We start from the raw sequence: 144,179 nt of genomic DNA, 5'->3' as shown, positions 1-144,179 counted from the left end.
AAGCAGTTTAATTTATTGCAAATCAGAAACTTTTTTCTGTGACGTTCTCCTGGAAAAAAAAAAAAGGGAAAAACCATTATCTTGGCAACAGCTCTATGATATTGCCAAGCTATGATTTGCAAACCATAAATTGAGAGATGCTGAATTAGTAGTGCTAGACTCTACGTAGCTCAAAGTGCTTCACTTATTCTTATGAGATACATACAAGAAGTCCCCTTTTTTAACAAAAGGGAAGTTGAGACAGAGTTTAGGTCGCCTGCTAAACCACATTGCTCATTGGTGATAGAACAGGCATTGGAACCAAATGGACTTGACCCACATCCACGGAGTTCCATTCGTTTTCTCAGTCTTCTTGTGCACATTCAAATAAGCTATAAGGACTGCTTCAAATTATCAAAAAGAGCAAATATTAAAACTCACAGGTTGGGTACATTTATCACAACCCACAATAATACTTATCCTTACTATGAGCAATGCTCTCTGATCATTCATTCTATTTGATGCTGTTTCTTTGTATTTAAGTCCACTACTAATGCATTGTAATCTGTAGTTTAAGAAACAATGAATTAAATAACAATAATCAATGTTAGGCTGGGCGCAGTGGCTCCTGCTTGTAATCCCAGCACTTTGGGAGGCCGAGGCGGGCGGATCACGAGGTCAGGAGATCGAGACCACGGTGAAACCCTGTCTCTACTAAAAATACAAAAAATTAGCCGGGCATGGTGGCGGGCGCCTGTAGTCCCAGCTACTCGGAGAGGCTGAGGCAGGAGAATGGCGTGAACCCGGGAGGCGGAGCTTGCAGTGAGCCCAGATCGTGCCACTGCACTCCAGCCTGGGCAACAGAGCGAGACTCCGTCTCAAAAAAAAAAAAAAAAAAAAAACACAATAATCTATGTTAACATTTATATAGTGTTTACTATTGCTAGGTTCTGTTCTGAGCACTTTACGTATAACAATTCATTTAATCTTAATAACAACCATGTGAGGTAATGGCTATTATTGCCCCATTTTTCAGATGAGGAAAAGCACAGAGTTATGCCCAAGATCACACAGCTAGATAAATCCTTCGCTTAGATTGTGAGAAAGGCTGTCCTTGATTTTCAAATCTGAGTTCTATGTAGGATCAATATGGAGGTAAGAAGAAAATAGGATATCAAAGTTTATGTCATATGATTTGGGGGTCACTAAAGATTCTAACTCCTTCACTGCAATATGACATAGTGTTTGAAATCCCTAGAAGAGCCGGGCGCAGTGGCTCATCCCTGTAATCCCAGCACTTTGGGAGGCCGAGGTGGGCAGATGACGAGGTCAAGAGATTGAGACCATCCTGGCCAACATGGTGAAACCTGGTCTCTACTAAAAATACAAAAATTAGCTGGGCGTGGTGGCGTGTGCCTGTAGTCCCAGCTACTTGGGAGGCTGAGGCAAGAGAAGCACTTGAACCTGAGAGACAGAGGTTTCAAAGAGCCGAGATCACACCAATGCACTCCAACATGGCGATAGAGTGAGATTCCGTCTCATAAAACGAACAAACAAACAAAAAACTGAAAATGTGTTAGGTGGGAGTAAGCATTATTATTATTATTATTAATCTCTAAACCTTATAACAGTGCTTCAAGGTAGGCAATATTATCCCCACTTATCAGATGGGAAAATTGATATTTTGAGTTTATCTGGAATCTTTGCTGGAGTTTGCTGTCAAAATCAGATTAATTACTTATACTATAGAGTCCTATTTTTATGGAACACAACATAAAGCAACTTTGATTAGAGGAGGGTGTAGAAATCTTCAGAATGGGGCCGAGTGCAGTGGCTCATGCCTATAATCCCAACATTTTGGGAGGCCAAAATGGGTGGACCATTGAGGTCAGGAGTTCGAGACTGGGCCTGGCCAACATGGTGAAATCCCATCTCTACTAAAATACAAAAATTAGCCAGGCATGGTGGTGCGTGCCTGTAATCCCAGCTACTTGGGAGGCTGAGGCAGGAGAATCACTTGAACCCAGGAGGCAAAGGCTGCAGTGAGCCAAGATCATGCCACTGCACTCCAGCCTGGGTGACAGAGCAAGACTGCATCTCAGAAAAATAAAAAATTAAGTAAAATAAAATAAAGAGATGATAGGGGTGTATTCATGGTATAGCTCACGGGAGGGAAAGCTCAGGGGAAGGACTAAAGTAGGTAATTGGGAGCCACCAAATGGTAGAATGAGAATTGTAGTGGCCTCCCTGGGGTTGCCTGCCCAGCCCCCATTTCTTTTCCTGGCTTCTGCCCACCTTCCTGGACTTCAAGGCCATAACAGTAGGTCTTCATGCAGCTATGGTTGACCTTGCCCCCAGTCACAGACAGTTGGACCAGGAATAGACACCTGAGCCAAGTGAGGCCAATGATCACCTCCCAGAAGTATTTGGAATGAGCACTGAAAAAGTCTAGTCTCAGCTTGGCTGGTGTATTGAATGGAGGAAACATAATCTCAGGAGCTATTGGCGGTCATACTTGCTTATTGTGGAGTAGAAAAGAAGTGTAAGCCAGTCTGCAGAGAGAAACTAAAATGAGGCAGATGCAAGAGAGGAGCAGATAGAGTGTTGATAAGACTCAAGTCTTAGATTCCAGTTTGTCCCAGAGGCTGAGCTGTGTTTCTGTCCTTGGATGCTCTTGCAACCTTTAAATGAATCTTCTTTTTTGGCTTGAGCTAGCCATCATGGGTTTCTGTTACTTGCAGCCAAAAGAGCCCTAACTAGGCCAAGCACAGTGGCTCATGCCTGTAATCCCAGCATTTTGGGAGGCGGAGGTGGGCAGATCACTTGAGGTCAGGAGTTCAAGACCAGCCTGGCCAATATGATGAAACCCCGTCTCTACTAAAAACATAAAGCATAAAACATAAACAAAACATAAAAAATGCCTCAGCCTCCCTAGTGGCTGAGATTACAGGCGTGTGCAACCACGCCTGGCTAATTTTTGTATTTTTAGTAAACCAACTTTACGATTTGCTTCCTGTCGCAGAAGTAACTCTCTGTTTTCAATGGTTAGAGGGCTGTGCTGTCCGATATGGTAACCACTAGCCACAGGTGACTGCTTAAATTTAATTAATTAAAATAAAATATTTAAAAATTCAGTTTCTTAGGGTTTTTTTTCTTTTTTCTGTTTTTTGTTTGTTTGTTTGTTTGTTTGTTTTTTGAGACAGGGTCTCACTCTGTCACCCAGGCTGGAGTGCAGTGGCGAGATCTTGGCTAACTGCAACCTCTGCCTCCCAGATTCAAGGAATTCTCCTGCCTCAGCCTCCTGAGTAGCTGGGACTATAGGTATATGCCACCATACCCAGCTAATTTTTGTAATTTTTGGTAATTTTTCACCATGTTGGTCAGGCTTGTGTCAAACTCCTCGCCTCAAGTGATCCATCCGCCTCTGCCTTCCAAAGCGCTGGGATTACAAGCGTGAGCAAGGTGAAAATCAAAAGAAAACTGAAAGTGAGTACTGCAGAAACAGTCGGGGACAATTGTGAAGTACCTGAACCAGTAATTGCAAACTATGTCCCTACCTCCCACTCTATGCGATAACTTGGGGGAAAAAAAAGGATATCAAGTTGGCTCTCTGAGAATTACCTGTAAAACAAACAAAAAGAAAGAAACAAAAATGGGAAGGAAAGAAAGAGGAAAGGAAGCAGAGAGAGGCAAAGTCACTTTAAAGAGAGAAAATGATTCTCTGTTCAGAGTAAAATTTGACTGAATGTATTAACAAATCAAAATAAATGTAACCTTCAAAAGGCATAACTGGTCAGCAGGGTTACAAAATTATCTCAGCTGTGGAGATTAAAGAATCAGCCTCAATGTATTCAGAAAGTAAATCAGGTATTTACCTTCCCTTATTCTGATTTTTTTTTTTTTTTTTTTTTTGATATGGAGTTTCGCTCTTGTTGCACAGGCAGGAGCGCAATGGCACGGTCTCGGCTCCCCGCAACCTCCACCTCCTGGGTTCAAGCAATTCTCCTGCCTCAGCCTCCCGAGTGGCTGGGATTACAGGGATACGCCACCACGCCTGGCTAATTTTGTATTTTTTTAGTAGAGACGGTTTTTCTCCATGTTGGTCAGGCTGGTTTCAAACTCCTGACGTCAGGTGATCCTCCCACCTTGGCCTCCCAAAGTACTGGCATTACAGGTGTGAGCCACTGCACCTGGCTGATTTTTTTTACCCATGAAATAAGCTTGTGATTATAATGGGGCTTCTCAAACCAGTTGCACCTGGAGATCTGTGCCAGTGTAAATGCTCCAGTTCCTTTTCTAACTGTAAACACATGTATGGCATGCTGGTTGTGTGCTTCCAATGCTGTACGTTTAGTTAAGATGAGTCTGCTCATCACAGACCAGATCAATCTTGTTTATTGACAAAATCGGGTATCTGAACCTTCAAGGCAAAGAGCCAGGTTCTAATTAACCCATATAACCTTCGTCTGGCCAGGTCTCTGGCAGACAGCAAGATGACCTCCCTACCAACTCCCTGACCTGTTCCAGGGACATATCTTCAAAATATTATTTTCTAAGTAGGATCAGGAGAAACTGTGGAGATCCTTAATGGATTCTGGCATGGCCTAATAAGAACAGAGAACCAGAGGGGTTAGATATGGAAGACTATGAGACAGATGGGTTAATCTAAAGGATGATAGCAGGAAAATGAGAGGGCCAGCAGCATTCTTATCTGGGAAGTATTGGGCACTTCAGAATTGAATATCCCCATAAGAAAGTTGTTTGATGAGACCCAGAACTGACTTACTGAAATGAAAAGTAGCACACAACCAGTGTTTTTAAATAGGAAACTTTTCATCTTGACTTCTTTTTTTTTTCTGAGACGGAGTCTCGCTCTGTCATTCAGGCTGGAGTGCAGTGGTGCGATCTCGGCTCACTGCAACCTCCAACTCCCAGATTCAAGCGATTCTCCCACCTCAGCCTCCCAAGTAGCTGGAACTACAGGCACGTGCCATCACGCCCGGCTAATTTTTTGTATTTTTAGTAGAGACGGGGTTTCACCATGTTAGCCAGGATGGTCTCGATCTCCTGACCTAGTGATCTGCCCACCTCGGCCTCCCAAAGTGCTAGGATTACAGGCGTGAGCCACCGCACCCAGCCTCATCTTGACTTCTTACTACCCAAAAAGTATCCTTCAAAGCACCAGAGCAATTTTTCTGAAAGTGGGATTTGCCAAGTGCCTGCACCAGAATCATCTAAGGAGCCTGTTAAAAATATGGGTTCTTGGGCCCTAGAACTACCAAATTAGAATATTAGGGATCAGAATGCAGGAATCTTCCTCCTTTGACCCTTTTTTTTTTTTTTTTTTTGAGACAGAGTTTCACTCCATCACACAGGCTATAATGCAATGGCTCGATCTTGGCTCACTGCAACCTCCACCTCCCAGCTACTAGCAATTCCTCTGCCTCAGCCTCCCAAGTAACTGGAATTGTAGACGCGTACCACCATGCCTGGCTAATTTTTGTATTTTTAGTAGAGACGGGGTTTTGCCATGTTGGCCAAGCTGGTCTCGAACTCCTGACCTCAGGTTGACCCGCCCACCTCCGCCTCCCAAAGTGCTGGGATTACAGGCATGAGCCACTGTGCCCGGCCTTCTTCCTTTAATCTCTATTAAGCAAGCTCCCAAGTGCTTCTCTGTCCTCTCAAGTTTGAGATGCTCTATACCAAGTGAAGGGAAGTATACAGAAAAAGTAGAGGGAACAGTTCCCCTACCCAAAGGTGACCAAGGGACAATGGTGGCAGCAGGGTCACTCAGATTGGCCACTCAGGCAGGCAGGACAGAAGTGTAATGCAGACTTTCTCCTAAGAGAAGGAACAGGCCTGACTGTCCAAGATAGGCCCGCTGCTCCACTACCTTGAAAGTAGCTTTTTAAATGCTCTTTAGCAAAATTGGCATAATTAAGTAAAAAGAGCACTCTGGAATTCTCTCTCTGTTTCTCTCTCTCTCTGTCTCTCTCTCTCTCGGCAACATGGCAAGACCCCGTCTCTACTAAAAATACAAAAAAAATAGCCTAGCATAGTGCTGCAACACCTGTGGTCCCAGCTACTCAGAGGCTGAGGTGGGAGGATTGCCTGAGCCTGGGAGGCAGAGGTTGCAATGGTCCAAGATGGCACCACTGCACTCCAGCCTGGGTGACAGAGCAAGACCCTGTCTCAAAAAAAAAAAAAAGAAAAGAAAAAGAAAAAAATGTCAGGCCGGGCATGGTGGATCATGCCTGTACTCCCAGCATTTTGGGAGGCCGAGGCAGGCAGATCATGAGGTCAGGAGATCGAAACACGGTGAAACCCTTTCTCTACTAAAAATATAAAATTAGCCAGGCGTGGTGGTGGGCGCCTGTAGTCCCAACTACTGGGGAGGCTGAGGCAGGAGAATTGCTTGAATCCGGGAGGTGGAGGTTGCAGTGAGCCGAGATCGCGCCACTGCACTCCCGCCTGGGTGACAGAGTGAGACTCCATCTCAAAAAAAAAAAAATTTCAAATCCTTTGACTCAACAATTATTCTCAGAAATGTATCCTAACAAAGAGAGTGGAAGAAACACTAAAAGATGTATAACAAATATGTGCATCAACAGCATTTACCATAACAAAAAATTAGAAACTTTCTAATTTGAATTATATCAATCAAGATGCATGCAACTCCTCTATCCTCTTCTAACAGAAACCATCTGGCTCATTTACTCTGGCCTTAGGGTATTCTCTGAGCAAAGGATGGTTGCTGAATGAGTCAGGAGCAGGGACCAGAACCATAGTCTAACCAAAAACCTAGACTTAGCCTGACCCAAAAAGCCCAGCCCAGAGGGTTAATACTGATTAATTAGACCAATTAGACTTTCTCTTTTTACGATTTAACAGGAAAAGACGGAGTTAGTTAGCCAAGTGGAATTTATGCATTTTCCCTTATAAATTAGTTATATATGAAGTTATGAAGTTATATATTAAAACCTCAGGCAGTAAAATGATTATTTGCAAATATGCCTAATGTAAGTATTAAAGTTATTTTCCAGAAAAAAAATGTTAACAACACTGTTGTTTTATTAATTAATGTTTCAACCACTTCCCAGTTAAATTAGTTACGGTAGGTGGTCAACATATTCTTTCAATTGACAGCAGGGGAAATAAGTGTTGATACTAAAGTCTTACATTCACAAAGTTAACTATCCTGGATTTAAAGCTCACTAGAATTGGCCTCCGTGGGAAATAAATATTGGCTCTGTTGCCAAAATCAGAGACTGGATTTCTAATGAATAGGTTTCTTTTGCACAGGTAACATAGATTTTAAAGAAACCACATGATCTCATTAAAGGTTAATGTAAATGTGAAATTACTACCCTGAAGTTCCATCAACCACTTTGTCGATTTTTAAATAAATCAGTTTCTCAAATAAAGCTCTATATAATATCTTTATTTAATGATTATTTTATTTTATTTATTTATTTTTGAGGAGTTTCACTCTTGTTGCCCAGGCTGGATGCAATGGCGCGATCTCGGCTCACTGCAACCTCCGCCTCCCAGGTTCAAGCGATTCTCTTGCCTCAGCCTCCCGAGTAGCTGGTATTACAGGCATGCGCCGCTACGCCCAACTAATTTTGTATTTTTAGTAGAGACGGGGTTTCTTCATGTTGGTCAGGCTGGTCTTGAACTCCTGATCTCAGATGATCTGCCCGCCTCGGCCTCCCAAAGTGCTGGGATTACAGGCATGAGCCACTGCGCCCGGTCTATAATATTTTTAAAATGTGCTTTAGTCAGCTTCTCCTGAATGGACAAAGGCCAGGCCTTCAGTATTCAATATTTAAATATTTTACACATTCTAAAATACATATTAATAAAATAAATACTGTATTTTACGAAAGTGGAGAACAACATGCTAATAAATGTTGCAAAATTATTTAGTTGTAAACAATCATCTACACTGATGTAGACTTCTTAGGCCATTCACTAAATACATATGTATTGCAGAGATCATGGTGGGCCAAAATAAATAGGAAGTAAGAGTTCAGTCTCCTGCAGGCCTGTGTGACTTCACCAGCAGCATCACACCTGCTCAGATGTTCAGCTGAGATCTCTACCTAAACTGGAAGATCTTCTTATGTTGCCCCTCCAGGTTTGGCTTCTTGCTTCAGAAAATGATACCAATCATAATCTCTGCTCCATCTATTGTTCAAATATCAAAATGTCAGAAGTAGGCTTCTGCTGTTAATCAGCTGTATTGAATTTCTGTCCTTCAGGATATAAGTTCTCTTCACTTTAATTCTTATCAAAGCACAATTGTGAGGAATGCTATTCATCAAAGATTGCCTGGAGGACTGCCAGGCCATTTACTCTTTAGACATGTTATTTTTCCCTCCTTGGATTTTTCCCTTGGATCAAATCAGACTATCAGAAATGCTCAAACTTAAAACATGAAGAGTTCCCTTTCTGAAGAGGATTTTTTGGCACTATGTTCTCTATCTCTATATGGGATTTTCTAGGAAGGAGCCACCTATCTTTTGTTGGTTGAGGATGACTCGGTGTTTTCTTTATGAGAAGCCATGAGAGAAGTTTCTGTTGGGCCTTAACTGCTTTGCTTCTGTCTTACAAAAACTAAAAGGATTCTTTCTTTTTTTTTTTTTGAGACAAAGTTTCACTCTTGTTACCCAGGCTGGAGTGCACTGGCACAGTCTTGGCTCACTGCAACCTCCGCATCCAGGGTTCAAGTGATTCTCCTGCCTCAGCCTCCCAAATAGCTGGGATTACAGGCACACACCACCATGCCCAGCTAATTTTTGTATTTTTAGTAGAGACAGGGTTTCACCATGTTAGTCAGGCTGGTCTCAAACTCCTGACCTCAGGTGATCCTCCCGCCTTGGCCTTCCAAAGTGCTGGGATTACAGGCGTGAGCCACCGCACCCAACCCTAAGAAGATTCTTATTAATAACATTCTTTTCCCCAGCTCCTTAGAAGCTCAGGATCACACTTGTAGGCTACCGCTAGCTGCGATTGTGTGTTGACTATACCCTTGGTTTGATTTTATTTCCCACCTTAAATTTCTCATTGCTCTCATTTCAGCTATGAGACAGGGAAGAAAGAGGGGAAGGAGAGAGGGAGGGAAAGAGAGAAGTCCAGGATAAGAGAAAGATAAACTGAAAGTTCTGGTTAATATGTCATTTGTTGATTCCTTTTGCGTGCAAATAGAAGTGCCATGTCCACCTTATAAACACTAAGATGACTTTCATCTTAGTACAAAGTATTTGTACCAAGAGGATCTCAGAACTAAAAGAGAGAGAGAGAGAGAAAAAAAAAACTTTGTCGTTCGTTTCATCCATCCTGTCCATATGATTTAATCAGATAATTTTGGTTAATGAGTAGATATCCACTCCATTAGCTTTAAGTCACGTGGAGGTGGTGGATTATAAGGAAAACTGTAACTGGAACCAGAAAGTCCTCAGGCTCCCAGGTAGCCAAGTACACCTTCTTTTCTTCATAACTTTGACTTACAAGTGGTATTGTTAGAGGTGTGTGAACCAGACCAACTACATCTAAAATAGAAGCTGGGTAAAATAAGGCTGAAACCTACTGGGCTGCATTCCCAGACGGTTAAGGCATTCTAAGTCACAGGATGAGATAGGAGGTCAACAGGAAATACAGGTCATAAAGACCTTGTTGATAAAACAGGTTGCAGTAAAGGAGCTGGCCAAAACCCTCCAAAACCTAAATGGCCACGAGACTAACGTCTGGTCATCCTCACTGCTACACTCCCACCAGAGCCATGACAGTTTACAAATGCCATGGCAACGTCAGGAAGTTACCCTATATGGTCTAAAAAGGGGAGGCATGAATAATCCACCCCTTGTTTAGCATATCGTCAAGAAATAACCATAAAAATGGGCAACCAGCAGCCTTCAGGGCTGCTCTGTGTATAGAGTAGCCATTCCTTTATTCCTTTACTTTCTTGTTTTTTTCTTTTTCTTTTCTTCTTTTTTTTTTTTTGAGATGAAGTTTCGCTCTTGTTGCCCAGGCTGGAGTGCAATGGTGCCATCTCGGCTCACCGCGACCTCCAACTCCTGGGTTCAAGCGATTCTCCTGCCTCAACCCCCTCTCCCCACCCCCCTCACACACACACCACCCTCCCCCCTGCCCTAGTAGCTGGGATTACAGGCACGGCCACCACCCCCAGCTAATTTTGTGTTTTTAGTAGAGACGGGGTTTCTCCACAGTGGTCAGGCTGGTCTCGAACTCCCAACCTCAGATGATCCGCCCGCTTCAGTCTTCCAAAGTTCTGGGACTACAGGCGTGAGCTACTGCACCCAGTTTATTTCTTTACTTTCTTAATAAACTTGCGGCTCACACCTGTAATCCCAGCACTTTGGGAGACCGAGGCAGGCGGATCACGAGGTCAAGAGATTGAGATCATCCTGGCCAACATGGGGAAACCCCATTTCTACTAAAAATACAAAAATTAGCCGGGTGTGGTGGCACGCCTGTAGTCCCAGCTCCTAAGGGGGCTGAGGCAGGAGAATAGCTTGAACCCGGGAGGCGGAGGTTGCAGTGAGCCGAGATCGCGCCATTGCACTCCAGCCTGGCAACAGTGCGAGACTCCGTCTCAATAAAATGAAATAAAAAATAAATAAACTTGCTTTTGCTTTGGACTGTGGACTTGCCCTGAATTCTTTGTTGAGTGAGATCCAAGAACCCTCTCTTGGGGTCTGGATCGGGACCCCTGTCCTGTAACATATTTCTGGTGACCACAGAAGGGACTATAGTGCAGAAACCCCCAACCCAGCGGCTACCTTTGGGTAAGTGTTGGGGTCTGGTAACATCTTTCTCATGAACCACAAAAGGGACAATACTGAGGAGACCCCCTAACCCAAAGGAAATAGACTGCAGCACTGATTGGACGACTTTGGGTAGGTGATGGGGTACCCAGATAAAGAATGGGATTGGGTTAGAGGCCCAACTTAGGAGAGTTAGAGTCTCTTCTAAAACAGAGTGCATTAGAGGTCCCTCTTAATAAAAGGCAAGGATGCGTCCAGGTGTGGTGGCTCACTCCTGTAATCCCAGCACTTTGGGAGGCCGAGGCAGGCAGATCATGAGGTCAGGAGTTCCAGACCAGTCTGGCCAAGATAGTGAAACCCCATCTCCACTAAAAATACAAAAAATTAGCCGGGCGTGGTGGCGGGCACCTGTAGTCCCAGCTACTTGGAGAGGCTGAGGCAGGAGAATGGTGTGAACCTGGGAGGCAGAGCTTGCAGTGAGCCTAGATTGTGCCACTGCACTACAGCCCAGGTGACAGAGCGAGACTCTGTCTCAAAAAAAAAAAAAAAAAAAAGAAACTTAAAAACTGGCAAATGAAAAATCTTACACCTACTGTAGTAATCTTCTTCTGTCTTTCTGTGTACCTATATATGTGTCGTGTATAATGTTTATACAAAAAAGCTCTAATTAATTGGCTTAAACAAAAATAAGCACTTAAATATTTCAAAAGCATGGCCAGGCACGGTGTCTCATGCCTGTAATCCCAGCACTTTGGGAGGCCGAGGTGGGTGGATTACCTGAGATCAGGAGTTCAAGACCAGCCTGGCCAACATGGTGAAACCCCATCTCTACCAAAAATATAAACGTTAGCCAGGCATGGTGGTGTGTGCTTGTAGTCCCAGCTACTCGGGAGGCTGAAGGAGGAGAATCACTTTAACTTGGGAGGCAGAGGTTGCAGTGACCCCAGATTGCGCATTGCACTCTAGCCTGGGTGACAGAGTGAGACTCTGGCTCAGAATATATATATATATATTGAAAGCAAAATACAGGCGGTGGCTCATGCTTGTAATCCCAGCACTTTGGGAGGCCGAGGCGGGCGGATCACAAGGTCAGCAGATCTGGACCACGGTGAAACCCCGTCTCTACTAAAAATACAAAAAATTAGCTGGGCGTGGTCGCGGGCACCTGTAGTCCCAGCTACTCAGAGAGGCTGAGGCAGGAGAATGGCGTGAACCCGGGAGGTGGAGCTTACAGTGAGCCAAGATTGCACCACTGCACTCTAGACTGGGCAACAGAGCCAGACTCCGTCTCAAAAAAAAAAAAGAAAGCAAAATACAAACTGTAATGCCTTTTAGTTCATGTAACTTCAGTAATCTTTGGGAAATAAGAACAGCTTTAAAAATTATTGATAAAAACATTTAGTCTAAATTATGCAGGTCAAATATTAAGTTTGCTAAATGCTTTAAGGTCATAAACTGCTTCTGTAACTTTTAAAAATTGTTCAATGGCTATCTTAAAGCCATTAGATTCTAGATAAGGCCTGCAAACATGTGGAATTAGCCATGCCCCCTAGCTATACAAAGAAGATTATAAAGAAAGAGATTTTATGTAAGAAAAGATCTTGCGTGATAAATTCTTATTCTAAAGTAAATTGATGGGTTGTTTAAAAGGAGGGATGTTTAGGGCAAGTCACAAAGTCCAAGAATGTCTCAGATGGTCTGTGTAAGTCGTGAAAGGGAATTTATGCAAGAAATGTACAATTCAAAGGTTGTTAGGTCTCCTAAATGCTTCATAAAATGCCACTATGACTCTTACTGTACAACTTGCCTGCTTAAGTAAGGTAAGGCCTGGTGCTGTGTGGAGTTAGCCTCGCCCCCTAGCTATGCTGGAGGGTCAGCCCTTATCTGCACTTCTGCCTGGTGTGTCCTAGGCTAAGCTTCACACCTAGTACACAATTAAAATGGCTTACTAACCAGGGTTTTCACCAAAAGTAGAAGTGGCTAAAAGTTGACATTGTGACATGTAATTGAGACTATTGAATAAGCAATTTTACATGTAAGATGTCTAAGGAAAGTAGAATGTACTTTTGGTAAAAGATTATAACAAGGCATGGGAATATGGTTTTATTGCCTAAAGGGTTAAAGAATTGTTTTAAGTTAGATAGAGTAAAGCTAAAGGTTTAAACAAGTTATGGAAGGTTTATAACAATTAATTTCAAGAAATTCTGTATGTGAATATATTGACTAAAGTTAAAGGGGTATTATTCAGTTTTTCCATAAATTAAATATTGGAATAAATGCACAACAGGTTTTTCTTAGAGCACTAATCTGCTCTTTCACAAAAAAAAAAAAAAAAAAAAAAAAAAAAAACAGAAGGGGTTATACAAGGTTTATAAGAATCTTACCTTACGGCTAAACATTAAAATTGGGTAAATGTGTCTATAAGGTTTTATTAAAAATTGGGTTTAACATTAATAGTACATTAATGTGAAGGTGAAATTTGGCTTATTTGGTATAAAAATCATACAGGAAGCATTATCAAATGTGGAATGCTATTTTGCTTTCTTTGGACTATATTTGCATAAATGTGTTGTTGGTATAAGTTCCAAAGTTATGGAAACTCCTATAATTCTAATATGACTTAGTGTGTGTTATTAGTAATTATAATTGTTTTGTAAAATTTTGTGTGCCACAGAAGTAACCAAATTTCCTTGTCAATTGTGGCTTTAATAGCAGCTGTCCTAAAACTTTTTATCTTCCACAGACGATTGTTGTCTTGTTTTAATCCTCTTTAGAAGGTGGTTTATAATCAATTATAGAACTCTTAACAGGTGTTTTTAAATGCAGGTTTTTCTGTAACTTTGGAGACTGTGACATCAAAATAGAGGAAAAAGCTTTCAGAACTCTCATAGAGAACTAAAATGTTAACTATCAAATAGAAGTTAAGTACATGGACTAAACTAAAGAAGTCTAATCTTTTTAACTTTGCTTAAAATGCTGCTGATCCTTTGTTTTGTTTTTCAGAGTCAAGGAAACTTTTCTTTTGAGCTATTTACAGCTTTTAACAGTTGAGTATATTCCTATGAACAAAATTGGGAGCATATTTGTTTCTCTCTACCTGATTTCTCCCAAATTTGGAAAGTAGTTTTGAGTATTCTTAACTTACGGCAATATAGTTATTTGCATAGGTGCAATAAGAATCTGTTTTCCTTTGTAACAGGACACAACTGGAGAAATTGGTTATTTTGCCAAGGCTTTGACTGGAATGGTGTGTTTTTCTTTAGGGGATTAAACTTGACTTATAGAGCCAATAAAAGTCCTGTGGGGAAGTGGCCTCATACCTTGCCTACAACAGTCCCTGTGCAGGGTTTCTGACCTGTGGTGAGTAAAGAATGTCACTTTCCAACAGGTCCAGGAGCCCCAAGTTATTTTGGACCTCAAGAGGAAAGAAATTTACCCAACTCATATGTATTTGAGGTTACAAACCCATAATTGGGCTCAGCTTTAAAAAAGTCTTATCTAAAATTCTTTCTATGGAACAGAATTACATCAAAGCCAATTTAAAAAGAGCTTCTGCTGGGCACAGTTGCTCATGCCTGTAATCCCAGCACTTTGGGAGGCTAAGGGGGACAGATCACCTGAGGTCAGAAGGTTGAGACCAGACTGGCCAACATGGTAAAACCCCGCCTCAACTAAAAATACAAAAATTAGCATGGTGGTGGGCATCTGTAATCCCAGCTACTCAGGAGCCTGAGGGAGGAGAATCACTTGAACCCAGGAGGCAGAGGTTGTAGTGAACCAAGATCACGCCATTGCACTCCAGCCTGGGCAACAAGGCGAGACTCCATCTCAAAAAATATAAATATAAAATAAAAAATAAATAAAAACAAAAAGATCTTATATGAAAAATATTTATTCTTGCTGCACTTTATACAAATAATCAGGCCAAGTATAATAAAGCAAATCACTGTTACCATGATTTATCTATAGTAAAAATGGGAAACTGGAGACAGAAATATTATATTTCAAAAACTATACTTTTTATTAGAGTCTAGTCTCATTAGTTGTTTTTAAATTTGCTTTTTTAATGTAGGCTAACCTTGCTTATTCTTTTTTTTTTTTTTTTGAGACGGAGTCTCGCTCTGTTGCCCAGGCTGGAGTGCACTGGCACAATCTCAGCTCACTGTAACCTCTGCCTCCCAGGTTCAAGCGATTCCCCTGCCTCAGCCTCCCGAGTAACTGGGACAACAGGCACGCATCACAACACTCAACTACTTTTTTATATTTTTAGTAGAGACAGGGTTTCATCATATTGGCCAGGCTGGTCTCAAACTCCTGATCTCGTGATCCACCTGACTTGGCCTCCCAAAGTGCTGGGATTACAGGTGTGAGCCACTATGCCCAGCAACCCTGCTTATTCCTGTGAATCAACCAGTAATCTCTGACTGTTGCTCAGAAGAAACAAGAGGGATGGGTAATATAAACATTTGGATCAGTATTCTAATTCTGGGCACATTACAATCAGCTAAAATCCCCAGATTGACTTAGTTCCAACAGTTGCCCAGTTCATGAAAGGCCTTCTAATTTAACTTGGAATAGCTTACTTATTTGCTTTACTCTTTTTTTTTTTTTTTTTTTTTTTGAGACAGTTTTGCTCTTGTCACCCAGACTGGAGTGCAATGGCATGATCTCAGCTCACTGCAACCTCCGCCTCTTAGGTTCAACCAATTCTCCTGCCTCAGCTTCCCAAGTAGCTGTGATTACAGGCATGCCCACCATGCCTGGCTAATTTTTTATTTTTAGTAGAGGCGGGGTTTCACCATGTTGATCAGGCTAGTCTTGAACTGCTGACCTCAAGTGACTTGCCCGCGTCAGCCTCCCTAAGTGCTGGGATTATAGGCATTAGCCACCGCACTCGGCCTATTTTGCTTTACTCTTGGGGAATATATTGCCATTATACTTTGTGTAGGAACACAGGACAAGTTTACTGAATCTTTTCTTAAAGACTTATTAATCTTCCAGATACCACTTCTTGTCAAAACTCAAGAGTTACGAGTGTATCTTATCATACTGAAGCTTTCTGACAGAGCTCCTCTCTACCCTGAATGCAAGAGACCCTCATAGTTAGGCAGGAATATCATCCCCCTATTCAGCCTGAAGAAATTACAGAAGATGGATCTTCTTCCCTCTGCAGCCCTTAGGATTAAGGGTTCTCTTATAAAAGGGAGGGGGGAAATGTCTGAGGTTCATGAAACACAGCAACTCCATCTTCTTTTTTTTTTTTGGAGATGGAGTCTTGCTCTGTTGCCCAGCCTGGGGTGCAATCTTGGCTCACTGCAACCTCCGCCTTCTGGGTTCAAGCAGTTCTCCTGTCTCAGCCTCCCGAGTAGCTAGGACTACAGGTGCGTGCTACTATGCCCAGCTAATTTTTTGTATTTTTAGTAGAGACAGGGATTCACTGTGGTAGCCAGGATGGTCTCAATCTCCTGACCTTGTGACTTACCCACCTCAGCCTCCCAAAGTGCTGGGATTACAGGCATGAGCCACCGGACCTGGCACAACTCCATCTTAAATAGGAGCTGGGTAGAATAGGGCTGAAACTTACTGGGCTGCATTCCCAGGCAATTAAGGCATTCTGAGTCACAGGGTAAGATAGCAGGTCAGCACAAAATACAGGTCATAAAGGCCTTGCTGATAAAACAGGTTGCAGTGGCTGGGCACAGTGGCTCACACCTGTAACCTCAGCACTGTGGGAGGCCGAGGTAGGTGGATCACCTGAGGTCAGTAGTTCGAGACCAGCGAGGCCAACATGGAGAAACCCCGTGTCTACTAAAAATACAAAAATTAATCGGGCGTGGTGGTGGCGGACACCTGTAATCCCAACTACTCAGGAGGCTGAGGCAGGAGAATCCCTTGAACCTGGGAGGCAGAGGTTGCAGTGAGCTGAGATCGTGCCACTGCACTCCAGCCTGGGCAGCACAGTAAGACTCTGTCTCAGGAAAACAAACAAACAAACAAACAAAATAGGTTGCAGTAAAAGAGGTGACCAAAACCCACCAAAACCAAAATGGTGATGAGAGTGACCTCTGGTCATCCTTACTGCTACAGTCCCACCAGCACCATGACAATTTACAGATGCCATGGCAATGTCAGGAAGTTACCCTATATGGTCTAAAAAGGGGAGGCATGAATAATCCACCCCTTGTTTAGTGTATAGTCAAGAAATAATCGTAAAAATGGGCAACCAGCAGCCCTCAGGGCTGCTCTGTCTATGGAGTAGCCATTCTTTTATTCCTTTTCTTTTTTTTGAGATGGAATCTCGCTCTATCACCCAAGGTGACCTACAGTGACATGATCTCGGCTCACTGCAACCTCCACCTCCTGGGTTCAAGCAATTCTCCTGCCTCAGCCTCCCAAGTAGCTGGGACTATAGGCATGTGCCACCATACGTGGCTAATTTTTGCATTTTTAGCAGAGACAGGGTTTTCTCATGTTGGCCAGGATGCTCTTGAACTCCTGACCTCAGGTGATCCACCTGCCTCGGCCTCCCAAAGTGCTGAGATTACAGGCGTGAGCCACTGCACCTGGCCAGAATCTTTCCTTTCTTTTCTTTTATTGGGATAGATTCTCACTCTGTCACTCAGGCTGGAGTGCAGTGGTACAATCACAGCTCACTCCAGCCTTCACTTCCCTAACTCAAGTGATCCTTGAACTTCAGCCTCCAGAGAAGCTGTGACTACAGGTGTGTGCCACCACACCCAGCTAGTTTTTATAATTTTGTGTAGAGATGAGTCTCACTATGTTGCCCAGGCTGGTCTCAAAATCCTGGACTCCAGTGATCCTCCTACCTCAGCCTCCCAAAGTGCTGGGACTACAGGCATGAATCACCATCCCCAGCCATCTCAACCTTTTTTAATCTCACAATCCCGTACATTTACCACATTATGTCTTAGAATGTAATTTATTTATTTTTAGATAATTTTTTTTTTCTTTTGAGACAGGGTTTCACTCTTGTTGCCCAGGCTGGAGTGCAATGGCGTGATCTCAGCTCACTGCAACCTCCGCCTTCCGGGTTCAAGCAATTCTCATGCTTTAGCCTCCGGAGTAGCTGGGATTACAGGCGCCCACCACCATGACCACCTAATTTTTGTATTTTTAGTAGATACAGGGTTTCACCATGTTGGCCAGGCTGGTCTCGAACTCCTGACCTCAGGTAAAACCTTCATCTACCAGGTACAATCTGGCAGGGCAGAAACTGCATCTTCTTCATATCTGTGTCCTCAAGGTTTGCTGTGGTTCCTTTACATGGTACTCTCAATAAGTATTGGTTCTTGACAGTGCAGAAGTTGATACATTGAGTCTTTCTGCTAACCCACCAATAAATAATAATCTTACCTGATGAGCAAAATACTGAAACACAGCCTAAATTCTTTTTTTTTTTTTTTTTTGGTAACAGTTTCCTCTCACCTTCTGATAATTTTTAGCATTTAAAAGAATGCTTTAAAAGAATTTAAAAGAATTATTTGACAAACCTGACAAAAACAAGAAATTGGGAAAGGATTACCTATTTAATAAATGGTGCTGGGAAAACTGGCTAGCCGTATGTAGAAAGCTGAAACTGGATCCCTTCCTTACACCTTATACAAAAATTAATTCAAGATGGATTAAAGACTTAAATGTTAGACCTAAAACCACAAAAATCCTAGAAGAAAACCTAGGCAATACCATTCAGGACATAGGCATGGGCAAGGAGTTCATGACTAAAACACCAAAAGCAATGGCAACAAGAGCCACAATTGACAAATGGGATCTAATTAAACTAAAGGGCTTCTGCACAGCAAAAGAAACTGCCATCAGAGTGAACAGGCAACCTACAGAATGGGAGAAAATTTTTGCAATCTACTCATCTGACAAAGGGCTAATATCCAGAATCTACAAAGAACCTAAACAAATTTACAAGAAAAAAAAAAAAAACATCAAAAAGTGGGCAAAGGATATGAACAGACACTTCTCAAAAGAAGACATTCATGCAGCCAACAGACACATGAAAAAATGCTTATCATATCTGGTCATCAGAGAAATGCAAATCAAAATCACAATGAGATACCACCTCACACCAGTTAGAATGGCGATCATTAAAAAGTCAGGAAACAGGCCGGGCGCGGTGGCTCACGCTTGTAATCCCAGCACTTTGAGAGGCCGAGGCGGGCGGATCACAAGGTCAGGAGATCGAGACCACGGTGAAACCCCGTCTCTACTAAAAATACAAAAAATTAGCCGGGCGTGGTGGCGGGCACCTGTAGTCCCAGCTACTCGGAGAGGCTGAGGCAGGAGAATGGCGTGAACCCGGGAGGCGGAGCTTGCAGTGAGCCAAGATTGCGCCATTGCACTCCAGCCTGGGTGACAAAGCAAGACTCCGTCTCAAAAAAAAAAAAAAAAAAGTCAGGAAACAACAGATGCTGGAGAGGATGTGGAGAAATACGAATGCTTTTATACTGTTGGTGAGAGTGTAAACTAGTTCAATCGTTGTGGAAGACAGTGTGGCGATTCCTCAAGGATCTAGAACTAGAAATACCACTTGACCCAGCCATCCAATTACTGGGTATCTACCCAAAAGATTATAAATTATGCTACTATAAAGACACATGCACACGTATGTTTATTGTGGCACTATTCACAATAGCAAAGACTTGGAACCAACCCAACTGTCCATCAATGATAGACTGGATTAAGAAAATATGGCAAATATACACCATGGAATACTATGCAGCCATAAAAAAGGATGAGTTCATGTCCTTTGCAGGGACATGGATGACGCTGGAAACCATCTTTCTCAGCAAACTATCACAAAGACAGAAAACCAAACACCACATGTTCTCTCTCATAGGTGGGAATTGAACAATGAGAACACTGGGACACAGGGCGGGGAACATCACACCCCGGGGCCTGTTGTGGGGTAGGGGGCTGGGGGAGGGATAACACTAGGAGAAATACCTAATGTAAATGACAAGTTAATGGGTGCAGCAAACCAACATGGCACGTGTATACCTATGTAACAAACCTGCACGTTGTGCACATGTATCCTAGAACTTAAAGTATAATAAATAAATAAAAAAATTTTTTTTTTTTTTTTTTTGAGACGGAGTCTTGCTCTGTCATCCAGGCTGGAGTGCAATGGCACAGTCTTGGCTCACTGTAACCTCCGCTTCCTGGGTTCAAGCAATTCTTCTGCCTCGGCCTCCTGAGTAGCTGGGATTACAGGCACCCACCACCACACCTGGCTGATTTTTGTATTTTTAGTAGAGACGGGGTTTCACCATGTTGGCCAGGCTGGCCGTGAACTCCTGACCTCAGGTGATCTATCTGCCTCGGCCTCCCAAAGTGTTGGCATTATGGACGTGAGCCCCCGCCCTGGCCATATTTTTAAATTGAATAAAAAAATCAACCAATTACAGAGAGAAAAGCAGAAGTAGGTTTTTGCCTCTTTCTAAGGCCCTTACTCCCTGCCTTTACTCTCTTTCAGTGCCCAGGGAAGTCTCCCGTGACTGGGCAGTCTAAATATGCCCTTTGTCTGTGTGCAAAAAGGTGCCTGCCCTTTGGACCCTTTCACTGTGGCTGCGGGCTATCAGTCCTGATCGGGGACTTCTAACCCTCCACCTGCATGGGTTTCCTGTGCTGGCTGACACACTTACGTGTACAAAATCTTATCATTAAATCAACACAGTCAGGCTCCTCAAGGGATTGCCTTTTTCCTGATAGAGCACTTCCTACCCATTCTTGCTTTGTCAGTGAGAAGCGTAATATTTTTAATTCACTCTGATGAAGTGCTAGAGTTTTGTATTGACTGTTAAGGAGATGAATATGGCCAAAAGTTGTACTTCCAAGAAAAGTCTGGATTTAGCTCAAGTATAAGTTTAGGTCTACTTTAGGGATCATGAATTTGGCCAGAGAATGTAACTTCGTTGGTCTTCAGTGTTTCTCTCTTTCTCTCTCCACCTTCTTCTTCTTCTTTTTTTTTTTTCTTTGAGAGAGAGTCTTTCTGTGTCGCCGAGGCTGGAGTGCAGTGGTGTGATATTGGCTCACTGCAACCTCTGACTCCCGGGTTCAAGCAATTCTCTGCCTCAGCCTCCTGAGTAGCTGGGATTACAGGTGCCCGGCACTATGCCTAGTTAATTTTTGTATTTTTAGTAGAAGCAGGGTTTCACCATCTTGGCCGGGCTGGTCTTGAACTCCTGACCTCGTGATCCACCAGCCTTGGCCTCCCAAAGTGCTGGGGTTACAGTGGTGAGCCACCGTGCCCGGCCCACCTTCTTCTTTCATTGAATTTGAAGGCCTTCAGCTAGAGCATACTCTTCAGTTTACCATGGCCCCACCACGTTCTATCACTGGACCAGGGAAACATTTTCACACTCAGCAATTACTACTATTCCCAGTGACCAGCTACCCTGGATTTACCTTGGCTCTGAAGACCCAGGCTGACTCCGGTGACTCACATAGGCAAACTTTGTGATGAGTCAGAGGGGGCCTGGGTTCCTGGGTGTCTATGCCTGTTTTCTGACTCTGTCGTAAAGAGACCCAACCTTGTGGGATAAGTTTGTGGGACAAGGAAGGCAGGCCACGTAAGCCTCTCTTTACTTTGGTATGTATCCCCAAACAGCAAGAAGTCTTTAAAACACAATAAAAAATAAAAAATAAAACCCACAATCACAATACCAGTGTCGTACCTTAAACAATTAACTATATATTTATATATTTGTTTGTTTGTTTGTTTTGTATTGTTTGAGACAGTCTCATTCTGTTGCCAGGCTAGAGTGCAGTGGCACGATCTTGGCTCACTGCAACCTCTGTCTCCCAGGTTCAAGCGATCTCCTGCCTCAGCCTACCGCGTAGCTGGGATTGCAGGCACGTGCCACCACACCCAGCTAATTTTTGTATTTTTCGTAGAGATGGAGTTTCACCATGTTGGCCAGGATGGTCTTGATCTCTTGACCTCATGATCCGCCCCCCTTGGCCTCCTAAAGTGCTGGGATTATAGGCATGAGCCACTGCTCCCGGCCAACAATAACTTTTAATTGTTAAACAATTAACAATAATTCCTTAATATCATATCATCGAATATCTAGCCAGTGTTCACATTTCCTGGATGTCTCATAAATATATGTTTGTTTGCTTGTTTCTATAGTTTCTGTGCTTGAATCAAGGTTCACATACTGTGCTTGAGTATGTTTAAGTCCCTTAATCTATAGGCACGCCGTCTTTTTTCTTGCACTTTATTTGTGGAAGAAACTATCATATCGCAGGGTGCTGTGGCTCATGCCTGTAATCCCAGTACTTTGGGAGGCTGGGATGGGCAGATCACTTGAGGCCAGGAGTTCAAGACCAGCCTGGCTAACATTGTGAAGAAGGCCCCACTCTCTACTAAAAATACAAAAATTAGCCAGGTGTGGTGGTGCACACCTGTAGTTCCAGCTACTCAGGAGGCTGAAGCAGGAGAATCGCTTGAATGTGGGATACGGAGGTAACAGTGAGCTGAGATAGTGCCACTGTGCTCCAGCCTGGGCAACAGACCAAAACTCTTGTCTCAAAAAAAAAAAAAAACCTGTATCATTTGTCTTATAGAATTTCTTGTATTCTGAATTTTGATTATCCTTTTGAGTCCCTATAATGTCAATTTATCATGTTTGGGCTCCCTCTCTTTTCTCCTTAGCTGCTAAGAAAAAATTTATGGAGAATGGTAGTAAAATCTAGGGACTTAATCAGATTACATGTCATTTTTTTCTGGCAAGAAGATTTTATTGTCAGTTTTGTATACTTTCTCTTACATGACGTGATACACATAATAGCTACTTATCCCTCTTGTGATACTAAGATTGATCAGTGTATTCAGGTGTTGTCAGCCTGATCCATCTATTATAATGTTCCCCAGTTTTCAGCAAGTGGTTTCAGCAGCCATTAATGATCATTGCTTGGCTCCATTATTTCATCAGGGATTGCAGTATCATTTATTTCATCTTCATTTACTAGCTGGAAATTTTTTAAAAGGAAGAACTTTTCCTTATCATCTATTGGTTACCTTGAAATACAGCTTTTTTCAGAAAAGGAAGGATGCTTTATTTCTTTTTGTTTACCAATTTTCAGGATAATGAACATCCTCCAAACATAATGTGTCCGGAATTGGTGGGTTCTTGGTCTCACTGACTCCAAGAATGAAGCTGCGGACCCTTGTGGTGAGTGTTACACCTCTTAAAGATGGTGTGTCCGGAGTTTGTTCTTTCTGATGTTTGGATGTGTCGGGAGTTTCTTCTTTCTGGTGGGTTCGTGGTCTCGCTGGCTTCAGGAGTGAAGCTGCAGACTTTCATGGTGAGTGTTGCAGCTCTTAAAGGCGGTGTATCTGGAGTTGTTCTTTCCTTCCATCCGTTTGTCCCTCCTGGTGGGTTCGTGGTCTCGCTGGCTTCAGGAGTGAACCTGCAGACCTTAACAGTGAGTGTTACAGCTCATAAAGGTGGCTGCTGACCCAAAAAGTGAGCAGCAGCAAGATTTATTGCAAAGTGTGAAAGAACAAAGCTTCCACACTCTGGAAGCAGACCCCAGCGGGTTGCTACTACTGGCTTGGGCAGCCTGCTTTTATTTCCTTATCTGACCCCACCCACATCCTGCTGATTGGTCCATTTTACAGAGAGCTGATTGGTCCATTTTGACAGGGTGCTGATTGGTGCATTTACAATCCCTGAGCTAGACACAGAGTGCTGATTGGTGCATTTACAATCCTCTAGCTAGACATAAAAGTTCTCCAAGTCCCCACTAGACTAGCTAGACACAGAGCACTGACTGGTGCGTTTACAAACCTTGAGCTAGACACAGGGTGCTGATTGGTGCGTTTACAAACCTTGAGCTAGACACAGAGTGCTGATTGGTGTACTTACAAACCTTGAGCTAAACACAAAGTGCTGACTCGTGCATTTACAATCCTCCAGCTAGACATAAAAGTTTTCTAAATCCTCACCAGATTAGCTAGATACAGAGTGCTTGTTGGTGCATTCATGAACCCCAAGCTAGACACAGAGTGCTGATTGGTGCATATACAATCCTCCAGCTAGACATAATAGTTATCCAAGTCCCCACTAGACTCAGGAGCCCAGCTGGCTTTGCCTAGTGGATCCCATGGGCCAGGGCCATTGGCGGAGCTGCCCGCCAGTCCTGCGCCACGTGCCCGCACCCCTCAGCCCTTGGGCGGTTGATGGGATCCAGCGCCGTGGTGCAGGGGGCAGCGCCTGCCAGGGAGGCTCAGGCTGCTTGGGAGCGGGGGTGGAGGGGAGCTCAGGCATGGCGGGCTGCAGGTCCTCAGCCCTGCCCCGTGGGGAGGCAGCTGAGACCCGGCGAGAATTTGAGTGCGGTGCAGGTGGGCCAGCAGTGCTGAGGGATCCAGCGCACCCTCCGTAGCTGCTGCCCGGGTGCGAAGCCACTCACTGCCCGGGGCTGCTCTTGCAGGGCCCACTGAGCCTGCACCCACCCAGAACTCACTGGCCCACAAGCACCGTGCGCAGCCCCAGTTCCTGCCCGTGCCTCTCTCTCCACACCTCCCCACAAGCAGAGGGAGCCAGCTCCGGCCTCGGCCAGCCCAGAGAGGGGCTCCCACAGTGCAGAGGCAGGCTGAAGGGCTCCTCAGGCGTGGCCAGACCAGACACCAAGGCCGAGGAGGCGCCAAGAGTGAGCGAGGGCTGCTAGCATGTTGTCACCTCTCAATATGACAAGTGAGTTTTTGAGTTTTGGTTTTCTGTGTCCTTATGAGCACATCTTATGTGTCTCAATCCATTAAAGTTTGTTTTTGACTCAAATTTCTCACTTTTGGCCACAGAGTCCTTTGGTTCTTAGAGATGAATGACCCACAACCACATACGTGTTCACTTTCCTATATAGCTAAGCACTACTTTCCAGAACTTACAAAAGGAGTGGTCATGAGTTTCTTAAATCTGGTATCTGTAGACCAGAATTAGCATTACTAGAGTTTACAAGGACATTTCTTTCCACTGTGAAGTCTGACTGTCATGCAGATAGTTGGAATCATCTCAGGCTAGGGTACGTCATGTTTCCAGTACTTGATAAGCCCTCCCAAAAAAATACCTGTACATCTCTGAACCCTCATAAAAAAGGAAGTAAATGTCTAAAATAAGCATAAACCCACAAGGATGAAAAATGCAAGCAAAGAGGACAAACAGAGACTGATGGTGAAGGAAAGCCGCAGAATCACAACCATGTACCGGTCCAGATTAATGCAGGAGGATGAGAAGTGACAGAAAATGACACATTTCCTAATGTTTGAACATGTTGAGAGAGATTTATCATTTAGTGAGACGTTTTGACGGTGAATAGTGGTAAATAGGTAAATAGAAAACCAAGCAAAATTTTTGTTGTAAGGTACTTATTAACTGTAGGAAAACCCAAAAAGTTGGCCAGGCACGGTGGCTCATGCCTGTAATTCTAGCACTTTTGGAAGCCGAGGTGGGCGAATTACCTGAGGTCGGGAGTTGAAGACCAGCCTAGCCAACATGGAGAAACCCCGTCTCTATTAAAAATATAAAAAATTTGCTGGGTGCAGTGGTGCACGCCTGTAATCCCAGCTACCCTGAAGGCTGAGGCAGGAGAATCACTTGAATCGGGAGGCGGAGGTTGCGGTAAGCTGAGATCACGCCACTGTACTCCAGCCTGGGCTACAGAGCAAGACTTCATCTCAGAAAAAAAAAAAAAGAGAAAAAGAAAAAAAAGAAAAACCGAAAAGTTACTCAAGAAGGAAAAAGGAAAAATCATAATACATTACCTGGTTCTGCTGTGGAAAGCATTGACATAATCATAGCAATGTAAATACCTTATCATTAACCAAAAATTGTGTATAACTATGCTGAGGGCAGCGAGGAGAGGTAAAGTGTATGTGTGTGTGTGTGCATATGCATGTAAAAAGTGTTGAATTTTTGTCTCCCATAAGTGTCCTTAAACTGTAAAACACAGAAACTTCAGAAATAGCAGGGCTGGGCACGGCGGCTCATGCCTGTAATCTCAGAACTTTGGGAGGCCAAGGTGGGTGGATTACCTGAGGTCAGGAGTTCAAGACCAGCCTGGCCAACATGGCGAAACCCCATCTCTACTAAAAATACTAAATACTAAAAAATAATAAAAATTAGCTGGGCGGGAATGGTGGTGGTGGGCCCTGTAATCCCAGCTACTCAGCAGGATGAGGCAGGAGAATGGCTTGAACCAGGGAAGCGGAGGTTGCAGTGAGCTGAGACTACGCCACTGTACTCTAGCCTGAGCAACAAGAGCGAGACTCTGTCTCAAAAAAGAAAAAGAATGGGCCGGGCGCGGTGGCTCAAGCCTGTAATCCTAGCACTTTGGGAGGCCGAGGTGGGCAGATCACGAGGTCACGAGTTCGAGACCATCCTGGCCAACATAGTGAAACCCTGTCTCTACTAAAAATACAAAAAAAAAAAATTAGCAGGGCGTGGTGGTGGGAGCCTGTAGTCCCAGCTACTCGGGAGGCTGAGGCAGGAGAATGGCGTGAACCTGGGAGGCGGAGCTTGCAGTGAGCCGAGATGGTGCCACTGCACTCCAGCCTGGGGGACAGAGCCAGACTCTGTCTCAAAAAAAAAAAAAAAAAAAAAGATATTTTAAATTTTAAAAATCACACTTTTATGTGTCTCTGATTCAAATAATTCTGCTGCCAGGAAATTAATGGGTCATGATTTGGGGATTCTCTCTCTCCCTAAGGCCATGCAAGAGTCCCAGATGTTCTCGTGTATTCTCGAATATACAGGGCAGACCCTCTGGTCCCCGGTGCACATAGGTTCCCACACCTTGCCCAAGCCTGTGATCTCTTCAGTTCTTGGGCCAGACTTGCAGGGAGGAGTCTTTCACTGCTGCCCTCAAATCTTAGCATCCCCTAATACCTCTCATCAGAAGGTTCTTGTTGCCTCTTGGGGCCCTACATGGAGTGGGACTTGCATTTCTCTGATCATAGAACCTGAAAACATAGACACAGCTGCCTTTTCAGGTTGCAGTTACTGCTTTCCCAGCAGTTTCTTCTCTCCACCCCCATTCCTCTCCTCCACATCTGAGAAAATCAGGAAAATAGCTTCACTTAAAGAACGTTCGGAAATCCAGAGCTCGCCCCTCTTTACTGTAGGGGGGATGGTGAGAGAAGGTGGCAAGGAGCAACTGGGGCCTGCCCTAGTCCTCTCCCACAATCTTTCATTCAAACAAGAGACGTCTAACCAATTTTATGTCATGTTCTACTTTAAAAAACCCTCCCTGCTAAAAAACCCTCCCTGCTAGAACCCATTACTTCTTACTTGGCCCATCATCCACTTGCCCATCCCCAAAACAAAATTCTGTAGCTGTAGCCAGAGGGACCCTACAGGCAGCCTTTTTTTTTTTAATTTGTACTATTTTACTTTGGTTGTACTTGTGTAATCTATGTATTGTTGCAATTTTTTTTTTTTTTTTTGAGTCGGAGTCTTGCTCTGTCGCCCAGGCTGGAGTGCAGTGGCGCAATCTCGGCTCACTGCAAGCTCCGCCTCCTGGGTTCACGCCATTCTCCTGCCTCAGCCTCTCCGAGTAGCTGGGACTACAGGCGCCCGCCACCACGCCCGGCTAATTTTTTTTTGTATTTTTAGTAGAGACGGGGTTTCACCGTGGTCTCGATCTCCTGACCTCGTGATCCGCCCACCTCGGCCTCTCAAAGTGCTGAGATTACAAGCGTGAGCCACCGCGCCTGGCCGTATTGTTGCAATTTTTATTGTAATTTTGATTCTCTCCAATTACTCAGTGTCCCTCCTCGGCAAAGGAGTGTGACAGGTGGGTCTTTTGCCTCATCAAGAGCCAGTTCTAAAGTAGCAGCTCCAAAGAGGCATGTGCACATCTCAGGGGTACACAGGATGATCAACAGGGTGTGGGAAGAAGATACTAGGACTTCTATTCTCTTTTTTTTTTAGTTGGGTTCTCACTCTGTTGCCCAGTCTGGAGTGGAGTGGCCCATTCATTCCTCACTGCAGCCTCCACTTCCTGGGCTCAAGCTATCCTCCCTCTTCAGCCTCCTGAGTAGCTGGAATTACAGGTATGCACCACCATCCCTAGCTTCATTCTTTTTGCTTTCTATTTTTGCATGCTTTCTCAAATGTATATATAGTATTTTTATAAACAAAAATTTGGCATATTTGGGAATGCATTCTAAAACTTTTTTTAAACTGATGAAGTATGTGATCCAATATATTTGAGAGTTATGCTCTAGGGCAATGCTGTCCAATAGAAACATAATGTGAGCCACAAATGTGAGCTTCATGTGTAACTTTAAGTCTTCTGTAGCCACAATTTAAAAAAAAAAGTGAAATTAATTTTAATATTATATTTAATCTAGTATGTCCAAAATATTCTCATTTCAACATGTAACCAACATCAAAATTATAAATAAAATATTTTTCCTTTTTTTAACTAAGTCTTCAAAATATAGCATGTAGTTTACAGTGGCACCACATCTCAATTTGGACCGGCTACATTGCAAGTGCTCAATGTAGTACATGTGGCTCATGGCCGCCATGGTGGAGAATACAGCTCCCAGGTATTAGGTCCTGGATATTAGCGGATATGTGAGACAAGTCCTGCCTCTAGAACTGCTTCTGATGACAGACCTCTTGGGGTTGAGACATAACTGAACCTGCCTCATCTCCACAGTACACCCAAGGTGGTAAGAAGTGAATTACAACTCATTAAACATCTACTTTTCAGTTAAGCACTTTTATGTCCACTTCATTTAATTTTCTAGCACCTACTTTGAGGTAGAGCTTATTAAACTATATCAAACATGAAGAAATGGAGTCATAGAACTAGTTAGAATCCCAGTCTTCTTTTTTCTTTTTTCAGTCATCTTTCCATCAGGCCAAAGAATCCTTCTCTTCCTCCAGAGCCCTGAACTACAAATTCTTCTGAACAACACTCATTGCCTCTTCTAAAAGCTACTGAGCTCATTTCACTTACTGTTGTGTAATGCTGTTACCTATTGAGGACACTTTCATAGAGCAAGCGAGCAAAGTCTGTGCAGTCAGACCACTGGGCAGTCACAATGCCCTCTTCCATCTCCCGAAAGGACAAAAAATGCATATCATACAGGCCACTCATACCCTCCAACCGTGATCTGTCTGATTTCCCAGCATGGAACTCTCCTGGTTGGAGCTTCTTTATGTGAAGTCAATCTGTAGTAGATTAATTAAACACTGTATTGATTTTGTATTCTCTGGGGCACTTCTAAAAGGGTTATATTCTTGAAGCCCCTTCTCTGAGTTAGAACATTTCCCCTTTGCAAATGTGATACTTAGAATTTTATTACAGTGCTCCCACCCACCTCCACCCAGACATCACCCCCCCCCGTCTTCGCGTGGCATAAAATCTAAGTTCTTGCCTTTCCCAAAAGACAGTCATGGCAAGAAAAGAGGGAGGGAGTCCTGCTGGTTTTCAGGTCATGTTGATTTAACACTTCATGATTTATGCATTCTGGCTGTCTTGCTTGTAGATTTTCATTTTTACATCCTGCTAAATACCTTGCAGGGGTGTTGTTTCTCTTAATTAGTTAATGTTTGTAAGGCACGTTACAGATGAAAGTGCTGTGTCAGTGCTAAATGTGAACATTCGGGTATCCTCAAGCTGTCCGTTGTCTGCCCAGGGGTTTTCAGTGTAACGCAAATTGTGAGAGAGATTTGCATTTGGAAAAAGCCTTGGCTATTCTGTTTTAAACTGTAGGTTACTAAAATATACGTATTTGGGAATTAAAAATGGCAGTAAACACAGGACATTTTGCATTAGCACAGTTTTCTGACCCTGCTGTAACAGTGCTTTCTCCACTTACTGGAAGTGTGATGATCTGATGCAGAGTGAGAAAAGAACATTCCCTACGAATTGGAATTGCGCTGTTTCTGTGGCAGACCCTTAACCTTCCTGATATTTAACAAATAATACATGGTTGGGTTTATGTTTTGTTTTGTTTGTTCACTGAGTGGGCGACTGAAACAATTTAGCTGCATTTCTACTGTATCTGCGTAGGAAAATGGATTCATTTAAAATTACAGCATGTTAATTGTTCAGTAATATTTCACTAAGAAAAATATTAAATACCAGTTTCATTTGTTTTTGCAATATATTCACTAAAACTGAGTTTGTCACATTTCTACAGGTGTAAAGATTCATGTTAGGCATGTTTATTAAGGTATTTGATTTCATATGGACCATTTTTGGAAACACACACAAAAAAGTTTTCTTGTGGAAGATTGGCTTTCCATTCTTTATTATTTTCTAATCATCAGCTTTTAAGCTAGGTTGATATTTAAAAATAAGAAAGCTGCGTAAAACAAAGCAGAGATAGTTGGTGACTTCTATTTTACATAACAGCAAGGGTTTACAAAAAATGTGACTTTTTTGGTACCTTTCATTTCGTATATAAACAAAAAATAAGGTAAATCTGCAGCCTAAAACCCACTTGATAGTTCCTCTCAAATCCACAAAATGGCTGTTACCTGCAACAAATTTACAGTAACATTAATAAATGATATTTTGGCTGATCCAGAGTTTATTCTAAGACTATAGCAAATTATCCCTCCTCTTTTCATTGATTTTCAGTGTAAGAAAATCCTCACTTTATTCTTAATAATCAACATTCCTAAATGCTCCAGCAGGATCCTCAGTCAATGTAAATTTACATAATTCATCTTCTTCCACTCAACTTGTTTTTCTATAATTAGTGCAGCTGTCACCAGGGAGCCACATTCTTGTGGGCAGGTAGCTATGGGTACAGAAGGCAGGCTTCAGTCAAACATTTCCTTTTAAGCCATCCATTTGTTTTTTCTCCTCTTATTTCAAATAAGTCGAGTCCTGTAACGAAGAATTTGTTTCCTATCTAGCATATCCTTTTAAAATTCTATCATTCCATAACTTACAATTCCTTCTCCAGGTCCACTTAGCCAAAAGACATGTCTTTTTTTCTTTTTCTTTTTCTTTTTTTTTTGAGACAGAGTCTCCCTCTGTCGCCCAGGCTGGAGTGCAGTGGCACGATCTCGGCTCACTGCAACCTCCGCCTCCCGGGTTCAAGCGATTCTCGTGCCTCAGCTTCCCAAATAGCTGGGACTACAGACACACACCACCACACGTGGCCTTTTTTTTTTTTTTTTTTAAGTACAGACGGGTTTTCTCCATGTTGCCCAGGCTGGTCTTGAACTCCTGAGCTCAGGCAGTCCACCTGACTCAGCCTCCCAAAGTGCTAGGATTATAGGTGTGAGCCACCGCGCCTGGCAAGAAATAAGTCTCTAAAGAATTTTTTGGTAAGTCCAACTTTTAGGCTGCATACATATTTCTCTTTATAGCTTTCATATTTTTATCAAAACAGATCCTCATTTCAAAATGTAGTTATAACGCTGTTAAAAACATGGAAAGGCCATATAAGCACAATGAGAAAGCAAGCTTTGGAATGGTATAGGAAATATCTAGCTTTATCTTTTATATGGAGTCTTTAAACTGCCTTTCTCTTTGAACTACCTTTCTCCTTAGCGTTTAATATAGTTTTTGAAAAGGATGGGGAAAACAAAACAAAACAAAACAAAAAAACAAAGTGTTTTCCTGCTCTCACACAGTTAAAATACTCAACACAGAATACTTCCCCTCCGGTCACCAGAATGTGTGGGGATTTCCCCCTGTCAACAACCAAACAACTCTCCAATGGATAACAACTGAGTGTCCTACAATTTAACTCACTTCTAACAAACACTGTCTACCTGGTGATAGTGTCAGAGGCAGGTGAACCAGAGCAATTCTATCTTAAATAGGAGCTGGGTAAAATAAGGCTGAAACCTAACTGGGCTGCATTCCCAGACGGTTAAGGCATTCTAAGTCACAGGATGAGACAGGAGGTCAGCACAAAATACAGGTCATAGAGACCTTGCTGATAAAACCAGGTTGCAGTAAAAGAGCCAGCCAAAACCCACCAAAACCAAAATGGTGACGACAGTGATCTCTGGTTGTCCTCATTGTTACACTCCCATCAGCGCCAGAACAGTTTACAAATGCCATAGCAATGTCAGGAAGTTACCCTATATGTTCTAAAAAGTGGAGACATGAATAATCCACCCCTTGTTTAGCATATCATCAAAAAATAATCGTAAAAATAAACAAGCAGCAGCCCTCAGGGCTGTGGGGCTGCTCTGTCTATAGAGTAGCCTTTTCTGTTTTTTTGAGACAGAGTCTTGCTCTGTCGCCCAGGCTGGAGGGCAGTGGCGCAGTCTCAGCCCACTGCAACCTCCGTCTACTGGGCTCAAGCAATTCTCCTGCCTCGGCTTCCCAAGTAGCTGGGATTACAGGTGTGTGCGACTGTGCCCAGCTAATTTTTGTATTTTTAGTAGAGCCGGGGTTTTACCATGTTGGCCAGGCTGGTCTCGAACTCCTGACCTCAGGTGATCCACTTGCCTCGGCCTCCCAAAGTGCTGGGATTACAGGCATGAGCCACAGCGCCCAGCCTTAGAGTAGCCATTCTTTTATTCCTTTACTTTTTTAATAAACTTGCTTTCACTTTGCACTAGGGACTTGCCCTGAATTCTTTCTTGCGCAAGATCCAAGAACTCTCTCTTAGGGTCTGGATTGGGACCCCTTTCTTGTAACATATTTCTCTGTCCTGTAAGATATTTCTGGCGACTACAGAAGGGACTATAGTGCAGAAATCGCGACCCAACAGCTACCTTTGGGTAAGTGTTGGGGTCCTGTAACATCGTTCTCGCGAACCACAAAAGGGACCATACTGTAGAGACTCCCGACCCAAAGGAAAATCATCTGCACTCACCAGTCGGCTGACTTTGGGTAAGTAGGGTGCATATACCCAGGTAAAGAATGGGATTGGGTGGATCGTGAGGTCAAGAGATCGATTGAGACCATCCTGGCCAACATGGTGCAACCCTGTCTCTACTAAAAATACAAAAAAGCCAAGTGTGGTGGCGGGCGCCTGTAGTCCCAGCTACTCGGGAGGCTGAGGCAGGAGAATCACTTGAACCCGGGAGGCGGAGGTTGCAGTGAGCCAAGATCACACCACTGCACTCCAGCCTGGGCAACAGAGCAAGACTCCGTCTCAAAAAAAAAAAAAGAGAGAGAGAGAGAATGGGATTGGGTTAGAGGCCCAACTTAGGAGAGTTAGAGTCCCTTCTGAGATTTAGAGGGTTAGAGACCCCTCTAGGTAAAGTCCTTCTCGGCTAAGAACAGGTTCAGCACTATGGGATGTTAACTGCAATTCTCTTTGGATTAATGTGCTTTGCACTTTTTGCTGATGGCTGTGGGTGACAGGGTTAGGCATGTACAGGATCGTGGGACATGGGGAGCTTTTTCCTTCCTAAAAGGGGAAACTTGAGAGCTGGTGGGACTGCTGGGAAAAACCCCTTAACAACAGCAGCTGCAGCCACCTGAACTTTAAAGTGTCACTGCAATGAGGGGGTCTTTCTCTGGCTTCCGTGATCATTTGGACTTCCCCACCCTGCTGCAGGCAATACTTTCCTTCTCTACTTTTCCTTTCCCTTTCTATCTTTTCTGTTACTCAAGGCGACCATCTTGCCCAGAGACCACGTGTTGAAACTCCAAGTCAGAGGTTGGATCAAAGATGACGGGGCCCATCTGGGGGCAAATTTAAGCTTCGCCAGTTTGATATTGGGTGCTAAGCACGGTGGCTAATGTCTATTTTGTTTGTTTGTTTGTCTGTCTGTCTAAGACAGAGTCTCCTCTGTTGCCCAGGCTGAAGTGCAGTGGCTTGATCTGGGCTCACTGCAACCTCCGCCTCTTGGGTTCAAGCGATTCTCCCGCCTCAGCCTCCGGAATAGCTGGGACTACAGGCGCGCGCCACCATGCTCAGCTAATTTTTTGTGTTTTTAGTAGAGATGGGGTTTCACCATGTTGGTCGGGATAGTCTTGATCTTTTGACCTCGTGATCCGCCCACCTCAGCCTCCCAAAGTGCTGGGATTATAGGCGTGAGCCACCGCGCCCTGCCATGTCTATGTTTTATCACGTGTATTTTGCTCTGGCCAGAACAAAAACAAATAATTTTCCTTTATGATGCAGCTTGGCCCCCAGGACGATGGTGCCACAGCCTGATCAGTAATGCCGCTCAGAGAAAGGGAACCCAGAAGCCTGGCATGCTGGCAAAAGGGTAAGAATTTCCTACCTGTCAGATTTCTGGCTTCTCTCTCTGTGAAAATGGTATAATGAATGGAAAAATAAATAGATAAATAAATAAATTAGTGTTGATCTCCTCTGTAAAGTTTTAATTAACGTGAAAAAAATTCTAAGGCTAATCTTAAACTGGTGTATTTTGTGCTGTAAATTTGTTTTTCTGTGTTAGAGGGGTACTTTAGAGTAAAACATGGGCTTAGAACACCTGTAAGCCCACCTTTCAGAATGACCCAGCAAGCTGGTCAGTAAGAAACTTGGCTGTAGGTCCCTGAAACAAACAAACAAACTGGATGAAGGCTCCACTTTGTTTTATGTTCTTGGGAGTGTGACCTTTTAACCACGTGGTGGTACTTTCTCTTGGTCTCCGCCTTCCAGGGAACAGGAATTTTAGGGTTCGTGTTATAGTTAGCTCTAAAAATCACATTAGATCATTAGCAGCCTTTGCAAGCTCAAAATTAACTACTCTAGACTCCTTCTGAGAAGAGGCACAGAGGATGCTGCCCACTGTAGTTCAGTAACTAGGATCTTGCGCTTTCACAGTAGTGGTCCAGGTTCGATTCCCCACCTAGGAAGTAAGTCATTTCTGGTGTAATATCTGAGTGACCTTGTCTATTCTCTTCTCCATGGACTGTCCTAAATTTTCCTTTCTCTAAGCACCTAGAAGGTTACCTTTGGTAAAGTTCGAAAGCTGGAAATTTTGGCCACTTGGCATGGCTACTGTCGGGTAATAAGAGATCTGAAAAAAATCCTTTTTTTTTTTTTTTTAAAGAGCACTATGGTTGAAAGCTTAATTAAAAGTGGATAAACAAGCTCTAGATATATTTAAAAGGCCTTTATGTTTTTCTCTTCTTGGAACTTGTTTTTCTGGAAAAGTTTTTTTTTCTTCTCAGTCGACTGAATTATTTTTCTCCATTTTTTGTTTGTTTTGCCACTCTCAGTGCACACATGAGGGTCCCTAAGGTAACTTCTGGTAGCCTGGGACTCCCTGGAAAAAATGGAGGAGGCGCCACAGACTCCGTTTTGGGAAAAAAAAAAAACCCTCTGTTTTCCTCATGAAACCCCAGGAATTAAAAGCAGACAGATCCCTCTAAAAAATCAAAGGCTCTGTTCTGTTTTGCACTGTGTTAATTGAATGGTTTTGAGTTTTGGGGGTATCAGAAATTACTTCACATTATGAAAAAGCTTTGGTGTTTTATAATATAATAACTAGGTAGGAAATATACTTTAAGGGATGGCTAATAATAGCTATGGAAGGATACTTGACTCTTTGCATACTTGAATCAAAAAAGCATGCTCTTGGCCACCTAGAAGATAGGGAAACACCCCAACCCCACTGGGAAATAAAACTCCCATGAGGAATGAATGGGCTGATTATAAAATGGGCTGATTGGCTTTGCGTTGCCTTGCAATGAAATGTAGAGTAGAAGCACTGCACCGTCTGCTCCCGTAGTATTTCCTTCCTTTTGGGAATCCAGGAACCAGTATAAAATGGCACCCTTGACTTTGGGGATCTGTCTTTGCTTTCAGCTGCTTATTTGCTGCTTATTTGGCCCTAGAAACGCAAGCTTTCCTGGCCCTGTTCCTCCAAGGGCTCCGCCCTGAAGCCACTAATCCAGTTAAAAAACTGGCAAATAGAAAAATCTTACAAGTGCTAAATCTTCTGTCTGTGTATTTATATGTGCTGTATGTTTATATGTAAAAGAGCTCTAATTAATTGGCTTAAAAAATAAGCGCTTAAATAAAATGTTTTGTCAGAAAAATAGACACTTTAATGCCTTTTTGTTCACATGACTTTAGTAATCTTTTAAAAATAAAGACAGTTTTAAAGGTTGTTGGTAAAATAAAATGTCTTAAAAACGTAAACATTTAGGCCAGGAGCGATGGTGCATGCCTGTAATCTCAGCACTTTGGGAGGCCGAGGCAGGCGGATTGCCTGAGGTCAGGAGTTCGAGACCAGCCTGACCAACATGGTGAAACCCCATCTCTACTAAAAATACAAAAATTAGCTGGGTGCAGTGGCGGACGCCTGTAATCCCAGCTACTTGGTAGGCTGAGACAGGAGAATCACTTGAGCCCGGGAGGCAGAGGTTGCAGTGAGCTAAGATGGTGCCACTGCACTCCAGCCTGGGCAACAGAGCAAGACTCCATCTCAAAATAAAATAAAATAAAGTAAAATAAAATAAAATATTCCTTCTATGGAACAAAGTTCCATTAAAGCCAATTTGCTAAAAGCCTATATAAAATATATTCTTGCTGCACTTCATACAAATAATCAAGTCAAGTATAATAAAGCAAATCAGTCTTACTATAATTTGTCTTTAATAAAAATGGAAAACTGGAAAGAAAAATAGTATGTTTCAAAAACTATGGTATACTTGTTATTAAATTCTAGTCTCATTAGTTATTTTTCAGTTTGTTTCTGCAATTTAGGCTAACCCTGTTTATTCCTGTAAACCAACCAATGATCTCTAATTGCTACTCAAAAAAAAACCAAACCCAAAAGGGATGGGTAATGTAAAAATCTGGATCAATATCCTAATTCTGGGCACATTACAATCAGTTAACAACCCCATACCAGCTTAGTTCCAACAGTTGCCCAGTTCATAAAAAGCCTCCTAATTTGTTTACTTGGAATAATTTTACTTATTTTGCTTTACTCTTGTGGAATATGTTGCTGTTATACTTTTTGTGTAGGAATACAGAACAAGCTTACTAAATATTTTCTTAAACACTTGTTAATTGTTTGGGAGGCACTTTAGGAGGCTGAGGCGGGCAGATCACTTGAAGTCAACAGTTAGAGACCAGCCTGGCCAACATAGTGAAACACCATCTCTACTAAAAAAATATAAAAATTAGCCGGGCATGGTGGTGTGCACCTGTAATCCCAGCTACTTGGGAGGCTGAGGTAGGAGAACCGCTTGAACCTGGAACATGGAGGTTGCAGTGAGCTGAGACTGCACCATTGCACTCCAGCCTGGGTGACAGAGCAAGACTCCATCTCAAAAAAAAATAATAATAATAATACTTAAAAAACTAAAGCCAAAAATGTTTTGTTGCTTCTGCACTTCTGCCTTAAAACATTACTGGTTCCTTAGCCTTCACCCAGCAGGAGCAGTGAAAGTTTCCTTGCCAACATCTACTGATGGTGGAACCATGAGCCAGTGGGAGCTCTCTCCTTTCAAAGTACAGAGCTAAGTCTATCCACTCATTTATTTATTTATTTATTTAATAAATATTTCTGGAGGGTCTGTGTGCCAAGCATTGTTCTTATGCTGAGACTCCAAAAGTACATGAAATTGACATGGCCCCTGTCCTTGAGGGACATACAGATTGCTGGAAATGACAGATGACAATGAAATAAACCAGCAAATGTGTGTATACACACACACACACACACACATACACACACACACACACACACACACACACTGTGAGAGACGCTAGGAGGAAGAGGCGCTATGAAGGGTCATTGATAGAGAATAGCAGAGGGAACCACTAAATATGACCGCCTTGAGTACACGTTTCTGGGGAAGTGACACAAACCTGAAGGCTATAAGGGGAAAGAGGGAAGGAGAGTATTCAGGTATGGGGACAACATGAGTTAAGATCCTTAGGTGGAAACAAGTGTGGTAGGACACACTAAGAAGAAGGAAGGGATGGGATTTGGTGTTTGATTGCAGTCGGATCCTTGGCCTATTTAGACACTGAAGTTATCAAGGACGGCAGGCCTTGGGGTAGAGCAATCAGTGACCCAGGTGCCAGACCTTCCTCAGATGAAATTCAATAAGCAGCAATGTGGCATATGGCAAAGAGGCACAGCCACGTAGTGTAAACCCCGAAGATGTAGGTTTTTTTACACATGATGGAGGAGTAATAACACACAAGCAGCATGAAGGAGCCAGAACGCGGAACTCAGGGAAACAGCAAGAGAATACACAGCCTCCTTTTGAGAGAGGGTGGCAAGAAAAGCAATGTCGTCAGGGGATAGTCAGAAGGGGAAAAGTGCAATGAAAAAGCTGAGAACATAGATGCTCATTTACTCCGAAAGAGGGTTCCAGTGTGCACAGGAGAAAGGAGAGGAGGACAAAGGGAAGGTTGAGTTTGGTAAGGGCAAGAACAGAGCAGAATGGAAGGGAGGCTGGGTTTACTGGAGGCACATCTCAAATGGTCACCATAGATAACTATTCCAAGATATTCAAGAGATCTAACCCCAGCAGTCATCTAGTGGATTAGAGGCACCCTCCCTCCTTTCCCAGAAATCAGCAGCCTCCTGTATTTTATCCAAGGGAGTCACAGTCAAGTGAGGAGGCCAGCAACAGTACTATTTTGTTGGACAGGCTCACACCCCATGATGGCAATAGGAACCATTTATGATGGGCTACCACACAGTTCTGAGAATTTCAAAGAAAGGGATCCTGGGCTGCCTGAGAAAGTGTATTTCATAGGTACATGACATTGGAGGCTCAAACCACTGAAAGATAGAGCACAACATTATGGAAAAAGCCTGGCAGGGTTGAGTCAGTGCAGTTTCAGAGAAGGGAGTAAGGCCTTAAACAGATACCCAGAGATGGCCATCAAGAAGTAAGCAAGACTCTTTGACAAACAGTGCACTAATTGTGTGTGTGTACTTTCTCCCAGTGAGACTGATATTTTATTTTATTTTTATAATTTTTTTTATTTTTGAGATAGAGTCTCACTCTATCGCCCAGGCTAGAATGCAGTGGTGTGATCTCAGCCCACTGCAACCTACACCTCCCAGGTTCAAGCGATTCTCCTACCTCAACCTCCCGGGTAGATAGGATTACAGGCATACACTACCAAGCTCGGCTAATTTTTTTTTTTTTTTTTTTTTTAGTAGAGACGGGGTTTCACTATGTTGGCCGGGCTGGTCTCGAACTCCTGACCTCAGGTGATTTGCCTGCCTCAGCCTCCAAAAGTGCTGGGATTATAGGCATGAGCCACTGCACCTGGCCTGAAACTGATATTTTAGAGCAAATTTTGTATTTGTTTTCTTGAGAGGCAATGGCATACTGGAGCCATACAGACCATGAATAAGCTACCTAACTTCCTTACATCTATTTCCCCCTCCGCCTGTTGAATGGGTATAATAGCACGTATTCGTACAGGCTAGTAGCTCTCAAAACTTAATCTGAGGCTGACCTGAGATGCTAGTCCCAGATCCTACCTCCCAGAGATTTCAGTTCAGTAGTTCTGGGGTGGGAAACACTGTCAGAGGACTGTTCGAATTAAATGAGACATGTACAAAATGTTTAACACATGTCTGGACAAGGTCAGCAATTATAACCCATAAAAAATATTTCCATTTACCGGACCTAACATGAGGAGTAACTTCTTTTGGGAAAGTTAACTTCCTTTGGCATCACTGAAAATCAAACATAAGTTAAACACACCAGGCCCCATTACGGTTTTAAGGTACCAGCTTCCCCCTCTATTTATTATTATTATTGTTATTATTATTATTATTATTATTATTATTATTTTGAGACAGAGTCTCACTCTGCCGCCCAGGATGGAGTGCAATAGCGCAATCTCGGCTCACTGCGACCTCCGCCTCCCCGGTTCAAGCGATTCTCCTGCCTCAGCCTCCCAAGTAGCTGCAACTACCAGCTAATTTTTATATTTTTAGTAGAGATGGGGTTTCACTGTGTTGGCCAGGCTGGTCTCCAACTCCCGACCTCAGGTGATACACCTGCCTCAGTCTCCCAAAGTTCTGGGATTACAAGCGTGAGCCACCGTGCCCAGCCTCTCTGTCTATTTTAAAATATTTTTTAAATTCTTTTTTTTTTTTTTTTTGAGACAGTCTCCCTCTGTTGTCCAGGTCGGAGTGCAGTGGCATGATCTCGGCTCACTGCAACCTCTGCCTCCTGGGTTCAAGTGATTCTCTTGCCTCAGCCTCTCCGAGTAGCTGGGACTACAGGCGCCCGCCACCACGCCCGGCTAATTTTTTGTATTTTTAGTAGAGACGGGGTTTCACTGTGGTCTCGATCTCCTAACCTCATGATCCGCTCGCCTCGGCCTCCCAAAGTGCTGGGATTACAAGCGTGAGCCACCGCTCCCGGCTGTGAGTGACACTATTTTTAAAAAGTTTTTCTTTGCATATGAATACCAGGTCATAGTAAATGACACTATTTTAATGCCATGCAACATTTGATATAGAAAGTTCACAACTGGCCTGGTGCAGTGGCTCACGCCTGTAATCCCAGCACTTTGGGAGGCTGAGGCGGGAAGATCATGAGGTTAGGAGATAGAGACCATCCTGGCTAACACAGTGAAACCCCATCTCTACTAAAAAAAATACAAAAAAATTAGCCGGGTGTGGTGGTGGGCGCCTGTAGTCCCAGCTACTGGGGAGGCTGAGGCAGGAGAATGGCATGAACCCAGGAGGCAGAGGTTGCAGTGAGCTGAGATCACACTCTGGAGACAGAGCGAGACTCCGTCTCGAGAAAAAAAAAAGTTTACAACAACTAAAGAATGTGGATAATTTCCTGGATTTTGTTTTAATTGAATTCCTTTGTGTTTTAATGACCAAAATCAGCCCTGGTTTTATTTTCAACTGAAAGTATTCTTCACGGATGAAACATGACACAATTAGACTCTTGCTTGATGAATCTCCAGTGCCTGGCACTTAACAGGCCCTATTTGTGTTTAATTTGTATGGAAGTTCTAACATCCAGAATAGTTAAAGTAGGCAGAGCAATTCTATTACAAAACCTTCCAGGTTCCCTGATAACATACTAGAGAGTTCTGAAGAACAGTTCAAAGGGTATATTGACTTTTTTTTTTTTTTTTGAGACGGAGTCTTGCCCTTTCGCCCAGGTTGGAGTGCAGCAGTGCGATCTCGGCTTATTGCAACCTCCATCTCCCCGGTTCAAGTGATTCTCCTGCCTCGGCCTCCCGAGCAGCTGGGATAACAGGCATGCACCACCACACCCGGATAATTTTTTTATTTTTGTAGAGACGAGTTTTAACCACATTAACCAGGCTGGTCTCAAACCCCTGACCTCAAGTAATCCTCCCGCCTCGGCCTCCCAAAGTGCTGGGATTACAAGCGTGAGCCACCGCGCCCGGCTGGTATATTGACTTTTAATAGTTCTGTAAAATCAAAATACACATGATCAGCACTGATAAACTCCTGGAACCTACCTCTAGGTAACCGGCCTGTAGTGAATACACTGGCTCCTCCAGAGGGCTATGGTGCTGGTAACTCTGACCTTCATTATAGCAGGAGACTGGCCCCTGGTGGTGGTGAAGCAGATAGAATCAGTATTCTGCCAACCAGGCACACTGCAGTCTACCAGGCCTACCCCGCCCCCTTACCACGCACTCCCCACTAATGGGGGAGAACGTTTATTTTTATTTTAATCATGGGAAATATCTTCTAAGTAAAGGAATAACATACACACAGGCCTTTTTTTTAAACTTTAAGCCAACTTTTCTGAAATGCATTTATTCCTTTTGTCACAAAAAATTATTTAACTAACACTTTCCCAAATCCTACAGAATCAGCATAGTGCTAGACACATTATAAGGCCCTCAATAAATATATAAATGAAAATTTAAAACATAAAATAATCTAGGAAGACAGCAAGTCTTTAGCACACTGATTCAAATTTCCCTGTTAGAAAATGAATACTTTCTAACTGGATAAACTTGAGCCAAACTGTACATAAATGCATGTTCTTTCATGATCTTTAAATTAAAAATTCAGCGCTGGGTGCGGGAGCTCACATCTGTAATCCCAGCACTTTGGGAGGCTGAGGCGGTGGATCACTTGAGGTCAGGAATTCAAGACCAGCCTGGCCAACATGGTGAAATCCCGTCTCTACTAAAAACACAAAAATTAGGCGGGAGTGGTAGCACACTCCTGTAATCCCAGCTACTCGGGAGGCCGAGGCATGAGAATCACTTGAACCTGGGAGGCGGAGGTTGCAGTGAGCCAAGTTCACACCACTGCACTCCAGCCTGGGTGACAGAGCAAGACTACTGTCTCAAAAAAAAAAAAAAGAAAAAGAAAAAGAAAAAATCTGGCTGTTTAAATAAAAATCTACTGCCTCAAAAAACACTTTTCTTAAAAAATTTTCTGTAAAAGGCCGTAAAACGTGAGCTAAATTTCTGTATTTAAGTTGCTTTATATGTTTTTATTCCTAAATATATTATGAATAATGTAAAAAGTCATCAAGTGTAGCCACCCACATTGCAGATAGTTTATCTCATGCAAGTTTTAAATCTGGTTACGTGGCACTACCTCTAGAAACCACCCGGCACTTCCCTTTTATGGAAAAAACAAAGCATCTAAATTTTCAAAAATTGTGCTAGAGCGTTTCAACAGGCTCTTTCTTAAACAATTAGAATTTGCTTCTGACCAGCTAAATTGTTGATTAAAACTTAACCCTCTCAAGTCTAGTGAATCCATCTGGCATGGGTTTTCATTTTCAGATATCTTGAAAAGATCACATTAAACAGCCACTTAATTCTTAGGTACTTATAATTTGTTCATACAAATACTAAAAATAGTAATTGGAGTAAAAATAAAATGTCAACACCAGTAAGGCACAAGTTACTACATGAAAGTGAATTGCACTGCCACAAAAATCACTCTTAAATTCTGAGCTGGATTCATTTTAATTATAAATTTCAGAGATGGACTGTAAAAGATCTAATCTAAGCAGAAGCATCTGACAATCTGCTCTCCCATACCCAGGCAAAATCCAATTCATATTTCTCAGCACAAAAGCCAAAAACAATCTCACAGTGTGTATGTTAAGAGATTGATCTAAAGATTCTATTCTTATTGTGTATATATAAACCCAGAAAGCTGTGGAATCTACCATAAATCTGAAAAATGTCCAGCATTAATTGCAAAAGAATGTTAAATAAAATTCCTGTAAGTTTCATTAGTGAACCATCATGATTACATAAGGTGTATTTTCATGCATTTATTTGGCTTTTGTCACTGGACTATTCCTTGTGGAGATGAACATCTCAGTATGTCTGTTTTCTACATTTAACATCAAGGGCAGAGGTTGTTTTTATTAGCCTTATTTAGCATCGTGCACAGTAAATTCCAGTGTATTCTGGAATAACCTAGGGATATAAGCTATTCAGATTTTTATTTTTTGAGACAAGTGTCTTGCTATGTCACCCGGACTGGAGTGCTCACTGCAGCCTCACCCTCCAAGGCTGATGCAATCTTCCCACCTCAGCCTCCTGAGCAGCTGGAATGACAGGAATATGCCACCACGCCCAGCAAATTGTAGAGATGGTGTTTCACTATGTTGCCCAGGCTGGTCTCGAACTCCTGGTCTCAAGCAATCCACCCACTTTGGCCTCCCAAAGTCCTGGGATTACAGGTGTCAGCCACCACACCCAGCCATCTGGTTCTTAACTGATCCTTAAGTCCTAGAGTAAACAAGAGCAAATGTAGGAAAGGAGACCTTCAGATAGACCAAATGACTCATTGTTAGGCGCTGTCCACAAAGCAAGCTGTTGAATTTCAAGGACTGGAGATTGGTTGTACCTTTCGGGGAGAAACTGGTTATCCCAGTGATGGAATGCCTTAATGAAAAATTTCCCTAAAGCTTCAAGTTCCTCTGTGGAGTCTGTTTTAGGATTTTATTAACTCACAGAAAACAACCAAATTCATGATGTGATACAGGGAATAGCCTGGAAAGTACTTTCTTTTTTTTTTTTTGAGACAGAGTCTCGCTCTATCGCCCAGGCTGGAGTGCAGTGGCGCAGTCTCGGCTCACTGCAAGTCCGCCACCCAGGTTCACGCCATTCTTCTGCCTCAGCCTCTCCGAGTAGCTGGGACTACAGGCACCCGCCACCACGTCCGGCTAATTTTTTGTATTTTTAGTAGAGACGGGGTTTCACTGTGGTCTCGATCTCCTGACCTCGTGATCCGCCCGCCTCGGCCTCCCAAAGTGCTGGGATTACAAGCATGAGCCACCGCGCCCAGCCGGAAAGTACTTTCTTAATACTGCCTAGAACTTCATTTTAAGCAAGAGTTGAAATTAGGATAAAATAATTATCCTATCTGGGAAGGCTGGGTGCGGTGGCTCATGCCTGTAATCCCAGTGCTTTGAGAGGCTGAGGCAGAAAGATGGAGGAGTTCAAGGCCAGCCTGGACAACAGTGAGATCCTGCCTCTACCAAAAAAAAAAAAAAAGGCAGAAAAGAAAAAAGTAAAGGCACTCACACTGTTTATATAGACACTAGCTACGATATGGACACTAGTTACAATTGAAAAAGAAGAAATAGTGGATTTTAGACCACTGTAAAGCATAAAGAGATAATCTGTTCTGAATCTGTTTAAATTTGCTTCGGTTTTATTTATTTAATTTATTTACTGAGACAGTCTTGCTCTGTCACCCAGGTTGTTGTGCAGTGGCGTGATCTCGGCTCACTGCAAGCTCTGCCTCCCAGGTTCACACCATTCTCCTGCCACAGTCTCCCCAGCAGCTGGGACAATAGGCGCACGCCGCCAGTCCTGGCTAATTTTTTTGTATTTTTAGTAGAGACGGGGTTTCACTGTGTTGGCCAGGATGGTCTCAATCTCCTGACCTCGTGATCTGCCCGCCTTGGCTTCCCAAAGTGCTGGGATTACAGGCGTGAGCCAGCGCCCCTGCTATTTATTTTTTGAGACAGAGTTTTACTCTTGTTGCCCAGGCTGGAGTGCAGTGGCGCGATCTCGGCTCACTGCAATCTTTGCCTCCCAGGTTCAAGCTTCTCCTGCCTCAGCCTCCTGAGTAGCTGGGATTACAGGTGCCCACCACCATGCCCAGCTGATTTTTTGTATTTTTAGTAGAGACAGGGTTTCATCATGTTGACCAGGCTGGTCTCGAACTCCTGACCTCAGGTGATCCACCCACCTCGGCCTCTCAAAGTGCATGGATTACAGGCGTCAGCCACTGTGTCCACCCTTGCTTCAGTTTTAAAACCAGTTAAAATGTTCTATGTTCAGCTGATGTCTTACTAATTAGTTTTCCAATTAGAAGAGATGAATGGAAAGATGAGTTAAAAATATAGTGGAGAGGGTTGGGTGTGGTGGTCATGTCTACAATCTAAGCACTTTGGAAGGCCAAATTGGGTGGATCACTTGAGCCCAGGAGTTTGAGACCAGCCTTGGCAACAAAGCGAGACCTCATCTCTACCAAAAACAACAACAACAAAATAGCCATGTGTCTCTGGTGTATGCCTGTAGTCCCAGCTACTCCAAGCTGAAGATCCCATGAGCCTATGAGTTCAAGGTTATAGTGAGCTATGACCATGCCACTGCACTCTAGCCTGGGTGACTGAGACCCTGTTGCTAAAATAAATAAAACAGTGGAGAATATTTTAATTCCTAATTTTTAATAATATCTACATTAATAAATATAACATTAAAAATGTTTTGAGAGACAGGGTCTCACTTTGTTGCCCAGGCTGGAGTGCAGTGGCATGATCATAGTTCACTGCAGCCACAACCTCCTGGGCTCAAGCAATCTTCCCACCTCAGCCTCCTGGGACTATAGGCACTTTGCCGGCATGCCTGGCTAATTTCTTATTTTTCTGTTTGTAGAGATGGGGTCTCACTATATTGCCCAGGCCAAACTCAAACTCCTAGGGTCAAGTGATCCTCCCACCTCAGTCTCCCAAAGTGCTGTATGAGCCACTATGTCCAGCTAAATATAACATTATTAAATGTAAATACTACAGCATCAGTTCTACCAGAATGCTGCTTTAAGTACAGCAAAATTCCAAACTCTAAAATTTTCATTTTTTCTTGAACAAATTTTGATGCATCTTTGTTCTTATACAAATTTCTGACATACTACATATGAAAAATGATCCACTCTCAATGGGTATTATACATTTTATTTAAAGACTTCAAAGTAAAAAAAAAAAAGTACAGAAATACAGATTACATTATGATGACCACAGTAGTATTCTACATGACAAAAATAAAAACAGGGTTTAAGTAAATGTACCGGCACTGAATAAGCATTTACTTAACATCCAATCCAGGCTGCATATGCACAAAATGATCTGACCACATGCTTATGCAAAATAGTTTTTCTTAGAACGCCAAAATTCCAACCATTTTGACTGTCCGCTGCCTACTCCCCTGTTGAGTATTTTGAGTGAACTTCTACAGAATATAAAAACAATTGGCATGGCACTTAAAGACTGCAAAAACCAGAACACAATTAAAAACATTTACAATGCATTTCTGTATAAAATATACACTGTAAATCTTATTAGTTAAAGAAAGATTTAAAAACAAAAGACCACCCTGAATAATGGTTAAAACCTCATCATAGAAAAATGCTCATCATTTTGTACATTATTGATAGAAACTACTGAGAGGTTTTTTTGGGGGGCTGGTGGGAAGGTAGATACCTAACTTAAAGATTCATTCAAAATTTGCTTTAAATTGTGGGTAATAACTCACTGCTTACCCCTTCTCAAAATGTTTTATCATGAATACTCTAATATTTAACCACAAGACAAACATAAAGAATAACCTGAAGAAGGTGTTTCTCAAAGTGAGGTCGAAGGCCCCAAAAGAAGTCTAAGGTGGGCCCACTAGTGTGCATTTTAAGCCAACTTCCTAGGTGATTATTTCACATTCCCAAATCTGAGAACTAATGCCCTATGGGAAACAGCACCACTTAAAAGCAAGGCCATAAACATATTTCTGACATGAGATACAGAATTCTAAGTTTATGATTTGAAGTGAATACTGCTTTTTGTTTTAAAACAAGTTTCAGGTGTTAAGAGAAACATATTAAATAAACATGTGGATGTATATAAACATTTTCCTTTGAGGTTTTCATTGCTTTCAGACTTATGCTATTTGAAGGAAAGAGAGTACACAGCTAGAAACTTTGGAAAAATGACATTTCCAATGAAATGTAGCATCCACCCCTCCAAAAAAAAAGGTAATTTATTAAATGCCTACAAGTTTTAAAACAGTTGAAATTTAAACTAGATAACTTTCCTAAAATTAAGTTTTACTAAGATTAAAAAATTTTAAGTAATTTAGATAATCATGGTTACTTTTTAAGTCTCTTTTCATTAAAAAAATATTTAAAATAAACAACAGAAGGATGCTATATTTGGCACCCCTTTAAATAATAAACTGCTAAACACTAATATTAATAAAAAATAATCCGAGGAACTCTGCCTCTGAAATGTATTCTACTATGTGTTACATGTGTTATCCAGTTAATAAAAACTCACTGAAAGAGCTGATACTGTGATGTGTGTGAGTGTATGTGTGTGTCCTGAACATTTATTCATGCCTACTTTATTTTTCTGATTTCACTAAAGACTCTACAGGGTCCAATCATATAGATAACGTGGTTTAGGGGAAGAAATGAGCATAATTAAGATACCCTACTTAAAAAATAAATAATTTTCCTGTATGCTAAATTATAAGGAAAAAATATTATACATTCTGCCTCCACTGAATACATGGAATGCTTTTACAAGTTTGGTAACAATAATGAGTGCCTCATTTGAATCAAGTCACAAAAAGCAACTGTGGGGATTCACTCTCCAATAGGAAATAAAAATATTACCACTGTACTTTTCTGTGTCTATTTTAAATTTGTTTTTTTCCTTTCTATATACTGAGTAATTTTCCACTCAACTGCATCCTTGGTCTTTTGCAGTATATATATTAACACTGCAGTTAAAGTTTCCAATAAAGGGATAGGCTCAGGAGCTACCCCGTTAACATACTTAAGAAAAATCACTTGTGCCAGTTTTGCAAAAATAGTTAATGATTTGGAATCTGATTCATAATAAAAAGTGGCTGTTTTTTAACTCAAGAAGAATTTTCCAATTTGGTTTTTGTTTTGTTTTGTTTTGAGACCGAGTCTCACTCACTGTTGCCCAGGCTGGAGTAATCTTGGGTCACTGCCAACTCCATCTCCTGGGTTCAAGCGATTCTTCTGCTTCAGCCTCCCGAGTAGCTGGGATTACAGGTATGTGCCACCATGCCCAGCTAATTTTTGTATTTTTAGTAGAGACAGGATTTCACCATGTTGGCCAGGCCGATCTCGACCTCCTGACCTCAAGTGATCTGCCTGCCTCAACCTCCCAAAGTACTGGGATTTTAGGCGTTGAGTCACTGCACCCAGCTGAATTTCCCAATTCTAAGCAAGCAGCATCTTCTATTACCAATTTAATAACTGCTGCCTTAAAAAATAGATAATTTATTTATCCAAGGCAATAAAATTTATACCTGAATTTTTAAACATAAAGAACTCCAAAACTAATAGGTAATATAAAAAGTTGTTGCATTTTATATTAATCTTTTATTTCAAAATTAAACCCTGAAATGATTTAACACAGAATGACAAAAATTATGGGAGGTTTATGATGTAATCCCACTATGTGCCTTAATGCAACAGATACTTTTTCAATGCAGTGGTTTTTGCTTTTTTTTAAAACAAAAAAGATAACTTCATTACTCATCTGTAGGCCTTTTAAAAATTGAAAAACCAGTTCAACTAAATTTTGGCATGATTGTCTGGAAGCTAGTAGTATTAATTTCTTTTTCATAGTAAAACAGATGTAATAATTGATTCATATAGTCTATGAGAGAAGATATTGGGTGTTTTTTTGTAGGTGGCAAATATAAAATGGTTAATTGTATCCAGGCTGGCAGCAAGTTTATCCATGCATTAAATGGCAACATGAGTAGAATACATGGTTGAAAAATGAGGATCAGACACATTCTTCTGCAGACATCAAAAGAGGATTGATATACTCAAAACCTTCAAATTCAGACTGATCAATCTTCCTCACAATGTCACTGTTGAAAGAAAAATAAATTTATTTTCATCATAATCAAGATTTCTTCAACCTTTAAATGGTAAAATAAGATTAAAAAACAAATAATTAGGCTAATTGTACTGAAAGAAAATCTATAAATTTTTAGATTAATCCCCCAAATTTTCTAGACGAATCAAGAATGGAGTACTGAAAATTAAAAAAGCCCCGATAATCCCACAAGCAAGTTTAGAGCCAAAAAGGAGTTCAAAACTGAGGACTGCGAATAAAAAAGACACCAGTTGTCACGATTCCAGTTAATCTTAACTTTTGACCAGAACAACATTCTTAGTTACAGGTGAACATCCAGGTTTGAATTAGCATTCAATTTAGTAGTCACCTCAACAGCCAGATATTAGATGGTGTAGCCCAGAGGAAGTTAGCCAAAAGGAAAAGGCAATAGGAACAAGTACACTGAGAGACCTGGAATGAGGAGAGAACACCACAGGGAGATCATGGGTCACAGAGAGGGGAGAGGTTGGCATTTTGTTACACCGGGCTTCTACTTTAATATACAGTGAGTAGTGCTATCAAATATTTAATACATAAACGTATACGCCATACTAAGAAGCACAAAGTTACAGAGTATAGTCCCTTCCTTCAAGGAGGGGAGGTAACTCCTACTGGAAGAGAAAGCAGTACTTGTTAAATTTTATACACAGTAAGCTAAGTCCTGTTCTAACCATGGTTCTAAAGAAAGGCATGACTTCTAGTTGGAGAAATCAAGGAAGACAGTATTCATTCTGCAAACACTTAATGAATGGAATGATGAAAGACTGTGGTAGGTCTGGGGAAATGCAAGTAATTAGGGTGGAGCACAGGAATAGAAGTGTGTTAGATGATGCTGAAGAAAAATAATGGCTAAATCAAATAGGCCAGTGATGTTTACACTAAGGAGTTTCACCTTGATCCATCAAAGATCTGGTTGCATCTGAGGTGGCTCTGAAAGATGGGAAGATTTCAATAGATAAAAATAAAGGCGGGATATACAGGAATGAGCAGGCAGAGGCAGAAGCAGAGACAATAATACTATTAGGGAATGGTGAGTAGCTGAGACTGATCAGAACACCGTTTGTATTATGGTGAGAGGTATTGTTAGAAAGGCTGAAGCAGATGTGGGGAGGCCTTAAATGCTAGCCAAGAGGATAGATGTTACCTGATAGGCAATGAAGGAGTTACTGAAGGTTTCTGATTAAAGGGGTTCAAGAATTGGAGTGGTACTTCACAAGGCATACAGAATAGGTTGCAAGGTGAAGGAGTAAAGATCAATTAGGAGGCTGATACAATACTCTGGGTATGACTTGAATGAGGCCTGAACTAGGGTGTGTCAATGGAAACAGAAAAGAAGGATCTGATGTAAATGATGAAATAATGAAAACACAAAGACTTGGCAGCTGCAGGTATTATGTAATCTGTTAAGAAAAAGGAGGAGTCCACAATCACTGACATCTGGAATCTGAACGACAGGGACACACTGTGAGCAGAACTAGGTAACTAAAAAAAAGGAACTGATTAAGAACAATAGAAAGAGACCATAAAGTGTCATTACTTTGATTTTAGACTTCATATATTTGAGCTGCTTGGCTGACAAACTGGGGGCCATGTTAAACAGAAATGCAGTTCAGGAGATCTAACGGCAGAGGATAAGTGCTTCAGAAACCATCATGCATTTATTCTTCACAGCAACCTTATGAGGTAGGCAATTTGAGAACAGGCTCACAGAAGTTATGCAATTCCTATCCAAGGTTACCCAGTTGGTAAGAGGTGGCATCGGGATTCAAACTCCTATTTTTTGATTAAATCCAGTGTTCCTTCTAATACACAATGCTGTCAGAAATAATGACTTGGTACACATCTTTCTCCTCTAGTAGACAGTATGCTTTTGGGGAGATCAGACTGTCTTGATTGCCTTTGAATGCCTAGTATTTAGCATAACACCTTTTGCTCAATAACCATTTGCCATTTAACTGAGAGTCATTTAATTAGCTGGTATCTATGCTACAGGGCTGGCTGAAATCTCCAAGGTACAAACTGTATATAGCAAAAAGAAGGTTGTCAGGAACAGAACCATGGAGCATCCTGGTCTCAAGGGGACAGGGAAAACACATGAGAGGAAAGTAGTCACAGAGATGAAACAGAACCAGAATAGGCAGTGCTACCTAAGGCAAAGCCATGAGTATCAAATGCTTTACATTCATCAAGGAAGAGGAAGACTGACCCCAAAATGCTTTACAATTTAGAAATTAAGAAATTGATTAGGACAGGTTCAGTTGTAAGGGGTTGAAGTGTTGACAGTAAAAAAAAAAAAAAAATTTCAAGACAATCAACATTGACTAGTCTGAAGAAGTTTGATTAGAGGTGCTGCGTATTTATTTTTCTTTGACCATGAACATCTATTAACTTTTTTTTTTTGAGGCTTCAAGATGAAAATGAGGAAAAACGTGGTTGTTCAAATGTGGTTGTTCAAAGGGAAAAATCAGAGTATCTGAGCATGCTTACACAGGGGGAAACAAGCTAGAAAAAAACAAATCAAAGAAGGTTCAATAAAAAGATAACTGACAAAATGAAATCTTAAGGAAACAGGTCTAGGAAAATAGGAGGGACACCCCTTGTAAAGGAGAGCCTTCCAAGAGTAGGGAATAAGAAAATGATGAAAAGAGTTAGAAAGCAATTTTGAGATGCAAGGTGGTCTGGGGACAGCTGGAAAGGAGGCAAGGTCACGTCAGAGAGGTTATCAGTCCTTGCATCAAATTAAGACAAAGTTAATCCATTAACAGTGATGGAAAAAGGAGTAGAACTGAAGGCTTCTGAAATGAAGAGACTGGAGCAGGTGCTGGGAGAAATGTGGTAAGAAATAAGATAGAAGTAAAATGACTGCGAAACAATAAGGGCCTCCTTGAGATTAGAGAGAATGAATCTGTAACAACAGGTAAATAATCAAAATATCTCCCAATTATTCCAAACTATATTTTTAAAAGATGCAGTATAAGCACAAAAAATATATCAGATCACTGATGGCTGGATTTAATAACTCAAGGTAATTTCTTAAAAAAAGCAATTTGGCAATACATATCAAGAGCTTTAAAATGTTAATACCCTCTGACCTAATTATCTTTCTAGGAATCTATCTTAAGGCAATACTCAGGAACTCAAAGACAGTCCTTGCCAAATGGGAAACAGTGCAGCGTGGTAGAAAGAGCACAGGCCTTAGTCAGTCAGATTTGGGTTTGAATCCTGACTCTGCCACCTGATAGCTGTGTAACTTTGCTTAACCTCTCTGAGCCTTGGTTTCCTCATCTGTAAAACGAAGATGACAATAACTAGTTTACAAAGTTGTTGTGAAAATAAGATAATGCACTATAAAGCAAAGGAGAAAATGACAGTTACTATTAAAACTTATAATGGTACAGTGGATACAAATACCAGTAACTGAATGGTTATATATAGTATAGGCCGGGCACAGTGGCTCACGCCTGTAATCCCAACACTTTAAGAGGCCAAGGTGGGTGGATCACGTGAGGTCTGGAGTTCAAGATCAGCCTAGCCAACATGGCAAACCCTGTCCTTACTAAAAATACAAAAATTAGCCGGGCATGGCGGCACATGCCTGTAGTACCAGCTACTCAGGGTGTCTGAGGCAGGAGAATCGCTTGAACCTGGGAGGCAGAGGTTGCAGTGAGCCGAGATTGCACCACTGCACTCCAGCCTGGGCGACAGAGCGAGATTCCATCTCAAAAATAAAATAAAATGAAATAAAATAGAAAATAAAATTATAGTATAATCTGATAATGAAACATTGCATAGTCACTAAAAATGGGATTTCCAAAGAACTTAAAAAAAAATTTCAGTGTACAGAATTACTTACTCATCATCTGGAGTGAGCTGGACAGGTTCATTAGTAAACTGAGAATCAAAGTTGTCCAAACCAAACTCCCCAGAAATATTTGGTTTAAAGGGAGGTACCACCTGTTTTTGCTCCATCTGAAAAGACATATTGGATGACAGCTCAAGTCTGTATTCTTAGAAAAACTCCACCTCTACAGTTCTCCTCTGCACTCATTGTTTACCTTATTAAAGTGAGTCCTGAAGCATGGTTCAATGATATTAGCAATGATGAACATAATTTACAAATATGAGCTGGGCATGGCGGCTCACACCTGTAATCCCAACCACTTGGTAGGTTGAGATGGGAGGATCACTTGAGGCCAGGAGTTCAAGACCAGCCCGGACAACATAGCAAGACTCCATCTCCATAAAAAAATAAAAAATTGGCTGGGTGCAGTGGCTCACGCCTGTAATCCCATCACTTTGGGAGGCCAAGGTGCGCAATCACCTGAGGGCAGGGATTCAAGACCAGCCTGACCAACACAGTGAAACCCCGTCTCTACTAAAAATACCAAAATTAGCCAGGTGTGGTGGCGCACGCCTGTAATCCCAGCTACTCTGGAGGCTGAGACAGGAGAAATCACTTGAACCCAGGTGGCGAAGGTTGCAGTGAGCTGAGATTGTCCCACTACACTCCAGCCTGGGAGACAGAGCAAGACACCATCTCAAAAAAAAAAAAAAAGAAAAGAAAAGAAAATTAGCTGGGTACCATGGCTTATGCCTATAGTCCCAGCTACTTGGGAGGTTAACACAGGAGGATCTCTTGAGCCCAGGAGTTCAATCGAGGCTGTCATGATAGCTCATGACAGCAACCTGGGCAACAGAGTGAGACTGTTTCTCTTAAAAAAATAAAAACAAGTATAAACATTGATATGGGCCTCAATAACATTACAACCTGCTTTATTACATTAATATTCAATTTTTTGGCTGGGCATGGTGGCTCACCCCTGGAATCCCAGCACTTTGGGAGGCTGAGGCAGGCAGATCACTTGAGGTCAAGAGTTCAAGACCAGCCTGGCCAACATGATGAAACCCCGTCTCTACTAAAAATACAAAAATTAGCTGGGCGTGGTGGCGTGCGCCTGTAATCCCAGCTACTCAGGAGGCTGAGGCAGAATTGCTTGAACCCAGGAGGCAGAGGTTGCAGTGAGCAGAGATCACACTACTGCACTCCAGCCTGGGCGACAGAATGAGACTCCATCTCAGAAAAAAAAAAAATAAATTAAAAAAAATTGAATTTTTTTTGTTTTAAAAGTTTTCTAAAAAGCAGTTTAGAAAGTGGTTTTAAGTTTTTAGAGCTGTGATATGTTAGCTAAGACAATAAAATCTGGCCCAAGATAGGCCAGGTGCGGTGGCTCACACCTGTAATCCCAGAACTTTGGGAGGCCGAGGTGGGTGTACCACCTGAGGTCAGGAGTTCGAGACCAGCCTGGCCGACACTGTGAAACCCCCTCCCCCGCCCGTCTCTACTAAAAATACAAAAATTAGCCAGGCATGGTGGTGTGTGCCTGTAATTCCAACTACTAGGGAGGCGGAGGCAGAACTGCTTGAACCCGGGAGGCGGAGGTTGCAGTGAGCTGAGATGGTGCCATTGCACTCCAGCCTGGGTGACAGAGCAAGACTCCGTCTAAAAACAAAAAAACAGAACAAACAAAAAAAATTGGCCCAAGATAATAATGAAACCTAATAGAGAAAGTAATCAAAATTTACATACCATATCCCAGTCAACATTTCGGAAGAATGGATGTCCCTGAATATCAGCAAATCCTGTTTGAGGATGACAACCCAATCGTTCCTTAGGGTCCTATGGTGAAAGAAATGTTTCCAGAATTGGGTGAATGTCATGCTTTAAAATAAATCACCTTTGTGATCTATGTTTTGTGTCCTCACATGATACTCTTATTTCTGAAGTTGGAATGGTCTATCTTTTATTTCTAGAAAGTACAACTCCGGAACAAATTGAGTTATCTGAAACTTGTGATAGGTAAGATTTCCTCATGGCACTTTCTCCACCTATCATGTAATTAAAACAGAGAATCATCACCAATTCCTTGCTAAAGAAAAATAGGAAAAAGAGAACAGCAGAATCATTTGAGCAACACCCAGCCATTTCTTTGGCATAACCTAGTGTGACAGTCAAAACATGCAAACCTCCAAACTTCATCAGAAGTTTGTTTTTAGCTTAATTTAAAAGCCCCATGCCCAATTACAGCAACAAACCATCACCTGTGTAAGACAATGATACAACCATTATCTGAATCACTGAACTGAGAAGCAGCCTGCAACTTATAAAAAGTCTTGGCTTATTCATCGCTATGAATGAGAAGATGTTCCCATTTTTCTTTCTGATAAAAGGTATTTTATTTTGCTTATCAACACCTCTTGCCTTCATTTTTCACTATGTGAAAAACTAGGTTTCAAGTTTAACTCTTTCCTCACATAAATTGTTTATTTTTTAAAAGGCTTCAAGTTCTTATTTTATTAAAATCCATTATCTTATCTATTTACCTTAAAAGGTAAATGTACATCAACCTTTCTATCATACCATTTATTTAAAGTAGAATTTATAATTCCCAAGACCACACTCCTAGATCCTAAAACTCCTCTACCCTACCAACAGCAACAAACAATTGAATCATGTTCACATTTTTAAGAGCCAAAGATAGCATTTCATTTATTCTGAATTTTACCTAATTATAGCATTTTTGACATGAGAATTTGTAGGGAGCACTGCGGCCCACGTGCTCAGAAAATGGAAACAGAGTTCAAAGTACAATTATGGCTAGACCCAAAGATTAACTCTTCCCCTATGTGAGAATATGGTATATATTATTTACACACAAAAAAAATTATGTAATATATAGCTGGGGAGTAAATTTTACTGCCAAAATGGAAAGAACAACTGACTTATCTCAGGATCTAATGCTGTCTATTACTCTTTGGGTAAGAGACAAATTCTGGGTCAAACTGAAAAAGTTACATTCTCTACTGTTTTGGAATTTTACATTTCCCAAACCGCTACTGACCAGTTTGATATATATAGAAAGAGACAAATCACAAAATATTCTTATACACAATTTATACCTTGTTAAGAAAACTCTTCAGAACACTTGCAGCTTTTACAGACAGAGAACGTGGTATGCGAATTTGTTTTTCCAAAATAACTAGAAAGATAAAAATTATAGTATTATATTTAACTTTTACATGGCTTTAATCTTTTCTCTTCTTTTTTGAAAGGGTCTTGCTATTGCCCAGGTTGGAGTGCAATACTGCAATCACAGCTCACTGCAGCCTTGACCTCCCGGGCTTAAGCAATCCTTCCCCCTCAGCCTCCCAAGTAGCTGGGACCACAGGCGCCACCATCACACTCGGGTAAATTTTTCTTTTTTTGAGATGGAGTCTTGTTCTGTCGTCCAGGCTGGAGTACAGTGGCACGATCTCAGCTCACTGCAACCTCTGCCTCCCGGGTTCAAACGCTTCTACTACTTCAGCCTCCTGAGTAGCTGGGATTACAGGCGTGTGCCACTACGCCCAGTGAGTTTTGTGCTTTTGGTAGAGATGGGGTTTCACCATGCTGGCCGGGCTGGTCTCGAACTCCTGACCTCATGAAGGTAAGTGATCTGCCCACCTCAGCCTCCCAAAGTGCTGGGATTACAGGCGTGAGCCACTGTGCCCAGCAATGGCTGGCTAATTTTAAATTTTTTTGTAGAGATAAGGGTCTCACCATATTGCTCAGGCTGGTCTTGAACTCCTGGGCTCAAGCAATCCTCCTGCCTTGGACCCCCAAAGTGCTGGGATTACAGGTGTGAACCACTGCATCTGGCAATCTTTAAATTTCTTTTTTCTTTTTTTTTGAGACAGAGTGTCACTGTCTTGCTCAGGCTGGAGTGCAGTGGCACGATCTCAGCTCACTGCAACCTCCACCTCCCAGGCTCAAGTGATTCTCTTGCCTGACCCTCCTGAGTAGTTGGGATTACAGGTGCCCGCCACGACGCCCAGCTAATTTTTTTTATTTTTAGTAGAGACGGGGTTTTGCCATGTTGGCCAGGCTGGTCTCGAACTCCTGACCTCAAGTGATCTGCCCAGCTCGGCTTCCCAAAGTGCTGGGATTACAGATGTGAGCCACTGTGCCTGGGTGCAATCTTTAAATTTTTATTATAAGATATTTAAGGCATTCCAGGAGAAAAAATGAGATATTACATATATAACTGAAGTGCCTCCTGTACTTTCCTAAACCCCTTCTTTTCCCATCTTCTCAGAGAAAGCCTCTAATCTGAATACTATTTATCATTTACATGAATGTCTTATTCTTTGACTACCTAATTGTGCCTCAGTTTCCTCATCTGTAAAACAGGAATAAAAAATACTCCATAGGATTGTTATGAGGTTTAAATGAGTTAACCTTTGTAAAATGCTTGGCATATATAACATGCAATTTTATTGGACATTGCCAAATTATTCTTTAAAGCTGTTGTGTCAGTTTTCATTCCTACCAGCAGGCTAGAAGAGTTCCAGTTGCTCCACATACTCACCAGCACTGGTATTATCCGACTTTAATATTTTAATCAAATGTACCGATATGAAATGGTAACTCATTAACATTTAATGTGCATTCCCTTAATTGCTAGTGAGACTGAATGTCTTTTCACATATTCCATGGCCATTTGGGCTTCCTATTACATGAAATGCCTATGTATATCCTGTGATGGCTTTAATTATTAAATGTAGAATTTTATAGTAGGTTTCATACTTCTTTGGATTCTGTGCTAGGCGTCCCTGTACTTGTCTGCTTGTTTCTGTCAATTCTGTATATTCCCTGATGTGAGGCCTTTTTTCCTCATCTTTTGATCACTCATCATCTTGGTGCTCTATTTCCCCTCATACTGTTCTTGAACTTACGCACTCAGCCTTGGGGTCCCTGTGTAAAGATTATCCTCTCTAGCCACAGGATTCCTTTCTCTAATCTGTTTGTGATGGATAATTCTAAATAACCCGTTATGATTTTGAGTATGAGAAGGTAACTGTGAACAGGAGTGAAGACTATAGAAAAGAAAGAATGTATTAAAAAAACATCAAAACCTAATACACAGAGGCCAGGCGCAGTGGCTCATTCCTGTAATCTCAGCACTTTGGGGAGGCTGAGGTGGGCAGATCACTTGAAGTCAGGAGTTCAAGACCAGCCTGACCAACATGGTGAGACCCTGCCTCTACTAAAAATACAAAAATTAGCCAGGCATAGTGGTGTGTGCCTGTAATCCTAGCTACTCGGGAGGCTGAGGCAGAAGAATTGCTTGAACCACGGAGGTGGAGGTTGCAGTGAGCCGAGATTGCGCCCCTGCACTCCAGCCTGGGCAAAAGAGTAAGACCTTGTCTCAAAAACAAACAAAAACAACAATAAAACCTAATACAGTGAGTCAGGAGTACATTTTCCAGATTATGCTCATTTTTCTTACTCAAAGTAGTAACCTGAATCACTCTCATTTGTACTCTAGGTTTTTCTCAGAGAATCTCTGTAAAATACTCCAAATTACCTTGGAAGAGATAATCTTCTGTGTTCTGGTCAGGGTTATCAGAGCTCCCAACAATATCAAATGGAGACCTTCCTGCCATCATCTCAAACATTAGCACTCCAAGAGCCCACCAGTCAACACTGAAACCTTCAGAAAGAAATTTTAAAGCAACGAATTATACACTTTGCATTCTTGAAAGTTAGTTAACTGGAGATTTTATCACATACAGGAAAAAGAAACAATGAAAAAGTAAACTCTAAATGCATTCCAACTATCATGGTAGGCACTGAAGATTATAGAAATGCTTCATTTATCAACAAGGGTAGGTACCTAAAAGATAATTTTAAAAATAAAATTACGAGAAAAAAAACTTTCTTTTTCCCTGTATGACTACTTTCAGACTCATGCCCAATATCTAATATTGTGTGTTGAGGATATAATTAAATTGTATTTCAGAGTAATCTCCTTGGTCTTAAACTTGATCTTTTGCTAGCTGATAAAGACTAGTGAAGGACAGTGGATTCAGACTCTGAGCAGCTTTCATAAGTACCACATTCTCCTTCATATCTGCTGAAGGCAGAGGGCCAAAACCCAAAAAGTCAAATGTTTTCTCAAGGTAAGTGTATCTTCTGGTGCCTGAAATACTGTTAATCTTTCCACTATCTTTCAGATTCCTGGGGGAAATATCCCAGGAAATCTGAAAAATTTTCCAGAGGTTCATGACTCTGGAGTCACGTGGGTGCTGTTCTGAATCCTTGACCTTAGGCGAGTTATTTAAACTTTCTGTATGTCAGTTTCCTCATCTGTAAAAGGAGAATTAACAGTACTTACCTCACAGGGTTATTAAGAGGATTAACTTAGTTAATATATGTAAACTGCTTAGAATAGTGCCTGCTACTGTTTAGTGTTTGTCATTAATAAAGTATTATTCAGCTTCGTACCCCCAAATACTGCCAAGGTCCCACTGTCTCCGATTTCAAAGTCTGGGGCTGTCCATGTAGTTTTTAACAGGATCAAGAATGCTTATATTAATAAGATCATGTCAAAATGCATTAGTGTACTGTAATGCAATTGGTACCACATTTAACCACCCATCTAGCAATAGCTAAAATAATACCACCAATTTATTTATTACCATAATCTTCTCCTCTTAAAATTTCAGGAGCAATGTAATTAGGAGTACCACAGAAAGTGCTGGTTGTATCTCCTGGCCGTAATCCTTCCTTTTATTAAAAAGAACAGAAAGAAATAATGAGATAAAAAATTCTGTTTTAAATTCACCCTTTCTATTTCACCTATCATATAAGTTCAGCGTCTGTAGTGATACATTAAACTCACTTAACATCACTAGAACAATCGCCCTTATTATTATTATTATTTTTGACAGGGTCTTGCTCTGTCACCCAGGCTGGCATGCAGTGGCGTGATCTCAGCTCACTGCAACCTCCACCTCCTGGGTTCAAGCAATTCTTGTGTCTCAGCCTCCTGAGTAGTTGGAATTACAGGCATGCACCAACACACCAAGCTAATTTTTGTATTTTTAGTAGAGACAGGGTTTCACTATGTTGGCCAGGCTGGTCTCGATCTCCTGGCCTCAAGTGATCCACCTGCCTCGGCCTCCCAAAGTGCTGGGATTACAGGCGTGAGCCATCATGCCTGGCAACTGCCTTTATTATTAAAATCACAGATCACCGCTAAATAGCTTGAAGAAAACCTGTCCTCATTAGATGTTGCTGGAGTTGATTCAATTAAGGTAAGACTTGCATTTAAAATAATTTACATACAAGTTAAAATTTAATACCAAAATTTTAATATTAGTAGAATAAGGCATATTTCATGAAGAAAAGAAGCACTTTAAATCTCACCTCCTAATACAACCATTGATAAGACTACAATATTTTCCTTCTGTTTATTTTTCCTAAGAACACCTTTTTTTTTTTGAGACAGAGTTTCACTTTGTTGCCCAGGCTGGAGTGCAATAGCACAATGTCAGCTCACTGCAACCTCCGCCTCCTGGGTTCAGGCAATTCTCCTGCCTCAGCCTCCTGAGTAGCTGGGATTACAGGCGTGTGCCACCACGCCCAGCTAATTTTGTATTTTTAGTAGAAAATGGGGTTTCTCCATGTTGGTCAGGCTGATCTCAAACTCCTGACCTCGGATGATCTGCCCACCTTGGCCTCCCAAAGTGCTGGGATTACAGGCATAAGCCACCACGCCGGGCCTGTATTTTAATAGCTACAGGATGGAAAAAATTAAGGCAAAACACACTAACAGGCAGAGTAAAGGAACTACCCAATAATTAATGGGGCAATCACCAAGAAGTTGTAACAAATATAAACTTGAATACACTCAACAACACGGCCTCAAAATATAAACAGTAAAAAAGGACAAAATTATTAGGAGAATTTCACAATCTCCAATCATGATAGGAGAAGTTAGTATGAGAATAATCTATATTAGAAAATGATAGATCACACGTACTAAAAACCAGTAGGCAGACAAAGATTTGGAAACAAGCTAGAGCTTATATATATATATATATATATATATATATATATATATAGAATATGTATGTTTATATGTGTGTGTGGAGTGAGGAAGAAGGAAGAGAGACATTAGAGAAAGACTCCCTGCATGTAAAGATTATATATCCTTTTAAGTACACATGGGCTACTGGCCATATATTAGGTCATAAAGGAAATCTCAATGTATTCCCATGAACTAATATTCAAACCATTCTCTGGCCACAAGGCAAATAAAAAAAAATCAACAATAAAAAAGTCTAAAAACAACTGAATTATACATAATTAAGCATGTTGTAAAACTTTACAAGCATTTCCTATGTAACTGAAGACTTTTTAATATTAACAACTATATGAAATTCAACAGAATATATGTACCTAGAACTTAGCCACTTTCCTATAGATTATATGGTACAAAATTCTAAACCAAGAAAGGGGGGCAGTACAAAAATCAAGCCTTCCTTTTTTTTTTTTTTTTTTTTTTTTTTGAGACCGAGTCTCGCTCTGTCACCCAGGCTGGAGTTCAGTGGCGTGATCTTGGCTCACTGCAACCTCTGTCTCCTGGGTTCAAGTGATTCTCATGCCTCAGCCTCCCAAGTAGCTGGGAATACAGGTGCGTGCAACCATGCCTGGCTTTTTTTTTTGCTTTCAGATGGAGTTTCGTTCTTGTTACCCAGGCTGGAGTGCAATGGTGCGATCTCGGCTCACTGCAACCTCTGCCTCGCAGGTTCAAGCGATTCTCCTGCCTCAGCCTCCCAAGTAGCTGGGATTACAGACATGCACCACCACGCCCACCTAATTCTGTATTTTTAGTAGGGATGGGGTTTCACCATGTTGGTCAGGTTGGTCTCGAACTCCTGACCTCAGGTGATCCACCCGCCTCAGCCTCCCAAAGTGCTGGGATTACAGGCGTGAGCACTGCACCCGGCTCTTCCTTCCATTCTTGTCCCTGACTCACCCAGTGCCAGCTCCCTAGAGGCAACCACTATTATGTGGCCCTCCAGAGACATTCTGGGCATGGTGAACATATTTTTCTTCAAATTTCACCCTATTATACATAACACTGCTATAAACATCTAGAAGAAATATTTAGTAATATGTTGTGACTCCAAGAATTTTTTAAATGATTTCTAAAAGGGATATGCTATTTTTAGAAATATAAATATGGTTTTTGTTTTCCATTATTGGCAATGGCAATACATTCTCATGATAAATGACATGTACTTTCAGTGCAATAGTCAGAGGTAAGAGATGTAGTCTGTTAACTTGTAACAGCTATGCTTAATCATTCACTTGTTGACTGAATGTCGGAATGTAGGTCCATTTGCTAAGTTTTCTACAGCATAACATAGATGTTATTAGAATTCCTCTGTTGCTGAAAAAAAGTACTTAAAGGCCCATCAGTTCATAAAACCATGAAAGGTTTCCACTAAATAAAATCAATGCTCATAAAATATTTCAAACATAACTCTAAAGATATTAATTCAAGTTTTCATCACTATCCTCTGCAATCTTTATAAAGAAATTCATCCAACATTTGCATTAAGTCAAGCTTCAGGTAAGTTAAATATTGACTCTAAGTCATAAAACAGCATTCAAACTTTTGGAGGGTTAATTTCTCATAAGCTTTATTATTTTATTTTATATGTACATATTTTGAGATGGAGTCTCACTCTGTTGCCCAGTCTGGAGTGCAGTGTAGTGGTGTGATCTTAGCTCACTGCAACCTCCACCCTACCCCAGGTTCAAGAGATTCTCCTGCCTCAGCCTCCCAAGTAGCTGGGATTACAGGCACTCGCCACCACACCTGGTTAGTTTTTGTGGTTTTAGCAGAGATGGGTTTTCACCATGTTGGCCAGGCTGGTCTCAAATACCTGACCTCAAGTAATCCACCCGCCTTGGCCTCCCAAAGTGCTGGAATTATAGGCGTGAGCCACTGCACCCGCCGTAGGCAGCTCTTGGAGAAGGGGGAAAGGCAGAAAGGGAGGTAGGAGGACATTTGATTTAAAGATCTACTCAATAAAGATCTCAGATTTATCAAAGACCTGGACTAACTTGATTGAGGATCCCTCTAAGAAATGAAAATGTATAAGAAGCCAATATTATTTTCCAGTAAGAGTAACAAAACACTAAGAAAGACAAAAAGAGAAAAGTCTTTTTTGTTTCTTTTTTGAGATGGAGTCTCACTCTGTCGCCCAGGCTGGAGTGCAGTGGCACGATCTTGGCTCACTGCAAGCTCCACCTCCCGGGTTCTCGCCATTCTCCTGCCTCAGCCTCCTGAGTAGCTGGGACTACAGGCGCCCGCCACCATGCCCGGCTAAAGTTTTTGTACTTTTCTTAAAGACGGAGTTTCGGCCGGGCGCGGTGGCTCACGCTTGTAATCCCAGCACTTTGGGAGGCCGAGGCGGGCGGATCACGAGGTCAGGAGATCGAGACCACGGAGAAACCCCGTCTCTACTAAAAAATACAAAAAATTAGCCGGGCGCGGTGGCGGGCGCCTGTAGTCCCAGCTACTCAGAGAGGCTGAGGCAGGAGAATGGCGTGAACCCGGGAGGTGGAGCTTGCAGTGAGCCGAGATTGCGCCACTGCACTCCAGCCTGGGTGACAGAGCGAGACTCTGTCTCAAAAAAAAAAAAAAAAAAAAAAGACGGAGTTTCACCATGTTAGCCAGGATCGTCTCCATCTCCTGACCTGTGATCCGCCCGCCTTGGCCTCCCAAAGTGCTGGGATTACAGGCGTGAGCCACCACGCCCTGCCCATTTTGATTGTTTAAACAATGTAGTGATTCCATTAAAGTTGTTATTTAAAAATAACATTCTAAAATGCTATTAAAATGCATTAGTGTACTGTAATGCAATTGGTAACCACATTTAACATAACATTTTAAAATAACAACTTGAAAAATACTGAAAAGTAAACAGAATCAACGTGTGATGCTACATAACAGAATGATACATAAAAGAATCAGACAACTCTTTATGTTGACTTCACCTGTTATAAGCATTTTATATATATATATATATATATATATATATATATGTATTTTAGACAGGATCTCACTCTGTCACCCAAGCTGGAGTGCAGTGGTGTGATTACAGCTCACTACAGCCCCAGGCTCAAGTGATCCCCCTGTCTCAGCCTCCCAAGTAGCTGAGACTACAAGCACAACCAAGCCAGTGTAATTTTCCTATTTTTTGTAGAGGTGGAGTTTTGCCATGTTGCCCAGGCTGGTGTCGAACTTCTGAGCTCCAGCGATCTGCCTGCCTTGGCCTCCCGAAGTGCTGGGATTACAGGTCTGAGCCATCATGTGTTATGCATTTTTTATAAATATCTTCAGCCGGGCGTGGTGGCTTGCTTTCCTTGTTAAGATAACTGGAACAAAATTATCCTCACATAGTAACATGACAAATATGTAAATGTATGAACTGCATTCCCCATTCACCTGAGGAAAGTGCCTCCGAAGCCTGGAGATTATCTAAATGCTAACATTATGAACTCTTGGGTTTGAGACCAGCCTGGGCAACACAGTGAGACCTCGTCTCTATTTAAAAAAAGAAAAAAAAAAGTAAAAATAAAATAAAAATATCTTCTTAATGACTCTATAATATTTACCATAAACTATAATAAAAGTTTTGGTCAGAAATCTCTCTTCATAAACCAAAATATTTACTCGGAATATCCAAGTGGCAGAATTACTGGATCAAAGAACACGGCCATCTTTAGGATTCCTGATAATTCCCCATCAAACTGCTTTTCAAAAGGTTTGTAACAATTTATATACACAACAGTGACATATGCCCATTTCTTTAAACTCTTGTACATACAGGCTATTCTAACTTTAAAACCAGTATCTCACAGGCAAAAAATAAGCCTCATTGTTTTAATTTGTGCACTTCGTATGAAGGTTAATACTCTCCATGTTTTTTGTTCAGTTTCACTTATTCTTGGGGATAAGACTCCTCTATCACTGTCACTTCTTTCTGAAATGAGAAAAAAAATCCCTTAGGGAAAAAAATGACACAGAGATCAAAAAGGTACCACAAATATAAGTGATAGGTACACAAGGGTTCCACTCGCTAAGCTTTCTAATTGTTTATGATTGAAAACTTGTATAATAAAAATATGTAAGGGCCGGGCATGGTGGCTCACATCCGTAATCCCAGCACTTTGGGAGGCTGAGGCGGGTGGATCACCTGAGGTCAGGAGTTCGAGACCAGCCTGGCCAACATGATGAAACCCCATCTCTACTAAAAATACAAAAAAATTAGCCGGGCGTGGTTGCAAGTGCCTGTAATCCCAGCTACTCGGGAGGCTGAGGCAGGAGAATTGCTTGAACCTGGGAGGTGGAGGTTGCAGTGAGCTGAGATCGTGCCATTGTACTCCAGCCTGGGCAACAAGAGCAAAACTCTGTCTCAAAAATTAAAAAAAAAAAAAAAAAAAAATTATAATTAGCCAGGGATGGTGGAGCGCACCTTAATCTCAGCTACTTGGAAGGCTGAGGCAGGAGAATGGCTTGAACCCAGGAGGCGGAGGTTGCAGTGAGCCAAGATTGTGCCATTGCACTCCAGCCTGGACGACAGAGCGAGACTATGTCTCCAAAAATATAATAATAATAATAATTAATTAATAAGTATCATGTGAAAAGTGCGGTTGAATTCTGTACATAAAAGCAAACATAGTTTAAGTGAAGATTTTATTCTTTAACGCATGCTGAACAGATAATAAAGTTAAATCTTCGATAAAACTAGGTTGTCATATGCCATGTTATTAGCATTTAGATAATCTCCAGGCTCTGGAGGCACTTCCCACAGGTGAACAGGGAATGCAATTCACACATTTACATACTGGTTGTTGTATTACTATGTGAGGATAATTTTGTACCAGTTACCTTAATAAGGAGTAGTTCCTTACACATTTTGTGGGAAAATATCAGACCTTTAAAATGGAACACTGTTATAAAAAGAATAAAACATCAAGAAATAAAGAAGACATATTCTGAGAGTAACTAAAATTCTTGTTTTATCCTATTATGCTTTATGTCAGATGTTTAAAATTTAAATATAAAAAATGTTTAACTTCTGAGGAAAATCCTGAATGCATTATGTAAGATTTACTACTAAATGGCAAAAATTGGAAGGTCATTTGCAAATGGTTGTGTTAAGTAGTGGAATTGCAGACAATTTTTATTTCCAAATTTTCTTCAATTGTATTTCAACTTTCAAGATAAAAAGTTATGTATAATCAAAAGAAATTAACTCTTATTGTAGTACACATAAAACAGAAGATATAAATTTTGCAAATGGTTAGAAAAAAAAGTACATTTGTCTTTGTGCTAGAATTCCACAAAGCTTCTTAAGTAAATTAGCAAAATTAGTAATCATTTCCCCATCTTTAAACATGAAGTTATTTTACAAAGACTACTAGCTGCTGAAGACCTTTCAAAATAACTAGAAAATTTTCCTCACCTTACACATGCCATAGTCAGTTAGTTTAATGTGGCCTTCAGAGTCCAGTAATACATTGTCCAGTTTCAAATCTCTATAAATTATCCCTCGCTCATGAAGATAATTTAATGCTAGACTGATTTCCGCAGAGTAAAATCTAAAATAAAATAAAAAATAAGTCATTTGATTCAACCATATTTAAGTTCTACATTTGCAACTGGAAACACAAAAATTCATATCAAAACATATTTTTTTCTCCCAGAGATTTTAGGAACAAATTTAAAAAATGAACTGAAGTACCACTTTAAAATATCTGAGCCAAAGACACAATTGTAAAAGTTCCTGTCTAACTTAAATTCACATTTTTCATAAAGCTATTCATTTGATAGTCTCAAACAGGGGTTCTTAATCTGGGTCCTTGGGTGAACTTCAGGCAGTCCATACTTCTACAACTGGGGGCAAGGTGTACGCCCAGATGTACATGCACAGTATCTACAGAGTCCTCAAAGCTTTCATCACTTCTCTAAGGGACCCATGATTCCCCGAGACGGCTAAGAACCACTGACGGGGTTGAGAATAGAAAGAATATTACAAGCTGACCACTCAAAACTATAAAATCCTCATGAAGGTTTTAGAAAAGGAATTAAATGAAAATATTCTACAACTATAAAATTTAATAGTAAATGAAGAACTTAAAAAAACTGCTACCAACTCACTGGTGACAACCCAGAACTTTTGGCCTGAATAATGAAAATGGAATGCCTGAGCTGACGTATGGCTGCTTTGGTGGCACATTATCATGATCCCGTGTGGAGGTACATAACATACACCTCCTAGCTACTTAATTCTGTGATTCGGGAACTTAAGCCCTTGTTCTGGGCTTTAGTTCTTACAAAAGCAAAGATGTTATAAAACCAGAATTGGCACATTAATATAGTAAAAACCAGACTAGCTTTCCCACATTCAACTGAACAAACAAGGAACAAATATTGGCTATGTTCACAATTCAAAATATCGTCTGTGGCTCTGCTATGAAGGGTGACCATTTGATAAGGCATAAACACACAATGAACATAAATGAACACCAAAACAACAACAACAAAACCCAAATAAAGAAAAACCCAGCTTGGCCTCAAGATTAGATAAGTATAATTTATATCTTCTTATGAAATTTTTGACAAGCAATAATGAAGTAGCAAATTTTCTACAAGTTTTTAATTTAAATGAAATTTCTAATATTTATTCCCTGCATGATAATTACATACATACACAAACTCACATGCTTCATTTTAGCATTACTCTTGTGAGGTAGGAAAGGGTGAGAATTACTGCTGATTATGAATAAGAAACGTAACATGGTAGTGATGGATTAAACTTTTTACTCAAGGCCATGATCCCTTCCCACCTAACTCCTCCATCCAACACATAAACAATTTACAATCCTGTATATTAATATCAAATTAAGGGCACAAAATTAATATTCAATACTCTTTTTTTAAATTTTTTTGAAACAGAGTCTCACTCTGCCAGGCTGGAGTGCAGTAGCGCAATCTCAGCCCACTGCAACCTCCACCTCCTGGGTTCAAGCGATTCTCCTAATTCAGCCTCCTGAGTAGTTGGGACCACAGGCGCCCACCACCACGCCCGGCTAATTTTTGTATTTTTAGTAGAGATGGGATTTCACCATGTTGGCCAGGATGGTCTCAATCTCTTGACCTCATGATCCACCCGCCTCAGCCTCCCAAAGTGCTGGGATTACAGGCATGAGCCATTGCGCCCAGCCTATTCAATATTCTTTTATCCATCAATAATTATGGGATTAGAGGGAAAAAAGCCAAAGAACAATAAATTACAGGAAGAACAGTCAGAAGTATATACTAGTTTAAGAGGGATCTTTTTTTTTTTTCCAGAGTCTTGCTCTGTTGGCCAGGCTGGAGTGCAGTGGTGCGATCTTGGCTCACTGCAACCTCTGCCTTGCGGGTTCAGACAATTCTCCTGCCTCGCATCCTGAGTAGCTGGGATTACAGGCACCCGCCACCACGACCAGCTAATTTTTGTATTTTTAGTAGAGACAGGGTTTCACCATGTTGGCCAGGCTGGTCTCAAAACTCCTGACCTCAGGTGATCCACCCGCCTCAGCCTCCCAAAGTGCTGGGATTAGAGGTGTGAGCCACTGTGCCCAGCCAGAGGGATTGTTTAATCACTCTCAAGTATGTATGAATAGCATTCTTATTGTGAAAAACTCTCTGAGAGACCACTACAAACCTGAAGACTAATAAGTGTTTATTAGTCTCAATTATTTAAATGGCTGATGCTAAATAGACAAAATATTTGAAAAGGATTGGTTTTAGTAGACTAAAGGTTTCCCTTTTAATACTGTTTACACTTTTCAATTGCTTAGGAAGCACTGTGTGCATCTGTATGTACATGTATGTGTATAAATGTAAAAGTATAATTGTTTTACACATATATAACGCAAATTAACTTTTAGCTCAGCCTCTGCATGACTTACAAAGAATTAACTAGTATCCAAATAAATTATTTATCTACTGTTTCCAACCACTGCACATAAAAAGCCACACAGCCCCGAAAAGAAAACAACACAAACAGTAAACAAAAACTCACCTGGCATGTTCTTCAGGAAGTTTTCTTTGTCGCTGCATATGAAACATTAGGTCTCCTCCATTTACATACTCTATAACAAAGAACAATCTAAAACACAGGAGAGAACCCATGAAATCAAGATCCCAAATAAGGTAGTGTAACTTTGCATTTTCAGAAACCATCACAACAGAGAGCATTCTCTACTATTTAGCCTTTAAAAAGATGCCAAAATTTTGGTGGAAACAAAGGGTATCTAGGGTACGGAAGATACGGAAAGTAAACTAGCATGATAATAATTTTGTAACCTATTACTTCTGTTCTGAAGTAGTACCACTTGCAATCCAGAGCCACTCATTACCATCCTAATTTTAGCATCTGCTAAATAAGTCATTTTCGACTGTCAAGGTATTTTTCCTCCTTGTTAAACTCTAGAAAATGTTAAGGCATAAAACTAGAATACTGGGGATATTTAAAAGGTTGGATTTCCACTGCCATAATTATGACATGGCTGTTTCTTGTTCTGCCTAAAGTAGGTCATTTCCTAATGCTGATCTAATATCAAACTGATATCACTGATGGGAGTATTAGCAGGAAGTTATAAGCCTAACACTGTTGTGTCCTCCATGATATCTACTTCATGAATTAGAGCAGAAAGGTTCTAACTGTGTAATATGACCAAAAATATGAAGCCCAGTAATCATTCTATTATCTTTCAATCTTACCTGCTTTCTGTCTGAAAGCAAGAATGCAGCCCAACAAGGAAAGGATGATTGGATGCCTGCTCAAACACATGCTTCTCTGTCTGCACCCAATCAATATCCTATTGTGAAACATGTAAGAAATCTATGTCAAACTGATATCACAATTAATGATAAATTTGCTCTGAGCAATTCAGTGGTCACAAGCGCAATGGTTAGGCTAAATATCAAAACCATTGATAATCATGAAACGAAAATTTACATACAAAGAGAAAAATAACACTAGTAAATCTTTCAGTATTATAAAACTGTCTAGAAAACTTTTACAAAGCTCAAGTATTTCCCCTGATAATAACGTGGTTTGATTTTTGTTTTTTTTTAAAAAATCTAATAATAATCAAATTACTTTAAATCTCTTATACAATCTGTAAGAAAAGTACACCAAAATAATATATTTCATTTACTTAGCACATATTTAGAAAAGCAGAATGAGATAATAAAGCACAAACATAGAGGTTTTCTTTAAAATAATACTCTTGGCCGGGTGCAGTGGCTCACACCTATATTCCCAGCAACTCTGGGAGGCTGAGACAGGTGGATCACTTGAGGTCAGGAGTTCGAGACCAGCCTGGCCAACATGGTGAAACCCCATCTCTACTAAAAAAACAAAAATTAGCTGGGCATGGTGGTGCATGCCTGTAAATCCCAGCTACTTGGGAGGCTGAGGCAGGAGAATCACTTGAACCTGGGAGGCAGAGGTTGCCGTGAGCCAAGATTGCACCACTAGCACTCCAGCCTGGGTGACAAGAGTGAAACTCCGTCTCAAAAAAAAAAAAAAAAAAAAAAAAAAGAATAGTATTCTTAAGCAGTTTAGAAGCAACAAAATATGCAGTGCTTACCTCATCATCATTAACAAGCTCTTTTTTCACAACTTTCATTGCATAAATACGATCTGTTTTTTTTAATCGAACCAACAGTACTTTGGCATAACTTCCTCTTCCTATTACCCGGAGCAAATCAAAATCCTGAAGACCTAGACTGGATGAAGCTTTGCCACTTTCCCTGGTGTTCATTGCCTGTTGAGAACATTTGTATCAGAGTTATAATGGGAAATGCTTTGCATAGTACATTGTATTTCTAACACCCAGTTGTACCTATAACGATTTAAAGATATTTTCCTAACATAAAAATATTTTAAGTTCTCAATATTTTTCAAATGTCATTCCAAACCATATAATCTAACTACTCAGCTTATATGGATGAATTTTGAGATAAGAGGGATGGTAGTAAGAATGGGTAGGGAGTTGAAATCACAAAAACATCGAAGGATGTCTTAAAAAGGATATGATAACTTTTGGGTATAGAGGCAATACAGATGCAGGAATTAAAAAAACACATTAACCTTGGTGACCAAGAGATTGGGGGTACCACTGACAGGGAACGTCAAGTATGTGGCTAGGATAAGATTGACAAAGTTACTTAAGAGAACAACTGGGTTTTTCATAATGAATTCAGAAGTTATAACGAGACATCAAGATGAAAGAGTCTGCTGGAAGCTTGATACATTTAAAACGTAAGCTAGTGAGAGGACACATTCAGAAGCTTTTTTGGATGCTATAGACAGAAAACAAGCATGAAGTAGTTCAGCGAATGGAAGACATTCTTTTCCACAGAATACCAAGACCCCTTTGGGACGACAAAGTAAGCCTTAAAATTCATTCACAACTACAAATGTAAGCTTCTGGCAATTTACAGAGGAGCCTGAAGACAGTCTTTCATTAGATGCCTGCAAAATCATCAACACACAATGGACCCATGAGAATAAAGTATGAAATCTCTGAAGCGAAGAATACCAAAAAAAGCAAATAGTAAATTCTGAGAAAGATAAACCCGCAAGCACAAAACTGAAAGAAAGGTATTAGAAAAACTGAGTGAGAATGACAACTTAAAAACTTAGAAATAATAATTTGGGCTGCACACAGTGGCTCATGTCTGTATTTCCAGCACTTAGGGAGGCTGAAGCAGGTGGACTGATAGAGCCCAGGAGTTCAAGACCAGCCTGGGCAATGTGGCGAGAAACCTCATCTCTACCAAAAAATACAAAAATTAGCTGAGTGTTGGTGGTGTGCACTGTAGTCCCAGCTACCTGGGAGGCTGAGGTGGGAGGATCACCTGAGCCGGGCAGGTCGAGGTTGCAGTGAGCTGTGATTGTGCCAGTGAGCTCCAGCCTGCGTGACACAGTGAGACCCTGTCAATAATAATAATAATAATAATAATAATAATAATAATAATAATTTGGTAATAAGGTGATACAGTTTGTATATTTGACCCCTCCAAATCTCAAATCTCATGCTGAAATGTGATCCCTAGTGGGAGGTGTTTGGGTCACAGAGACAGATTCCTCATGAATGGCTTGGTGTGTTCCTGTGGTTAATGAGTGAGTTCAGAGTGTGGCACCTCCCCTGACTCTCTTGCTCCCTCTCTTGCCATGTGGTACACCTCCTTCCCCTTTGCCTTCTGCCAAGACTGAAAGCTTCCTGAGGCCCCCACCAGAAGCAGATGCTAGTGCAATACTTATTGTTCCGCCTGCAGAACCGTGCACCAAATAAATCTTGTATAAATTATCCATCCTCAGGCATTCCTTTATTCCTTCATCCATTTATTTATTTAAGAAAAGGTCTTGCTCTGTCACCCAGGCTGCAGTGTAGTAGCATGAACATAGCTCACTGCAGCCATGAACTCCTGGGCTCAAGTGATCCTCCTGCCTCAGTCTCCCGAGTAGCTGGGACTACTGGCAAGCAGTCTACAGTGTCTGCAGTTCTGATTATGTTTATGTGCACTCAATGCTTAGCTCCTACTTGTAAGTGAGAACATGTAGTATTTAGTTTTCCGTTCCTGCATTAATTCGTTTAGGATTATGACTTCCAGTTCTATCTAGATTGCTACAAAACACATGGTTTCATGTTTTCTTTGCCCAATCCACTATTGATGGACACCTAGGTTGATTCCATGTCTCTGCTATTGTGAACAGTGCAGTGATGAACATAGGAATGCATATGTCTTTTTGACAGAATGATCTATTTTCCTTTGGGTACATAGCCAGTAATGAGAGATTGCTGGGTCAAATGGTAACTCTGTTTAAAGTTCTTTAAGAAATCTCCAAATTGCTTTCCACGGTGGCTGAGCTAATTTACATTTTCGCCAACAGTGTATAAGCATTCCCTTTTCTCTGCAGCCTCACCAGAATCTGTTGTTTTTTGACTTTTTTGTTGTTGTTGTTGAGACAGTGTCTCACTCTGTCACCTAGGCTGTAGTGGCACAATCACGGCTCACTGCAGCCTCAACCTTTGGGGTTCAAGCAATCCTCCCACCTCAATCTCCTGAAGAGCTGGTACTACAGGGGTGCAGAACTGGACCTGTCTAATCCTTCATTTTTTTGGTAGAGACTATGTTGCCTAGTCTGCTCTTGAACTCCTGGGCTGAAACAATCCTTCTGCCTTAGCTTCTCAAAGTGCTGGGATTACAGGTGTGAGCCATCACGCACAGGTTGACTTTTTAGTAACGGCTATTCTGACTGGTGTGAGATGGTATCTCACTGTGGTTTTGATTTCTATTTCTCTGATAATTAGTGATGATGAGTGGTTTTTCATGTTTGTTGGCTGCTTATAGGTTTTATTTTGAGATATGTCTGTTCATGTCCTTTGCCCTTTTTTTTTTCTTTTTTTAAACAGAGTCTTGCTCTGTCACCCAGACTGGAGTGCAGTGGCATGATCTTGGCTCACTGCAACCTCTGCCTCCCCAGTTCCAATGATTCTTGTGCCTCAGCCTCCTAAATAGCTGGGATTATAGGTGTGTGCCACCACGCCCTAATTTTTTTTTTTTTTTTTTTTTTCATATTTTTAGTAGACATGGGGTTTCACTATGTTGGCCAGGCTGGTCTCAAACTCCTGGCCTCAAGTGCTCTGCCTGCCTCTGCCTCCCAAAGTGCTGGGATTACTGGTGTAAGCCACCATGCCTGGCCCTTTGCTCATTTTTTAATGGGGTTGTTTTTTGCTGTTAAGTTCCTTATAGATTCTGGATATGAGATCTTTGTTGGATGTATAGTTTGTGACTATTTTCTCCCATTCTGTAGGTTGTCTGTTTACTGGTAGATTCTTTTGCTGTGCGGAAGCTCTGTAGTTTAATTAGGTCCCACTTGTCAATTTTTGGCTTTGCTGCAATTGCTTTTGGGGACTCAGCCAAAAATTCTTTGCCAAGGCCAATGTCGAGAGGGTATTTCCTAGGTTTTCTTCTAGAATTTTTATAGTTCAAGGTATTACATTTAAATCTTTATTCCATCTTGAGTAAATTTTTGTATATGATGATAAGGGTCCAGTGGTGACACATGCCTGTAGTCACAGCTACCTGAGAGGCTGAGGTGGCTTGAACTCAAGAAGTTGAGGCTGTAGTGAGCCATCATTGCACCACTGCACGGGTGCCTGTGCAATAATCCTGTCTCACAAAAAAAATAAAAAAGAAAAAGTTAAAAAGAAAAAAAGACTTTTTCAGACAAACAGAACAAGAAACTAAAACATAACATCAAATAGGTGACTAACAGGTTTCTTCAAAATAATACAGGAGTGAGGAAGTGCGTAGACAAAATAAGGCTGGACATGAATTGATAGCTGTTTTAACTAACAACAGATACAAGGGCTTTGTTATATTATTCTGTTTACTTTTATTTATGTTTCAAAGTTTTGGCTGGGCATGGTGGCTCACACCTGTAATCCTAACACTTTGAGAGGTTGATTTGGGAGAACTGCTTGAGGCCAGGAGTTCGGGACTAGCTTGCACAACATAGTGAGACTCTGTCTCTACAAAACAGAAAATGAAAAAATTAGCTGGGTGTGGTGGTGCATGCCTATAGTCCTAGCTACTTGGGAGGCTAAGGTGGGAAGATAACTTGAGCCCAGGAGTTTAAGGTTGCAGTGAGCCATGATCACACCACTGCACTCCAGCCTGGGCAACACAGCAAGACCCCAACTCAAAAAAAAAAAGAAAGATATGGGAAAGAGAGGAGGCAGTGTGAACTAAATCTTTCATGTCCAGAAATACACAAAAATGAAAAATTGAAAAACAGAAATATAAATATTATGGACGTAACTAGAAATGGTTTAAAAGGTTGCCAAGAAGCCAAACTGGGAGTGGAAGGTATGAGACATGATCATCTTTTTTACTATAAGCTTTTTTCAAAAAACTGATTATTATTTTAATCAAATAATTTTAATTAAGAATTTGTTTTGTTTTAAAAACTGATAAAATACTTAATAGTCAAAAAAATAACGACAGTTAATATGTTTAAGCATTTATTGTCTAAATAAGCTAAACAGGCACAAAATGGAAGGGTCTACTATATATTTTAAACAGTACTACCAAGCATTTTAAACAATATCCTTAAACACATTGTAATTTTTAGATTAAGCTATTTTAAAATGAAAATAAGTTATCTCACTAAATTATTTCCTAGTTTAAATTAGTAAATTAATTATTAAATTAAATCAGAATAAAACTCTGGAATCATTACAAATCATTTTTGCATTTCACCATTATGATCTAAAGTCTAGGCAGGTCAATATGTCATACTTTTAAACTCCTGAGCCTTATTAAAAAGCTAATGACATAATGTACAATAAGACAAATTATCTTACCTCTTTTTCTTCACCAACTTGATCCAAACTCTCATGACTTGAAGGATTATATGGAATTACTAAAAACCCAATACCAAACATTTAAAAAAAAAAAAGGTGCAGGGAGAAAAAAACAGCAACCATTAATGAGTTTGAAATAAAAATTGTCTCCTGATTTTTATTTTAGTTTTTACTTCTGAATAAATTTTCATTATTTAAAACTGAATACCTGTCCTACTAATAAGAAATTGTATGTAAATACAATAGGTAAATCCTAATCTTCAGTGAGGGTAAAGAGAGCAAGCATCACAACCTGGTAGTCAAGTACTGCTTTTAACAAGTACTTTTGTTATTTTTAAAACATTTCTTTTCTTTACAAATTAATCAAACACTTCCTTCTAAATGAATGACTCTAAAAGATATGTTTAAATTTTTTAGTATGACTAAGACATAGAGATACAGGACCTCTGGTTTTCACTTCTCACTCCATTGTACTCAAAATTTTCCTGATTACCACAATGGTCAAATAAAGAACAGACAGGGATGGAACTTCTACTTCTTAAAGCTACTTGGGGCAAAAAAAAAAACAGCCTACATTTCATAGAGCTGATCATTCTATGACTACGAGATTGCATTTTGTCTTTCCAGAAAAACTCCCTTGTTTTCCCTTTCTTGATTTAGCCCAGAGAAGATCATGCTGTTCTACCTCCTTTTACTGCTCTCCAAATTTCCCAGATATGTGTTTAAGGTTTTGTATCTATCTAACATTTTCACTTACACCATCTTCCTGGAATTTTCTATATTGCATCTCTCTATGTTTCACATAATTTCTACTTCTGATAATAAAGCTTTTAATAAAAACAAGTAACTTCCGCTGGGCGCGGTGGCTCATGCCTGTAATCCCAGCACTTTGGGAGGCCAAGGTGGGTGGATTACCTGAGGTCAGGAATTCGAGACCAGCCTGGCCAACATGGCGAAACCTCGTCTCTACTAAAAATACAAAAAAATTGGCTGGGCATGGTGGCATGAACCTGTAATCCCAGATAATCAGGAGGCTGAGGCAGGAGAATCGCTTGAACCTGGGAGGTGGAGGACGCAGTGAGCCAAGACTGTGCCACTGCACTCCAGCTTGGGCAACAGAGCAAGACTGTTTTGAAAGAAAAAGAAAAAAACGAGTCACCTGAACATAGTCAACATGGGCCACAAAATCAGCTTCATGTTTTTCACTATGGAAAAAAACTGAGTTTGCTGAATTTAAAGGAGTCTCAAAAGAAATTTATGTGAACTAGAAAAAATGGTCATTTGTTGTAGTTTACATACTTTTTTTTTTTTTTTTTTTTTAAATAGAGACAGAGTCTCCCTATGTTGGCCAGGCTGGTCTTGAACTCCTGGGCTCAAGGGATCCTCCTGCCTCAACCTCCCAAAGTGCTGGGATTACAGACGTGAGCCACCACACCTGGCCCACAGTTGTCTTTTTTTTTTTTTCTCTCTCTCTCTTTTTTGAGACAGAGTCTTGTTCTGTCGCCCAGGCTAGACAGCAGTGGCGTGATCTTGGCTCACTGCAACCTCCGACTCCTGGGTTCAAGTGATTCTCCCGCCTCAGCCTCCTTAGTAGCTGGGACTACAGGAGTGCGCCACCACACCCTGCTAATTTTTGTATTTTTAGTAGAGATGGGGTTTTACCACGTTGGCCAGGCTGGTCTCGAACTCCTGACCTCAGGTGATCCATCTGCCTCAGCCTCCCAAAGTGCTGGGATTACAGGCGTGAGCCACCGCACCCAGCCCATAGCATAGTTGTCTTTTAAAAATGCCACATGTGTATGTTAAATAGTGTGACAGATTTTACCACTACTACAAAATATATGTATTTACTTTTAATTGGGAAGAAATAGATGTTTTTAAACTTGGGTAAGAGAGTCACCTAAGTAAGTCTTTACATGCTACTCTGTGAATGAACAATGGGTTGTGCCAGCACCACTCTTACCTGTCTGTGCATGGTCAGAATGCATGGATGACTGATCCATGGGCATCATTGGTTCCTACAAACATTTCCAAAGACAAAGTAACTCAGTGGAGTACCTCTATTACACCCAGAAATAACACTATTTCAACAACACACAGCATATTAAAATTTAATTTTGAAAGAATATAACTTAAGTGAGAATTATACTTACTTTTAATTTTGTTTTATGAAACCATACAATACTGCTGTGAATGAGGTAATGTTAGTCACATTTTACAGAAAAGAAAATACAAAACTAATTTCAGACCACCAATTAGAAATCAAATTAAACTGCCATATATTCTGCTTTGCTTCTCTTCAACACTACCTATTCTTCCTTCAAGCTCCACTTCAGATCTTTGGCAAAAATAAGTCTCTGGAATATGCATTATTTAGCTGGGGTCCAGGGTAGACTTCAGGATATCTATAACCTCTTAAAATTACATGTAAAATTTTGTGGGTTTCCCATTTTCCTGAAGATTCTCAAGGGTGTCAGTGGCCCCCAAAAAGAGAAAAGAAATACTTTCTAGAATCTAACTTACCCAAATAACGGTGAATAATCTCAGGAAAAAGATAAATTCAAACCCAAGTTATTACTGATTTATTCTTAGACTCACATTTAATGAATACCAGCAGGAAAAAGTAAACTTGAGAAAGAACATTAATGATACAGTTAGCATTTCAAGGCTGCCTTAAAGACAGGCTCATAAGTAAGCTTAAGGATTTTTAAAATTCCAATATAATCACTAACCCTGCCCCCTTTCCTTCCATATGTCACCAAAGAATACTCAAAAATATTAACAGTAACCTATATAAATTATGTTGGAAATATTCAGCCTTCTGTTTTTCCATAAGATTGGATTTTCCCCTTTACTACAAACCCATTCCTAAGCTTATATGAACTAATTAAAGATTCTAATACCAAAGAGCTACCAGTAATAACCCGCTTTCGCAATGTCCAAAGCAAGTCCCATGAAAAAACATGGAATAACAATTCTAAAGGACAATTTAGAAAGATGCATCCAGGTATTTTTCTTTCTTTCTTTTTTTGACTGTTCCTTGTGGAGCAGGGCTAATCAATAGGCAGTATGCTTAGACAGCTGCATCCAGGTATTTTTTTAAATGCATATCTTTTAACCCAGTAATTCTAATTCTGGATCCTTAAGGAAGTAAGATTTGCCAGAAAGTTCACTAAGATTGGCCAGGTGCAGTGGCTCACGCCTGTAATTCCAGCACTTTGGGAGACCGAGGCAGGTGGATCACCTGAGGTCAGGAATTCAAGACCAGCCTGGCCAACATGGCAAAACCCCGTCTCTACTGAAAATACAAAAATTAGCTGGGTGTGGTGGCACACACCTGTAATCCCAGCTACTTGGGAGGGTGAGGCCGGAGAATCGCTTGAACCCGGGAGGCGGAGGTTGCAGTGAGCCAAGATTGTGCCATTACATTCCAGTCTGGGAGACAGAGCGAGGCTCTGTCTCAAAACAGCAACAAAAAAGACACACGCAAGCACATGTGCCTTCTGGTGGATAAACAACCCTCTGTAAAGTCGACTCAAAAACAATCCACCAAAACAAACAAACCAACCCCAGAATCTAATCAAACCTCGACATCCAACTACTGTACAAGATAAAAGAATAAAGAAGACAATAACATACTGAACATAACCATGGAGAAGTAATGAGCAAAATTTTCCAACAGTGTAAATGACAAATAACTGTTTCTTTTACAATTAAATTGTAAGGAAAAAAAGAAGAGAGAGAGAGAAATGAAGAAAGAACCAGTGAATTAAAAAATATCTAAGAGATCAATCAATTGTACAGGTGGACTTCATTTGGATCCTGATTCATAATGAAAACTATAAAAACAAAATTATAACATTTATGAGAGGCCGGGCATGGTGACTCACGCCTGTAATCCCAGTACTTTGGGAGGCTGAGGCGAGTGGATCATGAGGTCAGGAGACAGAGACCATCCTGGCTAACACGATGAAACCCCGTCTCTACTAAAAGTACAAAAAATTAGCTGGGTGTGGTGGCGGGCGCCTGTAGTCCCAGCTACTCGGGAGGCTGAGGCAGGAGAATGGTGTGAACCCGGGAGGTGGAGGTTGCAGTAAGCCGAGATCGAGCCACTGCACTCCAGCCTGGGCAACAGAGCAAGACTCCATCTCAAAAAAAAAAAAAAAAATTTATGAGAACACTTACTGGATATTTGACCTAAGGAATTTGTTTTTTAATTAGGTTTCTAAAAAAGCCCTTCTCTTTTAGAGGTACATACTGAAATATGTCTGAGATTTGTTTGAAAATAATACAGGGCAAGGGGAAGTTAAGTGAATGGGGGTACAGATGAAACCAAGATTAGTCATGAGTTGATAACTGTTGGAGCTGGATGTCTAGTAAGTGGGAGTTCATTATAGTGTTCCACCTACTCTTATACATGTTTACATTTTTTCCATATGGAAAATTAAAAATGTTTATGTATATAAATTTGCACAGGAAAAGTTCAGGAAGGATATCCACCAAATGACAATTACCTTTAGATGGTGGAATATATGTGAACTTTTACTTAATTTTTTTTATTCATCTGTATTCTGTATTTTTTTCTATAACAAACATGTTGTATATACTTAAAATAGAAATTGATAAATAAAAATTTTAAATGCTTTCCTCCCCAGTAATCTCACACTTTAAATAGCAAACATGATACCTTTGACTCTTGTTACCTGATATCTGCTTAGGATAAAAGCTAGAATAATGTGAGCTATAAACTAATATGCTCAGATTAAAGGAGAGGGGAAAAATACTCTTAAATGGTTCTCTCTATATCTTCCTAATTTAGACCAGAGGATTTTATAGCAGGTCAAAGAAGTTAACTGTATCCCACAAACAAATATTACCATAGATATTTCGAAGTTCCAAAGTTTACAGTATGTTAACACGAACGTAAGGTATTCCTACCCACACTCTGTAGCTACTTTGTTGTGCTGTAATTCCTGAACATCTCCCTATTTTAGCACTCTGTTCTAGTAGTGTTATCAAGCATGCTCTTAAAAAAAAAAAAAAAAAGGACAGACAACTGTATCTTACCGTTGGCAAAGAATGCCGCCCACATTCAATTGTGACGAGTTTATGGCATTTCTTATGAACCAAGAGTTTGCAGTTGATGCACTTATATCCTTGGCGTCCAAGTCCCCATATTCGGTCTGTGCAGATGGCACAGTGAGCACGCTGAAAAGAGTAATTCAACAGTATTTTATTAACCAAAAAGAAGGTCATAATCATTTCCCAAACAGTTTGCTGACTCAATTCCCTTTGTCATGGTGTCAACTGTCAGCCCACAACAAAAACAAAAACAAAAGCAAAACAAAGCTTCCTCATACATAATTTTTTAAAAGCTATGAAGGTCAGCGAAAAACAGAGCTTATTTTAAAGAGACAGTGAAATCTGCAACCACATTTCTTTCTGTTATAGTCTAAGAATTTTCAGTCTTTACATAATTAAGTTCAAAATAATGAAAACAGAATTAAACTGAAATATATATGGCAGAAAAAGCCACTGAAGGACTCCTAAGCAAACATAAACCTTGCAGGCTGTTCAGAGGTCAAACCAAAGCTCTGTTTTCTTAAAGAGCAATAACCTAAAGTGACTTTTCATTTCAAAGCCGCCTTCTTTCTTTTTTTTTTGAGACAGAGTTTAGCTCTTGTTGCCCAGGCTGGAATGCAATGACACAATCTCGGCTTACCACAACCTCCACCTCCCAGGTTCAAGTGATTCTCCTGCCTCAGCCTCCAGTGTAGCTGGGATTATAGGCATGCACCACCATACCTGGCTAAGTTTTGTATTTTTAGTAGAGACAGGGTTTCACCATGTTGGTCGGGCTGGTCTCAAACTCCTGGACCTCAGGTGATCTGCCCACCTCAGCCTCCCAAAGTGCTGGGATTACATGTGTGAGCCACCGCGCTCAGTCTCTCTTTTTATTTATTTATTTTTAAGAGACAGGGTCTTGCTCTGTCAGCCAGGCTGGAGTGCAGTAGAGTCACTTTGATTCACTGCAGCCTCAACCTCCTGGACTCAAGCTTCCTGAGTAGCTAGAACTACAGGTGTGTGCCACCATGCCCCGCTAATGATTGTATTTTTTTGTAGAGATGGGATCTCACACTACGTTACCCTGGCTGGTCTCGAACTCCTGGGCTTCAGTGTTCCCCCTTCTCAGCCTCCCAAACTGCTGGGATTACAGGTATGTGCCATTGCACCCAGCCTCAAAGCCTTCTTAAATGTCAGTGCTACTGGAAGTAAAGGAGTTTGGAGAGGGATTTCGGGTGGTGGTTTCTATTTACATTAATTAATTTACATTAATTAATTACATGGCATTAGTTTTAGAATGGAAATGGCATCCAAAAATTTGCAGTTATCAAGAGTATTTAAAAAATTCATTTCTGGCCAGGCATGGTGGCTCAAGCCTTTAATCCCAGCACTTCGGGAGGCCGAGGCGGATGGATCACGTGAGGTCAAGAGTTTGAGACCAGCTTGGCCAACAAAGTAAAACTCTGTCTCTACTAAAAATACAAAAAATAGCCAGGCCTGTTGGCTGATGCGTGTAGTCCCAGGTACTCAGGAGGCTGAGGCACAAGAATCGCCTGAACCCAGGAGATGCAGGTTGCAGTGAGCTGAGATTGTGCCATTACACTCCAGCCTGGGCAATAGAGTGGGACTCCATCTTTAAAATAAAAAATAAATAAATAAATAATAAATTAATAACTGACTTCTGAAGACAGACTGCTGCTTTCAAACTTTGGTTCTATCACTTACTAGCTGTATTATCTTGGGCAAGTTACTTAACTGCCCTGCACTTGAGTTTTGCCATCTATAAAGTGGAAATATATAGTACCTATCTTACAGGGTTGTTGTAAGGATTAAATGAATCAATGTATACAAGGCATTTGGAAAAGTGCCTGGTATATAGTACAACCCAGATAAGTGTTTGCTATTATTATTTTCTAAACAGTGAAAATCAAATTACAACACTAACTGGAAAAATAAAGATTAAATAAATAAACCTTGCTTGTTTTCTGGCTGCCTTAAATTATATTTTAAAATCCAATTTTCTTACAGCTAGGGTATATTATGTGGAATAATTAATCACCCAATCTGGAGCTTTTTTTTTTTTTTTGAAACTGGGTCTTGCTCCATTGCCCGGGCTGGAGTGCAGTGGCACAATCTCGGCTCACTGCAACCTCTGCCTCCCAGACTCAAGTGATTCTCCTGCCTCAGCCTCCCGAGTAGCTGGGACTACAGGTGCATGCGACTGCACCCAGCTAATTTTTGTATTTTTAATAGAGATAAGGTTTTGCCATGTTGGCCAGGCTGGTCTTGAACTCCTGGCCTCAAATGATCTGGCAGCCTTGGCCTCCCAAAGTGCTGGGATTATAGGCCTGAGCCACCACACTTGGCCTGGAGCATTTTTAAGAGTGAAAAGAGATGCTATTAAAAATTATAGGCATACTGCCTCAGGCAAACTGGAAATGTAAGGTCATGCTACTTATGTATTTAAAAGTGTATAATAAGACTTAATAACAAACTACCTTTCTTTCACCGTAGAAAGGGAAAAAATAGCTGTTTCACATTATCAGCATTCAACAAACTATGTTTACCCTGTTGAAGCGCTTGGCTTGGAAAGTGTGGCCATTGGCACAATAAAGCTTTCTCCAGCGGCGCGCACCTCTACGGTAGATGGATTCTGAAGAGAGAGTAATAGTTAAAAAAAGAAAAAAGAGCAAGTGTGAGTAAAAGTCATTTTATAATTAAGTCTGTAATTTTTTTCATGATACTCATTGCAAGAAAAAAATACTGATAAAAACCTGAACGTCAAAAAGTAAAATAGATTCATCGAGGGACCAGATAAAAATAAAGACCACAGAGTATAAATATTTGACTACTACTGCTTGCCCCCTTTTTTTTTTTGGTGAGACGTAGTCTTGCTCTGTCACCCAGGCTGGAGTACAGTAGCACAGTCTCAGCTCACTGCAACCTCCACCTCCCGGGTTCAAGCGCTTCTCCTGCCTCAGCTTCCCGAGTAGCTGGGATTACAGGGATGCGCTACCATGCCCAGCTAATTTTGTATTTTTAATGGAGATGGGGTTTCTCCATGTTGGTCAGGCTAGCCTTGAACTCCCAACCTCAGATGATCCGCCCGCCTCAGCCTCCCAAAGTGCTGGGATTACAGGTGTGAGCCAACATGCCCGGCCTACTACTGCTTTTCTTTTTAAAAATTTTCCTCCAACTTTATATTTTGAACATCTTTTAATCCCACAGAAAAGGTAAAGAATAGACACCTGCAACTTTCACCGAGATTTACCAATTATTCATGTTTTGCCATATTTACTTTCTTCACTACAAAAAAAATACTTTTTTTTTTTTTTCTGAATTACTTGGAAGTAAAATGCAGACATCATGGCACTTAAATACCCTTAAATACCCAAGTACCCATTGTCTGAGATTAAGGATATTCCGCACCCCCACCCCCACCCAATTCTACCTAACCACAATACCATTACCATGTCTTAGAAAATCAATATTAATTCAATATCAACCAATATACAATTCATATACAAACTTCCCTAACTGGTCTCAAAGTGACTTTCTTTTTTGAGACACAGTCTCACTCCATCACCCAGACTGGAGTCCAGTGGTGCAACCTCAGCCCACTGCAACCTCCACCTCCTGGGTTTAAGCAATTCTCCTGCCTCAGCCACCTGAGTAGCTGGGATTGCAGGTACACGCCACCACACCTGGCTAATTTTCATATTTTTAGTAAAGACACGGTTTTGCCATGTTGGCCAGGCTGGTCTCAAACTACTGACCTCAAGTGATCTGCCTGACTCAGCCTCCCAAAGTGCTGGGATTACAGGCGTGGGCCACTGTGCCCGGCCCCAAAGTGACTTTCAAAGCTCACTTTTTCTATCCAGGATGCAATACAAGATTCAGGGATTGCATCTGATCATGCTTTTTTGGTCTCCTTAACATTTTAAAACATTCACTCTGCCTTATTTGTTGTTACTTCTTTTTCATGATGTTGACTTTTTTTTTTTTTCTTTAAAGAGTCTGGTTACTTGTTTCACATTATATCCCACATTCTGGATTTGCCTGTTTACTTATGATGAGAGGCAGTATTAAATACCTTTGGCAAAAATAACACATAGATAGTGTTGTGTATTTCTTATCTCATTACTTTTCACAAGGTACACAAATGTCGGATTATCAACTCCCACTACTGATGTTCAATAACCATTAAAGGTAGTGACTGTTAGATCTCTTCATTGTAAAGGTACATTTCACTCTTTGTAACTAATCTGTAAAGTGATATTTTGTACCAGAAGCATATCTTTTTCCCCAACAACTTTTCATCCAGTGGTCTTTATATTGTTTCTTAAATATAGTTAGAGAAAGAGGTTCCAAACGATCAAATCTAGTCCACCTTCATACTTTTAAGTCCATCATTATTATATATATTGTCTATTAGTCATTAATAATAACATACCACAGTGAATAATAGTAATAGTTAATACCATAGAAAGATTACAATAGGTTCCCAAAGTCATATTTTAAAGCAAATGTAGCAATGGGTTTATTATTTAAAATTAAGATACTAAAGACCAGTTGCAATGCTCTCAATTAGAAATCTTAGGATAGCTTAATACAGAATTGAAAGTTTAGGCTGGGTGTGGTGGCTCATGCCTGTAATCCCAGCACTTTGGGAGGCCGAGGCGGGCAGATCACGAGGTCAGGAGATCGAGACCATCCTGGCTAGCACGGCGAAACCCCATCTCTACTAAAAATACAAAAAAAAAATTAGCCAGATGTGGTAGTGGGCACCTAAAATCCCAGCTACTCAGGAGGCTGAGGCAGGAGAATGGCATGAACCCAGGAGGCAGAGCTTGCAGTGAGCCGAGTTCTCACCACTGCACTCATTCCAGCCTGGGTAGCAGAGCAAGACTCCATCTCAAAAAAAAAAAAAAAAAAGAAAGTTTAGAGCTATTTCAACTAATTCAAAGCAAAGCATTTACCACTATTCCTTCTAAAGTCATGGGCATCTGCAGAAACCACAAATGAAAATGAGTTGCCTAATATCCACAATTAGTAAATTATGCCAAATACCAAAAGCAATAACCTACAATCAAACATAAGTTTGCAAACTTAAATTACATTAGAACAAAGAGTAGTTGGACTCTTTTAGTTCATCTCATTAATGGTAACCATTGGCTTAGATATTCCAAAGAAATTCCGTTAACAATTCCTGACCTGGGGAAGGTTTTAAATGGTGGTTCTCAAACTTTAGTGTGCATCAGAATCACCTGAAGAGCTTGCTAAATCTGGTAGCTCAGCACTAGTCCAAGAGTTTATGAATCACACAGATTGGAGTGCAGTTCTTTTCTTTTTTTTTTTTTTTTTTTTTGAGATGGAGTCTCACTCTGTCGCCCAGATTGGAGTGTAGTGGCGTGATCTCAGCTCACTGCAACCTCTGCCTCCCAGGTTCAAGCAATTCTCCTGCCTCAGCCTCCCAGGTAGCTGGGATTACAGGTATGCACCACCACACCCAGCTAACTTTTTTTGTATTTTTAGTAGAGATGGGCTTTCATCATGTTGGCCAGGCTGGTCTTGAACTCCTGACCTCAGGTGATCTGCCCGCCTCAACCTCCCAAAGTGCTAGGATTACAGGCATGAGCCACTGCACCCAGCCTGGAGGGCAGTTTCTATTCAGTTCTCAGGTGAAGCTGATGCTGTGGGCCCCAATGGCTACATTTTGAGAATCCGTTTTAAAATACAAGGATGTCCGGATCTCACCTCCAGACTAATCATTAAGCTTGGGGATGGAAATCTGGCATTGATCATTCCCTCCATCCCACAATTTTAATGTGTCCAAGGGTAAGAACCACCGTTCCACAATGGACTCTGGTTGGTTACCTGAAGTTACTAGGAGTTGGAGATCTAATAAATATACACATTTCTCTGGGTCAATTGTAGGAAGTCTGCAATATTTAAAGACATTTAATAAGTGACGTGGGGCCAGGTGCAGTGGCTCACGCCTGTAATCACAGCACTTTGGGAGGCTGAGGCAGGTGGGTCACCTGAGGTCAGTAGTTTGAGACCAGCCTGGCCAACATGGTGAAACCTCAACTCTACTAAAAATACAAAAATAAGCTGAGCTTGGTGGTGGCGCCTGTAATCCCAGGTACTCAGGAGGCTGAGACAGGAGAATTGCTTGAACCCCAGAGGTGGAGGTTGCAACGAGCCAAGATTGCATCACTGCACTCCAGCCAGGGTGAGAGAGTGAGATTCTGTCTCAAAAACAAAAACAACAAAAAAAGTGACTTAATAATTGTTTAAGAAAAAAATACTGCAGAAAAAAAAAAGCCAATTCCTAATGACTTGTGCTGAATGTCATGTCAGTCTCAAGAGGTACAACCAAAAAAAAAAAAAACAAGTGCGTCTGTTATGTATAACTGTGCAAGCATATATGAGACATAGATACAGAGATACAGCAAACAGGGAAAATGTTAAAAATTGGTAAATCTGGGCAAAGGTTATATAGGTATCCTTGTTTTCCATGTTGTTTCAACTTCTGCATAGGTTTGAACATTTCCAAAATTAAATTTTAAAACTTAAATTTAACTTAATTTTCCTTTCATATGTGCAACAGACAATCATGTAAGTTGTAACTAAGAACTATCTGAATTTGATCTGGTGGAAGTAGCATTTGGGCAGTGACTAATATATTCTAAATTGACTGAAAAATGGAAAAGAAATCAAATGAATTGGAACTTCTATTTCCTTTTTTTGTTTTTCCTTGAGACAAGCCCTGTCTCTGTCGCCCACACTAGAGTGCAGTAGTGCGACCTTGGCTCGCTGTAGCCTCAAACTCCTGGGCTCAAGGGATCCTCCCACCTCAACCTCCCAAGTAGCTGAGATTATAGGCACACACCATGCTAATTTTTTTGTGTGTTTTTGGAAAGACGAGGTCTCACTTTGTTGCCCAGGCTGGTCTTGAACTCCTGGGCTTAAGCGATCCTCCCACCTCAGCCTCCCACAGTGCTGGGATTACACGCATTAGCCACTGTCCACTGCACCTAGCTAAAAATTCTATCTCTGATTTCTTTTTCACTTGTACCATAGCATAGTAACTCTTGTAAAAGGTATGAAGTACATAAACACTCACTATCTTCTCCTGGACAGGGCATCCCAGGACGTTCCGGTACACAAGGGAACACTGAAAGAAAATAAACGAACATGAGTTAACAGCATATTTAAAACATACAAATTACACAGAATTTAAAATTCAAATGTAAAAGAAACTCACGCAGATTTCAACCTGACTCTCTCTTCATTTGAGACAAGATACTTAGCATGTGGTCAATATTATTTGCCAAAGGGATTCATTTTACCAAGGCCATATAAAAGAAGGTTTTATTTGCCTTGTTTTGTTGATGTTAAAAAAAAAAAAAAAGAAAGAAAAAAAGGTCTTATGAAAACAAACATGTCTATAAACAATGCATTAGGCTGGGCAGGGTGGCTTATGCCTCTAATCCCAGCACTCTGGGAGGCCAAGGTGGGTGGATCACTTGAGGTCAGGAGATGCCAGCCTAGCCAACATGGTAAAACTCTGTCTCTACCAAAAAATACAAAAAAAATTAGCCTGGCATGGTGGCGTGCCTATAATTCCAGCTCCTTAGGAGGCTGAGGCCCGGCAATCGCTTGAACCTGGGAGGCGAAGGTTGCAGTGAGCTGAGATCATGCCACTGCACTCCAGCCTGGGCGACAGAGTGAGACACCATCTCAGAAACAAAAACAAAAACAAAACAAAACAAAACAAAAAAACCAATGCATCAGAGGCTCAAATGACTAATTCCAGTCCCTGTTACATCATGAATTATTTTCTTATCCTTAAAGAAATCATTAACTAGTATCTCCTTAAATCTTTGGTATAGTGGGACAAGTTTGTCACAATGAAGGATGAAAATTAAATTACAAAAATGTATACAAATATGGAACATAAAATATTGGTTTTTAAAAGATGTATACTTAGGAATAAATGAAACTTAGGAATAAATTAGCACCAGAAACAGTACCAAAATCAAAAATGTAAATTTACATTAGAAACTTTAAATGTATATACTAATTCAAACCATTTTTATAACAAGGTAGAATATAAAGCAACAATGTATTTACGAATACCTAGTCAGCTATTCCTAGTCTGTGATGTACTAAAGGACACAGTTTAATAAAGAGCTATAGAAGACTATAGAAAGCACAGCTCCTAATGCATATTTTTAAAAGCTGAAACATAAGCTAGCTTCTGAAAACATCTGTGATGTAGTATTAAAAGGCAATAAGACTTAAAACTGACTGTTTAATACCATTCATCAATCACTTATTTATGCATTTATTGTAATTTTATTCTGGAAAGAGATGACAAAAAAACAGACTCTTAAAGCTCTTTTAGAATCTCAACAAAGTACATTATGGATCCCTTGTGAGTCACTATGTCAAATTCTGGAGGTAGAAAAAAATCAGGCCAGGCGTGGTGGCTGACGCCTGTAATCCCAGAACTTTGGGAGGCCAAGGCAGGCAGATCACCTGAGGTCAGGAGCTTGAGACTAGCCTGGCAAACATGGTGAAACCCCATCTCTACTAAAAATACAAAAATTAGCTGGGCATGGTGGTAGGCGCCTGTAATCCCAGGTACTTTGGAGGCTGAGGCATGAGAATCACTTGAACACAGGAGGCCAAGGTTGCAGTGAGTTGAGATTGTGCCACTGCCCTCTAGTCTGGGCAACAGAGTGAAACTGTGTCTCAAAAAAAATAAATAAATAAAAATAAAATAAAATAAAATAATTGTTTAAAAAAAAAAAACGCTGTAAAGGAAAATATAAAGAAATAATAATAAGGCACTGAAATGATTCATTATACTTAAGGAAAGATTTACATTTGTTTCACTTTTTTAGAAGTTTCCTAAGTCTGGTCTCATAGCTCTCAAAAATGTTCAATGAAATACTGCCAATATATTGCAATTAAATGCAGTATATTAAGAGGTTCTTGGCTGGGCACGGTGGTTCACACCTCTAATCCCAGCACTTTGGGAGGCCCAGGTGGTAGGACTCCTTGAGCACAGGAGTTTGAGACCAGCCTGGGCATCATAGTGATATCCGATCTTTAAAAAAAAAAAAAAAAGCTTAGCCAGTCATAGTGGTGCAGCAGTGCCTATACTCTCAGTTACTCAGGAGGCTGAGGTGGGAGGATCGCTTGAACCTGGGAAGTCAAGGCTGCAGTGAGCTATGACTGCACCAATGCACTCCAGCCTGGGCAACAGAGCGAGAGAAACTGCCTCAAAAAAAAAAAAAAGTTTTACATGACAAAAAAATTTTGAGGGTTAGCATAGTTGAATGAAATAAACACAAATTTGGAATCAGAATTCCTAGATTCACAATCCAGGTCTACAATGTGCCAGTTACATGATAACTGAGTTTAGGATATTTCTTCTATGCCACTTCCTACATCTCAAGGTTGCTGAGGTGTAAACATATTAATGTCTCTAAAGCATCACGTAAATGGGCCTGGTGCAGTGGCTCATGCCTGTAATCTCAGTACTTTGGGAGACCAAGGCAGGTGGATCTCTTGAGGCCAGGAGTTCGAGACCAGCCTGGCCAACATGGTGAAACCCTGTCTCTACTACAAATACAAAAATTAGCCAGCCATGGTGGTGCACGCCTGTAACCCCAGCTACTTGGGAGGCTGAGGCGCTTGAACCCAGGAGGCAGAGGTTGCAGTGGGCCGAGATCACACCACTGCACTCCAGCCTGGGTGACAGAGTGAGATTGTCTCAAAAATAAATAAAGGAATTATGTAAATAGTTTCACTATTAACCTTTAAGCAAAAGAAAGGATATTTAAGATATCTTACCTTTGGAGGTCATTATTTGTATACATTACAAAATTTCAAGTAGATGACTTAGATTCCCCAGGCTCTCAATTTTTAAATTCTATCATTAACTTGCTGTGATACACTGAGAAATCACATTTTAATATCCAACAAAAGCAAGACATACAGAGACCACAAAATTCCCCAGACTATAAGAAGCAAATTAACTTTACCTTCTGTAGCATGTGAGAAACTACTAAATAAGGACAATTACTTAGGCATGAGTCGCAGAGATTGAGAAAATGACATTGAGATTATGTTTCAAAATGGTCAAAAATAAAGAGTGATTTCAAAGAAATTATCACTCTGGACGAGTATGAAATGACTACTCTCTTACCATGAATCAAGAGTTCAGAATCCTTGTTTAGCTCATAAAGCCTAAAGGCTTCTTCTAACTCCAACTGAGATGATACTGTACACGGGTCTCCTAAAAAACACACAAGTAAAGGAAAGGTCACTTTAAAACCCTTAAATGTGATGATTACTAAACAAATTTCATAATGTAAATTTTTAGAAAAAATTATCTCATATTTATAAACAGAAATATGTGACAAGGACAAATATTTATTTACTTATTATTATTATTATTTGGAGACAGAGTTTTGCTCTTGTCGCCCAGGCTGGAGTGCAGTGGCGTGATCCTGGCTCACTACAACCTCTGCCTCCCGGGTTCAAGCGATTCTCCTGCCTCAGCTTCCCAAGTAGCTGGGATTACAGGCGTGTGCCACTACACCCAGCTAATTTTTGTATTAGTAGAGACGGGGTTTCACCATGTTGTCCAGGCTGGTCTCGAACTCCTGACCTCAGGTGATCCGCCTGCCTCGGCCTCCCAAAGTGCTGGGATTATAGGCGTGAAGCACCATGCCTGGCCTAAGGACAAATATTTAGATATTTATTTAGACAATTCAATTTTCTGAAGTAGGTAACATATAACTTCCATTTCTATTTGCATAAAAATACTAAATGAGGTTCACAGACACCAATGTATATAGATATAAAATTTTATTCTTTGGTTTTCTTTTTTGGTGAGACAAGGTCTCACTCTGTCACCAAGGCTGAATGCAGTGACATGATCACAGCTCACTACAGCCTCGACCTCCTGGGCTCAAACAATCCACCCACCTGGGCCTCCCAAAGTGCTGGAATTATGGGCATGAGCCACCATACCCGGCCATTTTGTTGTTAACATTGTATATATCCCAAACACAGTAAACAGAATCTATTCCTGACTACATTTTTTTTTTTTTTTCTGAGATGGAGTTTGGCTCTTGTTGCCCAGGCTGGAGTGCAATGGTGTGATCTTGGCTCACTGCAACCTTCGCCTCCTGGGTTCAAGTGATTCTCCTGCCTCAGCCTCCTGAATAGCTGGGACTACAGACGTGCACCACCATGCCTGGCTACTGACCACAGTTTAAATTGTGACTGCCATGTGTCTAATGGGGAAGTCTAAAGAGCAGGCTTTCTGTTACCTATTTCTTTAAAAGAGGAAGTGAAAGTAGTTCCATTGCCACAATACAATTAGTTAGAAGCCCTCCATGTAATCATTTTGTCAAATTTTTCCTTTCACATGACAGAGCCTCCTCAAAGGAGTCACAGAAATGAAAAGCTACAAAAGTAGGGACGGAAGAAACACCTCCCTTACCCAACTAGCCAGACAACTGAGTCATCCCTGGCAATCAATGAGGTGGCACATCTGCCTGGACTATGGCATTCCTCAATGAAAAAGTCATTCAGGCCAGGTGTGGTGGCTTGTAATCCCAACAGTTTGGGAGGCCGAGGCAGGCTGGTCTCTTGAGGTCAGGAGTTCAAGACCAGCCTGGCCAACATGGTGAAAGCCTGTCTCTACTAAAAATACAAAAATTAGCCAGGCACAGTGGTGTGTGCCTGCAGTCCCAGCTACTCGGGAGGCTAAGGCAGAAGAATTGCTTGAACCTAGGAAGGAGAGGGTGTAGTGAGTGAAGATTATGCTACTGCACTCCAGCCTGGGCAACAAGGCAAGACTGTCTCAAAAAGAAAAAAAAGAAGAAGAAGTCATTTAAAGCCTAGTTTGGGGACATGGATGAAACTGGAAAACGTCATTCTCAGTAAACTATCGCAAGGACAAAAAACCAAACACCACATTTTCTCACTCATAGGTGGGAACTGAACAATGAGAACTCATGGACACAGGAAGGGGAACATCACACTCCGGGGACTGTTGTGGGGTGGGGGGGAGGGGAGGGACAGCATGAGGAGATATACCTAATGCTAAATGACGAGTTAATGGGTGCAGCAGAACAACATGGCACATGGATACATATGTAACAAACCTGCACATTGTGCACATGTACCCTAAAACCTAAAGTATAACAATAAAAAAAATAAAATTTAAAAAAAAAAAAAAAACCTAGTTTGGACCTGAGCAAGTGAGAGTGAGTCCTTCACTCTGCCATTGATTTGCTAATTCCCATAGTTTACACACACTAGATGCCACCAACCCTATCCAAACCTCAATCACCAGCATACAGCTTGGTCTGCTAATTGAGAAAGAAAAACAAAGTCACTTTTCCTGGCTACTCAAAGAAAAGAGTGCCTTTCCTTTTTTTTCTCCCACTTGACCACTGCATCCCTACTTCCTTTTATCTTCTCTGAGCTCCTCAGTTCCATTTCCATTTTATCTTTCCTTCTATTTCCTAGCTCTTCTCAGGCAAAGGCGTTTCTGAGTCTCCCTCTCAAAAACCTCTTTCAGGCCAGGTGCAGTAGCTCACACCTGTAATCCCAGCACTTTGGGAGGCCAAGGTGGGTGGATCGCCTGAGGTCAGGAGTTCAAGACCAGCCTGGCCAACATGGTGAAACCCCATCTCTACAAAAATACGAAAATTAGCCAGGCATGGTGGCACGTGCCTGTTGTCCCAGCTACTCGGGAGGCTGAGGCAGGAGAATCGCTTGAACCCAGGAGGCGGAGGTTGCAATGAACTGAGATCACAGCATTGCACTCCAGCCTGGGCAACAAGAGCAAGACTTTGTCTCAAAACAAACAAACAAAAAATCTCTTTCCCATTCAGACTGACACTCCATTCATTCAGTAGCCGCAAATCTCAAAACTAGAGACTAAAACTGGAGCAAACAGGTGAGAAGACGAGAAAGGAAAAGGGGCAGGGTCTGTTTTTTTCACTTCATACTTCTCTTTAATATTTTAAAAATCATAAGTTTGTAATCTTTTATAATGAAACAACTTTTTTTCACATAATGATCATATCCTTTCTCCATGTTCTTATCTTCCACACATTTCTCAAAATGCTGCTGCCAGGTTTTAGCCCAAACACTCCACCAAAACTGCGGTTGCAAAGGTCATGAAACCAGCTGCTGAAACCTATAACATCTTTTCAGTCCTTATTCTAGGTGATCTCTCTTGTAGCCCCTGACAAAGTTGCCCTCTATTATAGAAATCCTGTCTCAGTTTCTAAAACACCATTCTCTAGGTTCACCAACTGTTCTTTTTAACTGTTTAATTTGGAAAATTTGAAACATATTTCAAAATGTTGTTTTCCCCTATATACCCACCCACTTATTCTCTACCATGGCAGCATTCTGAGAAAATCTCTATAACTCTAGATAAAAACTCCTTAGTATAATCCAAATATTGTTATTAACCTACAAAAACTAACAAGTATCTTCTCTGACCACAATGGAACAAAACTAGAAATCAGTAACAAGATGGACTTTGGGAACTACAAAAACACATGAAAGTTAACAATATGCTCCTTATTAACCAGTGAGTCAATACAAAATTAAGAAGAAAATTGAAAAATTTCTTGAAAAAAATGAAAATAGAAACACAACATACTACCAAAACCAATGGGATACAGCGAAAGCAGTACTAAGAAGTGAGTTTATAGCAAGCAATAAGTGCCCACATCAAAAAAAGGAGAAAGGCGCTAAATGAACAAACTAATGATGCATCTTAAAGAACAAGAAAAGCAAGAGCAAACCAAACACAAAATTAGTAGAAGTAATAAAGATCAGAGCAGAAATGAATGAAATTGAAACAAAACACACAAAACATCAACAAAATGTAAACTTGATTTTTTGAAAAGATAAACAATAGCAACAAATCTTTAACCGGACTAAAAATAAAAGAGACAAGGCCCAAAGATATAAAATCACAGATGAGAAAGGAGACAATACAACTAATACTGCAGAAATTCAAAGGATCATTAGAGGCCACGATGAGCAACTATATGCCAACAAATCAGAAAGCTTAGAAGAAATGGATAAATTCCTAGACACATACAACCTACCAAGGTTGAACCATGAAGAAATCCAAAGCCTGACTAGACTACTAACAAGTAATGAGATCAAAGCCATAATAAAAAGTCTCTCAGCAAAGAAAAGCCCAGGACCCAATGGCTTCAGTGCCATTTAAAGAAAAACTAATACCCATACTACTCAAAATATTCCAAAATATGGAGGAGGAGGGAATAGTTTCAAACTCATTCTAAGACCCAGTAATACCCGTCAGTATTACTAAAACCAGACAAATATGTCAAAAAAAGAGAAAACTACAGGTCAATATCTCTGATGAACATTGATGCAAAAATCCTCAACAAAACACTAGCAAACTGAATTCAACAACACATTAAAAAGATCAGTAATCACGACCAACTGGAATTTGTTCCAGGAATGCAAGGATGGTTCAACACATGCAAATCAATCAACATGATACATCACATTGATACAACAGAATATAACGTGATACAACAGAATAAAGGACAAAAACCATATGATCATTTCAATTGATGCTAAAAAAAGCACTTGGTAAAATACAACATCCCTTCATGACAAAAATCCTAAAAAAACTGGGGACAGAACGAACATACCTCAACACGATAAAAGCCGTATAAGACAGACCCACACCTAGTATCACACTGAATGGGAGAAAATAGAAAGTCTTTCTCTAAGATTTAGAACAAGACAAGGATGCCCACTTTCACCACTATTATTCAACGTAGTAATGGAAGTCCAAGCTGGAGCAATGAGACAAGAGAAAGAAATAAAGGGCATCCAAATTAGAAAGGAAGAAGTCAAATTATCCTTGTTTGCAGATGATTTAATCTTATATATTTGGAAAAACCTAAAGACTCCACAAAAAAACTATTAGAACAGATAAACTAATTCAGTAAAGTTGAAGGATATGAAATCACCATACAAAAATCAGTAGCATTTCTATATGCCACAGCAAATAATCTGAGAAAGTAATCAAAAAAGTAATTCCATTTACGGTAACGGCAAATAAAAAAAAATACCTAAGAATAAATATCACAAAAGAAGTGAAAGATCTCAGCCGGGCGCAGTGGCTCATGCCTGTAATCCCTGCACTTTGGGAGGCTGAGGCGGGAGGATCACCTGAGGTCAGGAGTTTGAGACCAGCCTAACTAACATGGAGAAACCCCGTCTCTACTAAAAATACAAAATTAGCTAGGTGTGGTGGTGCATCCCTGTAATCTCAGCTACTTGGGAGACTGAGGCAGGAGAACCACTTGAACCCAGGAGGTGGAGGTTGCAGTGAGCTGAGATTGTGCCATTGCATTCCAGCCTGGGCAACAAAAGCAAAACTCCGTTTCAAAAAAAAAAAAAAAAAAAGTGAAAGATCTCTTTCTTTACAATGAAAATCACAAAATATTGATGCAAGAAACTGAAGAAGACATACACATTAAAAAAAAAAAAAAAAAGGAAAGATATTCCATGTTCATGGATTGGAAAAATCAATACTGTTAAAATGTCCACACTACTGAAAGCAATCTACAGATTCAGTGTAATCCCTATCAAAATACCAATAACATTTTTCACAGAAATAGAAAAAAATCATTGTAAATTTATATGGAACCACAAAAGACCCCGAATGGCCAAAGCTAGCCTGAACAAAAAGAACAAAACTGGAGGGATCACATTCTATGCCTTTAAATTATACTACAAACTGTAGTAACTAAAGCAGGATGCTGTCAGCATAAAAACAGACACATAAACCGATGGAATGGAAGAGAGAACCCAGAAATAAATCCATACATCTAGAATGAACTCATTTTTTACAAAGGTGCCAAGAACATACACTGGGGATAAGACGGTCTTCAATAAATAAGGCTGTCGATACATAGTGCTGGGAAAACTGGATATCCACATGCAGAAGAATGAAACTAGACTCCTATCTCTCACCATACACAAAAATCAAATCAAAATGAATTAAAGACTTAAATCTAAAACCTCAAACTACGCAACTACTAAAAGAAAAAACTGTGGAAACTCTCCATGACATTGGTCCAGGCAAGTAATTCTTGAGTAGCACCCCACAATCACAGGTAATCAAAGCAAAAATAGGTAAGTGGGATCACATCAACTTAGGTTTCTACAAAACAAAGCAATCAAAGAAGTGAAGAGACAACCCACAGAATGGGAGAAAATATTTGCACACTATGCATCTGACAAAGGATTAATAACCAGAATAGACAAGGAGTTCAAACAACTCAACAGGAAAAAAAAAACCTAATAATCTGATTAAATAATGGACAAAAGATATGAATAGGCATTTTTCCTTTTTTTTTTTTTTTTGGAAACGGATCTTGCTCTGTCACCCAGGCTGGAGTGCAGTGGTGTAATCTCAGCTCACTGCAACCTCCGCCTGCTGGGTTCAAGTGGTTCTACTGCCTCGGCCTCCCAAGTAGCTGGGACTGCAGGCACGTGCCACCATGCCAGGCTAATTTTTGTAGTTTTAGTAGAGACAGGGTTTCACCATGTTGGCCTGGCTGGTCTGGAACTCCTGACCTCAAGTGATCTGCCCGCCTCGGCCTCCCAAAGTGGTGGGATTACAAGCGTGAGACACCATCCCTAGCCCTGAATAGACATTTTTTTTTTTAAGATGGAGTCTTGCTCTGTCGCCCAGGCTGGAGTGCAGTGGCACAATCTCAGCTCACTGCAAGCCCCGCCTCCCAGGTTCATGCCATTCTCTTGCCTCTGCCTCCTGAGTAGCTGGGACTATAGGCGCCCGCCATCACGCCAGGCTAATTTTTTGAATTTTTAGTAGAGACGGGGTTTCACCATGTTAGCCAGGATGGTCTCGATCTCCTGACCTCAAGATCTGCCCACCTCAACCTCCCAAAGTGTTGGGATTACAGGCATGAGCCACCATGCCTGGCTCCTGAATAGACATTTTTTAAAAAGAGACATACAAATGGCAAGCAGATATATGAAAGGGTGTTCAACATCATTGATCATCAGGGAACTGCAAATCAAAATTGCATCAAGGTATCATCTCATTCCAGTTAAAATGGTTTTTATCCAAAAGAGAGGCAATAACAAATGCTGGAAAGGATATGCAGAAAAGGGAACCCTCACATGCTGTTGGTGGGAATATACTTTAGTACAGTCACTATGGAGAACAGTACAGAGATTTCTCAGAAAACTAAAAATAGAACTACCATATGATCCAGAAATCCCACCACTAGATATACACCCAAAAGAAAGGAAATCAGTATATTGAAGAGATATGTACACTCCCATATGTATTGCAGCACTATTCACAATAGCTGTGATTTGGAAGCAACTTAAGTGTCTAGCAATACAATGGGAGTACTATTCAGCCACAAAAAAGAATGAGATCCTGTCACTTGCAACAACATGGATGAAACTGGAAGACACTGTGTCAAGTGAAATAAGCCAGATACAGAAAGACAAACCTTATGTTCTCACTCATTTGTGGAAGTTAAAAATTAAAACAGTTGAACTACTGGAGATAGAGAGTAGAATGATAGTTACCAGAAGCTGGGAACGATAGTGGTGGAGAGTGGGTACAAAACTATAGTCACACAGAATGAGTAAGATCTAGTATTTGGTTCAAGACCATCCTGGGCAACATAGTGAGACCTCCGCCTCTACAAAAAATTTTAAAAAATAGCCAGGAATGGTGGCTCAAGCCTGTAGTCCCAGTAGGCTGAGGCAGGAGGACTGCTTGAGCATGGGAGGTCAAGGCTGCAGTGAGCTATGATCATGCTACTATACTCCAGCCTGAGCAAGAGTGAGACACTGTCTCAGAAAAAAAAAAAGGTTAGAAAAAGTAAAAAAGAAAAAACAGATCTAGTACTTGATAGCACAAGAGGGTAATTACAGTCAACAAAATTTATTGTATATGTAAAAATAACTAAGAGTGTAATTGGAATATTGGTAACACAAAGAAATGATAAATGCTTGAGGTGATGAATATCCCATTTACGCAACATGATTATGCACTGTATGTCTGCATCAAAATAGCTCATGTACCCCATAAACATGTACACCTACTATGTATCCATTAAAATTAAAGTAAAACATTAACAAAAAAAGTCTGCCCATTTAAAATTTGGCCAAGTATTTCCAACTGTCCCCCAAAAGAGTTATGACACATACATTCATTCTACCAACAGGGTATCTTTCCTAATTTTTCTTTTTTTTTTTTTTTTTGAGATGGAGTCTCGCTCTGTCGCCCAGGCTGGAGGGCAATGGCGCAATCTCAGCTCACTGCAAGCTCCGCCTCCTGGGTTCACACCATTCTCCTGCCTCAGCCTCCCCAGCAGCTGGGACTACAGGCACACGCCGCCATGCCTGGCTAATTTTTGTATTTTTAGTAGAGACGGGGTTTCTCTGTGTTAGCCAGGATGGTATCTATCTCCTGACCTCATGATCCGCCCGCTTTGGCCTCCCAAAGTGCTGGGAGTACAGGTGTGAGCCACCATGCCCAGCCAATCTTTTCTAATTTCTTTTTTTTTTTCTTTTTTTTTTTTTTGAGACAGTCTCGCTGTTGCCCAGGCTGGAGTGCAGTGGCGTGATCTCGGCTCACTACAACCTCCACTTCCTGGGTTCAAGTAATTCTCCTGCCTCAGCCTCCTGAGTAGCTGGGACTACAGGCGCCCACCACCATGCCCAGCTAATTTTTGTATTTTTAGTAGAGACAGGGTTTCACCATGTTGGCCAGGCTGGTCTTGAACTCCTGACCTCAAGTGAGCCACCCGTTTTGGCCTCCCAAAGTGCTGGGATTACAGGTGTGAGCCACCACATCTGGCCCTAATTTCTTAGAGATAATTACTAAATTCTGTATTTTCCAGTCCAATAAGTGAAAAGTAATGTCCCACTTTAATATTTTAAAACTTCTTTAATTATTAGTGATTTTTGAGCCTGTTATTTATGAATTGGCTATTTATACCTCATTATGTAGATTTTTCATCTATTTCTTCTTGGCATTTATTGTACAATAGAGATAGCAATCCTTTGTTGTAAATGTTGCAAATATTTTCTCTCAGTTGTTGTTATTCTTGTATACAAAATCAGGAAAAATCTTCTCTTTCCAAACTTTCTTTTTCAAAATTTTCCTGTTTATTTTTGAGCATTTATTTTTCCTGATGAAATTTTTGTCAGATTTAAAATCCTGTTGGAAATTTGGGAGAAATGTTTTCTTCACAGATCGATATGTAGGGAATTCACTTTGTATAATGTTGCTTTTTCCCATACCATTCATTCAAGTTTCGTTTTATAACACTCAATTTAGTTTTTTGTTTCTTTATATAGTTTCTTCAAATTTCTCTAAGGTTTATTACCAGATTTTTTAAAAAACCAATTATTATGTTGTTACTGTGGATTAAATATTTTCTTTGGATATACTTTCTGATTATTTTCAATCTGTAGGAAGGAAAGTTACTGGTTTTCATATGCTCATTTTATAAATGTCTAGTATTGATATTTTAAGAGGCTACATGAAAAAGGGTGAGGTCAACATGATTTAACCACATTACACAGATACACTATTTTTGATCAAAACTCAGTACACTGATAAATAGTAAGTCTAAGTGTATGTAGAGAAATTGGAATTCTCATACACTGCTGGTAGAAAGGTAAATGGTGTAGCCACTCTGGAAAACTGGCAGTTCCTCACAAGGTTAAACAGTTACCATATGAAATGAAAACATATTCACACAAAAAGATGTAACCAAATGTTCGTAGCAACATTACTCACAATAGCCAATTGTCCATCAATTGATAAATGGATAAATAAAATATGTATATCCATACAATGGAATATTATCCACCCATAAAAGGAATTAGTAATGACACTGTATAGGAAATGTCTAGAATCAGTCTATCTGTAGAAACAGATCATGGATTAGTGGTTGTCTAGGTCTGGGGCCTGCAGAGAAAGGGGTCGGGGGAAACAAGTATCGACTGCTAATAGACACGGGATTTTTTTTTTGCGGGGGGCGGGGGGAGGGGGTTGGTAATGAAAATGTTCAATAATTGATGGTGATAACAGCTGCACAACTCTGTGATTATCCTAAAAACCAATGAATTGTACACTTTACACTGGTGAATTATATCTTAGCAAAGTTTTTTTTTTTTTTTTTTTTAAAGAATGTGGAGTCTAGCTTTTTTTTTTTTTTGAGACCAAGTCTCACTCTGTCACCCAGGCTGGAGTGTGTTGGTGCCACTTTGGCTCACTGCAACCTCCAGTTCCCAGGTTCAAGTGATTCTCCTGCCTCAGCCTCCCTAGTAGCTGGGATTACAGGTGTGTGCCACCGTGTCCAGCTGATTTTTTTTTTAAATATTTTTTTAATAGAGACAGAGGCCAGGCTGGTCTCAAACTGCTGACCTCAGGTGGTCCACCTGCCTAGGCCTCCCAAAGTGCTGGGATTATGGGCGTGAGCCACCACGTCCGGCCAGAGTCTAGCATTTTTACAAAAGTAAGTTTGCCTGCAAAGTAGCATTCTAGTCCAGGAGCAAAGTTTACAAATCTGTTTTATTTTTCCTCAGAGAAATAAAGTAATTCATTAAAAAAAAGACTGCCTTTTTCAGTTATGTAAATTTCTCTCATTTTGCCACAAATATGAAAGTTGGCATCATTTTTTTTTTTTTTTTTTTTTCTGAGACAGAGTCTCACTCTGTTGTCTAGGCTGGAATGCAGTGGCATGATCTTGGTTCACTACAGCCTTGACCTCCCAGGCTCAAGCAATCCTCCTACTTCAGCCTTCCAAGGTGGGAGCTGAATCCCACAGGCTCATGCCACCATGCCTGGCTTTTTTTTCCTTTCATTTTTTGTAGAAACAGCATCTCCCTATGTTTACCAGGCTGGTCTTAAACTCCTAGGCTCAAGCAATCCTCTCGTCTTGGTCTCCAAAAGTGCTGGGATTACAGGCGTGAGCCACCACGCCCAGCTAACACTTCATTTCTAATATTCCAGGTGAGAAAACTGAGTCCAGACTGTTTTTTAAACAAGATATACATACACACACAAACACACACATGCACTCTCTCTCTCTCTGTCATAAATGTTACCAATGAGTGTTTTATAAGTATCTTGGCTTTTCAAAATCTGAACATTAAAACATTAAGTCCAAATTTCCCTACACTCACTGGCTAATTCTGATGTCCCAGAAAGCCAAAAAAAGACTGAACCAAATCCAATACATAGCAAACTGTGATTTCCACATTTCAAGTGACTTCTGCAGTTACGATGATTTTACTGTAGTAGTCTATGAATGAAAAAAGCCAATTCTGGCCGGGCGCGGTGGCTCATGCCTGTAATCCCAGAACTTTGGGAGACCGAGGTGGGCGGATCACGAGGTCAGGAGATCGAGACCATCCTGGGTAACACAGTGAAACCCCGTCTCTACTGAAAATACAAAAAAATAAGCTGGGCGTGGTGGCGGGCACCTGTAGTCCCAGCTATAAAGGAGGCTGAGGCAGGAGAATGGCGTGAACCCAGGAGGTGGAGCTTGCAGTGAACTGAGATCATGCCACTGCACTACAGCCTGGGCGACAAAGCGAGACTCCTTCTCAAAGAAAAAGAAAAAAGCCAATTCTAACCATCTCACTTTTGCTGGACATCATCTTTTTATCAGGCCAGTATCTGCTTGCTGTTAGTTAAAACCTAAGCCAGATCAAGTACTTGCTTTCAAAACGTACCTAGAGACCAACACTTCTGAATAACTATAAGGAAGCATGAAAATAAGAGTTACTGATTCTACATATGTTCAAACCTATTTTGTTTTCCTTGGACTGAATGTCTTTAGTTCAAGTATTACCTGTTTTGGCCAATTGCTTAATGCTTGATAAAACTGAATGCATAAGCATGAAGCAAAACATTCCATGCAGTCATCATGAAACTAAAATGAGCAGAAAAGCTATTTCTCAAAGCCCACTCTATTACAAAAGTCCAAACTCACATCCTAGAGCAGGAATACACCCAGAGTGAGAATTGTTCAGTGCAGTGAACTTCAAGGTAATGAAATCTGTATATTAACCAGCAGGTTTTTTCCCCCCTAATATATCTACTGCTTTTGTTTTTGTTGCTGCTGTTGTTTTTTACCTACAAAAAGAAAGAAGCAAATTAGGGCATTAGACCTCAAAAAGTTAGGTAAATATTCACAATCCAATTATTTATATGAGATAACCTGACAGGATGTAGAACATGAAACATATATGTAACTCTTGTTTTATTTAGTTATTTCAGTATATGCCTAAATTCAGTGCCCCACATTTCAAAGAACACAGCCTAATACCAAAGTTGGCAACCTCTGAGACAGTATCACACATTCTCCCTGACGTCTGAGTTGGCCACAGACTCACAGACTCTCACTCTCTGTTCCCACTAGGACCTTCGTACTGCCACCCTGCCTCTGGATATGCAGTCAGAACACTAAACCTCTTGCAAAAGTCACTGTACTCCCTTACTGTAAAGGGTTACACTGCTTAAAATACAGATTTGCAAAAATTTTCCAAGAATGCCTAATTTTTAGGTGGTCATCCTTTCACTATCAGGCCCAATAACAACAGTAGTGAATTTTTGGCTTGTTGCTTCCTTTTTCTGGGAGGTGGAAGTCAGTGGTTACAGAAATACATGCCATCCCATGAAGCCGCTCATCCTCAACTTTTTTTTTTTTTTTTTGAGACAGAGTTTCACTCTTGTTGCCCAGGCTGGAGTGCAATGGCACAATCTTGGCTCACTGCAACCTCCACCTCCCAGGTTCAAGTGATTCTTCTGCCTCAGCCTTCCAAATAGCTGGGATTGCAGGCATGCACCATCACACCCAGCTAATTTTGTATTTTTAGTAGAGACGGGGTTTCTCCATGTTGGTCAGGCTGGTCTCGAACACCCGACCTCAGGTGATCCGCCCACCTCGGCCTCCCAAAGTGCTGGGATTACAGGCGTGAGCCACTGTATCCAGCCTCAACGTTCACATCGGGAGAGATGAAGTAATAGGAATAGACATAACCCTCCATCTAAAACAATTTTAAAACACTGGATTAAACAGTGGTTTAAGGCTGGGTGCAGTGGCTCACGCCTGTAATCCCAGCACTTTGGGAGGCCGAGGTGGGAGGATTGCTTGAGTCCAAGAGTTCAAGACCAGCCTCGGCAATATAGCGAGATCCCATCTCTAAAAAAAAACTAAAAAAGTAGCTGGGCATGGTGGCACACACCTACTTGGGAGGCTGAGGTGGGAGGATTGCTTGAGCCTGGGAGGTCAAGGCTGCAGTGAGCCAGAACTGTACCACTGCACTCCAGGCTGGGTGGCAGAGTAAGACTCTGTCTCCAAAACAAAACAAAACAAAACAAAAAAAGTCTTAAAAGCAGCCAGAGAAGAGATGCTTCACATACAGAAAGGAAGTTGACAGCAGATTTTGCATCAGAAACAATGCAAGCTATAAGACAGGGTACTGAAAGAACAAAAAAAAAACAAAAACTTCCAACCTGGAGTTATTTACCAATCACAATCATCTTTCAAAAACACAAAAACAAAGGTGAACAAGCGTAGGTAAATTCATAGACAGAAAGTTTAATACAGGTTACTAAGGACTGCAAAAGGAGGGATAGGGAGTTATTGTTTAATGGGTACAGTTTCTGATTGGGATGATGAAAAGTTCTGGAAACGGAAGGATCGTAGTAATAGTTGTACAACACTGTGAATGTGCTTATACCACTGAACTGTACACTTAAGAGTGGTTGAACCAGTAAATTTTCTTATTTATATTTAATTACAATAAAAAAATTTTAAAGGGTACACTAGTTCTCTAACGACATTAACAGACCTCAAGACACCTGCTGGGCACAGTGGCTCATGCCTGTAATCCTAACATTTTGGGAGAGCAAGGCGGGAGGATCACTGGGGCTTAGGAGTTTTGAGAGCAGCCTGGACAACATAGCAAGACTCTGTCTTTACAAAACATAAAATAAAAAATTTAGGCTGGGCCCAGTGGCTCACTCTTCTAATCCCAGCAGTTTAGGAGGCCAAGGCAGGCAGATCACTTGAGGTCAGAAGTTCGAGACCAGCCTGGCCAACATGGCAAAACCCTGTTTCTACTAAAAGTACAAAAATTAGCTGGGCATGATGGCAGGCGCCTGTAATCCCAGCTACTCAGGAGGCTGAGGCAAGAGAATCACTTGAACACGGGAGGCGGAGGTTGCAGTGGGCTGAGATCATGCCACTGCACTCCAGCCTGGACGGCAAAAACGAGCACTACAGCCTGGGTGACAAGGGCGAGACTCTGTCTCAAAAAGAAAAAAAAGAAAAAAAAAATTAGCTGGGCATGGTGGAGCACTCCTGTAGTTCCAGCTACTCAGGAAGCTGAGGCAGGGGGACTGCTTGAGCCTGAGAGGTAGGCTGCAGTGAGCCATGATCACACCACTGCATTCCTGCACTGCATTCCAGCCTGGGTGACAAAGAAAGGATTTGTATCAGAAAGAAAAAAAAAAAAAGACATAACATCCAGGGAAAAAAGAGACATTTCAGAATATGGGATATATAATGTCATTTATTAAAAAGCACAAAAACACTACACTTGAGCCAGGAGTCATGGTGTGCATCTGTAGTTTCAGCTAGGAGAACTGCTTGAGCCCAGGAGTTGGAGGCCAACCTGAGCAACATAGTGAGATCCTGTCTTTCAAACACAAAAAAACCCACTATATTTTGTCATTTATATGTATGGAATAGTGACAGAAAGAAGATCAGTGATTGCTTAGGGATGGAGAAGTGAGAGTGAGGAGAAAACAGCGTGGGGATCATAAGCGTATCCCGCGTGAGCAGTGGTCTATGAGGGAGGGGAAGAAGACGGCAACTGGAGACGGGATGCCAATGAGGACGACAGACCTTCCCAGATACTGGAGCAGATGATAGCATCTAAGGTCCCCAATACCGCCTCAAGACTCCCATAGCCTCTCTTGCCTCATAAATAAAAAACTGTTTCTCCACTCACAATGCTTCTGACACCAGATGTGTGTTTTCCACAAGCAAATCTTCTATTCTCTGTGGAGACCAATCGAGCTTCCTACAATTTAATTAAATTCTGACACTACCTGGAGTTAGCACAGACCCCGTAGGTTTAGGGCTCAGTCCCACAGACTGCCCCCCACTTCAGATGCTAATTGCAAGTAGTGGATCCTCAAATTAGCCACAAATCAGTCAAATTAGTCTGACTTGGCTACAAACTGGGCATTCCCATGTTGGGACTCAGTAACCAATACTTCAGGGTATCTCTGACTTTCTCCCCCAACCACCCACCCCTACAACTGACTTCTCCCAAAGCCAGAATGATGTTCTCTGAAGTTCCTTTATCGCCTAAAATCCAGACCCACCAAGAAGAACAATTGTTTTGCCTTCCCCTCCCAGTAAGACCAAGAATGTAATCACACCTGAAGAGATCTTTCCACAAGATAATGTACAAGTTAATCTCCCTTCCCTGATCCATTCATTCTTCCTAGTAATCCCCACAACAGAATTCCTCTTCTCCCTTCTCCTATAACCTGTTTTATTTAATTAATTTATTTTTTAGGCTAGTCAAGGAAGCAGTGGGAGTGGAGAAGGAACAAAGAAATCTGTAACTGGCTGTGATCAATTAGCTGTAAACACCACTGCACCTAGACCAGCCATATAACCTGTTTTGCCAGGATATTATACATGCTTCCAAACCCCATTGTGGGGTGAGTAATCTCTGTGGTTCCCCCGTGTACATGTAATAAAATCTGTATGACTTTTCTCCAATTAATCTGCCTCTTGTGAGTTGATTTTTCAGCAAACCTTTGGAGAGCAATGGGGAAGCTTTTCCCTGGCCCCTACACCCACAACCCCCTCCTCATGTTAAACAATTTGCTCCAAAAACACTTTACTATAAAGGATATTATAAAGGATACAAATGAAGAGCCAGATGAAGAGGTACATGGGGCAAGGTACGGGGGGACGCAGAGCTTCCAAGCCAGGTCCAGATGTACCACCCTCCCAGGACCTTGATTTGTTCACCGAGCAGGAAGCTCTCTGAACCCCTACATTTTGGGTTAAGGGGGTCCCATTACCTAAGCAAGACTGATTAAATCATTGGCTGCTGGTGATTAACTCCATCTCCAGGCCCCTCTGCCCTCCTCAGAAATAATGGGGAGGTAGGCTGAAAGTCCTAACTCTCTAACCACATGGTTGATTCCTCTGGCAACCAGAAGCCATCCTCCAAGAGCCACCTCATTAGCATAAAATCAGGTTTGGTTGGCAGGGGTTTATCATAAATAACAAAAGATGCTCTTCTCACTTCTATTACTCAGGATCTCATGGGAATCAACAGACCTTAATGAAAAATTTAACCTTTTACTTGAACAAGGGTTTTAGGCACTGTCAGGAACCAGCGATGAATAGCAGATATATTTTTTCATTATATTATAGTATCACACCTCACCTCTGAATCCATCTCCACCCCACCACTGCCAAGGGTTTCTCCGAGGTGAACCCCAGTCTAATTCCTTTTTCTCCCAGGCAACCAGACAGCCTGGTGTGTAAAAGATGGCAGCCAGAATTTGCTGGGCATAAGGTCCGTCTGAAGAACAGAGCTGGGGCAGAGGCCAGAACTAAGAGAAGTAGTTGGGGACATCTCTAAGTCAGCTATCTTCTAACTGGAATACGGTAACCCTGGAGTGCAGGTAAACTTTTCAGGGGCTAACAGGCATAGACCAGTTTTTTAAAGGAATCAATTTCCTGATCCTCAACTTCCATGGGAATTCCTTACTAAAAACCATTTGCCCAAGGATGTGCCTGGGATGAAGTGTCTCATCTCATTCCCTTTTCAAAATCTTCTTTCTCCATTTTATAAAAGCAGCATATATACCTACCACATGATCCAGCTACTCTACTTCTAGGTTTGACTCAAGAAAAATGGAAATATATTTCCATGCAAGGAAGGACTTGTACATGACTGTTCATAGCACCTTTATTTAAAACAGCCAAAACCAAAAACAATCCCAATGATCTTCAACAGATTCATGAATTGTAGTACATCCACAGGATAGAATACTACTCAGCCATAAGAAGGAATGATACCCACATCCCACACATCCCACCAAAAAGTACGTGCTATATGATGATTCTATCCATATAAAACTCTAAAAAATGCAAACTAATCTGTAGTAACAGAAAGCAGATTAGTAGCCTGAGGACAAAAGAGCAGGAGTGAGGCGCTGCTTAGCACAAGGAAACATTTGGGGATAATGGATACGTTCTCTACCTTGCTTGTGCTGATGGGTTCCTAGGTATCAAAACTCATCCAACTGTAAAGTTTTAATATGTATAACTTATTATACATATTATGTATACATACATATATCAATTATACCTCAATAAATCTATTTTTAAGTGAAATTTAAAACGTGAATAATTTATTACCAGCAGAACTTCTCTATAAGAAATGTTCAAGAGGCCGGGCACAGTGGCTCACTCCTGTAATCCCAGCACTTTGGGAGGCTGAGGCAGGCGGATCACCTGAGGTCAGGAGTTCGAGACCAGCCTGGCCAACGTTGCAAAACCCCATCTCTACTAAAAATACAAAAATTAGCCGGGCATGGTGGCAGGTGTCTGTAATCCCAGCTACTCGGGAGGTTGAGGCAGGAGAATCGCTTGAACCCAGGAGGTCAAGGTTGCAGTGAGCCGAGATCACACCACTGCACCCCAGCCTGGGCGACAGAGCAAGAATCCATCTCAAAACAAAACAAAACAAAAACAAAAGAAATGTTAAAGGAAGTTCTTCAAACAAAAGGAAAACTATATAAGTTACAAAACTAGATATGCTTGGAGGTACTTAGCTTTCCTTTTCTAAGTGCTGTTAATTTTTTCTTTTCTTGTCTTTTCTTTTTCTTTTTTCTTTTGAGACGGGGTCTCAATCTGTGGCCCAGGCTAGGGTTCAGTGGTGCAATCTTGGCTCACTGCAGCCTCAACCTCCTGGGCTAAGCAATCCTCCTGCCTCAGCCTCCTAAAGTGCTGGAATTACAGGCATGAGCCCTATGCCTGGCTGTTAATAATAATTTTTCAATTTTCAGGTTTGGAGCCATAATACTGCTATCTAAATAGGTGAAGTAGCATTGGCTACACAGTCAGCCAAAGAGTTGGCTGAATTCAACTCCTGGCTAAGGCCAGGAGTTCAAGACCAGCCTGGGCAACAATGTAACAAGACCGTCTCTACAAAAAAAAAATTTTTTTGAGATGGAGTTCTACTCTTGTTGCCCAGGCTAGAGTACAATGGCACATCTCGGCTCACCGCAACCTCCACCTCCCGGGTTCAAGCAATTCTCCTACCTTAGCCTCCAAAGTAGCTGGGATTACAGGCATGCACTACCACGCCCAGCTAATTTTGTACTTTTATTAGAGACGGGGTTTCTCCGCGTTGGCCCAATCTCAGGTGATCCTCCTGCCTCGGCCTCCCCAAGTACTGGGATTACAGGTGTGAGCCACAGCCACTGCACCCAGCCAAAAGAATTTTTTTTAAAGTAGCTAGGCATGGTGGTACACACCTGTAGCTAAGAGGCTGCAACGGGAGGATCCCATAAGCCCATAGGTCTGAGGCTGCAGTGAGCTATAATTGCGTCAGTACACTCCAGCCTGGGTAACAGAGTGAGGCTTTTTCTCTCTCTCTCTCTCTGTCTCTCTCTCTCTCTCTCAAAACAAAGGTGAACTATGCTGTAGCATCTGAATCATTCACAATAGCTAAGATATGGAAACAACTGAAATGCCCATCAATGGATAAATGGATAAAATAAATATGGCATATACACACAAAGGAATACTACTCAGCCTCAAGCAGAAAATTATGTCATATTCAACAACATGGATGAACCTAGAGGACATTATGCTAAGTGAAATAAGCATAAGCCAGGCATACTAAGGCAAATACCACATGATATGTGGAATCTAAAAAAGTTGAACTCATACATGTAGAGTACCAGAGGCTGGAGGGAGTGGGTTAGATAGAGAAAGGAGAGGTGCCAGTTAAAGGGTACAAGGTTGTGGTTAGACAGGAGTAGTAAGTTCTGGTGATCTATTGCATAGCATGGTGACTACAATTCATAATAATGTATTGTGTATTTCAAAATAACAAAAAGAGTGGATTTTAAATGTCCTCACCACAAAGAAATAAGTATTTGAGGTAATAGATGTGTTAATTACCCTGATTTTTTCATTCCACAACATATACATGTATTGAAACATCACACTGTATCCCATGAACATATACAATTATTATCTGTTAATTAAAAGTTAAAGAACTGAAAACTTACATTTGTTAAAAAAGTGAAGTTACATTTGTCATTCCCTGTCCCACACTTTTGTTACACAAGAATTTATGAGAAAGAGGAGTGTGGCATGATGGTTACAAAATTACTACTCATTCTAAAATGTTTAGTTAGATTAAGCAAACCAGTTTTTCCCACAGTAAAACAAATCACTAAGACTGGTTTTGAGTACAAGGAAAAAGGGCAGTTGTCTTAAATCTCTTTAAACAGATGAAGTAAGCTTAAGATCTTTACTTGCTCCAACATAAAATCCCAACAATTAAATGTTTGGCTTGAGGAACAGCACTTCTCATATGCCAGAGAAATCAAATGACTGTCCTGTCTTTGATCCTAGATAATTTTTTTCTCCAGATCAGACCGACATGCCCCAATGCCTACATGATTAAAACAAAGGAGACAAAATTACAACTGAAAACTAATTGAAAGTAACTTAAAAATAATTACTGTTGGCTCTGTATGCCTAAAATTAAGAAAAGATTGGTATCAGAATTAAGCAAGGTAAGAAGGATCGCATGGGAATCAACAGACCTTAATGAAAAATTTAACCTTTTACTTGAACAACACAAAGCCTAGAGCTTCATAGCTTTCCCCAGAAAACTAGGAAACTTAATAGCTATTTGGGGAGAAAGAAGTATGAAATGCATTATAATAAGACTGTTTCATCAGAAAGTTAATTTACTATGTGCATCTATTAATTAAAATATGCTACTTTAAGGAAAAAAAAGAATAAACAGTAACTGTCAATGCTTAAGTCTCCAATAACTGAAGCAAAATTAAACTAGGGAAAGGCTTGCTGCTAGCCTTTTGTACGACTCACAAATAAATATATACACATATATCTTTTTTTCGGAGACAGGGTCTTACTTTGTTGCCTAGGTTGGAGTGCAGTGGCACAATCATGGCTCACTGCAGCCTCAATCTCCCATGCTCAAGTGATCCTTCCGCCTTAGCTTTTCGAGTAGCTGAGACTATGGGTGCGCACCACCATGCCCAGCTAATTAAAAAAAAAATTGTTTTTGTAGGGACAGGGTCTCACTATCTCACTATGTTGCCTAGACTGGTCTCAAACTTCTGGGCTCAAGGGATCCTTCTGCCTTGGCCTCCCAAAATGCTGGGATTACAAGCATGAGCCACCGCACTCAGCCACAAATATTTTTTGAGCATAGTATTATTTAGTATTGCTCTAGGCACTGCAGGTCCAACATGAACAAAACAGACAAGACCTCTGCTCTCATGGAGCTTACACTCTACCACACACACACACAAAAAAACCCACAAAAAAAAAAAAAAAAAAAACGAGAAAAAACAGGGCAAGAAGATACAAAATGAATGGAGGTAGGAAGGCTTCTTGGAGGACATGACATTTGAGTTAAAACCTGAATGATGAGAGACAGCCAGGTGACAATTGGAACTCTCCAGGCAAGGATAATACAAAGGTATTATAAAAATGTTTAATGGACTATCGCTAAACTAAGTACTTCTAATAAAAAGCATTATCCAGTGATTCCTATGTGTGCTGCAGTTTGAAAATCGTTGACTGAAAAACAACTCTAATTAGCAAATAAATGGTATGAAATGATCAGGACAGGATTAAAATAAGAATATTTATTTATGATAAGAAACATTTTATTGAATGCTAAGCATAAGTTGCACACTGTGCTAAATTATATATAGTCTCATTTTCTGGCTGAAGACATATTGTGAGATAGTCATGACATTTATAAGTAACCATATTTAAACTATCTTTGTGATAGGGTAGGTCAAAAAGATAAAGATACTCAACCTTCCTCTTAATGCAAAATTTAAAATACCAGGTTAGCATTTCACTTACTGATCTTTAAAAATGTTAATGATTCATATCTAAGGTTGGTAAGGGCAAGAATGAAAAAATCCTCTCATTTCATGTAGTTGTGTGAAAAACTAGTTTAATTTTTTTAATTGACAAAAATTATATTTATGGTATATAACATGATGTTTTGATATACATGTTTTGACATAGTGGCTCACACCTGTAATCCCAGCACTTTGGGAGGCTAGGTCAGGAGGATCACTTAAGGCCAGAGTTCAAGACTAGCCTGGGTAACACAGTGAGAACCCAGCCTCTATATTAAAAGAGAAATAAATAAATAAGGCTGGGAGTGATCGCTCATGCCTGTAATCCCAGCACTTTGGGAGGCCAAGGCGGGTGGATCACTTGAGGCCAGAGTTCAAGACCAGCCTGGCCAACATGGTGAAACCCCGTCTCTACTAAAAATACAAAAATTAGGCAGGCATGGTGCCACACACTTGTAATCCCAGCTACTCAGGAGGCTGGGGCACAAGAATTGCTTGAACCCAGGAGGAGGGGGTTGCAGTGAGTGGAGATCGAGCCACTGCACTCCAGCCTGGGCAACAGAGTGAGACTGTCTCAAAAAAAAAAAAAAAAAAAAAAAGTTCATTATATACTGTTTATGGTAGTGAAAAACTAGAAATAGTCCAAATGTCCATCAATAAGGGATTAATCATGAAACATCTATAATATGTAATACTATGCAGTACTAAAAAAAAAAAAGAGTAATGATGCAAATTGAAGTACACTGAAATGAAAAAATGTCCAGCACATACTGTAAAGGAAAACACTGCATAACAATTTGTATATAATTTTTTTTTTTTTTTTTTAAATGGAGTCTCGCTCTGTTACCCAGGCAGGAGTACAAGGACGCAATCTCGCCTCACTGTAACCTCCGTCTCCCAGGTTCAAGCGATTCTCCTGCCTCACCCTCTCTAGTAGCTGGGATTACAGGCACCTGCCACCAAGCTCAGCTAATTTTTATATTTTCAGTACAGATGGGGTTTCACTACGTTGGTCAGGCTGGTCTCGAACTCCTGACCTCAGGTCATCCACCTGCCTCGGCCTCCCAAAATGCTGGGATTATAGGCATGAGAAACCATGCCCAGCCCCATATAATTTTTTTTTAAGGCCATGGAGGGCCAGGGTGGGTGGCACTGGGCTCCAAGCTCCCCATGCCCACAAGGACTGCAAAGTATCAGCTGTATGTCATTTGTCATGTTAATAAAACTGTTAATAAAGAATTTATAGAAACATACATGTTTGCAAATGCATAGAAAATATATAGAAGGATACATACTAAGCTATTCTTCTCTTACAATTGGAATTGGTGAGGGAGGAGAGAGAAAAAAGGAAAAACAGGAGGCTTCTTTTTACATTTCATAAATTTTTGCACTACTTTTTTTCCTGAACAGTGAACATGAATTACTTCAGGAACACTGTTTTAAAAAATGAGAATGTGTTTGTGTTTACCTACAGCTTGGGGCCTCAATAATGACTTTCCAGGGCTCTTTATATCAGGGAAGATAGAAATGATCCCAAATATTGAGCTAAATATTATGACATTCCTTAAAATGAAATTCTATTCATATAACAATTAACAGAAAACTATTGTAAAAAAGTAGTATAAGTAGTATATTTAGGGTATCTTCTTTTTTTTTTTTTTATTTCCACAGGTTTTCAAGGAGCAGGTGGTGTTTGGTTACATGAATAAGTTCTTTTAGCGGTGACTTCTGAGATTTTGGTGCACCTATCACCTGAGCAGTGTACACTGTACCCAATATGTAGGCCTTTATCCCTCACCCCCAACCCACCCTTTCTTTAGGGTACCTTTTAACTAGACTTCCACAATAGTCATGTAAAATAAAATTTAATGTGATCTGCAAAGCTCTTGGGGATCTAGTCTCATGCTTCTCAAACAAATTTCTGTATTCATACAACTCACCCGTGGATCCTGTTAAACTGTAGGCCAACTCATACCTCACCACTTCATACTTCAGATGTAGTGAATTACTGCTTTTCACTCAACATGTTCTTCACATTTCTGTGCCTTTCTACGTATTCTTCTTCAGCCTATATGGTTTTCTCCTCACCTCCTCTACCTCAAAAACTTTTACTCTGCTATAGGTTCAGGTCAAACATTGTAGATGTATAATAGATGCGTCTTCTTTTGTATTCCTCAAGGCCCCTATGCGTTTATGTTCCAGCATTTATCACATTTATTACACGTGTCCATCTCCCTATCAGACTACGGGTTTGAGGATAGGAAATGTCTGTCCTCAGCACACAGATATTTGCTTCTTTTTTCCTTTTTTTTTTTTTTTTTTTTTGAGACAGGGTCTTGCTTTGCTTGCTTTGTTGCTGGAGTGCAGTGGCACAATCAGGGCCCATCTTCAGCCTTGACCTTCCAGGCTCGAGCAATCTTCCCACCTCAGCCTCCCAAATAGCCGGGACCACAGGTGCACACTACCACCCAGCTAAGTTTTAAAAACTTTTTGTAGAGACAGGGTCTCACAGTGTTGCCCAGGCTGTTCTCAAACTCCTGGCCTCAAGCAATCCTCACACCTCAGACTCTAAAGTGCTGGGATTACAGGCGTAAGCCTACATATATGACAAATGTTTTCTGAGTACAAGTCACTGAGGTATCAGGTTTCTGCCACTACTTTGAAATAATGATTGTCAAAATCACTTTCATTCCACAATATTTTCTTTAAGGTAATATTCAGCATAAAAATAGGTAATCTCTTAAGTTAAAATATAAGACAACACATATTCGAAATTAAAGTGAAGCTGGGGGCCAGGTGTGGTGGCCCATACCTGTAATCCCAGCACTTTGGGAGGCCTAGGTGGGCAGATCACTTGAGGCCAGGAGTTCAAGACCAGCCTGGGCGACACGTCAAAACCCCGTCTCTACTACAAATACGAAAATTATCTGGGTGTGGTGGTGCACTCCTGTATCCCAGCTACTTGGGAGGCTGAGGCACAAGAATTGCTTGAACCTTGGAGGCGGAGGTTGCAGTGAGCTAATATCATGCCACTACACTCCAGCCTGGGCAACAGAGCCAGACTCTGTCTCAAAAAAAAAAAAAAAAATTAAATTAAAAAATAAAGTGAAGCTGAATGCAGTGGCTCATGCTTATAATCCCAGTACTTTGGGAGGTCATGATGGGAAGATCACTTGAGGCCAGGAGTTGCAGACCAGCCTGGACAACTTAGCAAGACCCTGTCTTTAAAAATTTTTTTTTAAAAATTTAATTCAAAGAAAAAATTCAAGTAAAATATCACACTATTTGATGAGACGCTTACCTTATGCTTAAAAGAAGTCAAGTTAGGCTGGGCACAGTGGCTCATGCCTGTAATCCCCAGCACTTCAGGAGGCCGAGGTGGGCAGATCATAAGGTCAGGAGTTTGAGACCAGCCTGGCCAACATAGCGAAACCCCCGTCTCTACTAAAAATACAAAAATTAGCCAGGCATGGTGGCGCACACTTGTAGTCCCACCTACTTGGGAGGCTGAGGCAGGAGAATCGCTTGAACCCGGGAGGCGGAGGTTGCGGTGAGCCGAGATCAGGCCACTGCACTCTAGCCTGGGCGATAGAGCGAGACTCCGTCTCAAAAAAAGAAAAAAAATCAAGTTAATTTCACATCATTTTGGCGTAAAAGGGGCAAAACAAAGATTGTGCTCTTTAGTACTCTTTTAAATACTTACAAAAAAAATAAGAACGGCATCAAATTTCTAAGTCTTTCCTCTTAAACTTTTTAGGACTCATATTTTTTAGAACAAATGATAAAATAAGATCTTAAAATGCTTACACAGGCAGCCCTGTCTTTACCACTCACCTTCCTCATCTATCCATTTCATGGTGAAGAGCTGTTCGTTGTCAAAAGAACACATGTCTCGAACCTCATTGCAAAGGCCCTCAAAGGAGATGGAAGGTTCAAAATGTGTTATCATGATATCCCTGAAAAAGAAAAGGAGTTTTAAGTTTGAAAATGATTAAAAATAATAATGCTCTATATATTACTGAATGCTTGACAATTTGATGAACTTCAGTAATTTTGTGTGTGCATCAACATGCATTGCTTCCAGTAAATGATTTCATTCAAGTAAAAATTAAAATATCAAGCTGGGCACGGTGGCTCATGCACTTTGGGAGGCAGAGCTGGGCAGAGCACTTTAGCCCAGGAGCTCAAGACCAGCCTGGGCAACATGGTGAAACCCTGTCTCTACTAAAAATACAAAAAAAATTAGCCACAGGCTGAGGTGGGAGGATCCCTTTTCAGGCGGGGAGCGTGGGAGGTGGAGGTTACAGTGAGCTGAGATCACATCACTGCACTCCAGCCTGGGCAACAGAGGAGACTGTCTCAAAAAAATAAATAAAAACAGAAGAAAATAAAAAAACAAATACATATATATACATTTGCAGAATTATACTGTTTAAATAATTTTTAAAAATAAAAATAGAAAATAGCTTATTTTGGCCGGGCACGGTGGCTCACGCCTGTAATCCCAGTACTTTGGGAGGCCGAGGCGGGTGGATCACGAGGTCAGGAGATCGAGACCATCCTGGCTAACACGGTGAAACCCCGTCTCTACTAAAAATACAAAAAATTAGCCGGGCGAGGTGGCAGGCGCCTGTAGTCCCAGCTACTCGGGAGGCTGAGGCAGGAGAATGGAGTGAACCCTGGGGGGCGGAGCCTGCAGTGAGCCGAGATCGCGCCACTGCACTCCAGCCTGGGCGACAGCGAGACTCCGTCTCAAAAAAAAAAAAAAAAAAAGAAAATAGCTTATTTTAATGACAAAAGAGAATTGCTTGCTTTAAAGCAATCTTTCTTTCAAAGAACCCTCAAGGTTACTAGTATGAGGGCATAGGGTTGAGAGAATGTATTCTGGAATTAAATTAGAAGAAGAAAATTCCATAGAATTTCTCTGTCAAAGAATAAGTGTAAAATTATCTTTCTTGAATAAGAGGGAAAAAATTAGTTACACTGGATATCATCGAAATATAACTTCCTTATCAAAGTCCACACTTAAAATTAACACATAGGTAAACATATTTGTAAACAACAAGGCTTTTCCATAAATTTTACTTTTCAAAAGCTAAAAAACACTTATCAGAACATATAAATACTTTTAAAACATCTGTGTAATATTTTAAAAGTGTAAATATAAGGCTGGGCATGGTGGCTCACGCCTGTAACCCCAGCACTTTGGGAGGCTGAGGCAGATGGATCACCTGAGGTTGGGAGTTCGAGACCAGCCTGACCAATGTGGAGAAACCCTGCCTCTACTAAAAATAAAAAATTTACTGGGTGTGGTGGCACATGCCTGTAATCCCAGCTACTCAGGAGGCTGGGGCAGGAGAATCGCTTGAACCCGGGAGGCAGAGATTGCAGTGAACCAACCACACCATTGCACTCCAGCCTGGGCAACAAGAGCGAAACTCCAACTCAAAAAAAAAAAAAAAAATGTGTAAGTATAGGCTGGGTGTGGTGGCTCACACCTGTAATACCAGTACTTTGGGAGGCTGAGGCGGGCGGATCACTCGAGGTCAGGAATTCGAGACCAGCCCGGCAAACACAGTGAAACTCCGTCTCTACTAAAAATACGAAAATTAGCCAGGCATGGTGGTGGTCGCCTATAATCCCAGCTACCTGGGACGCTGAGGCAGGATAACCGCTTGAACCCAGGAGGCGGAGGCTGCAGTGAGCCGTGATTGCGTCACTGCACTCCAGCCTGGGCAATAAAGTGAGATTCCGTTTCAAAAAAAAAAAAGTTTAAGTATAGACACCCATCAGAGACTCAACGAAGGAGTTATGCTTTATCAACTACCACTCCTTAAGTTCCAGGAACTAAAACATTCAAGGGAGTTTTATATAAACACTTCTCTCAGTAATTGCAAAACCACTATGTTCATAACATTCCACAATCACCAGATCCTTGTTACAGTACCAAAGCTAAAAATGAACTGCAAAATAAAGATATTACATTCTAAAGGTATAAAACAAATTATGCATGTATGATGTTTTCTCCGGTTTAACTTCAGCATTAGCATAAATTATTTTACCACTGATCTTCAACAGAATATAATCTGCTTTATCACAAAGATTCCCAAAATGGCAAATTTAGATATGGTTTTAGCTGAATTTTTTTAAGCATTTTTAATTTTGCTATTGAGCTTCAGAAGACAAACTGCTTTCAATGTGCCCATATTCTAAAATATAGAATCTATTATAAAGTTTTTCCTTAGGACTAATTGCTTTTAAAAATAAACCCCCAAAAGAATCACATTCAGTCCTTCTGCTACCTCAGTGTAAGCTTTTCTCCTAAATTAGACTATTCAGAAAAAATACTTTTATTTGCAATAACCATTATAATAATTGGTTTAGGCAGGATTATCCATGAATGGTAAGACCATTGGGCAAAATGTTTTGGGGACTAGAGTATTCATATAATCTCAAAGTATCACCCCCCAAATTATTAATTATAAAAAAGTCATAAAGCAATTTCCACCTTTTAATAATCAAGAAGATAGTGAATTCAAAAATAACAATTGTGAAACATAAATTTAACAATAAAGTTAAAAAGCAATGTTATAAAGCCCTGTCAATGTAGTAAGGGGAAAAGAGAAATCTCTTTGAAGTTCAAGGTCCAGTTTTGGCTGGGCAAGGTGGCTCGTGCCTGTAATCCCACCTACTCAGGATGCTGAGGCAGGAGGATCGCCTCAGGAGTTCAAGGCCAGCCTGAGTGACAGAATAAGACCCTGTCTCTAAAAAAAATTTTTTTTGTAATTAGTCAAGCATAGTGTAGTCCCAGCTACTCACGAGAATCATTTGAGCTCAGGAGTTCAAGGCTGCATTGAGCCATGATCGAGCCATTGGACTTCAGCTTGGGCGACAGAGCAAGACTCTGTCTCTAAAAAAAAAACACACCCAGCTTTGTATTGTGGGTTAGTAAGTCTCAATGTTATCATCTGAAAAATGGAGATAATCATATCTGCCTCTGAGTATTATCATGAAGACTAAATAAGTGCAGCTTGAGCCCGGGAAGTTGAGGCTACAGTGAGCTGTGACTATGTCATTGCACTCTAGCCTGGGTGATGGAGGAAGACACTGACTCAAAAAATGAAAAATAAATGAAAATAAATGAGTGCAGCCAGGCAAGGTGGCTCATGCCATAATACCAGCACTTTGAAAGGCCAACGTGGGAGGATTGCTTGGGTACAGGAGTTCGAGGCCTGCCTGGGCAACATAGGGAGACCTTGTCTCTACAAAAAAATTAAAAATTAGCCAGACATAGTGGTGTGTGCCTACAGTCCCAACTACTTGGGAGGCTGAGGTAGGAGGACTGAGTGAGCCTGGGCAGTTAAGGCTGCAGTGAGCTGTGATTACACCACTGTACTCAGCCTGGGTGACAGAGTAGGAATGTGCCTCAAAAAAAAAAAAAGTGCAAAATACTTATCACGGTTCTTTTTCTTTTGTTCCATTTTTTCAGTTGAGTTTTTTTTTTTTTTTGAGACAGAGTCTCGCTGTGTCACCTAGGTTGAAGTGCAGTGGCACGATTACAGGCGTGAGCCACCACACTCGGCCTCAGTAACATTTCTGAATAACACTAACTTTAATTCTTTAAAAGCTTTCTTCTTTAATTGACAGAAATTTTTCTATTATATTTCACTAAGATAAGAGATTATTACTATAATTCAGTACTGTCTAGAAAATTCTAGCCAATGGCTAAAAATAAATAAGGCTGGGCGCAGTGGCTCACATCTGTAATCCTAGCACTTTGGGAGGCCAAGGTGGGTGGATTACCTGAGGTCAGGCGTTCGAGACCAGTCTGGCCAACATGGCGAAACCCCATCTCTACTAAAACTACAAAAATTAGCCGGGTGTGGTGGTGCACGCCTGTAATCCTAGCTACTCAGGAGGCTGACGCAGGAGAATCACTTGAACTTGAGAGGCGGAGGTTGCAGTGAGCTGAGATCACACCACTACACTCCAGCATGGGTGACAGAGTGAGACTCTGTCTCAAAAAACATAAAATAATAAATAAATAAATAAATAAGATATAGAAAAGAAGCAAAATTGCTACTTGCAGATGACATTATCTAGCTTAAAAATTCTAAGACAGTTAAATTATTAGTAAGGTGGAAAGTTTAAACATACAAAAAGAAAACAGTATATAATAGGTCTACAAGAAGACCCCATTCACAAAAGCACATGATTATAAAATATATAGGAATAGGCCGGGCACGGTGGCTCAGGCCTGTAATCTCAGCACTTTGGGAGGCTGAGGCAGATGGATCACCTGAGGTAAGGAGTTCCAGACCAGCCTGGTCAACATGGTGAAACCCCATTTTCACTAAAAATACAAAAATTAGCCAGGCATGGTAGCACCTTGCCTGTAATCCTAGCTACTTGAGAGACTGAGACTGGAGAATCGCTTGAACATGGGAGACGGAGGTTGCAGTGAGCCAAGATCACGCCACTGCACTCCAGCCTGGGTGACAGAGCAAGACTCCATCTCAAAAAAAAAAAAAAAAAAAAAAAATTAAATAATGAATCAAGCCATTCCATAACATATATCAAAGTTAACTATAATATTACAATAATTAAACCAATAGTGGTATGTGCAAAAAATAGATCTCTCCCCTAAAATCAATGAAACAATAGAAAATACCTATGCACATTGTGGGAAATTTAGTACCTAACAGAGTTATCATTTCAAATCAGTGGTGAAAGGACAATCTGTCCAATAATGGTATTAGAATAAATTTTGAGGAAAAAAAAAAGTTGTATCAGTACCCTATAAATGACTAAACCCCAAAATACCAGATTCACTGAAAAGCTAATCACTTTAAAATTTCCTAATAGGCCAGGCGCAGTGGCTCACGCCTAAAATCCCAGCACTTCGGGAGGCCACGGCAGGTGAATCACTTGAGGTCACGAGTTTGGGACCAGCCTGGCCAACATGGCAAAACCCTGTCTCTACTAAAAATACAAAAATTAGCCGGACATGGTGACGCATGCCTGTAATCCCAGCTACTTAGGAGGTTGAGGCAGGAGGATTGTTAGAACCCAGGAGGCAAAGGTTGCAGTAAAACAAGATCACGCCACTGGGTTCTACCCTGGGCAACAAAGCAAGACTCCGTCTCAAAAAAAAAAAAAAAGTTGCATAATAGAAGAAAAATAGAATATTTTTAGATGAAAAACACTTTTACCTAAGACAGTAAATCCAGAAACTATCTAGGAAATTTTTAAAAAGGACAGATTTGATGACATAAAAACGAAAAACTCCAGACCAGCAAGAGATTGGGGAAATGATGGCAACTTTAATGAAATGTCAATGTCCTGTCAACAAATTAATAAGAAAAATAATACAATAGAAAATGGGTAAAATAGGAACAATCCAGAAGAAATACAAATGATTATTAATATATAAAAGACACTTGTAAAAATAAGTTACCATTTTTTGCCAATCTGACAGTCAAAAATTTAAAAGACAGATAACATGCAATGGGAATATAAGGAAGAAGCTTCACTAGTCCTGTTGTTAAGAATGTAAATTAAGCTCTTTTGGGAAACAATATCATATTTCAAGATAGGCATATCTTTGACCATATTTGCAAGAATATTTATTAAATATAACTATTTCAACATTATTTGAAATAGTGAGTTGATGAAGACAACTTTAAATGTTAACCAATCCGAAGAAAGATTAAACATATTATGGTGGCTGGGCGCAATGGCTCATGCCTGTAATTCCTACACTTTGAGAGGCCGAGGCAGGAGAATCGCTTGAGCACAGGAGCTTGAGACCAGCCCTGTCTCTACAAAATATATTTAAAAAAATTAGCTGAGCCTAGTGGCGTGCGCTAATCCTAGCTACTCAGGAGGCTGAGGTGGGAGGACTGCTTGAACCCAGAGTGGCTGAGGCTGCAGAGGACCTAGATGATGCCACTGCACTCCAGCGTAGGCAACAGAATCAGACTCTGTCTCTTAAAACAACAACAACAACAACTGTAGAACACTGTATTACCAACTATAAAGAGGTCTGTCTACCCTGGAATGGAAAGATGACCACGATTTTTAAAATCAAGTTGCAGACGCATGTGTGGAAATATGAACTCATTTATTGGAAAAATAAAGGGTATGTCTATGTGTGTGTATGCACATACATATCTATACTTATAAATATACTGATACGATATAGAATATCCCAAACTGTTAACGATGGCTACCTCTAGAAAGTGAGAGCAAGACAGCCATAAAAAAAAGAACAAAATCACGTCTTCTACACCAGCATGGATGGAACTGAAGGCCATTATCCCTGGTGAAAAAAATCAGAAACAGAAAGCCAGATACCACATATTCTCACTTATAAGTGAGAGCTAAACAAAGGGTACACATGGACATAAAGAGGGAATAATAGCCACTGGCGACTACAAAAGGTGGGAGGGGAGTGAGAATTGAAAAATACCTATCAGGTACAGGTAATTTTCTAGGGTTTACTGTTTACTGTTCAGGTGATGGGTACACTAAGTGACCAGACTTCACCACTACATGATACAAACATGTAAGAAAGAAAGAAATCTGTACTTGTACCCTTTAAACATGTAAAAATAAACTAATAAAATAAAATAAGGTGGGAGTGAGAGACTACAGGGGAACTTTGTATGTGTGTGTATATGTATGTGTGTGTATGTGTATATATTTTTTTTTTTTAAGACAGGGTCTCACTCTGTTGCCCCGGCTGGAGTGCAGTGGTGCAATCACGGCTCACTGCAGCTTTGACTTCCTGGCCTCACGTGATTCTCCCATCTCACCCTCCCAGTAGCTAGGACTACAGGCTCATTTTTTTGTAAAGATAGGGTTTCACCACATTCAGCCAAGGCTGGTCTCCAACTCCTAGGCTCAAGTGATTCACCTGCCCTGACCTCCCAAAGTGTTGGGATTACAGGCATGAACCACCGTACCCAGCCTCTTTCTGTATTTCTGTATTTTTAAAATTTAGTTTTAGTGCCTTGCCTTTGTGATCTGTATTTGGCCACTAGTGTCATTTCTGTTTCTATTATCATTCTCAACCACATTCCTACATAGGTTAGCTGTCAAGCACAGTGCTTGCAACATAGAGCAGAGAGACAATAAATAATTGTTCTGTTCTTTCTGACATTTCCTCCTGAATGCCTCATAAGCACCTAGAACTCAAAATTCAGTGAACTGTTTCAGCCAATTAATTAACTTCTCCCACAAATCTCTTCCACATTCCCCAGTCCCTCTTAAATGAGAAACCTATGAGTTGTCCAACTCCCATCAACCCCACAAGACTATCTTTAATTCTGCTGATACTACCCCTTAAAACTTCCACTGAATCCATATACTCTTTTCTCTCTCCTTAAAATCTCTCACCTGGACTACTTCAAAAGCCTCCAAATTAGTTTCACCCATCACCAATCCATCTCCCATACTGATTTCAAGTGTTAGCTTTCTAAAATGCAAATCTGATCATGTATTTCTCGTACTTAAAATTTTCATCAATGAGGAAAAGTCTGAACTCTGCAGTATGACATTCAAGAGCCTTCACAATCTAGCCCCCTGTGAAATTTCTTAGCCTCATTTCTCATCAGTGCCCACTTCATACTTTATATCCTAATAAGGAATGAATATAAGACTAACAACCAAACTGATCTTAATTCTCCAAACTTACCATGTGGTTGTTTAATGCCTATAACACCCACCTAACATCATTATTCACCAGGCAAACTCCTAGTTATCCTTCAAAAGCCTCAGACATTTCCTCTAGGAAGGGTTCCTTCACCCCAAACTCCTCCCCAATATCCATTCCTGCAAATAGTACTTCAAATTTAACTGTTTCCATTGTAACTTTTATATGTCTTTCTCTCCACAAGTCACTTAGTTCCTTAAAGGCAGAGCCTTACCTACCTCTACATTCTCTGTGCCTACGACAGCATCATGTGCCTTTATTACAGATGTTCAGCAATATTTACTAAACTCAGTTTGAATAATCTCTGGTAATATTTGAAATCTCAAGCAAGACTGGAATTTTTAAAATTCATGTTTAAATTAGGCTCATTTCAATCATAAAAAAAAAAAAACAAGACACTAAAGTTGTAAAAGGGGGGTGGGAGTTGCATTAGAAAGCCATCATGAACTAAGGACCTGTGGGGAGAATTTTTCTGTACAGAGTTGCTTCTTTCTCCTTTGCTTCCTCAGTTTCTGCCTCTTCACATCTTTCATTTGCACATTGTCAGTTCTGGCCTTGCCAGACTCTCCCTGCAACTCCAGCTTCAGTTCCCAGTGCTGACCAATTTTATCTCCATATTTTCTCATTCAAATTTCTGAGGGTTTTCTGTGTTTGGTTTGGGTTTTTTGGCACCAGGCTAGTATGCTCTATTTTTTTCTCTCTCTGGCCAAGCTATGGATCAGCTGCCCTAGGATCAGGTGCCATGACTGAAGCTCTAAGACCAATCAGCTAACATCCCCCCAACCCTCAAGATACCACTTGTATTTCCTCAGAACCATTACTACAGTATATTGCTAAAATAATCTTGCATTTCTTTCAAAAACAAGTCTTGCCAAGACTTGTTCACAGTAAGAAAAATCCTACATACTTCTTCACTGAAGCAGCTATTCCAAATATGCAAAGAGTTAACAATCTTTTATTTCTAGATGTGCACAGAAGGAATCCTCTGCATTGTTATTACTGCTTGACAGCAGTGGTTTAAAAAGAACTTTTACAAGCTTTCTGCAAAAATTTCCATACATATATAAGGTAAAGAAATGAGCAGTCCAGATGTTGCCTTGTTAAAGTCTATCCCATAATATCAAGTAATTTTATATAAGGATAAGCACATACATTGACAGTTTATCACTAATTAATGAAACCTGTTTCTCTTCCTCCAAACTAATACCACTAGGTAATGATTGAAGGCCCCTCACTGAAAACCTTCCTTGCTAGGAAAAGACGGGTGCAGGCCATGAGAAAGGCATCTAAGCAAAATGTGGTGTCCAATAAAATTGAATTTTCAGTGCTATTAATCTCTTGCTTAAAAACTAGATATAAATTGGCTGGGCAAGATGGCTCATACCTGTAATCCCAGCACTTTGGGAGACCAAGATGGGTGGATCACTCGAGGTCAGGAGTTGGAGACCAACCTGGCCAACATGGTGAAAACCCGTCTCTACTAAAATACAAAAATTAGCTGGGCGTGGTGGCAGGCACCTGTAGTCCCAGCTACTCGGGAGGCAGAGGCAGGAGAATCGCTTGAACCTGGGAGGTGGAGGTTGCAATGAGCCGAGATCACGCCACTGCACTCCAGCCCAGGCGACAGAGCAAGACTCCATCTCCAAAAAAATAAATAAAATAAAATAAAAATTTGGAAAAAATTAAATGTTATTAGATCTAGAGAGATTACACGTTTTCACTGAGATCAAGCTTAACAGAATAACAACACTATACACATCTTCGAAAAGAGAGGGCAATTTTTTTCACTAAAAAAATGCTGGCTATTAAATGAGTCAACATTCACTGGAAAGAAATATTGTTAGAAAAGGGTAGTGGAGCCAGGCACAGTGGCTCACACCTGTAATCCCAGCACCTTGAGAGGCTGCGGGAGGAGGATCACTTGAGCCCAGGAGTTTGAAATTAGCCTGGGCAACACAGTGAGACCTTGTCTCGAAAAGAAAAGAAAAGAAAAGGATAGAGGGATAGAGGAAATGCTATGTAATAATGGCCCTTCAGAATATTGGAGAGAAAAGAAAACTTTTTCAAATGCAGAATGTTCTTACATTTCTTGGTATAAAGGAAGGATTTTCTATTTTAAAATCAGGTAGGTGTTCTAGTTAGCCAACCTGTTTATTAACTATCCTTGTCCATGACTCATTTTAGCTTCATCTATATTAATGAGCAGCTGAATATGTAATACCACAATCATCAGTTTAGACTATACAAACACATAACCTTAACATCTAATTTCAGAGGACAGGAATTTGGTACAATTTAGAGTGCTGATATTGTCTTTAAATGAGGCTTGAAATGAAGGTACCATTAGAAAGCTTTCATTGAGCAAAGACTAGTATACAATGGGCAAGAGGTTATTTGCACCTCAGCAAAATTTCACGGATTTTAAAAGACAATGTTACCTTGAATGTCTTGGAAAAATTTTAGTCAAACATTAAAGAAGCTGTATGTCCTTATTCTCTTCTTTTTAATAACTGGAGCAATAAGCCAAGATAATTTGCTATCTAAATTCATGAAGTACCGCAAGAATTTGATTTCTTCTCAAAGCAGAAGTTTACAATGATTTTCATTTACTAACTGGGCCTATTTACATGTGTCAAACTAATACAAATGGGAAAATAGAAAGAAGCACTAATTTCTTACCTTTCATAGACTCACTGGAGAAGATGATCTCAATTAATAAGTCAAGAATTTATTGAAAGCCTTAGGGCCAGGTGCAGTGGCTCATGCCTGTAATCCCAGCGATTTGGGAAGCCGAGGCGAGCGCATCATTTGAGGCCAGGAGTTCAAGACATGCCTGGCCAACATGGTGAAACCCCGTCTTTACTAAAAATACAAAAATTAGCCGGGTGTGGTGGCACATGCCTGTAATCCCAGCTACTCAGGAGGCTGAGGCAGGCGAATTGCTTGAACCCGGGAGGCGGAGAGTGCAGTGAGCCGAGATTGTGCCACTGCACTCCAGCATGGGTAACAGAGTAAGACCCTGTCTCAAATACAAACAAACAAAAATAAAATAAAAGAATAAAGTGAAACATCTCATTCATCAAATTACAGGTAAGGGCTTAAAAAAAAGCAAAGGAAGCTTTTTTCTCACCTTGCAAAGTTCATGGCTGACCATCCTCAAGTCAAAACAACTCTTGTGACAACTACAAACTTTAAAAAATATCCACACATTTCTTGGTACTGATTTAAAATCAAAACCTCCTTAATCAATTTTACCTGTTTAAACACAAAGGTATCATACTGTCCAATATAACTCCAATAAACTACTCCTGCATACAGTCAGGCTAATAATAAACAGAGGCCAGAGGCTTCATGGCAGTAAACTTGAAAGTCCTTACATCGAATCAATACAACATTTAGGGGCTTAGATTTTCTTTGAAATCAAAACAAGAGAGGCAGTTTGAGAGTTTGCTATCTTCACTGATCCTCTCAGGAATGTAAAAGTATGCACTGCAATTTCAACCTAGTACTGCTTGAGTTTTTTAAAGCAATTTACTTCTACCTGGACAAGCAGTAAGGCAAGCCAAAGTAGCTGGGTTTTCTGTGACTTCTCAGTCTCAAACCTTTATGGTCACACTAACATTTCATGTTTCAAATGCTCCTAAACATAATTATCTCAAAAAAAATTCAAACCATAACTGAATTTAAAGGAAGGGGGCAATTTGCGTCACTGATAGAAAATGATTTAACACAATGAACTTAGACCTGGGTTTTTTCTTGTAAGCATAGTAAGGAAGTGAAGATCAGAGAATTTAAAACTGTAACTAGGCTACTCTCCTCACCTTGCAGTATCTCACCCTATCGGGTAGTCGCTGAAACTGAACACTGAGAAAGAAAGGCTCACAAAATTTTGATTTACACACATGCAGCTTAATCTTGACGACACATAAGTACCCACTGCACGTCCCTGAAAACGCATCGACTTGATTCTTAAATACAACCCCTACGTCTAATATACTGGCAGTGCAGATACACTACGTGAACACAACGGGGATGAAAGTATATCTAAGAGAACCAAAGGCGTTAGGCCTGCTGGTAATCAAAACGGCCAGCTAACTGAAGCAGTCCCGTTTTCTATCCCCACAGCAAACTGACTTAACTAAGGCATCACTTGGAATCCTCAACTCGCAACCCCAAATACACCCAGACTTAAGGATGCAAGGCCCCTACAAAGCTCTCTGCAGGCGAGTCTCTCGTCCACACCAGGTGCACCACTCTATCCCTAGGTTCCTCCTCGGACCCTACTCTGGCCCCTTGGGTCCCCACACCGCCATACCTGGGGGCGCCCTCAGTCCTGCAACCCCTTGCTTCGTCCCCACCCTGAGTCACCGGAGCCGCCCGCTCGCCCAGCCCAACCCGCCCACAACACCTCCAGCCCCTCACCCTCCCCTCCTCCACGCCGAGTGGAGCCGGCCTGTCCCCTCCCGCCCACCGCCCTGCCCCAGGACACTCACCCGCGGTAGTAGGCTTTCACCCGGACCTGGTGGGAATGGTCCCCGCTGCCGCCGCCTGCGACCGTGTGGGACATGGTGCAGCTGTCCCTCTGGGTCGGCATCTCCTCACTCCCCCGCCTCAACGCTGGAGGCCGGGGGTGCGGGGGGGCGCTTCGGGCGCCGTGGGGGACTCCGCCGCCCGCGCCTGTCGGAGAACCGCGGCCGTCCGCCCACCTACCTGCCCACCTAGCCCGCAGCGCCGATGCAAGGGTCGCCTCGCCCAAGCAGCCGGAACCGCGCGGCTCCTCCCACTGCCCGTAGGCGCCGCCGCCTCTACAGCCGTCTGGGCCCAAGACACCTCCTGCGTCGGTCCCTCCCACTTAGCTCCCTCCAAAGGCCCACATTCCGGGGTAGGGCGGGCGCAACCATCCAGCCAGCTCAAGGAGCCTCAATGCCGGGCTGAACCATCCTTACGGGGGCAGAGAAAGGGGACAGAGGGAATAGGAGACGCTGGTCATGGCATCAAACACGCCGGGAGGGGTGCTTTCACGCGAATTGTGAAAGAGACAATGACCAGCTCTAGATCACTAAAGTCTCTTCCCTGCAGGGACAATGGTAGGGACGAATTCTTCGACACCTCACCCTTGCCTCGCAACTTGGTCACGTCTGCTGTCGGCCGACTTGGCACCCGGGATAGATTTGCGTGCAGGTTTCTGGGATTTGGAGTCCTCATGGGATTCTGGGACTTGAGGTTCCTTGCGCGTACGGTGCCGCGCCTTCCCGCTGGTGAAGTCTGCCTCTCCAGCGTGCTCCCTGGAGCTGTCGGGGTGGAAAACCTGGATCCAGCTTGGGCATCTGAAGGTCCTGGAAATGACTGGGCTTCCTCACGTTCTAGACTTTATTAACTGATGAAGTCTCCCTTCTTCTAATTGCATAAATCGTCTGAATTATACATGTCTATTGGGGGAACAAGAATTTGGTTACCTGCTCAGCATAACCTCTTTTATGGAAATAATTTAATAACATATGTAACAAATATAATAAAGGAAGAAACTCAACCAGAAGATATGACGAAAAACCGATTTTTCTTCTTTGGGAGCCCCCATATCTAGGCCCTTGTAGACTGCCCTTGCATGGAACAAGAGCACAATGAATATTTACCCAATCAAGTCAGTGAATCCAAGAGCATTTCATTCTGTTAAAAACTGGCTTACCAAAGATTAGAAAGAATCGTCCTTGGCCGGGCGCGGCGGCTCAAGCCTGTAACCCCAGCACTTTGGGAGGCCGAGGCGGGTGGATCACAAGGTCAGGAGATGAGACCATCCTGGCTAACACGGTGAAATCCTGTCTCTACTAAAAATACAAAAAATTAGCCGGGCGTGGTGGCGGGTGCCTGTAGTCCCAACTACTCGGGAGGCTAAGGCAGGAGAATGGCGTGAACCAGGGAGGCGGAGGTTGCAGTGAGCCAAGATTGTGCCACTGCACTCCAGCCTGGGCGACAGAGCAACGCTCCGTCTCAAAAAAAAAAAAAAAAGAATCGTCCTTGTAACCTAGTCTCTGACTTTCCTAGGATCTTGGCTCTGACACATAATTTACACTGTAACTACAGGTAGCATGAATCCAGCCCTGCAGCAGTCCTGGTGCTGAAAGAGTTGGAATAATCAAAGAAATAGCTTTCTTTATGGTGATAAAATAGGCTTGGGGGACTGAGTCATCAGTTATGTGTGACACTTCAGCGTGGTACGACATCCTCCAACTGCTACAGACTTGGATTATATACTCTTACTAAAAATTCCCCTTGAGTCAGGCAAAGTGCTACATGCCTGTAGTCCCAGCCTTTGAGAGGCTGAGGCAGGAGGATCACTTGATCCCACGAGTTCAAGGCCAGCCTGAGCAACATGGTGAGACCCCCATCTCTTAAACAAACAAAAAAATCCTATTGGAAAACTTGGTATCAGGTTTTTCAGCAATTGGAGACCTGCATCAGCAAGTTTAATATGGAGCAATTAATTATGGAATATACTATAAAATATACGGGCACCTGTAATCCCAGCTACTCTGGAGGCTGAGGCACGAGAATCGCTTAAACCCAGGAGGCAGAGGTTGCAGTGCGCCTCTGAGACTGCACCACTGCACTCCAGCGAGACTCCGTCCCTGGGCAACACAATGCACAGTGAGATCCCGTCTCATTTTTTTAAAAAAAGATACTTCACATGCCATACAATTTATTCATTTAAAATATACAATTTGATAGTTTTAAGTATCTTCACAAAGTTGTGCAACCATCATTTCTATCTAAACCCAGAGTATTTTCAGCACCCTGAAAGTAACTGCATATCCATTAACAGTTACTCCCCACTTTCCTCAACCCCTGGCAACCAATAATATCTTTTCTGTTGCTATGAATTTTTCTATTCTGAACATCGCTAGTAGCTGGGACTACAGGCATGCGCCACCACACCCAGCTAAATTTTGTGTTTTTTGTAGCGCCGGGGTTTTGCCATGTTGTCCAGGCTGGTCTCAATCTCCTGGACTGAAGCCATCTGCCTGCCTCGGCCTCCCAAAGTGCTGAGATTACAGGTGTAAGCCACCGTGCCCAGTGAAGGTTTCATTTTTTTTAATGTCCTTGCCAATACTTGTTCTTTTTCCCATCTTCTTTATCATAACCATCCTAGTGGTTGTGAAGTGGTATCTCATTATGGTTTTGATGTGCATCTCCCTAATGACTAATGATGTTGGGTATCTTTTCATGTTTTTATTGGCCATTTATGTATCTTTTTGGAGAACTATCTATTCAGATCCTTTAATCATTTTTAAATTGGGTTGTCTTTTTTTTACTGAGTTGTAAGAGTTCTCTCTTTTCTTTTTTTTTTTCTTCAAGACAAGATCTTGCTCTGTTGCACAGACTGGAGTGCATGGCATGATCACAGCTCTCCAACTCCTGGGCTCAAGCGATCCTCCCACTTCAGCCTACTGAGTAGCTGGGCCCATAGGCATATGCCACCACACCCAGCTAATATTTTTTTCTCATTTTTGTAGCGACTAGGTCTTCCTATAATGTCAAGGCTGATCTTCAACTCCTGGGCTCAAGTCATCTTCCCACCTTGACTTCCCAAAGTGCTAAGATTACAGGTGTGAACCACCATGCCTGGCCAGAGCTCTTTATATATTCTGGAAATACATCTCTTATTAGATTATTTGCAAATATTTTCTCCCACTCTGTGCATTATCTTTTCATTTTTTTAATCTTTTCATATTTTTGATGGTATTATTTGCAGCATAAAAATTTTTAATTTTGACGAGGTCTAATTTATCTATTTTGTTGTTGTCACGTATGATTTTTGTTTGTTTTACCGTGTGCCAGACTATATGTTATTTATGTTTTTAGTGTCGTGTCTAAGAGGGCTTTGTGTAATCTAAGATCATGAAGGTTTACACCTATATTTCCTTCTAGAAGTTTTATAGTTTAAACTCTTACTTTTTAGCTTATGATCCATTTTGTGTTAATTTTTGTGTGTAATGTAAGTGGTCCAAATTGATTTCTTTGCATGTGGATATTCAGTTATCCCACCATCATTTGTTGAAAAGACTATTTTTCTCCCATTTAATTGTTTGCACAATTGTCAAAAATCAAATGACCAAAATTTAAGAGTTTATTCCTGGATTTTAAATTCTATTCTTTTGATTGATCTGTCTATCCTTCAACAATAATCACAGTGTCTTCATTACTGTAGTTTTTTAGTAACTTTTAAAACAAGGAAGTGTGAGTCTTACAACTTTGTTTTTTTTTTTTTTTTTTCAAGATTGTCTTGGCTATTCTGGATCCCTTACATTTTCATATGAATTTTAGGATCACCTTGTCAATTTCTTTAAGAAAGCCAGCTGAGATTTTGATAATGATTGCCTTGAATCTGTGAATCAGTTTGTGTGGTTTTTGTCATGTTAACAGTATTAAACCTTCCAATGCATGAACGTGGGATAACTTTTCATTATTTAGGCAGCTTTAATTGCTTTCTCATTTTCAGAGTATACATTTTGCACTTCTTTTACTCTTAAATATTTTATTCTTTATAATGCTATTGTAAATGAATTGTTTTCTTAGTTTCCTTTTTGGATTATTCACTTATACTGTATAGAAATGCAGTTGATTTTTGCATATTGTTGATATTGTATTGCAGAAGTTGTTTATTAGGTGAATTCCTTAGGATTTCCTGCATATAAGACTGTCTTTTTTTTTTTTTTTTTTTTTTTTTTTTGAGACGGAGTCTCGCTCTGTCGCCCAGGCTGGAGTGCAGTGGCACGACCTGTGCTGACTACAAGCTCTGCCTCCCGGGTTCACGCCAGTCTCCTGCCTCAGCCTCCCGAGTAGCTGGGACTACAGGCGCCCGCCACCATGCCCGGCTAATTTTTTGTATTTTTAGTAGAGACAGGGTATCACCGTGTTAGCCAGGATGGTCTCGATCTCCTGACCTCATGATCCACCCACCTCGGCCTCCCAAAGTGCTGGGATTACAGGCGTGAGCCACCGCGCCTGGCCAAGACTGTCATTTTAAAATACAGATTAAAAAATAAATAAAATAAGGCCAGGCATGGTGGCTCATGCCTGTAATCCCAGCACCTTGGGAGGCTGAGGTGGGCGGATCATGAGATCAGGAGATAGAGACCATCCTGGCCAACACAGTGAAACCCCATCTCTACTAAAAAACATACAAAAAATTATCTGGGTGTGGTGGCAGGTGCCTGTAGTCCCAGCTACTCGGGAGGCTGAGGCAGGAGAATGGCATGAACCCAGGAGGCGGAGCTTGCAGTGAACTGAGATCGCGCCACTGCACTGCAGCCTGGGCGACAGAGCGAGACTCTGTCTCAAATAAAATAAAATAAAATACAGATAGATTTATATTATCCTCTTCCATCTGGATGCCTTTTATTTCTTTTTGTTACCTCATCATATTGGCTAGAACCTCCACTACCAAGATAAATAGAAGAAGAGGCTGGGTGCAGTAGCTCGTGCCTGTAATCCCAGCACTTTGGGAGGCCGAGGCAGGTGGATCACTTGAGCCTAGGAGTTTGAGACCAGCCTGGACAACATAGTGAAACCCCGTCTCTATTAAAAATAAAAACAAGGCCAGATGCGGTGGCTCACGCCTATAATCCCAGCACTTTGGGAGGCCGAGGCAGGCAGATCACAAGGTCAGGAGATCGAGACCATCCTGGCTATCGCGGTGGAACCCCGTCTCTACCAAAAATACAAAAAATTAGCCGGGCGTGGTGGCAGGCACCTGTAGTCCCAGCTACTCGGGAGGCTGAGGCAGGAGAATGGCGTGACCTCGGAAGGCGGAGCTTGCAGTGAGCCGAGATCGCGCCACTGCACCCCCGCCTGGGCGACAGAGTGCGACTCCGTCTCAAAAAATAATAATGATAAAAATAAAAAAAAATAATAAAAATAAAAACAAATTAACCAGGTATGGTGGTAGATGCCTGTAGTCTCAGCTACTCAGGAGGCTGAGGTGGAAGGAATGCTTGAGCCTAGGAGGCGGAAGTTGCGTTGAGCCAAGATTGTGCCGCTGCACTCCAGCCTGAGCCACAGAGTGAGACCTTGTCTCAAAAAATAAATAAATAAATAGAAGAAGAAGTGTGGACATTCTTGTCTTGTTCCCAGTCTTAGGTAGATAGCTTTTAGTCTTTCACCATTAAGTGTTATGATGATTGCTCTAGGTTATTTGTGGGTGTCCTTTATCACACTGAGTGTCAGTCTATTCCTAGTTTGCTGTTTTTATTATGAAAGGGTGTTGAGTTTTGTTAAGTATTTTTCCTATTGAGATAATCGTGTGGTTTTGTTTCTTATTGTGTGATATGGTGTGTTACATTAATTGATTTTTGGAGATAGGCCAACCTTGCATTCCTGGAACAAATTCCATTTTGTTATAGTGTATAATTTTTTTATATGTTGCTGGATTCAGTTTCCTAATATTTTGTTGAGAAATTTTACCTCTATACTCATAACAGATACTGGTTATTGTTCTGTAGCTTTTGTTTTTCTTGTGATGACTTTGGTTTTGGTTATCAGGTAACTATCCTTATAGAATTAGTTGGAAAGTATTCCCCTCTTCTTATATTATTTGGAATAGTTTGTGAAGAATTAGTATTAATTCTTATTTGAATTTTTGAGAAAATTCACTAGTGAAGCCATCCAGTTTTCACTTTTCTTTGTTAAGAAGATCTTGGCCAGGCCCAGTGGCTCATGCCTGTAATGCCAGCACTTTGGGAGGCCAAGGCGGGCAGATCACGAGATCAGGAGATCGAGACCATCCTGGCCAACATGGTGAAAACTTGTCTCTACTAAAATACAAAAAATTAGCCAGGCATGGTGGCACGCACCTGTAGTCCCAGCTACTCTGTACGCTGAGGCAGGAGAATCGCTTGAACCCAGGAGGCGGAGGTTGCAGTGAGCTGAGATCATGCCACTGCACTGCAGCCTGGCGACAGAGCAAGACTCCATCTCAAAAAATAAAAAATAAGAAGATCTTACACTTCGGGAGGCTGAAGTGGGAGGATGGTTTAAGCCCAGAAGTTGAAGACCATGTTAGATAATATAATGTGACCTCATCTCTACTAATAATTTAAACAATTAGCAGGTGTGGTGGCACCTGCCTGTGGTCCCAACTACTCAGGAGGCTGAGGCTGGAGGATCTCTTGAACCTAGTCAGTCAAGGGTGCAGTAGGCTGTGATCACACCACTGTACTCCAGCCTTGGAGACAGAACGAAAGCCTGTCTCAAAATAATAATAAGAAGAAGTTACTGATTCAACTGCTTTTTTTGATATAGGTTTATTCATATTTTCTATTTTTTTCTTGAGTCAGTTTTGGTAGATTGTATCTTTCTAGGAATTGGCCCATTTCATGTATTAATTTCTTCATATACAATTGTTTATAGTATTCTTTAATATTAGAATTTAATAATTCTTAAGAATTCTTTTTATTTCTGTGAAGTTGGTAGTTATGTTCCCTCTTTCTTTCCTGATTTTAGTAATTTAGTCTTCTCTCTTTTTTTTCTTTGTGAGTTAAAATTTATCAACTTTGTTGATCTTTCAAAGACCAATTTTTGGTTTTGTTGATTTTTCTCTATTATTTTCTGTTCTCTATTTTATTAATTTTTGCTCTAATCTTTGTTATTTATTTCCTTCTTGTTGCTTTAGGTTTACTTTGTCCTTTTTCCAGTTTATTAGGATGGAAGTTTAAGTTACTGATTTGAGATCTTTCTTCTGTTTTAATATAGGTGTTTATAGCTATCAAAAGAAATACTCCAAACACTTCTTTAATTGCATCTCATAAATTTTGGTATGCTATTTTTGCATTTTCATCCATTTCTTGGTATTTTCCATTTTCCCTTGTGATTTTGTCTTTTTATAAGTGTGTTGCTTAATATGCACATATTTTTGAATATCCCAAATTTCCTTCTGTTATCAATGTCTAATTTCATTTTATTGTGCTCAGAGGACATGCTTTGTATAATTTCAATTATTTTAACTTTATTGAACCTTATTTTATGTCTAGCATATGGTCTTCTGGGAGAATGTTCCATGTGCAATTGAGAAGAATGTGTATTCAGTTGTTAATAGGTAGAGTTTTCTACAGATATTTGTTATTAATAAGTGTAGTTTATCTTGTTGTTGAAGTCTTCCATATCTTAGTTGGCCTACTGCCTAGTCATACTATTTAGTATTGAAAGTAGGATATTGCAGTATCCAACTAAATTGTTGAAGAGTCTATTTCTCCTTTCAATTCTGTTAGTTTTGTTTCATTTATTTTAGGGCCGTGCTGTTAGGTGCATATTTGTTTATAATTGTTATATATTAACACTTTTTTATTATAAAATGTCCCAATTTATTTATAGTAATCTTTCTGGCTTTTTTGTTTTTATTTTATTTAGAGATGGGGTCTCACTATGATGCTTAGGCTGGAGTGCAGTGGCTAGTCACAGATGCACTCATAGCACACTACAGTCTTGAACTTCTTGACTCAAGCAATCCTCCCACCATAGCCTCCTGAGTAGCTAGGACTACAGGTGCATTCCACCATACCTAGCTAACATTTTTTGTTTTAAAGTCTATCTTTTCTGATAGAGTATAGCCACTGCAGCTCCCTTAAGGTTGCTGTTTAGATGGTATAACTTTTTTTTTTTTTTTTTTGAGACGGAGTCTCATTCTGTTGCCCAGGCTGGAGTGCAATGGCATGATCTCGGCTCACTGCAACCTCCACCTCCCAGGTTCACGTGATTCTCCTGCCTCAGCCTCCTGAGTAGCTAGGATTACAGGCACACACCACCATACCTGGCTAATTTTTGTGTATTTAGTAGATCCGGGTTTTCGCTATGTTGGCCAGGGTGGTCTCAAACTCCTGACCTCAGGTGATGCACCTGCCTTAGCCTCTCAAAGTGCTGGGATTACAGATGTGAGCCACTGTGCTCAGCCGGTATATCTTTAAAAAAATTGTTTTTAACTTACCATCTGTTTGCATCTTTAAATCTAAAGTGTATATCCTGTATATATAATATGACATAGTTGGAACTTGTTTTGTTATCCAGTCTGACAATCTCCATCTTTGATTAAGTTATTTAATTTGGCCAGGCGTGGTGGCTCATGCCTGTAATCCCAGCACTTTGGGAGGTCGAGGTGGGTGGATCATTTCAGGTCAGGAGTTCAAGACCAGCCTGGCCAACATGGAGAACCCCTGTCTCTACTAAAAATACAAAGATTAGTCGGGTGTGGTGGCATATGCCTGTAATCCCAGCTACTCAGGAGGTTGAGGCAAGAAAATTGCTTGAACCTGGGAGGCAGAGGTTGCGGTGAGCCTAGATCACGCCACTGCACTCCAGTCTGGGCAACAGAGTGAGACCCTGTCTCAAAAAAACAAATAAACAAACAAAAAAAGTTATTTGGCTGAGTGCGGTGGCTCACACCTGTAATCCCAGCACTTTGGGAGGCTGAGGCGGGGGGATCACCTGAGGTCAGGAGTTCGAGACCAGCTTGGCCAGTATGGTGAAACCCCTCTACTAAAAATACAAAAATTAGCCCGGTGTGGTGGCAGCCACCTGTAATCCCAGCTACTCAGGATGCTGAGGCAGGAGAATCACTTGAACCTGGGAGGCAGAGGTTGCAGTGAGCTGAGATTGCACCATTGCATTCCAGCCTGGGAGATAAGAGCGAAACTCCATCTTAAAAAAAAAAAAAAGTTATTTAATTCATTTAATTTTTATGTTATTTATGTGACTGGAATTTCATCTGCCATCTCACTCTTTGTTTTCTACGTCTCATGTGTTTTTTGTTCCTCTGTTACTCTCTACTGCTTCCCTTTGCATTAAGTGAATATTTTCTGGTGGATGATTTTAATACTTTCAATGACTTTCTAAATATACATATTTTGAGTTATTTTCTTAGTACCTGCTCTAGGGCTTGGATTATACTTTTTTTTTTTTTAGATGGAGTCTCGCTCTGTTGCCCAGGCTGGAGTGCAGTGGCATGATCTCGGCTCACTGCAACTTCCACCTCCTGGGTTCACGCCATTCTCCTGCCTCAGCTTCCCAAGTAGCTGAGACTATAGGCGCCCGCCACCACGCCCGGCTAATTTTTTTGTAATTTTTAGTAGAGATTGGGTTTCACTGTGTTAGCCAGGATGGTCTCCATCTCCTGACCTCGTGATCCACCCTCCTAAGCATCCCAAGGTGCTGGGATTACAGGCATGAGCCACTGCACCCAGCCCTAGATTATACTTTTTAAATGTATCAGGATCTACCTCAAATGTATGCTAATTAATCTCAATGAGATATAGAAACATTACTTCTATATAATTATTCCTCCCTCCCATATTGCTAATATTTTTGTAATATATATTACATATATGTTACAAACCAGTTGTTATAATTACTTAGGTAATTTTATGTATTTTGAAGAAGCTAAGACAAGACAAGAAAGCAAGCATATATTTATAGAGCCTGTTATGTTAACCTTTTTATTCACCATTTCCAGTTCTCTTCATTTCTTTTTGTAGATTGGTTACCATCTGGTATTATTTCCTTACTTCAATACAGCTTTATTCCTACCTGCCTTCTCTGTGAAGTTATTGTCAAATATATCACATATCTATATGTTATAGATCCAAAAATACAATTATATTCATACAGTTGAATAAGTTAAGGAAACAAAGGAGAAAAAATATGTAATTATACACACTCATAATTATTTACATAATTACCTTTACCACTGTTATTATTTTTTTTTCTTTTTTCATGTAGATTTGATTTACTGTCTGAGGTAACTTGCTTTCAGCTTGAAGAACTTCCTTTCATGTTCTTATAAGGCGTTTTGGCTCACAGCCAGTTCTCTCAGTTGTTGCTTATCTGGAGATGTCTTAATTTCATCTCCATTTTAAAAATATAGTTTTGCTGGGCCGGGCGTGGTGGCTCATGCCTGTAATCGTAGCACTCTGAGAGGCCAAGGTGGGTGAATTGCCTGACCTCAGGAGTTCGAGACTAGCCTGGGCAACACAGTGAAAGCCTGTCTCTACCAAAAAAAAAAAAAATACAAAAAATTAGCCAGGCGTGGCGGCGTGCACCTGTAGTCCCAGCTACTCAGGAGGCTGAGGCAGGAGAATCACTTGAACCCAGGAGGCGGAGCTTGCAGTGAGCCGAGATCGCACCACTGCACTCCAGCCTGGGTGACAGAGCGAGACTCCATCTCTAAAAAAAATAAAAATTAAAAATAAAAATAAATAAAAAGATCATTTTGCTGAATACAAGATTCTTGGTCATGTCTTTTTTTTCAGCACTTTGAAATATGTCATACCACTGCTTTCTGGCCTCCAATGTTTCTGATGAGAAGTCAGCTATTAATCTTATTAGGGTTCCCTTGTACATGAGTCATGTTTCTCTTGCTGACCTCAAGATTCTCTGTTTTTCAACATTTTGCTCTTGAAATGTCCGTGTTTATATCTCTTTGCATTTATCCTACTTAAGTGTTTGCTGAGTTCCTTAGATGTTGGTTTACATTAAACTTTTTCATCAAATTTGGGAAGTTTTCAGCTATTATTTCTTCAGATATTTTTTGTTTCTTTTTCTCTTCTATCCTTCTGGTATCCCTTTATGCATATGTTGGTGCACATAATGGTGTCCCACATTTCCTTGATGTACTATTCATTTTTTTCCTCCTTTTTCCCTCTCTGTTCTTCAGAATATATTCACTGATTATGTCTTCTGCTAGTTCAAATCTCGTATTGAGCCCCTATAGTGAATTTTTTTTTTTAATACAGTTTTGCTCTTGTCACCCAGGCTGGAGTGCAGTGGCATGATCTCAGCTCACTGCAACCTCCTCCTCCTGGGTTCAAGCGATTCTCCTGCCTCAGCCTCCCAAGTAGCTGGAATTACAGGCATCTGCCATCACGCCCAGCTAATTTTTGTATTTTTAGTAGAAACAGGGTTTCACCATGTTGTCCAGGCTGGTCTTGAACTCCTGACCTCAGGTGGTCCACCAGCCTTGGCCTCCCAAAGTGTTGGGATTACAGGCATGAGCCACCACACACAGCCAAATTTTTTATTTCTGTACTTTTCAACTCTAGATTTTATATTTGTTTTTTGTTTTAAACTTTCCCTTTATCGATGTTCTCCATTTGATAAAACATTTTCATCAGACCTTTCTTTAATTTTTATTTATTTATTTATTTAAGACGGAGTCTTGCTCTGGTGCCCAGGCTGGAGTGCAGTGGTGTGATCTCAGCTCACTGCGACCTCCGCCTCCTGGGTTCAAGCAATTCTCCTGCCTCATCCTCCTGAGTAGCTGGGATGACAGGCGCCCGCCACCGCACCTGGCTAATTTTTGTATTTTTTAGTAGAGACGGGGTTTCACCATCTTGGCCAGGCTGGTCTCAAACTCTTGACCTCATGATCCATCCACCTCAACCTCCCAAAGTGCTGGGATTACCGGTGTGAGCCACCATGCCCAGCCCCTTTCTTTAATTTTTAAGGCATAGTTTTCTTTAGTTCTTCGAATGTATTTATAATAACTACTTTGAAGTCCTTATCTGCTAGGCCCAATATCTGTGTCCTCTCAAGGCAGTTTCTGTGTGAATGGGTTACACTTTCCTGTTTCTTTGTATGCCTTATAATTTTTTTGTTGTACACTGTACATTTCCATTGCAGCAACTCTGGATACTGACCCCTGGCTCCAGGGCTTGTTGTCATTGCTATTGTTTGCTTGTTTATTTGTTTAGTGACTTGGCTAAACTAGTTCAGCCAAGTCGATGTCCCCCACCGTGTGCAGCCTCTGATGGGGCTCCTCAGAAAAGTGCAGTTTTGCACACTGTCATCCTGACTCTCTCCTCCTCCTTCCTCAGGGATGATAGTGGTTTTTTTTTTTTTTTTGACAGAGTCTCACTCTGTCGCCCAGGCTTGATGGAGTGCAGTGGCGCCATCTTGGCTCACTGCAAGCTCCGCCTCCGAGGTTCACGCCATTCTCTTGCCTCAGCCTCCTGAGTAGCTGGGACTACAGGCGCCCGCCGCCACGCCCGGCTAATTTTTTGTATTTTTAGTAGAGACAGGGTTTCACCGTGTTAACCAATATGGTCTCGATCTTCTGACCTCGTGATCCACCCGCCTTGGCCTCCCAAAGTGCTGGGATTACAGGTGTGAGCCACCGCACCCTGCCAACAGTGGTTTTAACCAGGTTCTCTTTGACTTTTTTCCTCATCTCCCTGTCAAGTTTTTGGATGGTTTATCTTTGTTAATATCACTCCCAGCTCTTAGCCTCTACTAATTACTAGCTGATTGCTCCAGTGGTTTTGACATTGTCCTGTGGCATAAATTGCTCCACAGACTGATCCAACGGTCATTGTTTATTTATAATTTTCACAAGTTATGATTATTTTAGTGGGGAAAATGTCTAGTGAGTTCATCATGTTTTCATTCTGGAAGTGCTCTGACATTCATTTTTAAAGTCAATATGATATAGTTAAAATAGATACAAGGCAGAAAGAATTATGCATACAAGATGATCAGGGCACAGAAATTATGTCATTTTTGGTAACAAAATACTGGAAACTCTTGTGCCATCCCTTTACCTTAAAGAAACAGGATTGAGTAAAAGGGTATAAAAGGAACCTTGCAGGCCGGGCACGGTGGCTCACACCTGTAATCCCAGCACTTTGGGAGCCCAAGGTGGGCGGATCAAGAAGTCAGAAGATCAAGACCATCCTGGCTAACACGGTGAAACCCCGCCTCTACTAAAGATACAAAAAAGTAGCTGGGCGTGGTGGCGGGCGCCTGTAGTCCCAGCTACTTGGGAGGCTGAGGCAAGAGAATGGTGAACCCGGGACGCGGAGCTTGCAGTGAGCCGAGATTGCACCACTGCACTCCAGCCTGGGCGACAGAGCGAGACTCTGTCTCAAAAAAATAAAAAAATAAAAAAGGAACCTTGCATAACATTAATCATATCTTCAGGAAATTTGGTTTCCTTTATACAAATTCAGCTGTTTTACCAAGAAAATAGCTAAGGCCGGGCGCGGTGGCTCACGCCTGTAATCCCAGGACTTTGGGAGGCCGAGGCGGGCCGATCACGAGGTCAGGAGAGCGAGACCATCCTGGCTAACGCGGTGAAACCCCGTCTCTACTAAAAATACAAAAAATTAGCCGGGCGTGGCGGCGGGCGCCTGTAGTCCCAGCTACTCAGGAGGCTGAGGCAAGAGAATGGCGTGAACCCGGGAGGCGGAGGTTGCAGTGAGCCGAGATCGTGCCACTGCACTCCAGCCTGGGCGACAGAGCCAGACTCCTTCTCAAAAAAAAAAAAAAAGAAAAGAAAATAGGTAATCAGAATAGGTAGACCTGTATATTTAGTCTTAATTAGCTTTACTAGTATACCAGGCAGCGAGGATCAAATATAAAAATGTGTTTGCTATGTTCCTTATATCGTCTTTAAAATTTTGCCGCTGGCTCTTTGATGACTGTTTCTTTTTTTTTTTTTTTGAGACGGAGTCTCTCGCTCTGTCGCCCATGCTGGAGTACAGTGGCGCAATCTCGGCTCACTGCAAGCTCCGCCTCCCGGGTTCACGCCATTCTCCTGCCTCAGCCTCAGGAGTAGCTGGGACTACAGGCGCCCGCCACCGCGCCCGGCTAATTTTTTTGTATTTTTAATAGAGACGGGGTTTCACCGTGGTCTCGATCTCCTGACTTCGTGATCCACCCGCCTCGGCCTCCCAAAGTGCTGGGATTACAGGCGTGAGCCACCGTGCCCGGCCTGATGACTGTTTCTTAACTGAGAATCAAATGATATAAAATGGGAAGCCAATGGTAGACATTGTGAATAAGCCTCACAGCCCATTTTATTTCTGCTGTACTTAAAATGGTGCTTACTTAAACCCTCAACTTCACAGAAGCCTGTCACCCTTAACCCTGAACCCAGCATTCTTCAGCAGTTACACAGAGCATGTGATAATGTCATAAAAAGGAGAGAAAAGTATTTAACTAGAAGTCTTAATTATTCGAAGGGATTTTGTGATCTTGTGGAGATAAGCATTGGGCACTCGGCTAAATTATTCTTGCCGTTGCTCACTGTGATACCTTTAATAGGAGAAAACTAATTAATTGATGCTCATTAATCCCATAGGCTTAAGAGATTTTAAATATTTTGGCCAAGAGTCTTATTTTATAATCATCAGAGTGGTTGTCCTAATATGGAGCAAAGAAATAACCTAGTTGGAGAATGGTGAATGAGAAAATAAGCAATAGACACAGGTCCTGTGTGATTTTTTTTTTTAAACAGAGTCTCGCTCTGTCACCCAGGCTGGTGTGCAGTGGCACCATCTCAGCTCACTGCAACCTCCGCCTCCTGGGTTCAAGTGTTTCCCCTGCCTCAGCCTCCTGAGTAACTGGGATTACAGGTGCCCACCACCATGCCCGGCTAATTTTGGTATTTTTAGTAGAGATGGGGTTTCACCATGTTGGCCAGGCTGGTCTTGAATAGCTGACCTCAAGTGATCCACCTGCCTCGGCCTCCCAAAGTGCTGGGATTAGAGGCACAAGCTAGGGAGCCCAGCCAGTGATCATTTTTTGTTTGTTTGTTTTTTGTTTTTTGTTTGAGACGGAGTTTTGCTGTTGTTGCCCAGGCTGGAGTGCAATGGCATGATCTCAGCTCACCGCAACCTCCACCTCCCAGGTTCAAGTGATTCTCCTGCCTCAGCCTCCCAAGTAGCTAGGATTACAGGCGTGTGCCACCATGCTTGGCTAATTTTGTATTTTTAGTAGAGACAGGGTGTCTCCATGTTGGTCATGCTGGTCTTGAACTCCCGACCTCAGGTGATCCGCCTGCCTCGGCCTCCCAAAGTACTGGGATTATAGGCATTAGCCACTGTGCCAGGCCAATCATTTCTTAATGCAATCATGCATTGCTTAATAACAGGAATATGTTCTGAGAAACTTGTTGTTAGGTGATTTCATCATCATGTGAACATTGTGTGAAGAGTGTGCTTACAGAAACCTAGATGGTACATCCTCCTATACACCTAGACTAAATGGTATAGCCTATTGCTTTTAGGTTACATATCTGTACAGTATGTTACTATAGTGAATGCTGTAGGCAACTGTAAGACAATGGCAAATATTTTTGTATATCTAAACATACCTAAACATTAAAAAGGTAATTCATTGCACTATAATGTTAGAATGACTATGGCATCACTAGGCAATAGGAATTTTCAGCTATGGGACCACTGACCTGTATGCAGTCCAACATTGACCAAAACATCATTATAAAGCACATGACTGTATCACATTAATTGTTTAACTTAAGCTTCAGGGCAGAAGCTGTGACCAGAAATGACCGAAACTTCTTATTGGAGTTTTGACAGCTGAGGTTCATGAGAGAATTTCGCTTTTTTTCTCTTAATTAATCTCACTGAGTTAGCATAGATAGCAAACAAACACATGTCCCCATGACTTCTTTGCCTCCTTTTTTCCCTTCTTCTATCCCTTCACCAGTCCACTGATGTTGCCAACTTTATCTGTAAGCCATCTCTGAGTACTCCCTTCACTCCTTTTTTACATTATAGGGGAGTACTTTTTATAGACTTTTTTACATTATAGTTACCCAATCTCACTCACACTACAGATGATGACATATAGCAGTTTGAGCCTTAATCTGTTTTGCCTTTGAAATATAATCATTTTACTTCGAATTTATTTATTTATTTATTTTTGAGACGGAGTCTTGCTCTGTCGCCCATGCTGGAGTGCAGTGGCACGATCTCGGCTCCCTGCAACCTCCGCCTCCTAGGTTCAAGTGATTCTCCTGCCTCACCTCCTGAGTAACTGGGACTATAGGCACAGCGCCCCCACGCTTTGCTAAGTTTTGTATTTTTATTAGAGATGGGGTTTCACCATGTTGGCCAGGCTGGTCTCAAACTTCTG

At 41.0% G+C, this 144,179-nt stretch overlaps 1 protein-coding gene across 2 annotated transcripts; it reads right to left on the bottom strand.

Moving 5' to 3' along the window:
* Positions 1-45,834: 45,834 nt before the first annotated feature.
* Positions 45,835-128,094, bottom strand: PRKCI (protein kinase C iota). 2 transcript variants are annotated; one of them, XM_003256442.4, is made up of 18 exons: positions 127,754-128,094; positions 115,379-115,500; positions 90,461-90,550; positions 87,365-87,415; positions 82,803-82,888; positions 80,239-80,379; positions 77,135-77,189; positions 75,172-75,230; positions 70,384-70,560; positions 69,509-69,606; positions 68,808-68,894; positions 66,204-66,339; positions 59,352-59,439; positions 58,238-58,363; positions 55,791-55,870; positions 54,421-54,510; positions 52,687-52,802; positions 45,835-48,804 (listed from the first exon to the last, which is right to left on the bottom strand). In XM_003256442.4, exons 1-18 carry the CDS (start codon positions 127,852-127,854, stop codon positions 48,717-48,719), a joined length of 1,791 nt encoding a protein of 596 aa, XP_003256490.1. In that variant the 5' UTR covers positions 127,855-128,094; the 3' UTR covers positions 45,835-48,716. The 2 variants fall into 2 exon arrangements, with proteins under 2 accessions (XP_003256490.1, XP_030678682.1); XM_030822822.1 differs by lacking the exon at positions 127,754-128,094 and adding an exon at positions 125,940-126,011.
* Positions 128,095-144,179: the final 16,085 nt, after the last annotated feature.

This window comes from Nomascus leucogenys, chromosome 11 (assembly GCF_006542625.1).
Source record: "Nomascus leucogenys isolate Asia chromosome 11, Asia_NLE_v1, whole genome shotgun sequence".
NCBI classification, from domain to species: domain Eukaryota; kingdom Metazoa; phylum Chordata; class Mammalia; order Primates; family Hylobatidae; genus Nomascus; species Nomascus leucogenys.
Note: the sequence above shows the minus strand (reverse complement) of the source record. Positions and strands in the feature narration are given on the sequence as shown.

What these genes read in the sequence shown, in the direction of transcription:
- PRKCI (XM_003256442.4), bottom strand. Translation starts at nt 127,854, where the DNA reads ATGCCGACCCAGAGGGACAGCTGCACCATGTCCCACACGGTCGCAGGC. An exon ending in GCCCTGTCCAGGAGAAGATA is followed by an intron (nt 82,889 to 87,364) that starts GTGAGTGTTTAT and finishes CTCTCTCTTCAG; the next exon opens with AATCCATCTACCGTAGAGGT. An exon ending in TGCTTTCAGACAGAAAGCAG is followed by an intron (nt 68,895 to 69,508) that starts GTAAGATTGAAA and finishes CCTGTGTTTTAG; the next exon opens with ATTGTTCTTTGTTATAGAGT.